This window comes from Meriones unguiculatus, chromosome 2 (genome assembly GCF_030254825.1).
Source record: "Meriones unguiculatus strain TT.TT164.6M chromosome 2, Bangor_MerUng_6.1, whole genome shotgun sequence".
NCBI lineage: Eukaryota > Metazoa > Chordata > Mammalia > Rodentia > Muridae > Meriones > Meriones unguiculatus.
In genome coordinates this window covers 27,390,765-27,531,436 of record NC_083350.1, presented here as the reverse complement: position 1 = coordinate 27,531,436, position 140,672 = coordinate 27,390,765, and the positions used below count along the sequence as shown (strand labels likewise).

At 48.1% G+C, this 140,672-nt stretch overlaps 4 protein-coding genes and 1 long non-coding RNA gene across 17 annotated transcripts; 1 reads left to right on the top strand and 4 right to left on the bottom strand.

Moving 5' to 3' along the window:
* Window positions 1–7,618: 7,618 nt before the first annotated feature.
* On the bottom strand, window positions 7,619–26,816 carry LOC132652293 (uncharacterized). Of its 2 annotated transcripts, XR_009589783.1 has the most exons (4): window positions 26,627–26,816; window positions 16,391–16,496; window positions 14,050–14,185; window positions 7,619–13,574 (listed from the first exon to the last, which is right to left on the bottom strand). It is a non-coding gene; the product is annotated as an uncharacterized LOC132652293 (long non-coding RNA). The 2 variants fall into 2 exon arrangements; XR_009589782.1 differs by having other exon boundaries at window positions 7,619–14,185.
* Window positions 26,817–43,100: 16,284 nt separating this feature from the next.
* Window positions 43,101–47,511, top strand: Il17b (interleukin 17B). The gene is made up of 3 exons (XM_021633716.1): window positions 43,101–43,164; window positions 44,974–45,263; window positions 47,188–47,511. Exons 1-3 carry the CDS (start codon window positions 43,144–43,146, stop codon window positions 47,417–47,419), a joined length of 543 nt encoding a protein of 180 aa, XP_021489391.1. The 5' UTR covers window positions 43,101–43,143; the 3' UTR covers window positions 47,420–47,511.
* Window positions 47,512–52,186: 4,675 nt separating this feature from the next.
* On the bottom strand, window positions 52,187–62,026 carry Pcyox1l (prenylcysteine oxidase 1 like). 6 transcript variants are annotated; one of them, XM_060377203.1, is made up of 7 exons: window positions 61,863–61,998; window positions 60,634–60,800; window positions 57,914–58,120; window positions 56,418–56,592; window positions 53,979–54,190; window positions 53,632–53,772; window positions 52,187–53,185 (listed from the first exon to the last, which is right to left on the bottom strand). In XM_060377203.1, exons 3-7 carry the CDS (start codon window positions 57,936–57,938, stop codon window positions 52,524–52,526), a joined length of 1,215 nt encoding a protein of 404 aa, XP_060233186.1. In that variant the 5' UTR covers window positions 57,939–58,120; window positions 60,634–60,800; window positions 61,863–61,998; the 3' UTR covers window positions 52,187–52,523. The 6 variants fall into 6 exon arrangements, with proteins under 6 accessions (XP_060233186.1, XP_060233187.1, XP_021489379.1 ...); XM_060377204.1 differs by lacking the exon at window positions 61,863–61,998 and adding an exon at window positions 57,766–57,807 and having other exon boundaries at window positions 60,634–60,914; XM_021633704.2 differs by lacking the exon at window positions 60,634–60,800 and having other exon boundaries at window positions 61,863–62,026.
* A 6,790-nt stretch (window positions 62,027–68,816) lies between these two features.
* On the bottom strand, window positions 68,817–79,490 carry Grpel2 (GrpE like 2, mitochondrial). Of its 2 annotated transcripts, XM_021633708.2 has the most exons (4): window positions 79,350–79,490; window positions 74,212–74,365; window positions 73,029–73,110; window positions 68,817–70,385 (listed from the first exon to the last, which is right to left on the bottom strand). In XM_021633708.2, the coding sequence occupies exons 1-4, from the start codon at window positions 79,421–79,423 to the stop codon at window positions 70,021–70,023; spliced, it is 675 nt and encodes a 224-aa protein (XP_021489383.1). In that variant the 5' UTR covers window positions 79,424–79,490; the 3' UTR covers window positions 68,817–70,020. The 2 variants fall into 2 exon arrangements, with proteins under 2 accessions (XP_021489383.1, XP_021489382.1); XM_021633707.2 differs by lacking the exon at window positions 79,350–79,490 and having other exon boundaries at window positions 74,212–78,560.
* Window positions 79,491–81,159: 1,669 nt separating this feature from the next.
* Afap1l1 (actin filament associated protein 1 like 1) lies at window positions 81,160–140,432 on the bottom strand. 6 transcript variants are annotated; one of them, XM_060377200.1, is made up of 20 exons: window positions 140,009–140,432; window positions 115,001–115,129; window positions 113,964–114,047; window positions 113,122–113,216; window positions 111,841–111,949; window positions 108,883–108,981; window positions 108,075–108,286; window positions 105,877–106,056; window positions 103,892–103,984; window positions 100,890–100,983; window positions 100,519–100,668; window positions 98,926–99,137; window positions 96,486–96,631; window positions 96,018–96,090; window positions 94,892–95,003; window positions 91,808–91,972; window positions 89,320–89,513; window positions 87,110–87,238; window positions 84,324–84,352; window positions 81,160–81,723 (listed from the first exon to the last, which is right to left on the bottom strand). In XM_060377200.1, exons 1-19 carry the CDS (start codon window positions 140,415–140,417, stop codon window positions 84,329–84,331), a joined length of 2,709 nt encoding a protein of 902 aa, XP_060233183.1. In that variant the 5' UTR covers window positions 140,418–140,432; the 3' UTR covers window positions 81,160–81,723; window positions 84,324–84,328. The 6 variants fall into 6 exon arrangements, with proteins under 6 accessions (XP_060233183.1, XP_060233182.1, XP_060233181.1 ...); XM_060377199.1 differs by lacking the exon at window positions 81,160–81,723 and adding an exon at window positions 82,182–82,400; XM_060377198.1 differs by lacking the exon at window positions 81,160–81,723 and having other exon boundaries at window positions 82,182–84,352.
* Window positions 140,433–140,672: the final 240 nt, after the last annotated feature.

Below are 140,672 nucleotides of genomic sequence, written 5' to 3'. Positions count from 1 at the left end.
GGGCCCTTCTCCTACGCGGCCTACTGTGCCTGCCTCAGGCCTCCAGAACTCTTTGGGTTTCAGAAAGCATAGATCTCATTTCTAAGTGAGATGAGTCGGTTAGCTACTCCAATACACTCAACGCATGTCTCTCGTCTGTGCAGGAGTGGGGGTGGGAGTGGGGCGAGGGCAGGGTTAATCCAGCCCACCTCCTGCTTGCTGGAAGCCAATAGGTATGGTTAGATTTCTGGGCCCGCGTCTCTAGAGAACTCAGGAGCTTTGTAACAGAAGCTTCATCTGTTTCCTATCCGCAGTGCATGGCAGGGTTCTGGCAAATGGCATATGGCAGGCTCTTGGTAAACGCTCACACAATATGAGCTGGCTTGATCAGACCAATATGCTCCTTGTCAAGAGCCTTAAGAAGCATTTCCTCAGTGTGCATTCTGACCAGAAATTTGCTAAAGGCAATAGAAAAGTCATTACCCAGTCCTTGGACTAGCTAGAAGGCGAGTGAGACTCCTATGAGACCTGTTTTCCAGGGAAGGGAACTGACACCCAAAGACATTAAGTGATTTGATCTGCCATCCCACAGTTCCTACCCAGCTCTTGTCTTCCCACCACCATCCTGAACCGTAACCCTGCACAACCTTGCTGATGTGAGCTCTCTGCTGCCCACCACCCATCCTACCTCTCTTTCTCCCACCATCCTTGTCTGGGCCAAAGATCTTTCCTCTGTGCCTTTACTCCAAGCTTAACCCAGGGCCCCAGAAACTAGGGTGTGTCTGCAGCAGATGTCCGGGGCCCAGGTGCCAGGGCAGCTGAGGGATGGGAGAGAGAACAGACACACCCTTGCTCTTTCATTCAGCTAAACAAGCTTCAACAGGTCCATTGTGCTCCCCAAACCTCAGGTTCCTAAAATGAGCTTGGAATGGAGGAAACAGTGCTACCGTGGTGGAGTCTCTGAACCCAAAGCAATCACAGGCCTGGTTTTGACCCTGAGCCCTTCCCTTGCTCCCATGTTCCTATGGTGGCATGAGAAATCTCTGCCCCTCAGAGTCCTGGGGAGGATGGAACAGGAACAGCATGAGAAGGCATCCTATGAACTGTGGAGGGTGAAGGGACACTATGAAATGGGAATTAGCTTGGTTCAGAGGCTGGGAGGAGGGAGAGAACAGAGAACCTGGCCCAGGCACAGGTTTTTCTGGTTAGCAAGCTAGTACAGCCAGGGAGTGGACCTGTAGCCTCTTGGGGAGCCGCTTGCTATCCCAGAAGGGAAGCTGACTCATGTTCCTCCTTCTCCTCCTTCTTTTTTTTAATTACTTTTTTCGTGCTTGCAAAAGCAGCACATATTCACTGAACAAAGAAGGCAGATGGCTCCTCATGTTCATGTCTCCAGATCTAACTGATGTTGACATTTTGGTGTATGTTCTCCAGTTGTTTTGTTTTGTTTTTAGACAGGGTCTCACTGGGTAGCCCTGGCTGTCCTGTAACTCACTGTATAGATCCAGGCTGGCCTTGAACTCCACGGAGATCTGCCTGCGTCTGCCTCCCAAGTGCTGGGCTTAAAGGCGTGCACCACCACACCCTGCCCAGTTTTCTTTTGATAAACACCTGTTTCTTCACTAAAGAGAGAAGCCCTGGAGGACGGTGGAAATCTACGAGGAACCATAGACAGCTTACTCCCTCCACCACCCTGTTAGAACTATGGCTGTCCAAAGTTCTGTGGGACACAGCGTGAGCGCTTCGTCTGAGTTTACATCCACAAATGGACCTGAGGGACTGCTTAGGACTCCAGGCACAAAGGCCAAGGCTACCCTAGTACACCAGCCCCCATCATTGCCGGCTGGCCAACTGTGGGAGGCATAGCCTCAATGAGTGTTTTCTCCTTCCTCTAGGAGGCGGAAATCATGACAGCAAGATCTTCAAGGTATGGCTAAGACAATTAAGGATGCTGAGCTCAGCACCCTGTCTGGCTCATCAAGGATGAGCTGTTGTTAGAGACACATGAGAAGCCCCCACTTCATTCTAGGCATATTATCCTCCTTGGATAATATGGGAGAGATTAGTCACAGGGATTCTGAAACTCACCCTGAATATGAGAAGTGTGCATCTTGAGTCACAGAATTGGTTGCACAAGCGTGGGATGGGAGGAATTAAGATTTCCCAGGCTGAGTGGAAGTTTCTGCAGCCTCGCCTGCACCCACAGTTGCTGAGTTTTGGGGCATCGGGAGGTGATGGGTTCTGAGTGAGGCTGCTCAGTCCACCCGGGGCTAGTCCCTTCTCTCTATCCAAACACAACAGACATGGGGGAGAGGCAGTGCCGGGAATCAAACTCTTAGTCATGCTATGCCTGGAGCTGTCTATAAAACCTCTCCCGTAGCCTCCAGGTTTCTCTTCTCATCACCTCCCCCCAAACCCTTTGGTCTTTCAATTTCCTTAGCCTCAGTGAAAGCATCAAAATCTGCCATTTTTTGAAGCCAGGTCTGGGAAGGCTGGCAGATGCCAATCCTGCCAGTCTCTGGCAGCAGATGGGGCTCGAGTCCCCCGAGCCTTGGGGTTCTTCCCTGTCCTTCTCCTCCCTCCCTCCAGCCGCCAGGATGCCTACCACAGACTGCTTGCCACCCCACAGCTAGAACAATGTCTCAAGTTCTCTTGATTCCTGGAACCTGTGAACGGCTCTTCTCTGGAGGCTCTTGGCAGATGTGATGGAATTAAAGATCTTCAGATGGAGAGACAACCCCAAGTTGGCTAGGCATACCCTAAACTCAGGGATCAGAGATTGGGCAGAGGTGAGGGAGCAGAGTTCCTGTAGCCTACCTGGCAGGGGAGGACATGCCCATCAGCTTGAAGATTACTGAGATAAACGGATCTCAAGTTTCCCAGGAATTCCATGCTGCGGGGGAAGAAAAAGACTAAAGCCTTGTTGCCAGGCAGAAGAGGCACTTGTCTCCCAGGAAGACATGCACTGAGACAGTGATGGGTCAGGGATGGTCAGGACCACACTGCGAATAGGACCTCCCAGTTATGCCTATGTCTTGCCCTCTGTTTAAGCCTATACCTGGGAGGCAGGCCATCCGGCAGAGGCATGCGGCCTGCAGGCGGGAGGATGGCACACGCTTGGGAACTTGGGCCTGAATGAGGAGAATTTGTCAGCCTTATTCTTTAATGGTCACCATCTTCTGTTCACTCCCGCAAGTCCTGGTCCCTCGGTTTATGAATTTGCCATTGGCTTTAGGTGGAGTGAGTGTCCTTTTATTGAGCTTTAAGCCTCTGATAGTAAAGCAGCCATTTGTTGGGATCTGTTGTGGTGAAGTGTGTCTCTGTGTATTCCATTGTTGATGGCTAAACTGGCAGAGATCTAATTAGCTAGATGTTGGTAATGTCATTTCTTTAGCCCATCACTGGTCTTATATTTTGTAGACATTTGTCCTTCCTCACTTGCCTATAAGATGTAATAAAGAGCTGATTGCCAATATGTAGGCAGGAAGTGGGGGCAGAACTTGAGGGGGGAGGGAAGGAGAGAGGGAATGTCTTTGGGAGGAGAAAGCAAAGGCAGGAGACACTGAGATGAACAGACACTGGATGGACAGAAGGACGGATGTGAAAGGGAACAGAGAGGTAGAGCTGGCCACATGTAATGCCAGGATTAGTTGGGTTAAGTTAGATAGGTAGCTGGGAATCTTCCCAGCTAGAATACCTAAGCTTTAAAATGTTAAAAAGCCTCTGTCATTATTTGTACCACTGGGAGGTCCTTATGTCCTGCTATAGTCATTTCTAATTTTTTTCTTTTTTTTTTTTTTTCTTTTGGTCTTTTGAGACAGGGTTTCTCTGTGTAGCCCTTGCTGTCCTGGCACTTCCTCTGTAGACCAGGATGGTTTCAAACTCAGAGATATGCCTGCTTCTGCCTCCCAAGGGCTGGGATCGAAGGTGTGTGTCACCACCACCACCAGGTATTTCTAATGGTCCTTAATGAAAGCCAGCCACTCGTTCTAATTTCATTACAACTTATCCTGTTTCATTAGCCTTTATCTTTTCTTTTCTTTGTGCCATCGCTCTCTAATGTGGTTCCTACTTCAGTGCCTGCTTTGGAATTCTCTTTTCATTGGTTTCTTAAGTGCTTCAACGTCCTGAAGTCACTTTTTTTCCTTTTCATCATGTATTCATACACTAAGGCAAAACACCCGTGCGCATAGAAATACAAACTTCAAATTAAAAAAAAATGAAACAAGGAGAGCATCCTGGATTATGCAAATTGGCCAAGCTGATCGCATTTGCTCTCACAGGCAGAGCTGGTCCTTCAGGAGGAATGTGGGGAGCTACAGAGGTCAGTGAGTCGAAGCAGAAGGGGGTTCTGTGGATGGCTGTTTCTGATGACTAATGTCACACAGCAAACAGGTGGAAATGCATTCTGCCAATAGCCTGAGTGGGCCCCTGAGTGGATTCTTCCTGTTCTCTTGGCCTCATGGCTGACCCCTTGACCACAGCCAGACAGAGAAGCATTGCTGATCCATAGAAGCTCATGTAATGAATGTGTGTTGTTTCAAGAAAAGAGATAAATCTCTAAACTTCATGCCAGTGCCCCAAAGGTAGACTTGGAGGTCATTGTGAAAGGCAGGATAAGAAGAAAAGAAAAATTAAGGGTCACAAAAGGGAAAGGAACCCCCAGAAGAGAGAGGAGCCCCTTGCCCTAGAGTCTGAGTTCAAGTGGGGCTGCAGAGATGGCTCAATGGTTAAGAACACTTGTTGCTCTTCCATAGGACCCAGTTCAGTTCTCAGCTCTCACCTGACAGCTCAGAAAGGGTCACTGCAACTCCAGATCCAGGCATCCCAGCACCCTCTTCTGACTTCCGTGGGCTCTAGGATATAAGTGGTGTGCATACGTGCACTCATTCACATACACAACAAACAAACTTTTTTTTTTTTTTTTTTTTGAGACGGGGTTTCTGTGTGTAGCCCTCCCTGGTTGTCTTGGAACCACTCTGTAGACCAGGCTGACCTTGAATTCACAGAGCTCCATCTGCCTCTGCCTCTGCCTCCTGAGTGCTCAAATCTTTTTGTTTATTTGTTTTCTTTCGTTTTTGGTTTTGGCTGTCCTGGACTCAATTTGTAGACCAAGCTGGCCTTGAACTCACACAGATCCACCTGCCTCTGATTCCCAGAGTACTGGGACTACATGTGTGTGCCACCATGCCCAGCACTCAAATTTATTTATTTTTATTTTTTACTTTTTATTTTTTTTTTAATAGCAGCAGGTCATAAGGATGATGGGTTCTTGACAATACTGGTCAAATGAGGCCACAGGTGAAAAGAACATTTTGTTTTGTTTGGATTGTTTTTTGTTTCTTTATTTGATGTTGTTTTGTTTGTTTGTTTTTTGATTTTTTGAGACAGGGTTTCTCTACATAGCCCTGGTTGTCCCTGAATCCACTCTGTAGACCACGCTGGCCTAGAGATCACAGAGATCCACCTGCCTCTGTTTCCTTGAGTGCTGGGGTTGAAGGTGTGCACCACCATGCCTGGTGAAAAGTACATTTTAAAATGCAAAACCCTATGCAAAAGCAAGAGACACTGGTCACAGATGTGTTATGGGACGTCCGGGAGAACAAGGAAGCCTGTCTTCCCAGGATTGGCCACAAGAGAGCGCCGTATGGCCCAGCCTGAGTCGCCAGCCCTTTACCACGTTGCCAGGAGCAACCGCCCTTCCTCCTCTTAGTGAGTAAAGGCAAGGAAGGCACTCTAGGCGCTCCATCTAGGAAGAGCTTGGTCTGGGGTACTGTTCTCCCTATTTCTCCCCTTCCTAGGACAGAAGCCTGCGTCATGGCACTTAGGGATGCTTGTGAAATTGTTCCAGCTTTAGGGACTGTGTGAGGGGTGGTCTCGGCTACAAGGGCTGAATGCATCCTGCATCTGAGTGCCAGCTGCGGTCATCTTCACAGCAGGATGTCCCTGGATGCTTCTGAAAGCTGTACAGGCGCCAGGCACACTGTACACAGAAGATTCTGAGTGGTGCTCAGGTGAATCAAGATTCTTAAACAAGAGGGGTATGGTGGCGCCTGCCATTAATCCAGCATTTGGGAGGCAAGGGCTGGCAGATCTCTGAGTTCAAGGTCATCCTGGTCTACCTCAAGAGTTCTAGGACAGGCGGGGCTATTAGAGAAACCTTGTCTCACTCCCCTCCCCCAGAAAAACCTAAGCAATAAAGAGACACACCTCTAGGATCTTGCTTAACGTTCTTCCTGCCACTCCTCTACATGGAGACCCTGCAAATCTCAAGTCACGGCATGTGACTGTGACCAGCCGGCAGTTAGCTGGTGATTGGCTCCATGACGGCGTCAAGTGGGAGCTCTAGGAGGAACTACAGCAAAGATGAAGCCTGGGGTCCTTGAGAATACTGTGAGGTCCAGCTGGGTACTATTTCAGGGCTGAAAAGCACAAACTGTTGTAGGAGGAGCCCTTGGCCCATCTCTCCTGCTTCCTGTTAGGCACCCAAGTGTCTGGAATGATCCTGGAGTCTCCGGCCCCAGTTCACGGAAGTTGCTCAGAGCCTTTCGCTCAGCTTGTTCTGGGGCACACAGGAGCAATGGAGGTGGCCCTCGGCACCTGGGAATGAGAGTGTAAGGCTGCCTGTTGTAGCCTAAATATAGTGGTTTGGGGGATCGTGTGAGGCATGTGACTGTTATTATCTAGCCCTGGCTGTCCTGGAACTCACCATGTAGACTAGGCTGGCCTCAAACTCATAGCAATCCTCCTGCCTCTGCCTCCCAAGTGCTGGCATTAAAGGCATAGCCACCACCAACTGGCCATGTGACCGCCTTAAGTGTCCTGACCCCGAGTGTGGTGGTGCACGCCTGTAACCCCAGCCCTTAGGTTTACTCATATTTTATTTACGTGCATATTTGTGTGCAGATGCCCATGGAAGCCGGTAGTGGGTGCAAGATCTCCCGGAGCTACATCCCTGGAGTGACAAGTAGCTGTGAATCTCCCAACATAGGCTCTGGGAACTGAACCCAGGGCTCTGAAAGGACACGGAGTGCTCTTACCCCCTGAGACATCTCTGCAGCCCAACCCCAGCCCTTGCAGGCTGAAGCAAGGATGACTGCAAGTTCCAGGCCAGCCTGGGCTGCATGGGGGGCCTACATGTTGAGATCCCATCTCAATAAATAAATAAATAAATAAATAAATAAATAAATAAATAAATAGATGTGTCCTCAAACGTTGGCTCTGTGGCCTGGGGGTACAACTGAGGCTGTGTCATTGTAGGGCTGAGCTTATGGCCCAAGGTAACTCAGAATCACATACCTGTATGGCGTGTGAACATTTGATTTCAGATTATGTTTTCTGGAACAGAAGGAAAGGAATAGCCATGTGGACCCCTAAGTCCCCTGTGGCGCTTGCTTAACTTTAGGGGTCCCACACCCCCACAAACTTTTACACTGAAGTACTTTGAGTCATGGCTTGGAAGCACCCTGAGACACCAGCAGTGTGGTGGGCAGCTAGGTTGTGGCTCCTGCCTGCTGCCTCCTCTGCACTGGCCTCTGGAAGTGTCAGCCAAGTGAGGTCACTTGGGGGTTACAGCAGTGAATACTGGGAAGTCCTTTTCTTTTACTCCATACTCCCGGGATGAAACAAGACACAAAGCAAAGGTCCAGCACTTTATTACTGCCACATAACACAGACAGGAAGGCTCTTCTTCCCTAGGGGGAAAGCCGTCAGGGAGGGGAGGTGCAGCCTGAGGCAGCCAGGCCCCATGTGTGGGGCACATAGGATGGTGAGAATTGTAAGCTTTGGCTGAATCCTGTCAAAACGATTCCTGAGTGTGACCTAAGCTGCCTTAATCTCTTTCAGCCTTGGGCTCCTTGTCTGCTACTTCCTTGGGCTGGTTTGAGGACTAAGATGGAGCTGAGTGTATGAACAGCCAGAGAATGGAAGGTGGTACTGATCATCAAGTGTGATGTTCTCAGAGTGGGGTCAGCAGCAGCCTCGGAGTATGGGAAGGAAGGAGTCTCTCTTCAGACATGTCCTCTGGATGCTGGTGGTGCCCCTGGGACTACCTGGTCTCTTGAGATGTGAGGCCGCACAACAAAATGAGGGCTGTGGCTACTGCCACCTCCACCAGCTCAGCAAAAATGTACTAGGGACAGCTTAAGGCTAGTTCTAAGGTGTGTGAGTGTGTGTGGGGGTGGGTGCATGAGTGTGTCCTCTGTCACCTTCCACCTTATGATTTGGGGACACTGTCTCTCACTAACCCTGGAGCTCATGAACTCTGGCTGTAGAACCCCAGGGGGCCTCCTGTCTTTCTCCCCACCAGCACTAGGATCTTGAGTGTGCCACCACGCCTGGCTTTCGACACAGGCTCTGGGCATCCAAACTCAGCGCTTTACCAGAGCCTGAGTTCTAACTTTCCCTTGATGTTTATTTCTTTTTCTTTTTTTATTGTGTGTGTACAGGTTTGCTGCACACAGCAGGCCACGTCTGTGGAGGCCAGAGGATAATTTCCAGCAGTCAGTTTCTCCTTTCACTACGTGGATACTGGAGACTGAAGTCAGGTCTGCAGATTTGGTGGCAAGTGCCTTTCCTGATAAACCCCCTCTCTCATCTCCCCAGCCCAAGTTCTGTTTTATGCCTGGATTTCATTAGCAATTTTGACTTTCATCCAGTCCGAATCCCAACATGTAACCAGAGAGGCAGTCTTTAATTTTGATTGTAGTTAAATGTTTGTACTTTTTGCTTCACCTACCCTTAAGACAGGGTCTCATGTAAGCCCAGGCTGGCCTCAAACTCATCATTTAGCCACAATGACTGCCTACCTGTGTTCCTGCTGCCTTTACCTGCCATGTGCTGGGATTACAACATCTACCGTCACACCTTAGCTGTGCAGCTGTTAGGCATGGAACCTAGGGATTCAAACACTCCAGGCCAGCACGCTACCAGCTGAGCTATGTCCTGGCTATAGATTGTTTTTTTGTTTTTGAGACTGCATCTCTGTGTAGCTCTTGCTTTCCCAGAACTCACTCTGTAGACCAAACTGGCCTCTAATTTAGAGATCTGCCTGCCTCTGGCTCTGCTGGGATTAAAGGTGTGTGTGTGTGTGTGTGTGTGTGTGTGTGTGTGTGTGTGTGTTTTCCACAGCAAACAAAAAAATAAGAAATAACTTCCAAGAGTTGGGGGGCTGGAAATCATAAGGGAGGAGCACCCAGCTCTGCATTTATTTATTTATTTACTCATTCATTCATTTATGTATTTATTTATTTATTTATTCATTATTTATTTATTTATTTATTTAAATTTTTTTTGGCTCAGACACTGAATGCCAGTGGCCACTGAATTTGAAATCAACCCTGGCTCTGCCTTTTGCTGTCTAGGTGAACTTTCTCTGGTTTAGGCCTAAGGAAAAGCCAACTGTAAGCCGTAGAAGCATCTCTGGCAAGAGGTGAATAAGGCTTAAGCATGTCAGTGGCTCAAAAGTGATCGGACAGAAAACATTTTGGTAGAAGTTTGCAGAAACAGAATGGAGGCCAGGCTGTGTATATGGGAGCACAGTGTTCCTGCAGTGGGCAGATGCACCACCAGGGGGCGCTCCAAATCTTGTATTGTCCACCTTGAAAGCTCATTGTCCTGTGGCCGTGCTCCAAATCCAACTCAGATTAATGGTTGTTAGTTTACCTAACTGATTTAATAAACTTTTAAATACATTTGTGTGTTACTTTCTTAATAATGTGGCTATGGCCCTGTGGCCCCTCCTCACCGCAAGACCTGCAGGGAAGGAATTCGGAGGGTCAGAGTGGAGAAAAGGCTGTCCCAGAGTTCTGGTTCAACCACTGCGGCTTGAAGACAAAGTTTCTCAAGAGTGAGGCAGTTCTGAGGTTCCCACATCCAGCCTCCTGGGGCTGTTATGAAATATGGACACAGTGGAAAGAAAAGCAATGCAAAGGTCAGAGCTCCCAAGGCCTCTTACCTCCAGTGCACCGCCTTCTCCCCCCTCATCCCGGGGAGGAAATGCCAAGCTGGGAAGGAGGCAGATTCAGCTGTGAAGCCATGACCTCAAGAACAGTATTTCCAGGAATCCCCATCTCAGCATCCAAGGGATTCCTGGGAAAACTGGACCGTGAGGACAAGGTGGGAAAGAGATGCCTTCAGCACTCGCCATGCCCCTAGGGACAGGCAGTTTTCTCTGCTTTCAGCCCTAGCTCTGGCAGCCAGTTCCCAGGGTGCAGCTTCTTGCTCTGAGAAGAGAGACTAGAGCTTTGAGTGGCTTGGAAAGTACCTTCCCTGTGATCAAAGGACAGCCGGCTGGTGTAGATCAGAACTGATAAGAAAGCATCTGGGACCAGCTCCCCCACCCCTGACGCCCCAGTCACCACACGTACTCTGGCCCATGACTATGAAGTCCGTTCCAAGGCTCTAGCGACTTTCTCCCTGTGTCCCCCCAGTAGGTCACTTAAATTCTGAGCCTTGCTTGTCCTTAATTGTAAAGCGGTATCAAACAGGACCTACTAGGTGGGTGAAGGGTCAAGATGAAGAAAGCGAGGGAGGCCACGGGATTCTTAGAAGTATGTGGTCCTGCCTCTGTTACTAGAGCCGAATGATGGACACGACCAGAGTGGGCTTTGTTCTGTGTTCCTACTCTCTGGCTCCAGGTTCCATAGACTCAACAGTGGGTACGAAGGTGGAGTTGAAGGCAAACAGATGAAGACACAACCCCAGCTCAGCATTACCCATAGGTGACCTCAGGCCAGCCAGTTAACCGAGACTTAGCCCTTCCTCTGACTGAGCTTGGGAGGTTAAATATCGATATTCCAGTGCCCGTCACCTCTCTGAAGCAGACATTTGTGCGATGCCTGGACCAGTTTAGGCAAGAGCACAGAGCCAAAGTGAGAGGCTCAGAGCAAAGATTGTGAGTCCAAGCCTAACAGGGATGTGTGACGTTTTGACGTTGCAACATGACAGTGTCATCTACAGTGTATTGGGCTGCCAGGACCTTGGACCGCTACCTCCCTGGACTAAGAGTTGTTAGGGACTGTCTGACCTACAGAGATGAATGGGTTTCAGTCCAGAATCATTTACAGTGCCTATTCAGCATGCAACGTTGAAAGGTTTCTGGGGTGTGCTGGAACCCTCCCAGAGTGGGTAGCTGCCTCCGTTTGTTAGCTGTGTCCTCTCTGGGCTCAGGAAGAGGAAGCGGGGGGCAGGATGTTGGTGCTGGCCGCTACTGAATGGGCCAGCACTTACTGTTACACATGGCACAAGAGTGATCGGGCCCGGTACAGCTTGAGCCCAGGAACATCGCCACAAGCTGCTTCAGAGTCTAAGGACAACCTACGGAGCCTGCTTACCCCTCACTGACACTTACCACGTCCCGGTGACGGCTGCAGAACAACTTCTCCCTTCCTGAGCTACAGTGCTTCATCTCAGACTCCCAACTGACCAGAGATGCAGCACTGCACCTCAGGCTGGGAGACAGGCGCTCCGAGAGCGCTCAGGCTGCGGCTTTCTTCCTGGGCAGGAGAAGGAGTGTGAGCATGCGCAGTGTGCCTGCCCCCCCATCTTGTTCTTGCCTTGCCCTGAGGCCCTCTGGGACGGAAATGTCCTGTCCACCTTTCTTTTCTTTTTCTTTTTAAGCTAGCTTTCTTGAGATAGACCCATCCATTTAAAGTGTGCACTTTTTTTTTTTTTTTTTTTTTTTTTTATGCACTGCTGGGAATGGAACCCAGGGCCTTGTATATTTAGGTCTGTGCCTGCTCTTGTGATTCCCGCTCTTGTCCCCCACCTGTCTCAGTATGCACTCTGGGCAAATGACTGCCTGTGAGGAAGCATCTCTTACTTTTTTGGAGCCCACCCCAAACCACCCACTCACCCTGCTTTTGCCAGGATCCCAGGGTCCCCAGATGGTCTTTGCTTCACGGTGGCTGTGGTGACCTCCTCGATGCTGGATGACACATACTTTCAGGGTTGGCTGAAGGGGACAGGCAGCCTTTCCTCAGGGCTGGGAGAGAAAACACACACACACACACACACACACACACACACACAAAAGTCTACCTCCATTTTCAGAAACCCGCAGCTCCCAGGCCTTTTAACAGGAATCTAGCAGCAACCCCAAGTTGGGGGTGGGGTGCAGGAGCAATGGGAAAAGCCTTACTGATTTGTTGTTAAGGCCAGAGCACTTCTGCTTGGGGGCATCTCCAGCCAATAACCAACTTCCTTCTGTCTGGAATCCTCAGAAACTTTCCTCAGTCCTTTAACCAGGAGGTCTGAACATAGGACTCTATTGGAGTCAGAACATCTTGATCTCTCCATGTCATTCCCCGCAGCTCCCATGGACCCTGGGAGAGGTAGCACTAAACCTGGCCAAGGGACATTTCAGTAAGTAGCTAGGAAGGGTGGACACAGCACAGCTGGGTTGCTAAGAGCCTTCCCTGGGGGTCCATCTGTGCCCACTTCTGTCTATACTGCCTTTGCTGTGGCTGGGGGTGGGGGACAGCAGAAAGAGTGGATGAATGCTGGGAGTCATCTGGTGACCACACCATTTGAGTTGTCCCCTGCTACTTTGTCTGTCCTCCCTTCCCCTTATTGCCTTCTTCTCTACCGTGCCCCCCCAACCCCATCTTTCTTTTTAGAAATACAGACACGTGTAGATCAGGCTAGCCTCAAACACATCCAGCGTGTGGAACTCCTGATCCCCCTGCCTCTACTTCTGGAATTCTGAGATTACAGGCATGTGCCACAAATGCCTGACAAGCCATAGAAGCAGGGGACAGTGCGGTACTAATGCTGCATTCTCACATAATTGTTTTAAATTCTAGATAGCGTTAGTTTTCCATGAATAACAAGTATTCCTGCTTAAGTACATACAAAGATGCACCTTATACTTTATAATTCATTTGCAGACATAGGTGAAAAAGAGGACATCTGATGCCTAGGTTTGGGCCAGCATGCTAGAGCCTGCACTACCTTTCAGACAGCTTGTATGGCTGGAACTGATCACCTTGGCTGGAGGACCAGGAATGGGGGTTGTGGGGTTGGGGCTTCTAGATTTGCAGACACAGATTCACCAAGGGAGAACTAAGAGCTGCTTCTATCCTAGCCTGGGATAAAGGAGAGCACAGCCAAGATTTTACATCTTGGTGTGACACAGGAATGGACAGAAGGTGGCCCATCTTTCTTAAGGAGAAGTAAACGGCCAGACAGTCCTAACAGGTAGATGTTCAGCCAAGAAAGGTCCTTGCCCCATCTTCCTTGTCTCATCCTTGGATAAAGACTGTCTAGTGCTGTCCCTATGATTCTAGACTAATTAAATTGGTGAACGTTTAATTGCACATATCCCCAAAGGTTGCCAAGGCTCCAGAGAAATATAATTTTCCCAGGGTAGGGATACAAGGCACCATGCTGGGCTTCCTAACTCAGAGCAGCCGAGCCTGGCCCCTCACCTTAACCTCCATGCTCGATTTCTTAGTCCTCTGGGCTTGCGACAGGGTCTCATAGCAGTGCTGGCTCATTCAGCAGACCCAGCACCACCTCTGTGTGCTCAGAGAGTATGTCCTTAATACTGTCCTTGCCCTCGCAGGGCACAGAAGGCTGAGGAGGAAGGAAAGCACCTGAGGAGGACATGGGGCAGACTCAGCAGAACTCCGGAGAGCCTGGGAAAGGACCGCCAAGAGCTTATAGCCAGGGAGGCTCCTTCCCTCACCCCCCACCCCACCAGCTAACACAAAAGGCCTCCTGGAAGGGGTAGGGTGGGGACTGGGATGGCGGGGAGGAGCAGTGGGACAGGAAGGTGTGCCTTCTCTCTTTGGCCCCAGGAACATGCACATGTACACGTGTTGGGCAGAGTTTGTCCAGACCCTCCCTCCAGTGAGGCTTCACTGAGAAGAGCTATGTAGCCTACCTACATCAGTTTCTCCAAGAAAAGCCCTTCGCCCTGCAGTGCCGTTGCAAAGACGAGAGAGGCTTGGGGATCTAAGCTCCATCTCCAGCCGACAGAGATGTTTCTCACTGGGCCCTTTCATCTCTGGGTCTTGGTTCTCCGTTCTGTTAAAAAGGTGGCTGAACCAGGCAGACCCTGGATCTTACCTGGTGCTGTTGGCGTCGGCTCTCTGCAGCTTGGAGGCCTGCGGCTAGAGGCTGGCCAGCCTTTTCTCCTATTCCCACGTCTTGAGAAAATGTCTCCAGCCTGGGGAATCTCTGTCTTCTGTCTGTTGGGAAGCTCCTGGGAGGGGTGAGAGGAGGGGAAGCTGAAGGAGAAAATAAACAGTGGTTGTCTGGATAGTCTCTGGCCAGGCCCAGGCAGGACGCTCAGTGGCTCCTGCCCTTATATGGCAAGGCTGCTCCGAGTTAGGAACCCTGCCTGTCAATCCCCACCTCAGTCACTGCTCAGAGGACTGAGGCCCACCGGTGGTCACCTGAGCTGCTACCCAGAGGGCAGGCAAGACCTAACACATATGCCACTATCCCAGGAATTACCTATAGAAACTGAGCGGCTGTCACTGATTGGTGTAGCAGGTGGAAGGGAGGCTACCGCATTGAAGGGAGTAGCCAGGTCCAAACTTAACTGCCATCTCATAGAGTCCTTTCATTCTGGGCAAAAGGGAGGAGGGGAGACAGGGGGCTTTGTTTCTCCCCGTAAAAATAAGAAGATGAAAAAGATACTTAATCCCCAGTCGGCCCTATGAGATGAGACCAATTGCCTCTCCATTTTGCAGAAGAGAAAACAGGTCCAGAGAGGCTAAGAGCAACCATGCAACTGAACGGGAAATGAGGTAGGACTTAGGCTCTCTGCTGTCAGGGCCTGGAACCTGGCATCAGGTTCCGAGTTGATTGCCTCGTTGCTGCATGGAGGGGCAGATTTAGTCATCACAAATGCTCTGTAGAAAGCTGATTGTGTTGGAGGTGTGTCCCTGGAAAACCAGGAAGGCCCTGATGTTCCACAACAGAGCCTAAAGGGAGCAGTTTCATTAGGCAGGGACAATAAGATATTTACAGGGCATCCTCAGCATAAGACACGAGGCCTGGTACAAATTAGGGCCTCAGAGAGGGGCTGTGAGGAGGCGCTGAATGAATGAGCCTCAGTGGTCACAGCTGTACCGGTTGCAATTCCAGCCCTGCAGCCTTTTCTGAGGCTCAGCTGAAGCACCGAGTGAGAAAGCACCAAACATCTTTAACATGGCTTTTCCCCCTCTGCTCATGGCTCCCTTCTGCCCCCTACAGCGGCCTCCAGTGTCTCCTTGTGCTGATGCTTCCTAATCTGTTCCCCCTCCATCCAGCTGTGAGACTGAAGGGTCAGATGTGCTCAGGGCCCGGGCCCTGGACTCTGATCCGAACCTCAGGCTAGGCCCAAGTCCCAGGCCCTGCAGCAGTGACCGTGGGAGAGGCTGTGGAGGGGAGCCCAGAGGGTGGAGAGGGGTGGGCTGCTGGGAACAGCTCAGAAATGTGCCTCATACAAGCACTAACATCCTGTGTGCTCTCAGGCCAGCCCTGGAACCTCCCTCACCCCATCCATCATCCTGGCATCGTCTGCAAGGCTCCTTCCTGGGACTGGATTGGGGGAGGGACTGGGGGCTCAGGGCCGACTGTCGCCATGCCAGAGAGAGTGCAGCTGGCTACTCCACAGGCCTGCTTAATGTCCGCCATAGGGCCCCTGCAGAGGAGGCGCCTGCAGACTCCTAATCCAATTTGTTTACACCAGTCTCTGCAGTACAGTTGCTCACCAGTGAAGACCAGGTGCATGCTGTGTTGGGGTGCACGTTCACACACATGTGAAGGCTACACAGGGGTGAGCAGGTGGACTGTGTTACATAAGCCTTGTCATTCACCCACAGAATAGTGTTTCCTGTGTGCCTCCCGGCTTTCCCTTCACTCACCTCTGGTTCTTCCTCTGTTTATTCTTTCCCTGATAGCTCTGCACCAGACCCTTCTACCCTGCCTGACTTGCAATCCTGAGTGAGCTCCTTCCTTCTGGACCTCAGTTTCCCTACCTGTCTTATGGAGGCTTTTGCCATTGCTCTTTCCTAGGTGCTACCAAATGCAGGCCACTGACAGCTCAGACCCCAGCAGGGCTGAAGGATGGCCTCTACCTCTGGGAGCTGCTGTTATCAATAGTGTAGTCCTTGCCCAGAGCCCCGGGTACTGCTCCTACAAAGCTCTTCCATCTCTAAGGAAGGTGGGACAATGGAGTGGGAAGGGGTCTCACGCCTATTGGGTCTCCTCTTCTTTGCTTCTACCTATTCCACCTCCATCCCAGCCTTCAAGATTGCCAAAAGGCAGCTGGTTGGCTAAGCTCTGCTCTTTAGGACTCCAGGCCTGGTTTCCTGGTCATTCTGAGCATTAGGATGGAGAGCTTGTCTGAGGGTCCCAAGTTATTCCTAGAGATACCAGAGTTGGGGTGTATGTGGGGGCAATGGAAGGGAGGACTTACAGTTCTGGGAGCAGATCACCGTCACTTCTCTGCTTCTCAGAAAGAGTCCTCTCTGGGGCTCATTGTTCTCTAGTGCAGGAGGAATCCTACCCACCATCACTCTTGCCTGAAAGGAACAAAAGATCCGGCTTGTCAGAAGTATGATGGGCCACCCTGTAACCAGAATGTTGAACCCCCAAAGTGCCTGTGCCTGAAATTGCTCTCTGAGAAAGAGACCGGGCCACTGCTAGTCCAGAAGCCTTGAGCTGACTAGCCAAGGTTTGTCAGGCCCTTGGACCCTACATGGTCATGATCCCTGCTGGGCTTTCAAAGGGGGATATCAAGGAAACTCTAAGCTCTGAGAGCAGGTGGGATCATCACCCCTTCTAAGACAGCAGGATGTGTCAGCGAAAGCTCTTGTTCTGCAAGGGCTGGTGGCCAGTGGTTCTCACTTCTTGTATCACAATGGGCTGTGCTGGAGAAGACTATAACTTGGGATTAACTCAGTGACCAAGACACCTTCCAGACTCACAAGGTGTTCAGCCTGCAAAATAACTCCAGAGTGGTACCTCTACTGCTGAGGTGGGAGGGGTTGAAAGGGGCTTTGTAGTTTGCTCAGAGTAATCTACTGACCAGTATCCAAGGCAGACAAGGAGCTAGGCTCAGCTGGTTATCCTCTGAGCTCGGAGGACCATAAAGCCAAGCTCACATGGTCAAGGTCATTGCCAGAACCAGGACCAGTCTTGCAGGGAATAAGCCATAGCTGTTCTTTGGGGAGAATCTTTCTACCTTAGCTTCTGTTTGTCAGCTCCCTCCCACACACAGATTCCATGGCTCCTGACTCCAGGACCTGGTTGCCATTGTATACATGGACAGAAGAAAGGAGAGGTGGGGCCTGCTATGGACTCTCATCCCTAGCCTGAAATCTCATCCATCTGGGCCTGAGGATCCTTGTCTTCTCTTGGCTTTTGACATAACATCCTTGTTTTTGACAGTCGAGGCAACAGAGAGTGAACACAGTTCTAGGCACATGATAAACGAGGAATAATAGCGGCAGTTCCTATTATTAGCATGGTAAGTGCAGGGGCAGGAGGGACATCTAGAGATGTAGAGGCTGACTGCAGGAACCACCGCTGCCTGGCCCCTCCTCACGTTCCCTCCTGCACAGCTTCCCTTGGCTTCGGTTCCCACAGCGCCCTCGGCCCCTTGTCACCCCGTAAAGTTCACCAACCTCACACGCTCCCTACTTGCTCCCCAGGGAATGGTGTTCTGGAACTCTTGAGCAAGCCCTGGGAATGCAGCTTGAGGTGGACACCAGCAACCCAGGGAAAGGGAAGAAAAGGAAGAAAAAAAAAGGCCCCTGGCTCCCCTGGAGGCCTGAGCCTTCCTTCCAACAGCTCAGATCCTGGGGTGAGAGGAAGAGCCGAAACACCTGGATCCTTAGCTTTCCAATGAGGGCAAAATCTGGGAAGAGGAATGGCTTTCTGCACAGCCTCCCTTGGCTTCTTCAAGCAAGGTGGGGGAGAAGGGTCGGGAGCTCTTGATGCACCTGCCCTTTGCTAAGAATGTTTGCCCCAGTCTCATTAGAAGCCTTCTTAGTGCCATTTCACAAAAGAAGACAACAAGGGTCTCAGAGCTCACAGCACTCTCCTAAGGTCACAGTCACACCATTCATTAGTGAGTCCCAGTTGGTCTCATGCAGTCTAGCACACACTGTCCTCGATCCCCTGAAGCTCAGATTCTCTAGGAGGGAAGGATACTGAGACAAGAGAAAGCATTTTTAGTAAGAACAGAAATCATCTGGGCCCTGGCCAGGCCACCAGACACTGGAAGCTTCGGCTTTCTTGTTGTAGGTGTGGCTATGGCATTTTTCTCTTGTTTGTTGTGTATTAGTTTAACAACCAAAACCCTCATTGCCATTAGAAACAGCTTGCTGCTGTTTTGCCTGCCCCTTTTGGGCTTGCACATATGTTTGTGTGTTCCTGCACACACATGGAGGCGCATTCCTGAACATGCACATGTATGCACGCGCAAGCACACAGACAAGCTCATATACAAGTGTTCGTGCATTTGCATGTACCAGGAAATATGAAGCACAAAGATTACCATTAGGTATCTTTTATTACTCTCTACTATTTTAAAATTATTATTATTTTTAAATATGTCTCTCTCAGTGTGTAAATGCAGTGCCCTCAGAGGCCACAAGAATGTATTGGATCCCCGGGGAACTGGAGTTCTTGTGGTGAACCACCATGTGTGTACTGGGAATTGAACCTGGGTCCTCTGCAAGAACAGCCAGCATTAAGTGCAGAGCCATCTCTCTAGCCCCTCTACACAAATTCAGGTCCTCACGTCATGCTTGCACGGGCAAGTACTTTACCAACGGAGCCACCTTCCCAGCCAGTCTTGCCTGCTTTGTAAAGAATAGGAATCTCAGAGCTGGAGAGATGGCTCAGAGGTTAAGAGCACTGGCTACTCTTCCAGAGGTCCTGATCTCAATTCCCAGCAACCACATGATGGCCCATAACCACCTATAACGAGATCTGGTGCCCTCTAATAAATAAATAAATCATAAAATAAAAAAAGAGGAATATGCAGGGTTGTAGGGCTTGGTAGGAATGGTTATACTTCCCAGATAATAGGGACTGGTTTCTTCTGCATTGTTTAGGGCAAGAAGATTAGCAGGCAGGGATAGAGCTCCTGCAGATAATCCCTGCAGCTCAGCTTACTGCAGTCTTCTTTCTGGGTGTCAGGAACTACACGTACAGGACATGGTGGGAGAGGACATGGTGTCAGGACTCTCCCAACTCACCCTGTCCTCATAGCTCGGCTCAAAGCTGTGGCAGGACCTGAAATCTTGGTTTGTCCTGGTCTCACAGCCTTGTTCAGAGAAGAACATGGAGGCACAGAGAGGGGAGGGGCGAAACAAGGGATGCAAAGGGAGTGCTTGTTAAGTCAGCCATCCAAGGGACATCCAGCTAAGGTCCTGACCTCATCTATTGACTGAAGGATGTCATTGGTCGACACAGGGGGCCTCTGGGAGGAAGGTGGAGGGGAGGGAGAAGAGGGCCTTAAGTTCTCTGGCTTTGAAGATGGAATAATCACGACTTCCTTCTCCAAATAGCTTTTGGCTCTTCCTAGAAGCCAGATGGCGGATGTTTGGAATGTATGTTGTAAATACTGTTTCAGGAGGGGGTGGGGGCACAGATGTGTCACTTTCTTCAGTAACCAGAAAGGAGATCTGAGGGAAGGCAAGAGGAGCTGAGCCCCTGTGAAAGGATCTGGGAAGAGGAGGTGGGGGGCGCACAGAGAGAAAAGACATGGGGGGTAGGGGTGAGGGGGGGTTCATGCTGATGGCTGCAAAGGAGGGTAAAGGGTAAGGAGACTGGAGACGGCAGCAGCTGGGGAGGGGGCTGTGTGCAGAGAAACAGTTCCATCTTGGGTTAGGAGTAAACCCTCCATCTAAAAATAACTCAGCCTTTCCCCCAGCAGGGCTGGCAGCAGGGCTGAGAAAGGCACACTTGCCCTTTTATGGACTCAGTTTCATCCTGGAAACTGGGAACTGTGGGAACCAAGGATACCCAGGACCCAATCCCAGCATTCAGCACCACATGATGGCTTCCCTCAAGGCTTTCCCCAGGTAGCCACTGTTGCCTCTACCTTGCCTCCTTCTTCACAGAAGGTAGGGACTCAGCCCAGGAAACCCCACCGAGTTGCACCCCTGCTGGCCTCATCCCACCCTAGACCCCATGGTTGGCTTCATCCTGAGTTGTAGGCTCCAGCCCAGCTTCCCTCTGAGAATCTGCATTTTTTTTTTCTTACCATAAAAGGGCAAGTGTGCTGGGACCAAAGCTGTGAGCCATTATGCCTAGCTGACTGGGATAATTTTAAAGCATTTCCCAATACACGTATTCTCTCTCCCTCTCTCATGCATGCACAATCATACACACACACACACACACACACACACACACACACAGTTTCATACTGCATGGTTCATGCTCACCTTGAACTTACTAAGTATGTCAGGCTAGTTTTGAGCTCACATCAGCCCTCCTCAGATTTCCGAGGACTGGATTGCAGGCATGAGTAACCACGCCATTCTCACTTCTATGCTTTTTCTCTCTGGGAATTTCTTGGCTAGAAAGCAAAGCTTGGGGATAGAAGAATCTGTAGGCTGCTGTTTTCTTCCTGTGGCCCACCCACTTCCTGTGCCAAACCTCCAGGGTAAATCTGAGATGAGAGAGGCAGTAGATCTTGGGGGGGAATCCTCTGCTTTTCTGGCTCTTTGGGTCTGGACCCTACTGAATGTCCTAAGGCCGGAAGGTACCTCTTGTTCAAGGCTATATGGAAAGCTAGGCAGAATCAAACAGAACCAAGGACTTCCCTGTGCCAGCCTCAGCACTTCCTTTTGCAGGAGGCCCCCTCCCATTTGTAGTCCCAATAGCTTGGGGACCATCTCTGGCCATGTAAAGGGACTTGGAAAACAGAACAGCAGGAATTAGCTGACAACGGACCATGACATCTCCTGGTTGGGTACCTGACTCTCCTCTGCCTTGCCTTTGATATGAGGAGTCTCGCGTCCCCAACACTGGCTAGAGGGCGAAGGAGTTCTAAAGGATGCATCTCCTTAGACAGTGTGATGATCTTGGGAAAGTCTCTCCTCACCTTCTTTATCGCTGTCATGAGGTGATAGGGGTCTGCTGCTTATATGCCAAGAATATTGTACCAGGAAGACACCTGGTTACCAGGGGGAGGACATCAGAAAGTTCTAGTGTTGGCCAGCCTGAGGCAGGCAGGATCCCCCAAAGCCTCTTCCCTGCACCCTTTCCTTTGTTCAGGAAAGCCTGGACTCTCTGTTCCCAGATTGAACCTGACTGGTGAGTATCCCTGCCCCCAGGCCTGGCTGGTCCTGGGCATCTTCCCTGGACGGAATACCTGCAGTTGCTCCCGCGCCCCAGCTCACTATACTGACTTTTGTGAGTCAGCCCAGGGGAGCTGCTTGCTTTCCTCACTGGCTTCCTGTTACACCCACTTCTGGGGAAAAGGAGGGAGCAGAAAAAGGAAAAACTGAGACATCGTGATCACAAGTCAGCCTCTTTCCTGTGACCCTGCTGGAATCTCCACGCAGACTCACTGGAGCGTGTGAACACACTCTCAGAGACTCTGCCCCCACAGTCTCCATCCTGCAGGGTGGGAGGCCATTGGATGGATGAATGGCCCCCAGGGACCTTGTTCTCATAAATAGGCTCCAGGTCTCTCTGGTCAGGCCTGCATTCCCCTGGGAAGAGCAAAAAGATCACAGTGGGCTAATAGGAAGTAGGGGGTAGGGGAACTCAAGAAGCCCCTGTGAAAGCAGAATTGACGTCATATCTGGCTAGGATCTGACACGCAGGCAGCCAGGGACTCGGCGCTCAGTGGGCTGTCCCACAGCAGCCTGTGGGGCATGTGAAGTTTCAGGCTGCTGGTGGGAAAGGCCTCCGAGGGTCCCTGACACCTGACTTCTCTGTGTCATCACTGCTAATTGTGAATGCTTCTTGGGATAAGAAACTCCCTACTTCCAAGCCACCCATCATCCCTCTTTGAACAGACACCCTATCGGAGATACCCCTCTAGGGTGCAGATACTGCCAGCATGTCTGGGGTTTTGTGCCCTGTCCTCTGGGCTACAGAATCCCTGCTCCTCAACAAACTATTGAGCTGTTTGAAGTTGTGACTGTAGCGGGCTGGCTCCCTGTCCCGGCTCTTCTTTTCCCTCAATTCGACATTTGAGCATCACCCCATGGCCATGTTCCCTCATCTCCCAGTTCCTCTGGGGCTCTTGGTCTGATGGTGTTTTGGGGAAGGGGACAAACAGATGAAAGAAAACTACCAACAGAAACCAAAAAGCTTCCTGACTACTGTAGCCACTTCAGAGTCCCGGTCTCTCCCTTTGCCTGCCCCCCCACCTCAGGGAGCCTCTAGACCCCCTTAGAGTTCTGAAAGCCCCTTTGCAGTCCTGCTATTAGAGAGAGGACACCCTCCCATCTCCTCTCTGCCCTGTCCTCTCAGATGGAGCCTCGGTGTCTACATGGACTGATGCTGTCACCATCCCCAATAGTGACATCAGGACCTGAAGAGCTCATGGGGCAGAGCACTTTCTCGAGGTTAATGTCTATGGAGTCAGGACCAGGCCCTTGGGCAGTTCGCCTCGGGGGATACCTTAGGCTCTTTCAGGTTGGTGGCTGTATGCCCGAGATACACTGACTCAAAGAAGGCAGACAAGTAAGTGAGGGTGGTATCATAGCCACTACTTTTGCCACCTAGGCCAGCAGCCTGTTTTGACTCATGGCCGTTCCTGTTTGGCTGGGGGGGTGGGGAGGGGGGAGAGCAGAGGAGGAAGGGCTGATAGAGTTGGTCGGGAGGGCCAGGGCTCTTTCTAGCTTCCTCCCTGTGATACAGTTAGGGTCCACAGGAATATAGATTGACATGGCTCTTGGCCTAGCTCACTGTTCCATCGGCAAGACTCAGAAGGGCTGTGTGAGGAAAGGGCTGTTCCTGGGGCTGATGAGGCCTGCAAGGAGGCACAGATCACCTGGAAGTGACCTAAACAGAGTCTGTATTTGCTGCCCTCAGCTGGACTGTCCTTGAGAATGGGGATAATGTGTATTTTGTCACCGTAGTTATTCTTAATCTAGAAGGCACATAACTTCCTCCCCTAAATATCAGGTGTCCCACAAAGAAGGTGAAAACTGAAACCTGTTCTGATTCACACATAGCCCTTTTGGCTGGTTTTAGAAAATAGCAGTTAAACACATGGAGTCAGCCAGATTTGGGGATGAGTCCCAATTTTGCCTATTTACCTATGTGACTTTGAGCAAATGATCTGGACTCCACACATCTGTCTGACCGAAGGGATCAGCGTACTTACCTCAGGGTACTGGGCAAAGAGGCCTTGATACATAGCAATTTGGGTTGTGTGGGAGATTGCAGTGCTGGGAATGGAGCACAGGTCCTTGAGCGTTCCAAGGATTGGCTCACAACATTTCTAGTGTGATAATTCTTTTCCAAGACAGAGTCTCTCAGGTAGCCCGGGCTGGCCTTGAACTCACTATGAGTATAGTCATGAATTCCTAATCCTCTTGCCTCCACCTCCTGAGTGCTGGTATTACAGGCATGTACCAACATTCCTGACCTGACAATTGTTATTTTTGAAGGAATATTATTCCTCAGCATCCAAGAAGCTAGGACACAGCAGGGCATCTCCTCTCTGAGAAGCTGGGTGGGGAGATAGCAGCTGCCTTTTCTTGCCTAGTCCCTGTGGGCCCATCATTGCTCCACGGGCTTCAAGAACTTCAGCTGTTCTAATCCAAACAGCTCAATGAACTATCCTTGTTAAGTACCTTAATCTCCCTACTTTACAGATGGAGCAACGGAGGTTCAAGAAACCTCAGCTGCTTCCAGGCCAAAAAGGAAAAAAAAAAAAAAGTAAGATTCAAACCAAAGCAGCCTGTGCCGACCTGGCGCTGTGACCTCAGCTTCCTGTGTCTTCACTTTGTTTTTACAGCACTTTTATTATCTCTGCCTGGTTCATCTTGGACGAAGGGAAACACCTCCCCCCCAAGCCCATGCAGAACTCTGTATCTGCAACAGACCTGGAAAGTGGCTTGAAGGAGCTGGGCTGTGTGCGCAAGGCCCGCTGGGCATCAGACATGTTTCAAATTGGAGAAAAGGTTTGTGGTGTTGCGAGGCTGCCACCAAGAGATTATTTTGCAAGTAGGAAAATGGCTGATCCCAGAGCTCTTGCATTGTATGCTGATGCCAGATCCCTGTGGGGCTTGTCTAGACAGGCTGTTAGCAGAGGTTGTCCCCTGACTCTATCCACTCAAGCCCTGCAGCTCACCCTCGGGTGGGCACTGGACCCAGGATGCACCAGGATGACTACTGCTCAGCCTCCTCCCTCCCCCAGGGTCTTCCTAAGTGCCTGTGTGGACAAGGACCAGCAGCCTGCACAGTGTACATTAGTGTGCCTGCCTACCTTCCTTTCTTCCTTCCTTCGTCCTCCCTCCCCCTTCTTTTCTTTGTGGTTCTGGGAATGAACCAAGCACCTCCTCACACATGGCAGACAGACAAATGCTCAACTATTGGGCTACATCCTAAGCCCTCTTCCTTACTTTATTTGATGTATACAAAATAAATTAGGTAATGTATATATTTTCAGAAATCCCAACATTTCTAGTGTGGTCATGGAAAGAGGGTCTACTTAGTGGGAACAGCCTGATGACTTCTTGTGCTGTCTTCAGGCCACACCCAGGGCCCAGCCCAGCGGCCCCGCTCCAGGTATGAACTGGAGAAACTCTGGCCTCTGTGTATAGGAGGTATGTTTAAAACTGAACAGAAAACAGAGGGCAACATTTCTTATGCCTCCTCCTCCTCTTCTGGGAGATAACCCTCGATGACCTGATTGGCCTTGAACTCACTGAGATCCTCCTGCCTTTAACTCCTGAGTGCTGGGATTAAAGGCATGAGCTACCATGCCCAGCTTTCTCATGGTTCTTTGAGTTACCCAGGACCTGAGCCTCAAGGGTAGTTCTGATAGAAAACTGGAAGAAAGGGTAGGGCCAGCATCTGGAGGGGCCTTGGAGACCTACCCTAGGGAGTAGTCTTACCTGAGAAGTCCCTCAAAGCTGCTTCAGTCTGTGGCAGCTAAGGCTCCGGAACTTTCTCTTCTGCAGAATCGTATGTATTAGCTTTTCTCTAGAACTAGCCAGGTAGGAGAAAGGGCTGAGGTTGGCCACAAAGTTACAGTGGGGCTGGAGGACCAGTGACAGTCTTCTCTGTTCTGGGACAGTGCTATGGCTGAGGGTCAGCAGTAGCCTCAGAGCTGGGAGGCTTTAATCAGTCCCTGGTACAAATCCTGAGACTGGAGTCTCCACACGCACGGCTTCCTCATCATAGCACTAGGGCCTAGGGGAAGGCATGTGAAAAGCATGAAGGCGGATGGGGGCTGGGTTCACGCCTCTTACCTAACTTCTACCGGTGAGTCCTTGGGTGGGCTGTGGTTTCCCCCTTTATAACCAGGGATGCTGGAATCATTTGACCCCACCTGAGAATAAGCTCAGTACTACTACAATAACGCAAGCCATTTAGCTAGTGTCTGGCTCCGGGGAATGCCTCCGTGCATACTCCATCCGTGAGATTTATTGGACACTTCCCAGGAAATCCACAGTGTCCACACGGTGGCCAGGTGCAAGAAGGAATAGATATTGCACGGTCTGAAGCTAAAGGGTTGTGTTCTACCCTGCTGCTTGTATGTTCTGATCTGAGCTCTGCCTGGCTCCCACAGTGTTCATCACAGGCTCCCTTCCAAGGCCCTGGGATCCTGCACTCATGGCTTATTGCGTCAGACATCCTCCCTGTGCCCACCAGAGGTAGTACCGCACCCTGGGGAAACCAGATCCTGGGCTTCAGCTAGACACCCTTGGGAAGCTCTCCATCTCCTCGAGCTCAGCCTCCAACAGCTCCCAGGGCTTTGACCAACTGCTTGGAATTAGAGACTATGGTCAAAGATGAATGTAGCCCACGAATATGCTCCAAATGGCTCAGAGGCCACACCCTCTGTTTCCAGACCATTTGGTCCAGTTGCATCCTTACACATCTAGACGGGCAAGCTGGCCCAGGGAGGGATGGTTACCTGCCCAGAGCTCCATAATCCGACCCTGAGTGCAGATCTGGGATTGGAGCTCAGCCCCTACCTCCCCAGTGTCCCTTCCTAGCCCCACCCCCTTCTAGACACAGCCAGAACCCCATCCTTCCAGCTCTTTGCCTCCTACTCCCTAGGGCCCTGAGCTTGCTTATAGGACCGCTTCCCCAGCTTTCGCTTTTGAACCCATTATTTAGAAACAGTTTTCCTCAACAGGAGCGCCAGGTTCTTGCAGCTGTGGAGTGAGTACCACCCGGTACAGCAAGGCAGGGTCCTGTCAAAGTAGAGACAGGAAAAACTGCCTAGATGCTGTACAGTGGGAGCTTGGCCTGCCAACGACATCAGCTCAGCCCCCTCGTTCCTCATTCAACAGAAGCCGCCAACAGGCCAATAGGGCCATAGCTCAGGGCTGGGCCAATGCTTAGAGATCAGTGGATCCGGCTCTGGTACAGATGGGGTAACTGAGCTCCAGAGAGGCAGAAAGCACAGAGAAGGTAGCAGACAGAGGGGACAAGAGCCCCTGGGAGGAAGCCCCAGAGACCTGCTCAGGGACCCAGGTCTGTGGCTGGTCCTTACCTTGGCTCGTGTCTGGCCCAGGGATGACTCTTCGGAGGTGGAGGCCCAGCCTATTTGGGGTATGGTTGTGGGTGTCACTGCTTCGCAACTAAGATGACTGGACTCTGGCACCTCTTGATGCTACAAGGGCATTTTTAAGCAACTGGCATTGGACCCCCCTCTGCTCAGCCCCTTGTCCGTGGCTCTCTGGCCACGGAGGCCTCGCTGCCTTTTACCTTATATGAGCTGAAGAAGCGAGCCTGGTGTTGGGGCAAGGCGGGTGCTGAGTCCTCCCTGGGTCCCCCATTGGCCAGGGCTCCAGCCACGTGACTGCCTCGCCTTGACCTGCCCCTGGTGCCGAATGTTGCTTTTACCCCCTAAGGAAGGAGTGGTTGACAATTTTCATATTTCTTCTAAATTTGGAGGTTTCAGACAATGCTGAGGGCTTGGCTCCAGCCGCCAGAGCCCATGTGGAAGTTATTAAACTGGAGAAGGGCAGCAGGGGGAGGAGGAAGCCGGGAGGAGAGGAGGAAGGGAGTGGGGGACGGACTTTCTGAGGGTTGCCAGTTGTCAGCCTGGGAACTGAGCAAACTCCTGGGAGAGAGCTGTGTGTGAGAATTTCCTTCTCCTCCTGCTGCCCCGAGTCCCAGGGCAAGGGGCCCTGAGATGTTTTGAGAATCCCCTAAGAGGGTGACACCAGTTGAAGCTTCTGGAGCTCAGCGGGTGATGGGAACCGTGGCGCATAACGGGTCCTGGGGAAGGCAAATCTCTTCTCCAGAAATCCAGGCCCTGAGAGGCCACTCCTGTGCGAAGAAGGTCCAGGCCCACACAGTGAGGCTGCTCAGAAAGAGTCCTGCTGGGGACTCTCTCACCCTAAGGAATGACAGCAAACTTTTCAGTGTCTCACTCTATGGGCTAGGTGGTCTAGGACTCCCAAGATCTGCCCAGTACTCCCTACCTCACGTCCTGCTCGCATCCTCCTAGGACCCAGCACACACTGTCTTACCCATTTGCCCACCCGGTTTATCCCAGGCTCTTCTAGGCGCGGGCCCTGAGTCTTCCCACAGTGCTGGTCAGAAATGCATATGGAGGAGCTGTGTGAGAGGCCTTGGCCTTGGGAAGCTCAGGTCTGAGGTCTGCAGAGAGCTCCTCCCAGTGGCCAGCCAGACTCCCTGCTAAGGGCCACCACTGGGTCCTTGCCCTTCATGGCTCAGGGCTTGCCTTCAAGGTCCACACAAGGTGGCCTTCCACTGGCTGTTCCCAGTCTGATACACACACCGAGGGGGCTGTCCAGCCCCTGGTAGTAACAGACTCACGATATCATGTGTGAGTTCAATCAGGGGTCCCTAAAGTATAGGGTGACAAGTCAGACACACTTTTTTTTTTAATTGTTATTATTATTTTGAGGTAGGGTCTGTCTACATAGCTTTGGCCATCTGCTGCTCACTATCTGGGTCAGGCTGGTCTTGAACTCACAAAGATCCTGCCTGCCTCTGCCTCCCAGGTGCTGTGTTAAAGGCACGTGCTACCATACGTGGCCCACACTGTTAATCTTAATTGGCTCCCAATCAACTAGAAGAATAAAACACTCCCCACCTACCAACTGGTCACTGAGGAAAGAGTTTCCTGGATGTGGGCAGGCCTGTGCCTCTTTCTGCCTTTACTGTACTTAGCTTTGAGTGTGGGCAAAGTTACCTGTGACATTCTGAAGTTTTACCTTTGTGATAGTAGGGTCCTAGCTACTCCCTCTCTGTGTGCCCATGATGCTTGGCAGGGTGGCAGTGCATCCTGGGGAATGCTGTGAGCTGGAGGAGGGGGAGGAGGCCAGGGTCAGCCTGGGCTCAGTTTTACCCTCTTGATGCCTGAGGGGCTAATCATGTCTGTGGAGGTAGCCTTCCTTCTCCTTAGAATGGAGCTGATGAAGCACTTGGTGCCCGAGGGCTTGCCACACAGCAGTCAGTCACCATCGATGTCCCTGTGTCCTTCCGCAGGCTGGGAGATAACGCCACACGGGCAGTCACTGGCACGCAAGTGAGAGGCAGTGGGTGGAGAAGGCTCATGATACCCCCTTCCTCAGTCTCTGTCCAGGAGTTGGCCATCTGACATGGGTTGGAACTCTCTCTCCAGCCCCGGGGTTCCAGCTGAGTACGATAAAGTGCTACCTACAGGGCCCAGAGGGAAGGCAAAGCCAACCCCACAGAACCATGACGGAAAACCCCCTCCAGAGACCACGCTGCTTTAGTCAAGCACCATGCTTTATGACAGAGAAGCAAAAGCGGCAGTGTGAGCTGTGCACCCACCCAAGAGCTCTGCAGCGTCCCTTAGCCGGCTCTGCCCGTGAGCTGCCAGCATGATTCCCAGAAAGTCCACTGTGAGGTCAGGTATGCACACCCGTTGTCCCCGCTGCTCCGGAGGACAGATTTAGTTATGACACCGGCTTAAAGAGACCTGAGAAGACAGGGCTGCCTCTAACTCTGCAAGAGGACCAAAGCAGGGCTCTAGCTGTTTCAGGTGGAGACACAGGAAAGACTTTTTTTTTTTTTTTTTTAAAAAAACAGGATCTCATAGCCCAGGCTGGCTTCAAGGCTGCTATGTAGAGAATGTTGGTCTTCTGCTCCTGATGTTTCCTCTACTTCCAAAGTGCTGAGATTACATAAGTTACACATGTGCCATCATACATAGGTCTATGCAGTGGTAAGGATCCAACCCACAGCTTGTGCACGCTGGCCTCTAGCAATTGAGCTCCGCCTCCAGCCCAGAAAAGACCTTGAAACAAATTAGTGGTGACATGAAGGATGCCAGGGCCTGATGGACTGCCTTGGTAAAGAGGGAATTCTCTGCCACTAGAGAATCCAAACTTGGAAAGTTTCTTCCAGCTCTGAGAGCCTCTGAATTTCATTTCATATTTCAAATCTCAGCCTTTCCCATGCTTTTAGCCTTGACCTCCTATAGATTCTCCCCAAGAGTATGGCTTAGAGGTGAGGAAAAGTATAGTTAGACAGGGCCTATAATCCCTAAATTAAAGGTTAAGCTCAAAGCTGGGTGGTCCTTGTATATGCATTTAATCAGCTGGGAGGCAGAGGCAGGTGGATCTCTGTGAGTGGGAGGCCAGCCAGGTCTATGTAGTGAGTTCTAGGATAGCCAAGGCAATGTAGTGAGACCTTGTCTCAGAAACAAACAGAAAAGAAAAAAGAAGCTAAGCTCCAAGACATCACGGTGGTACAGACCTATTTCAGCTCCCAGGAGGCTGAGGCAGGGGAATCACCAAGAGTTCCAGGAACATTACTTTTCTGTTACTGTGATAAAGCACCTTGCTACAAAGTAACCCAAGTAGAAAGAGTTCATTTGGTGTCATGCTTCCAGAGGGGTAAAAGTTCATCATGGCATGAAAGTAGTAAGCCATAGGCAGGGTGGCAGGACTGGGAAAGTCTTGAACCATAAACATAGGGCAGAGAACGAGCTGGAAGTAGGGCAAGGCTATGAAGGGTCAGAGCTCCCCTGGTCCCGGTGATGTACTTCCCCCAGCAAGGCTACAACCCCCTCCCTAACAGCACTACCAACTGGGGACCACATGCTCAAATACCTGAACCTACCGGGAAATTTCTCATTCAAACTACCACAACCTGCTTGGGCCATATCCAGACGAGCCAGGGTCATAGAGTGAGACTCTATCCCAAAACCCAAACCAAAACTAAAACCCCACAACCCCGTTGCCACAACAAACAAACAAAAACAAGCCAGGCATGGAAATACATCTCCAGCCACAGCACTCAGAAGGCAGAGGCAGACGCAGAGGAGAGGCAGGCAGATCTCTATGAGTTTGAGGCCTGTCTGGCCTCCATAGCAAGTTACAGGCCAGCCAGGTCTGTAGAGTGAGGCCCTGTCTACAGAGAAACACACAGAAAATCCTAAAACAACAACAGAAATCCTCGACCCGTCCCCCAAATGCTACACGCTTGCTTCAGTGGTGTTTGGATCTGGGAGGTGAGGCCACATGATTTCTTCACAGCTTAACTTTGTAGTGGTCCGTCTTCACTGTCAATTTGAGGGACTGTGGGAACATTTCCCCGGGGATGTCTATGGAGGAATATGAGGCTGGAGGACTCACTCTGGATGTGAGTGGCATTATCCCATGAGCTAGGTCTGAGACTGGAGAGAGAGAGAGAGAGAGAGAGAGAGAGCATGCTGAGCACTGACCTCCTTGCTTGCTGCTTTCTGACTGCAGACACCATGTGGACAGTCTCCTGTGTCTGCTCTCGTGACTTCCTCTCCCTGATGGATCATACCTTCAAACTGTGAGCCAAAATAAGCCTCTTAAATTGTTCCTTAAACTGTTTGAATTATATCTATGGGAGAGAGAGTATGCCTAGTATGGTGCACTCGTCTCTTCTCTCATTCCAGAGGTCAAATTCAGGTTATCACTTGTCTTTATCAGCTGAGCCATTGTACTGACCCAACAAGTTGCTTAATTAATTCAAAATTCTTCTTTCTTTCTTTTCTTCTTCTTCTTCTTCTTCTTTTTTTTTTTTTTTTTTTTGAGACAGGGTTTCTCTGCATAGCCCTTGCTGTCCTGGAATTCACTCTGTAGACCAGGCTGCAGAATGCTCACAGAGATCTGCTTGCCTCTGCCTCCTGAACACTCATGTTAAAGGCGTGGGCCATCACCGCCCAGCTCAAAATTCTTATACTTGCTTGCTTTGTGATCAAACTGTCCTCTCAAAAATGTACTCCCATCAGCAGTTCCGTTGGAGGAGTGGAGGATGTATTACTTTTCTAGGACACCACGCCAGAGAGTCCCACCACACATTAATGAGGTGTTCTGATGAGCCCGGTACAGAACACACATGGTATAATCTCACTGGAGTGAAACGGCGCGTTTGTGGGGGGTAAGGTGGGCAAGTGTGTGAGCAGCCAGGTTGAACTAGCTTTTCTCTCTCTCTTAGCCCCCTGCACAGACAAGCCAAGACAGAATCTGACGATGCAGCAGCGCCCGAGGGAGCCTTTCTGGGAATGGCAGGGGAGGGTGAGCTGCCCATTGTCCTGGAGAAGGATGTAACAAGCCCTTTGTGCTGCTGGCCAGGGAAGACTGGTTGTGGAGGTGGAGGGAACAATGGGTAGCATAGTTCTCCCCAAACTTTGGGCCAGCCTGGCGTGGGACACTGACAGGAAATGGGAATGGGCTGCACTGAAAGGCTCTGGTTAGTTGGCCTGGGACCCTGTCCTGGTACAGTGGGAACACTGGCTTCCACTTCTCTGGCCCATTTGGGACTCCTGAACTTGACCCCACATCTCAGGCAGTAACTTGCCGGGGTCATCCCAGGTTGCTCCTTCATGCCTTTCCATGAAGGAATGAACGAACACGCAGGACCAAACGGTCTGACACTGCGCAGATGGCCTGTCTGTATACCACTCACCAAAAACCTGGCAGGATAGGGGTGCTTGTGTGTTAGCAGGTGGTGGCAAGAACACGGGAGAGGACAGAGGGGCTGCATGGCTGGCTTACGGCTATTACCAATACGGGGAGGGCCTTGAACAGTTGAACCTCTAGGAACAACCCCGACACATTAACTGCACACCAAATAGTGAAAAGGAGACACCACAGGGCCAGATGAGATGGCTCAGTGGTTAAGAGCATTAGCTGCTCTTCTAGAGGGCATGGGTTCGATTCTCAGCACCCACATGATGGCTCACAGCCATCAATGTAATTCCAGTCCCAGGGGATCTGATGCCCTCTTCTAGAACTGCAGGCACTGTGTGCATGTGGTGCACAGACATGCATTCACACACACACACACACACACACACACACACACACACACACGTGAGTGTGCATGTAAATGTGTACCAAAATGCATTGTTGGAAAGAATGTGATGAAAGAATGTTCAAGTTGGCTATCCTTCTCCAGAAGGGAATATCTGTCCAGCCATGTCACTGTCACTCTTGCCATCAGAAAGAAGTGCCATGGCTAATGTTCTAAGTCAAGCTGGCTAAACAAAGTGATGCCTACTTCTAGTGTGCCATAGGGTGTTATTTCTACCAGGACCTGAGTGAAGGAATCTTTCTTCTGCTAGAGTATTTGCTCACCGTCTACTCCAGTGAAATGTGAGTGAAATGGAAAGCAGAAAGGGTGAGTCTGCCCCTGCCCCTCTTTCTCAGCTGAGATCCATCTCCTGCCCTCAGGCCCTGGTGCCCCCAGTCCTGTCCTGTTGTCTTCGGGAACTAAACCAGTCTCTCCCTGGGTCTCTACCCTCTGAATGTGACACTAGCAGCTCTGGCTTTCAGCTTCCGAGTGCATGGGCTGATGGTGTATACCTGTGTGTGTCTGTGTATGTAGTGTGTGTGAAGTCAGAGGGCTAAATTGTGACTTTGCTTGCTGAGGGTAGATGTTTTGGCTGCTTTCTCTTCTCAAACAAAAATGCCTGACTGAGTATTACTGTGTACAGAGAACCATGCTGAATACTGTGGTGGCAAGATAGGGAAGTTGGATCATTTCTGCTATGTGGTATTTACCAATATTCCCTTCTGGAGAAGGATGAAAACTCATTTCTTTCAGGTTTCTAAACAAGAGGGATGTCATTGGCCCTTGTGACTGAAGCCTTTGGGTAGATTCAGTTTTGGGTCTGTCTTGTTCTCTGAGAATGCATTCTGGGAAATAAAAGAAGGAAAGGGTTGGGGGAAGAGCAATGTCACTGGCCAATGCAATCAGGAGCAACTGCACTGTAGAGAACCCAGCACTAGGTGACATGAGCAGTCTTGTGAAGAATGGAAGACTTCAGAAGGGGGTGGACTTAATGCACTCCTGCATTTGTTGATGCCTTTATTGGGGCTGAGTTACTCTTTTTTTTCAGGCCTTCTGCAAGAGCAGCAAGCGCTTTTAACCACTGAGCCATCTCTCCCCCCTATTATTTACACATTTTATAACGCGTTATTATATTAGTATGTTACTTTAATACAAATTAAAAAGTAGAATTTAGAATAGAATTAAAAACAGAAACCCCTTATATTTTTCCTAAACGAAGAATGAAACCCACTCTGGAAATGCTGCCTTAGCATGTGTGGAACATTCCTGTTTGAGAGGTTCTAGGGTGTTTGTGTGTAGATGCTAATTCACAGGTGGAAGTCTGTGAGGTTTGGGAGACTTGAAACATCAAGGATTTGCAGGGTCTCTATGTGGTTAGGGCCTACACTGAGCAATGTGGTTCTGAATGAGGAGGAGCATGAAGATATAGTGGATGGGCCAGGTCTTGGCATGTGGGGGGAGGGTTCTGGTCCTCCTCCCTCCCTATCAGTAGCCACCCCCTATGTCTGTGGATAAGGACTTGGACCATGGTGATGGATGGAGTGTTCCACTGTAGGGCAGCTCTGAATTCCTCCCTGGTGTCAGGAGTTATGCTAACAGAAGGGGAGTTGGGAGCAATGGTTTCCAACTGACAGCAACCTGGCTAGTGGGATTAGAAAATGAACACCCCTCCTGCCTGGCTTGCCCATAGACTCTGCTTGCCCATCCTCTGCCATGCTGCAGGGGCTCCCCTCCCTCCAGACACCCCCGCCCTGCCCAGTCTTTCCATTTGATACTCCTCACCCTGCCTTTAGGACGGCTGCTGACTCCAAGGCTTCCTTCATAAACCACTCAGGACTGTTAAACAAAGCCTATAATTAGAAGCCAGGTTTGCTAAACCAAGTGAAAAATGTAACATTGTCCTCTGTCTGTTCACCGGACACTCAGCTGGTGTCCCATGACCCAGAGGAGCTGTGACCTTGGGTTTCTAAGAAGCCTTAATAAGGTAATGTTTATAAGACTCCTAGCTTTATAACTCCACTGGAGTACAGCCCTGTGAACAGAGGACATGCCATAATTCCAAGGTGGTCCCCTCCCCCTCTATCTTGATGGCGAAGCATGTTGTCCCCTTAGGTGGTATGTGGAAAGTCCCAAGCTTTAGACTACAGGAAGTGGGCTCAGGTCCCAACTCTGACCCTGAGTTCTGTGTGTCATGGCACCAGCCTCTTCCCTCTCTGAACTTCTGTTTGTCCATCCTTAAAATAAAGAGTTGAGGGGTGTTGCTCTCCAAGCCTCTTCCAGCTCCCACAAAGGCGGGTTGATTTCTGTGTCTACCACCATGTTCCAGTGAGAGAAAATGAAACAAACAAAAACAAAAATGGGACCGAAACTAAAAGGAAAAGAACCAACAGGGATGAAGTAGGACAGCACGGTGAACAGTGGGAGCCAGGGCTGTCCTGTGGAGAGATGGCCGTTAACCCAGGCTAGCACTGTACTCTTTTTTTTTTTTTAAGAATTATTTATTTATTATTATATGTAGTATTCTGCCACACGCCAGCAGAGGGCACCAGATCTCACCATAGGTAGTATGAGCCACCATGTGGTTGCTGGGAATTGAACTCAGGACTTTCAGAAGAACAGCCAGTGCTCTTAACCTCTGAGCCACCTCTCCAGCCCCCTGAGAGTCTAATCTCTATCCTGTCAGGTCAACTCTCAGCAAAGTAGGGAGGTGGGTACTTCATCTCCCTCATTTTACGGATGGGAAAGTAACAAAGAAAAATGAACGCTGGATGTGCAGCCCAATGGAAGAGCATTTGCCTGTCATATGCTAGACCCTGGGTATGATTTCCTGCATGACATTTAAAGAGAAGGAGAAAGAGATATGAATTTTCCCCAAATGAATTGTGTGGTTGCAATAGAGATTTCAAAACCTATCCTTGGCCTCTGTAGGTCAGTCATCTACAAACTTCTAAGCCTACTGTGATGCTTATGGTCCTGAGAATGATGAGGAAGTTTCCATCTTCGAAGCTCTGAATGCTTCTGATGAAAGGGGCTCTGTGACCTGTCTGGGTCATATGGCAAAGGTGAAGAGGGCACCTTGGCAACAACAACACTTTCAGATTTGCAGCACAACTTGGCTTATCCCGACAGTGACTGCTTGGCATGGACGGAGGCATCAGCTCTGAAAGAAGGTTCAGACACGAATGACCAAAAGACATTTGATAGGCAGGTCAGAAAAATGTCCTTTGATGGTCCTGGTGGAGCTTGAGAGCTGAAAGGGAGATCTTTGGTTTCCTTAAGAAAACAGACAGACCTAGCTTGGGGCTGAGATAATGGGGTGAAAGCAAAGGGATATTAGTACGGAAGAGAAAGTCCTCTGAACATAGCCACGTGTGGCAGATAAGCCAAGCTGTCTCTGGGAGAGCACACTGGGAAGACAGAGCTCGGTCAGCCTGACCCCTGCATCTCTCCAGGGCTGACTCAGTGTCCTGGCACAGGGACACAGAGCCCTCTGACAGATAAACCCTCTCCCTTGCAGATGTGGACAGAGCACAGGCAGCTGTGAATGTAGTTTGAAATTATTACACTTTTGACCCTTCTGTGGACACCATCTGATGACGGGTCACCTACCTCTGACATCAGCCAGCCTGGTGTCCCCGACCTTTCTCTAAACCAGGGCATAGATTAGGGAAGCTATGGGCCTAGATTTTCATTCCACGCTCTGTCTCTCTTTCCCTCACTATATGGCCATGGAAAGGTTATTTCTCTTCCCTGGGACCCTTGCTCCTTCTGTTGTGTTTTAGTGACTTCACTTCCTGTACTGAGGAAAGGAAGTCTCAGCAATGACTGCCTTTAAACTGTAGAGTACTGCATACCTGTGAGGCGTCACTCATACCCCGGGCAGTGGTCACCTGCCTCGGTCTAGGACCTGGGCAGGGCATCTTGTGTGTCCCAGAGCCAGGGACCATGAAGCACCTTTCAACATCAGAGCAATGATGGGGTTTCTTTCCCGGGTGCCAGGCTCTGCAGTCAGCCAACGTCATCCAGGCTGGCTCTTCTTTCCTTGTGACGTCCAGGGAACTGACCTCCCACAGAAATTTGGCAAGACTTCACATTCAGGGCACAGCACTTCTCTCCATGTGAGCCGAGCCTGGGAGGGGGGGTGTCACAGGTTTCTCAGAAGATGCAGCAGTTGTCATAGAGACAGGGGACTCAGAAGGATTCAGCAAGAGCTCTTCCAAGATGCCTTGCTGCTCCTGAAGCATGGGCGTTGTCACATCTGCCACTCTCCACCGGAGCATAAGTTTAAGAACTAGTGTAAGTGTTCTCCCAAGGCTGTCCCCCCAGTGCCTAAAACAAGGCTGGGCACATCACAGTTGCTTAATAAGGACACTGCTCACTAACTAGAGATTACATTTTACCATCACTATTTCCTCCAAACCACACAGACAAGCTCACCAGGGAGGCTGGATTTTGAGTCACTGTAGCCTTAAGCACCTATGAACTTTCTGGAGGTCAGTAGGATAGGGACAGAGGCCCTTACCCTAGGGTAAGCGACTATGCTTAGAGCTGTCTGTTTCCCAAGTGCTGATCTGTGAGTTGCCCTTGGGGAGAATGTGAGCAAACTGTGGTCATCCTGGTCCCAGGGCAGTGAATAAGATACGTTCATTGCCTATAAGCTGTACTCCCCGAAGGTAGCACAGAACAGCAGAAAAGCACTGTCACTACCCTCAAGGCCATACACCCCCAGATCCACACCAGACAGCCACCCCCAAATAAAACAGCTCAGTGCCAGTCTCCCCAGCTAAAGCTTAGTGTTAAATTTGACCTTCTTAAGACACGGCTCTCCACCCTGGCCCACCTCATTCCAAGACTTCTTGTAAGCCGGCAGGAGACGCCAGCTGGCTCATCTCTTCCCTTGTCCCCACGGTCTGACTGGTTCCTTCTCTGGGGCCAGGGCTCTGCAGCTGTTCTCTTTTCCTTTTTTTTTTTTTTTTTTTTTTACTGGGTAGTGGGGCCTCCTATCCCAAAGAGACACAGAGCCACCCAGGTGGTGGTGAGATGGGTGTCAGACTCTGAGGCCTGGAGACTCTAACAGATTATAAACATCCCCTGGGGCTGAGGCACGGATGTGCGAGTGAGCAGGGAGCCTGGTGCCTGGGCTATGCAGACAGGCTGTTTACATCCTGCTCCTTCCTGCCCCAGGCCTGAGCTAGTCCAGGCAGGAGGACCATGCTTATGGGGTTCCAAGGCCCCCTTCTCCATGCTGAGAGATTCTAAAGCTGATCCCCCACTTGTCTTGCACAGAGCGCACCCCCCCAAAGCCAGGCTTCTTGCCTCTGTTGAAACACATGGAGTGCCCACTCTTTCCTAGGGCTGCTCCTTTTATTTGGGGGGTCTCTCTGGGAACTAGAAGATTTTAGAACGGAGCTGATTAGAATTGTGCCATGCTACCTGATTGGACAGAACTAAGAATAGTACGTGCAAGCATACAATACCTAGGCCATTCGTGGCACACTTACAGACAGGCACTTACAGGACTTCGCTTTCATTGTTCTGTCCCCTCTGATGGAGCTCAGGGTGCCTGCCCCAGGTAACCCCAAGTTGCTCAGCTGCTGCATGCCTCTGATCATCAGGGTTCAGATTACTTTGGGTCAAAGTCTAAAATTTAAGCGTGCTCGAAATGAATTTACAACAAAAACAGCCCAAAGAGACCAAATACGAAGCGCCTGCTGCATCAAAGGTGGAATGTGTGTCCTGAGAGAAGAATGTCTCTGGAAGGCAGGGAGGTCCCTGGCAAAGACCCTACGCTAGAAGAGGTGTCCCTGGCCTGGGGTGTGTGTGTGTGTGTGTGTGTGTGTGTGTGTGTGTGTGTGTGTGCATCTTTCGGGTGGTGGTGAAGTGGCACACAGTCAATCTGCAGCCTAGAAGCATGGCCTTGGTACCTTCAGAGCTGGCCAATGGGCGCCTCAGGGTTGGTCACCAGAGAACCGGCTCCAACTCACACTTGTTTGACATCCACCCTTTCAGGGGGCGTCTGCTAATATCTGGCCTAAGCCCAGGGTCCTGCTGATGTGGCTGTCCCTCTCCACGCCTCATTCACCCAGCCGTTCCCTTTTTTGAGAACTGGGAGTTTGCTGGCTAGGGCTATTCCCACCAGCAATGTTCCTGTCTCTGGAGCTTAAAATAGCCCCTCTTGGCTGGGACTCTGCAGTGAGCAGTGAGGCAGGCATTTGTGCAAATAAGGGCTTGTGAGAAGGGTTCCTACCCAGGAGGGAGGGGGGAGCAGCATGGCAGAGGAGGCGAGACCTCCTGGAGGGATGCACTTAGAGGGCGGGCTCTTGCCTACAAAAAAAGAGTCTGTGAGTCTCTTCCTGACTACTTGGTCTCTATCTGGATCCCCTTGATCAGGGTCTGGGCTTACATCCCTCCCTCAGAGCCTCCTGGCCTGGCTGAGATTCCAGAGTAGGCATGTTGAGTAGAGAAACCTCTGCATTGTTCCAGCCTCATCCCCATCCATTTGATAATACCAAATTTCTATTTAGTAACACTCCAAAAGCATCCCCCAAATCCCAAGTCAAAAACCCATTTTATACTAATAGCAATTCCGATTTCTGCTATTATTAGTTGGACACTCACTTTTACCAGGCATTGCCCATAACACTTTGATAGTGAAAATCAAGTTGTTGATTTTTTGAGACAGGGTCTCTTGCAGCATAGGCTGCCTCAAATTTACTGTGTAGCTGAGGATGACCTTGATGTTCTAATTCTCCTGCCTCTGCCTTCTGAATGACGGGATGACAGGCATAAGCCACTACACCTGCTTTATCCAGTGCCAGAAACTGAACCCAAGGCTTTGTGCATGCCCAGAATCAAGCTATTATCTCTATTGCACAGAAGAAACAAAGGCCCAGATAAACCAGTCCCTTTTCCAAAGTCACACAGCTATGAAGAGGAAGACAGGACCAAGGCTAAAACCCATCAACCTGGAGATGGATTTGAACTACACTGGAAATGCGGGGCCCTACTCCTCTGGGTCCCAGTAGTTCTGGTGACTTACTCTGAGTTCCAGCATTGCCATCCTGTGTTACAAATGGTTTGATTAAATATATCACATTTTAGCAGGTGCTTTTTATGTGTCAGGAACATTACAGTTGAACTGCCCCTGAGCTTGGGAGCTCTAAGGTCTCCCAAGGACTGGAGTTCCTGCTGTGAGCAGCTTGACCTTGTGGACAACCACAAATGCCATCCTTCAGGAGCCATCCATCTTGTTCTGTTTGTTTTGTTTTGTTTTTGATTTTCCAGACAGGGTTTCTCTGTGTAGACCAGACTGGCCTCGAACTCAGACGTCTGCCTGCCTCTGTCTCCTGAGTGCTGGGGTTAAGGGAGCACACCACCACACCTGGCTTCCATCTTGCTTTTTGAGACAGGGTCTCTCCTTCGTCTTGCCATGTAGGCTAGGCTGATTGGCCAGCAAGTCTAGGGCTGTTCCAGTTACTGCCTCCCCAACACTGGGATTACAGTGCACATAGCATGTCTGGCTTTTCTCCTTAGGGTCTGGGGGTTGAATCAAAGCCCTTATGGCTTATGTGGCATCTTAGCATCTGAGCTATCTCCCCAGCCTCTAGTTGCTATTTTCTGAGAATATGGTACCAAGTTTAACACACTAAAGGCCGAGTATATAGTGTATCAAAGGGAAGGGGCATTTGGAGTCATCAGGTAGAAACTCTCAGTCACTGCCCTCCGCAGGCTGGCTGGCCATTACCTAAGACATCCTTAGCACTGGTCCTCAATAGCTGTGATATTGAGACGCCAGGGGCAGGCACAGGCCTTGTCCACCCTCTGGAGCTTCTGCCTCAGAGCCTACTCTAGGAAGAAGGAAGGGGTGCACAGGGCTCTTCAGGGCTTTCTGGCTTTCTGTTGGTGCCATCTAGTGGTGGGTGCCGTGAGGTTCTCGGCAGGTCTACATTAGATGGTACCGGATCACTGCTGCTGCGGTGATCCTGCCCATCCATCCATCCGCTATGCCTTTCTTCACACATGCTTCTAACCCTTATTCATAAGGCCCAAGGACTCCATTCTCATACACGAGGCTGGAAGTGTATGATTCTGAAGTCCTAATTTCTTCACCCTTCCTCTTGGCCCTGGCACCGACCTCTGAGACTGCCTGTCCACAGGTCCACACTCCAGACATCACCATGGGAACTTCTATGGTGTGCCAAAGGCAAGGCTGGAGGAAGAGCCTTCCTTCTGGTCCAAGACAGTCCAGGAATGGGGAAACTAGTGATAGTCCTTCTGCCATCCCCGGTCCATTTTGAGCAACCTGAGCTCTCAGTACTGACCAGCAAGGAGGCTCAGCCTCGCCCATGCCTGTTTGTCACTATAAGCATCGAGAGAGGATCAGTGAACAGAACGACGGGGGCCAGTTCTGCTTCCAGCTCCAGCACAAGTGCTGTGTGAGCCTGAAAGCCCTTGTGAACCTGAGAAGGCTCACCTTCCCTCCACTTCAACACTGGGTGTGGAGTGGTAAGGACCCCTGTTGCTTCTAGACTGGGTTTGTATTAAAATGAAGATTCCTGGGTTTCCTCTGTCAAGATCCCTGGGGCTTAAAACACTGGAAATCAGTCAACACCCTCCTTCTCTTTTTGTTATATTTTGAGACTGAGTCTCTTCTATCCCAGGCTGGCCTTGAATTTGATGTCTAGGTAAAGATGTCTCTGAACTCCTGATCCTCTTGCCTCTAATTCCCAAGTGGTGCCATCACAGGCTGTACTACCAGGCTCTGTTATGGAATCTCTATTGGCACACCCTGTAGCTGGGTACTGGGCAGCTGTTTTGTCCTGAAGGATCATTAGGAAGGGGTACATGTACTAGCAAGTAAGGGTACAGATATTTCTGGGGTCCCAGAAGACAGAGGGACCGCTATATTCCAGTATATATCTTTTGATTTCCTCACCTTTCTATGGATCCCGCTGTAGCTGCAGAAGAAAGCGAAGGGTTAGCCAAGTTGCCCCCATTCACTCCTTAGCTGGGTTCTTTCATTTGTTGAAAGAGGGGCTGGGACAGCCAGGGGCGGGGGTAGGGGCTTGTTGCCCAAGGAGGTATTTTCAGAGTCTCCCTCCCTCTGGAGTTTCCAAGGACAAAACAGAGCCCTGTCTAGTATTTGACCAAATATGGTGGTATCTCTCGAGGAGCTCAAGCCCCAGCCAGCTCCTCAGTTATGCTGTGGAAACCTGCCCCACACAGATTAATCTTGTGACATTCAGGAGCCTCTCACCCTGCCCTCCTCCTCCTCTTACCAGTTCTTGTAAATGGCCAAGACTGGCCTTCAGCAAGACACCGCTCAGTCTTCCTTTGCCTGCTCACTCTTCCTTTGCCGACATCTCCCCACCCCACGCCTGTCTCCCAGAGAGTGTATTTGCTGCTCGTTCTCGTTCAGTTGGCTGTTCACTCAAAGCCACCGAGGATGGTCAGTTTAGCTTTTGGGGCTCCATGGACCCTGGGTCACCTGAGCTCATGAAGCTGTCACCTGCTTTAAGAAAGCTGCATGCAGTGTCTCACTCACACAGAAGGGTGGGTTTAAGGGATATTAAAAGGAGAGGTGTTAAGACACATGAGCCCTATTACTAAGACAGCTGTTGTTTATCATAAGAAACATAATAATTATTGCAGCATCATTATATAATAAACAGTAAAGTGTCTATCGAGCACTTACTTTGTGCCAAGCATTGTCAGCTATGACATGACTTATTCCTTTTTTCTTTGCAACAACATCAAGAGATCTGGAAGCAGACTTAGTGTATTCAGTAGGAGTCAGCGGGGCCACTCTTTCTGGGGAGAAAATCCCATTATATGGAGAATACAGCTGAGGCTGAGTCAGAAGGAAAGTCATAAGCAGTCATACGGCGGGCAGGCCCTGAAAGTGGAGATCTCTCATGGAAGGTGTCAAATGTTACTCCGTGAAGGCCACAACAGTTGGCCATGGAGTTTTTAGGCGTCTGCACCTTGGCCTGGGTGGAGCACACAAACCCAGAAGCATGTTCGTCGAGGGCTAGAACTGGGCAGAAAATATCCCAACACAAACAGTGTGGGGTGGTTGTGTTGAGTTCTGGATAGGAACCAGGCCCAAAGCCCAGCTCTGACATTGCTGATTCACTGTGGAATACCGGGTAAATCCCCTTCTTGTTCAGGCCTCAGTTTCTCTGTCTGTGAACTAGAGGGTGGGCAACTGAGCTCACCTGAGACTGGTTGGAGTGGCTGGGGCTTGTTTCTCTTGATGATAGCGCTGTCTGGCTCTGGGCCAACACAGTTTCAGTACATTTTTCTCTCCTGACCAACCAGCAGCCCATCCCTCCTCCACCCTCACCCCCTTGCCATCCCTAAAGCAAACGAAGCTGATTGTCTTAGCTGGCGCTGTGGGTGCTGGCTGGTCAGCCGGCCGCAGGCCACAGGCGGAGGTGCCATCAGCCAGAGCCCCACCAGACACACAGGGCATTGTCCTTTGGTCAACAGCCCCTGGGCACCTCAGCCTGGCTCCTGGCCTGCCCCCACACCCCTCACCGCCTGCCACTGTGCTAAGGAACAGCCAGCCGGGGGCCCGAGGCTCCAGCTGACAGTGAGCCCACCCACCCACACCCCCCAGCAGCCCCCTGTGGAGCTATAATTGCCTCGGTCCATCCTGTTGCTGCCATTCTCTCTCTGCGGCATCTGGGGTTCCTGGCCGGTGGCAGCTGCAGACCTGCCGCCTGGCTTGGTGGGATGGACTGGCCACACAGCCTGGTACGTGGTGCTCCCCTACCCCACCTCCACCTTGTCTGTAGCTGTCCTTTCCCATTGATTCATGGCTGCCCATGTTTGGCTTGGAATCTGCAGGGACCAGCTCTGCCCTCTCCTTCAGGCCCAGAAAGAAACAGAGCCTGGTCTCAGTCTGCAGTCAGGGCCCAAGGCTGGAGCTCTAGCTCTGGGCACAGCCTGGTCACACTGAAGCTCATTGAGGCGGAAGCATCTGGGGGCATCCAGACAGACTCAGGCACTAGGGTTTTTCCAGGCCTGGCTTCTGGGATCTGGGTAGAATGCATGATGCTGGGCAAGCCCTTCCATCTTTGTTTCCAGTCCGGAAGTTGAGGGAGGGGATGTTGAGTTTGGTCTGTGTTCCCTCTGCAAGGTGAGTTAGGGAGTGTGTGGGAAGCTCAGCCGAGAAAGCCTGTAATGAGGGAAGTATTTCTGCAGCAGAATAGAGGACCAAAAGGAAGAATTTAGCAGCCTGATTCAGTGCTGTGGCTTTTACGCCAGCAAGTGGCTCTGCCAAGAGGGGCTGCGCTGGAACTTGTTTCTAAGGTTCAAGGCTTGCTGAGTAGCCTGGATAATAAACCAGGCCGGGTCCCTGTGGGCCGAGAGGTTCAGGGAAGGCAAAGAGTCTGGTAAGACTCAGAAAAAGCAAATGGGAATAGAAGGAGGGCAGGTCGTCTGGTGCTAAGGGAGAGGAGGAGGTGGTGGAGGAGTGATCTGGAAATGAAGTCTTACGGGGACCATGCGCCAGCTTCATGCTGTGTTCTCCTCCTCGCCCACTCTCATTTCCTTTCAGCTAAGCCTATAAGCGCCCAACACTCCTCTCACTCTTCCGCAATCCCTGGAAGACTTCAAGCTTCCTCTGCTCACGATTCCTCCTCCCCCCATTGAATTAGTCTCTAGAAGAGCTGGGCTCAGCCACCTTGCTGACGCGGGCCATGTGAGAGCCCTGCTCCCAGCCACCCCTGGACTCGTCCCTCCTACTACCCTCTGCTCTACCCAAACAGTTGTCACAACCGAGTTTCAGGGCAGGCACGGTAGTGGAAGCTATTCACTCTGCATGTGTATTATGAAGCCTGACAGGACACCGTGCAGATACAGACACGAGGGACAAGAGGTGTGGAAAGGATCTCTCCCGGAGTCTGTGCCCAGGCATGCGGGTGAGGCAGCTAAGGGGATCCCAAAGAATCACATGCCCAAGTACCACTGCCAACGTGTAAGGGATGCGGGGGTTAGTTATAGCAACTCTAGGATGTCCAAAAGCGTCGCTGAGGCAGTGAACTAGAGCCCTCGGCTGGGCAAGGTGTTTAGAAGGTGAAAGAAGACAGAAGGGTGCAGGCAGAGGCCTGTGCAAAATCCTTACCACAGCAAGGAATTTGGTGAACACAAGCTCAGAGGAGTCAAGGAGGGGCACAGGAGATGCCCGAGGGCTCAGGAAGGACGTTGAGGGGGAAGATGATACTGTCAGATGTGCTTCTCAAAATGGCTGCCGTTGGCCTTGATGAGTTGAGCTGACTAGAAGCCAGGCGGGCTTAGGAAAGCCAGTTAGGAGGTGGTGGAGCTGTCCTGGGAAGCAACTGTGGTCTGTAGATTGAGTAACTAAGGGGTGTTCAAGAGATACCCTACTTTAAGGACTTCAAGATGGCGGTGGGTGGGTGTGGTATCACCGGTGCCCAACACAAAGCAAGTGTCCATATTCACGGTGGCCAATGAAGAGGCTTTTCTCCTCCCTGACCTAACCCTAAGCCTTGGCCCAGAGAGACTTGGCTCTGGCCTTTGACCAGTAGCCTTCCTCCTCAGCTGCTCCTTCTTGCCATCTCCATCTTCCTGGGGGCCAGCCAGCCCCGGAACACCAAAGGCAAAAGGAAGGGGCAAGGGAGGCCCGGCCCCTTGGCCCCTGGGCCTCATCAGGTGCCACTGGACCTGGTCCCTCGAGTAAAGCCCTACGCTCGAATGGAAGAGTATGAGAGGAACCTCGGAGAGATGGTGGCCCAGTTGAGAAACAGCTCTGAGCCAGCCAAGAAGAAGTGCGAAGTCAACCTGCAGCTGTGGCTGTCCAACAAGAGGAGCCTGTCTCCTTGGGGCTACAGGTAGGTGGGTTGGTCACGGCAGGCCACCTTTCCCACTCTCCCACCGTCCCAGACACTGTGGTCAAGACCTTGGATTCGGAAGAGTTTTCGCCCCACTTCCGCCTCTCACCAACTGTAAGGCTTTTGCTCAATTGATTAGTTCTGCTGAGCCTCAGTTTCCCCAGCGGTCAGTGGAAGCAGTAGCGGTGGGAACGTCAATTATAAACAGGTAGCCTTCTTAATGTCTGCCTCAGAACCACCTCAGGGCCCCTGTGCTCACCCATCCCTAGGATGGATGCCCAGATCTCGGCGTTGCATCTGCTTCTCCATGCTCAGGGTTCACAGCCACGCTTTGACTGGGGAATCTCCCCACTGCCGTGGGTTGCAGAAGCAATGTCTGTGTGCCCAGCTCCACCTGCTAGGTCGGCATGCAGAAGGAGCCCCAAGGTGCATGAATTACACGGAATAAAGAACTGCCTAGCTCCCTCATAAACTCGGCCCAGAGCTTTCCCAGCCGTGTTGCTTCTATGCCCTAAGACTCTAGATTAGCACTGCTGGCCAGAACTTCCTGGTATAAAGTCCACTGTGGTAGCCAGGTGACTACGGAACCACTGGAATGTGGCTAATGAGATTGAAGGACTAGTATAAGTTTAGGTTGGTGTTTGTAGCCGGTGGCTACTGTGTTGAGTAATGTAGACCTGGAATGTGACGATGGAGTCAGTAAGGATTCCACAGGCCACAGCTTGCTCCTGCCCATGTGTCAGTCAGGGAGATTGTAAAACCGTAGGCTCATTCAGGATGTTTTTTTTTTTTTTTTAAAATGAAGTCTTTTTTTCTATTTATTTATTAGACAGCATTTTGCCTATGTGTGCCTATGCACCAGAATAGGGCACCGGATCTCACTAGATGGTGAGGAGCCACCACGTGGTGGCTGAGAATTGAACTCAGGACCTTTGGAAGAACGGCCAATGTTCTTTTAACCTCTCAGCCCATCGTTCAGGAGATTTTAAATTCATTTCCAAGCCAAGTGAGGTGGCTGATGCTGTGTGTACCTGGTCTAATTCTCCTACATCTCATGCACGTTTAACTAAGAAATCAAGACAGAGAAGAAAAGGAGCAGACGTTTGTAATGTAAATTCCGGACAACCCTCCGAAGGAGCTGTCCGTTTCCGCTCCCCAGTGAGTGCCTAAAGTTTAGGACACAAATGATACAACACGGTATAGGTATAAAAATATAACCCCCAGTATTCACGTATGGGAAGGAGAAAACCGACTCCCAAATCTTGTCCTCTGGTTCCTTGCAAGGTCTCTGATCACAAACAAACAAACAAACAGAACTTTAAAAGTCAACAACTAGTTGAGCTAGGCCTGGTATAATTCCAGCCCTGGAAAGGCTGAGGCAAGAGCTCTGCAGGCAGGAGGATGTCAGCCTGGGCTGCAAAAACGAGACCTTTTTCAAAAATGAAAAACAAACAAACAAACAAAAACAAAAGAAAAACCCCAATTGATCCAAACCAAACCGAAATACCCCAAAGCTTGTTGAATCTCTGAGGCTTGGCAGCACTAAGGGACAGGGCCCGGATCCTCTTGCAATGCAGATTCCACACCCATGTGTGCACATTTTACCTCTGTAGATTAGTTCCCCACAGTATGAAAATAGGGTAGAGAAGGAAGAGGGAAGACTTGGGTTTTTCCATGGTCCCCAAGGTATCTTACTGGGTGAAAGGAGGAAGCTGGTGACAGTGGTTACACAGAACCTGACTAGCAATGACTAGCTTCCAGATCTGAGTCTCCTCTCCGGGAAGGCAGAATTCATTACAACACACCCTGGCCACTAGCCCTAACCCTAACCTTGCAGGACTCCTTGGATTTGGCACGGGCAACTCTCTTTGTTATTCCTGGTGGCGCTCACCCTGCTCTCTCCCTCCCCACCCGCTCCTGGCAGCATCAACCACGACCCCAGCCGCATCCCTGCGGACTTGCCCGAGGCTCGGTGCTTATGCCTGGGCTGCGTGAACCCCTTCACTATGCAGGAGGACCGCAGCATGGTGAGTGTGCCGGTGTTCAGCCAGGTGCCAGTGCGTCGCCGCCTCTGTCCGCCACCTCCGCGCCCGGGGCCCTGCCGCCAGCGCGTCGTCATGGAGACCATCGCTGTGGGTTGCACCTGCATCTTCTGAACCAACCCAGTGGCCACTGTAACTCCTCCCTCCCTGCACCCATTGTGACCCTCTAGACAGAAAAACAATAAACATTGTCCTCTATAAAGGAAGGCAGTGGGCTTGCTCCTTGTGAGTAGGAAGCTAATATTGTGTGGGGTTGGAGCTCCCTGGGACGCAGATTCCAGATCAGCCTGCGTAAGCATTTCCCAGGATTCAGCTCTCCAACACTGAACCAAGCTATTAGAAAATGCTGGGCTGAGGATGTAGCTCAGCTGATAAGAATGTCTGTCCAACACAAACGAATCCCTGGGTTTTAACTCTAGCACCACAAAAACCCACAACAGGGTGGTGCATTTCTGTAATCCCAGTACTCTGGAGGTGTGCAGGGCAGGAAACTCAAGGTTATCCTTCTTTGTTCGTACAGCCTCGGATACATGAGGCTCTCTCAAAACAAACACTGGTCTCATTTCTGTCATTTAACATGGTGGCCTATTCCTTTTACGTCCCTAAGTCTATGTAGCAATTGAATAACTGAAGCATCGGTTGTCATAAGCTAATGTGCTACCCAACTAACTCAAAGTTACTGGGACACACACTCCCCAGAAGAGGCTGGCTCCAGGCTCTGCACTGGTAAACTGGAGCTCAGCCTCTCCCGGATGCTGTGGAGCTGACCCTTGTCACAGACTGGAAAGGTTGCCCTCAGCCCCAGGATTCTTTGCAGAACAGACTTAACCTCTTCCAAAGGACCTCTGGTTGCCAAAAAAAAGCCCTAAAATCTATCTATCTATCTATCTATCTATCTATCTATCTATCTATCTATCTATCCTCCTCTCCCCCATCAGAAGAGAAACTGTGGCTTTGAACACTCAAGAGATGCAAAGCAAACTGGATAGTTTTGTTTTTGTTTTTTAATCTAGCTGCTTACCTTTAGTGCTGGGGTAGGTACCAGTATTTGCCATCCTCAAAATGTCAGTGTGAATTAGCCACATGGGAAGCTTGTTCACACAGACCACTGGCCCAACACTCAGGGGCACTGACTTAGGGGCCTTGCTATTTCTTAACTTGAATGCAGTGGTTTCCTTTACTTTCTACCATTGTGGTTCCTGTGGGTGCTCATGCTGCCATCTGTGACATGACGGGGACTGTGAGAACCACTGGGTCACATCAAGGCATTCTACTGACCAACATTGGCAGTATTCAAAGAATTATTCTAAAGCTGGTACTGGTTTTTGACCCTCAATGCTAACTCTTCCCCCTTTGTAATTGAATCTTGCCTCTTGGGCCTTCTAACCCCGCACCAAATCCCTGATCAGCTGTCCTGGCCTCTAAAAATACCCTGCCTGCCCCCAGGACAGCTGAGGGGCTTGGACTATTTTCTGTGGGTGAGCTCCCACTTTGGAGTTACCCTCCGGGAAAGGGTCACTAGCTCCCTGTAGGAACACTTCATTTGGCTGTTTGAGAGCTTGTGCATATAACAGCTTCAGTGTGGAATGTTTTAATTGTGTAATTCATGAAAAGCCAATGGTTAGGTATGTGCCTGTCTGGGCTGGAAAGTAACTTACCTTTTTTGGTATTGTTGTAGAGTGTATACTGGTTAAAATTACCCTGGGAAGTTCTGGCCTGGTTCCAGACACATGGAAAATACACTCCATGTGCCAGCTCATGCCGATCCCTTTAGCAGCCACTTCTGCAGGGGTTGCTCGTCTCTAAGGCTCCCACAGATGCTCTCTGGGTCAGTGTGTATCCCCAAGCAGAAGGTATCATACATGTTAAGTATGTGCTTTACCTCTGAGGTGTCTACCCCCCAAGCCCCGTGCTCTCTGGGTTAGAGGCCTATGTAATGGGCACAACAACTTCCAGAGCTTCCCTTAAAGTCACCGTGGGAGAAGCTGAGCTGCAGGAATGCCGAGAGAGCACCCTAGTGATGGTAGGATGGAAACTCTCTTCTTGGTGAGAAGCGGCCATCCTTAGAGAGGGACTGTTAGCCTCTTAGATGCTTGGTGTACGTTTGATATACAAGGATGTGGCTTTCCCTGTTGCTGGGTCCTCATCTGTAAAATGGGCGGATGAAATTTTACCACCTTCAAGCTCTTTTCTAGTCTTTGAAATCCTGTGACTTAAAGGTACAACCTCTTCTTAAAGACAGTGTTGTTGTTGTTTTTTAAAACATTTAGAGAGGGGACTGAGGATGCGTGCATGAATGCATACCACATGCAGTTGTAAATGCACGGGATAGCTTTTCCTTCCACCTTGTGAGTCCTGGGATTGAAATGAAGTCTTCAGGCTTGGCAGCAAGTGTCTTAATCCACTATGTAGGCAAGGATGGCCTTGAACTTCTTTTTTTTTTTTTCTTTTCCATAATTTTATTTTTCTCATTAGTTACATTTTGTATATTCTGTATCCCAGCTGTATCCCTCTTTCCCTCCCCAATCCCACCATCCCTCCCGGCCTTGAACTTCTGATCCTCCTGCCTCACCTCCTGAATGCTGGGATTACAGGCAGAGAAGACTCAAGGCTATGTGCATCCTCGGCAAAGACTCTATTGGCTGAGCTACATTCTTAGCCTAGGTGCAGGGTTTTAAGCACTCATTATACTGTACTGAGGACCATGGATGGTCAGGGTGATGCCTTTTCTGTTTGCTGGCCAGATTCTCAGGCTTCTCTGGGCCTGGGGTGGGAATGTTGGTTCTGGCCTGAGAAGGCTTAGGTGGGCCCTGAGACAAAGCTTTCAGCTGTTCTGTGTTCCCCTTTCTATGCTGCAATTACTGTGTTCCCCAATCTGTCCTGCAATTACTAAGACCATGAGTTGAACTTGAAGGCTTGGGTAAGCAGACCTCAGGGTATTCACTGTGTGTGGCTCTGGACTGGGGGGCTGTTTAGGCCTGACTTCTCAGGCAAAGGAAGGCTCGGAAGGGTACAGCCAGCTCAGCCTTAGCATGAAGGTCCAGCCCAGTGGAGGGCCTGCCCTGGGGTCTAAGCCATACCCTCCTTAGGGACTCAAGGGAGTGTGGTTAGCAGAGTATGTTTTGCATTGTCTTTGGTCTTCTGGCATACAACGACAGCCTGTGCCATCTTCATTTCAAAGTCTACTGAAAGACACCATCACCCACTTGGACGTCACTGGAACTTGGGGACAGAGAGGTGCATAGGTCCCTCCACAGCCTTGACATTTGGGTAAGACTGCTATTCCAGGGATCATATTATCAGAACCTGTTATCCTAAGAAAATCAGTTTACTCTGTGTCCCTCCCCCCCCCATTGGTTGGGTAACTAAAGCCCAATCAATCAGCACTTGGCCCTTCCCTGCAGGTTTGGTCTATATGGCCTATGTTAAAAATTTGGCTCAGTGGCTGTGTCCCACTAGGGGGACCTGATGACAGCAGTCTTTGGCTATGAGAACAGGATCTCTACTTCGCACATGGCCTCAAATCCTTTTAAGCAGTAATGTCTTCACTGTTCAAAGTTTTCATCTCTTTCAACCAAAATTTATCTTCCTGGCATGCCAGTCTCTGTAACACCTATCCCATGCAGATTCCTTGTGCTATCACCTGTTAGACAATGAGCCTCACTGCATGGAAGGGGCTTTTGCTCTCACGCTGAACTCAATTAAGGCGAAGCTCCAGATCTGGGGTTGTTCTATAAAACTTTGCTGAGACCTCAGACAAGTTATGTTCTCTCTCATCTTCCCTGTAAATGGAAGCAGCCAGAGGACTCTCAGTCCTGTCTGTTGGGCAAGCTTCTGTGCTAGGATCCTCTGGTGGCCACGTCTCCAGTGTGCACCCAAGCATCTTTCTTAAAGCCCAACCTAACAAGTCTGAGAGGTGTGTGTGTGTGTTTATCTGTGTGTGTGAATGTGCGTGTGGTGGCTCACACTGGCTCTGCTCCCCTGTGTGCTCCCTCTGCAGAAAAGCACAGGTCTAAAGGAATGAAGACAAGTTTCATTCTACTGTTAAAACTCATTTTGGGTGTGGGGGTAGGTGTGGGTGCTGAGACTTGAATGAGGGGCTTCACACATCCAAACATAAGCCCTCCACTGAGCTTTGCCCATAATCCTCGAGATTTATTTTATCTGTTTATTTGGTAGTTTGGGGAGTGGAAGCCAAGGACTCAAACGCTAGGTCAGCATACTGCTACCGAACTGCACCTCCAGCCCCAGCCTACTGATCTCCGTAGGTGACTGAGAAAGCAAAGTGTAACTTGTTCACTCTGAAGCTGGTGCCAGAGAACGCACCAGGTTAAGCTCTGAAGAACTCCATCCCACACCCCCCATTCCCCTGCTAGGGGAAAGTTTGGGGGGTAAGGTAGGACCACTCTCTACCATCCGAGGACTTGTCTCCTTTGCAAGACAGATCCATCACGTGACTCCTGCACCCTTCCAGAAAGAGAATGGCCAATCCCTCCAGGGGATGTCAAAAGCTTCCTTTCTTCCTACAGTCCATCCTGTCTCCATGTTTCTACTGATTGACAGGCAGCCCAGGGCTCTACTGATGGCAATGTCTGGGTAAACACCTCTCCCTCAGGTCGGATCAGCCACACGAAGTACTGTTGGGAGGTGATGGTCTCTAAGGAACTTCTGAACTAGAACCTGCTCCAAACAGCCCATCCAAACGCCTACATTTTCTGACCTTGCCTTCTGCTTTTAGTAGCTGGTTGTAAATGTTTTACTGCAGGCTGTGCATCTTGGGGAGTTGGTAATGGAAGGCAGGAATCAAAGAAAACTGAGTTCTCTGCTTTATGTTCTTTCTCATGGTCATCTTGGCTTCTAGTGAGAAAACAAAGTCAGAAGTGGCTTGGAGGATGAATTTTTATTTCTTCTTGAAAAACAGTAACAAATAAAATAGCCCCCCCCTCCCCGCAAACAAACAAAAATCCCCAAACACTGGCTTGGATTTGCTTCCCTTTTCTTAATCTCTTCCTTAGAAAAACAAAATAAAACAAAAAGGCAGCCTCTAGGAGGATCCTTAGATCGGCAGACAGTCACCTGGACCCACACAGGGGAACCTGCTCAGTACCAATACAGATACAGCGTTGCAGCCCATGCATGTGGCCTACTCAGTTCTGCACTGCTGGGGTGGGCTCCATCTTCAGTGTGGTACTGAGTTCCTGGGCTCTCCCTGGAGCCCTCACAGTTCAGTCTTGACCTTATGGATTAAGTCCTTCTGGTCAATCTTGTCCAGGTCCTGGTACCAGCGGTTGTAAGCCAACAAGGCCACATTCTTAGCAGCTACAGCCATCACCTCCACGGAGCTGGCCGCCCACTCTAAGGCATTGAGGTAGAAGAGCTGGTCATGAAGTGCAAACTTTGGGAGGTTGCGGCGGGAGCCGTAGAGGGGGTGGGCCTGCCACTCCGCTGTCTGGACTGAGTAATAGGAACGGAAGAGGGTCTTCAGCTCGGTCCGGAAGAGGGGCTTTGGGGACTGCACTCGCCAAACTGCTGCCTCCTGGGGCTGCTTCCGCCGGAAGCTGGCCGAGATGTTTACAGGGCAGATGTTGTCCAGAGTGCAGAAGAAGCTGGGGAAGTCCGTGGTCAGTATGTTGGCAAAGGGGAAAAGCTTAGGGTCGGGGAAACCAAAGAAGGAAGAGTTGAGGTAGCCATGGACCAGGGAGACCACAGTGGGCTGGAAAGAGCCCTGAATGTCATCAATGGGTGGAGTGAAGCCTTCAAAGGTGATGTTGTGGCTGCTGTTGTCCAGGTGCAGGGGTGCAGCAATGACCACGATGTCATAGAAGTCAGAGCTGTTGCCCTTGTCACTCTCATACCCTACTTGGTACAAGGCTTTCCCTTCTGGCAAGAGAAAGAACATAAGTGTCCACTTATTCCTCGGCTTCTACCCACTGATCTTCCATTTGGGACCCAGCACTGGGGGCACTGGCACCAGCACTGAGAGGCTGGTGTCAGGAGCAGCTGGGCAGTCCCTTCTTCCCATATTAACATCACTGCTGGTCAGGCACTGGTGTTAGGAGGGAGAAGCCCTTTTGCTGGCTCTGCTGCTGACGGGCTGAGGTAAGGAGGTCACTCAGATTCTCAGTGGTCAAAGGAATAGTGTACACGTGGAAGGAAGCTTCCTTGCTCTGACATCTGAACCACGACAGTGCCCTCTAGTGTTGGTGGACCTTCTACTGATTTTCTGAGAACTATTTCCTAGCAGGGACAGCTAGGGTTGAGGTTCAGGAGAGAAAGGAGGGCTGGTTAGGAATGGGACAGGCATAACTCCTACTGTGTTCACTTACCTGTCGTGTGCAGGGTCACAGAAGTCACTGTGGCATGGATTACGGTGGCCTTGGCCAGCTTCAGCAAACCGGAACAAACCAGCTTGTTGCCCCCTTCCACAGACCACAGGTTGCCCTGAGCCCCAGCTAGTGACATGGCTCCTGGGAAAGGGAGGAAAGATCTTGGGCCTTCCTGAGACTCCTCCCAGCCATGAGCACAGACAACAAACAAAATACAATGTGATTTTAAAATAAAAGAAAAAGAAAAAGAATAGGGGCCTAGGCAAAAAGCCAGAAGGCTTTCACGGGGCCCAGCCTGTTTTGAGCAACCGGGCAGGAAGGACAGGCAGGCTGAGGGCTGCACTCACCAGCAAAGGCAGGCATGGATGCTGACTGGCCATAGCTGGCCCGTAGGACAGCAGAGACAACATCGTCAATGAAGCGCTGTGTGACGCCCACCTGGAGCAGGGACTCGGCCACTGAACGCTGGGTCATGTTGACAAAGGTGGCCTCCCCCAGGGAGTAGAGCAGTTCTTCCACGCCCGAGAAGGCATAACCGTGAGCCTGGTATTTGTAGATCCTAAGAGACACAGGGGACTGGGGTCTGTGGCAGAAAGGCTTGGGCTGACCACCCATCATGAAGTCCCATGGGGCCTGCCACTCCCATCCCTTTGGCCTGTTCTGTGGCTATAGTGGGCTTGTCTGTATCTCGGCACAGGCGCCCAGAGACAGCGCAGAGAAAAAGACAGATAATCCAGGATCCCACTGGGCCTGGCTTCCTACTGTGGGTCTGCTGGATGCCAGTTATACCGAACTTCCTGCCCGAGGTGCTGATGTGTCTCTGGACACGAGTGGATTTTTCCCCCTAGCTTCTAATTTGTCCTGGCTTCAAGGACCACGCTGGGGCTGATGACAATAGCCTCATACCACTACTACCCTCCCCTCTGGCTTGATCGGGCAGGGCTCTCACTTGCTCAGAGCTCCTGTCTCATCCCCTTTCCATTCATTTCAGCCCAGGAACTAGCACAGGTGGGAACTACATTACCTGAGGATACAGTTCTGGACTAGCTTTTTGGAATGTTTTTATTTTGAATGGCTGCCTTTTCTGGGGTTGGTTTTCAACTGGGCCACTAGATGGCAATGTTGAGAGGGTGGGACCAGAAGGAGACAGGTAAAATTCGCTTCCCCAATAGGGAACAGTGGGCATGGCAGGGCTACTTCAAACTGACAAGAGGGAAAAGTGTATGGAAGAAAAGAGGGGGCTGAGTATGACTGTGTGTGTGTGACAGAAGCAATGCAATCCCAGCACTTAGAAGGGTGACACAGGAATATTGTGAGTTTGAGGCCAGTCTGGACTTCATAGCAAGACTTTATGTCAACAAAGGTAGAAAGGTTAAAAAAAAGCTGAGTGGGGGGGAGGGAGTAGGGTTATGAAATAGTCTAAGGGCACAACATGGCTGTGGCACTCACAAACACAGCAACTACACTTGCCTGCTTAGAGTCTGCTCAAAGTAGAGCCCTATAGACATTCAGTCGTGGGTGGGGAGGAGCAGCTCAAGGGATCCCAACCCACCCAAGGAAGCTAAAGGAGTTGGGGCTGCTGGAGAAGAGGAAGTCACTGTCTTTACTGGCAAGTTTCCCACGCTCCAGAGAACAGCTCCATACCAATGCCCAGATGAACAGCCCTGGTTAAACCCAGTGGACTGCAAAGCACACACGAAAACAAAACAAAAGACATGCAAGTCAGATGAGGACTTGGTGTGGGGTGGGGGAAGGAGATTAAGAGAGGGAGGAGAGGAGGTGGGGACCAGGATGCATTATATAAAATTCTCAAAGAAGAAGTTAGTTTAAAAAGAGAGAGAGAGAGGTGGGGGGGGGGGAGTACAGCGGCTAGGGGATGGGGCCTGAGGGGCAGCCTCCGCTCTAGGCTCCGGGAAGCAGGGGCTTACTGTTTCCTAGCGTGGTGGTTGTTTGGCATGTGAGTACAGAGAGGCACAGGCCACTTATCCTCTGTATCTAGACGTGATAGGGAGGGGCCGACACTCAAGAGGAAGATAAAGAACAGTGTTTCTCAACGTATAGGTCATGACCCCTTTGGGCGTTGGACAACCTTTTCACATCCAATTATCAGATATCCCGCAAACCAGATATTGACAGTACAATTCCCAACAGCGGCAAAATTGCAGTAACAAGAAAAATAATTTTGTGGTTGGGGGTTGCCACAACACGAGGAACTGTGTTAAAGGGTCAAGACATGAGGAACGTTGAGAACCACTCCTCTAGAGGGAGAAAGTGGGGAGAGCAAGCTGCAACTGAGTGAGCCCCAGGCTGCATAGAGCCTACACGAGTGCTTCATTTGGCTCACAGAATCAGCTGGAGATAAACACTGAAAAGCTGGAAGATCTCATGACATGACTCCTTGTGGCTGGCCACAGTGCGCTGCAGCTGGCTGCCTCCCTCAGATGGCCTAGGCCACCCCACCTCCTTGTTCTCTTCCACCCAGGGACCTCACTTAGGCACACCGCACTTCAGCCTCTGCAAGTGACTGAGTTTGCAGCACATGCTTCAGTCCTTCAGTGGGAGGAAATAATAAAGATTAGTGTGAGAAGGCCAGGGGCCCTGTCCCACACACTCCTCGGGCAGAGGCTTGCTCTGAGCCTGCGGTGGATCGTGCAGGGTCCCTGCACTGACCCTCACTCCTCTTTCACACTTTCCAACTGATCAGTTCCTTCCTCAGATCTTCCCTGGCCTCCTACAGCTCCACCATAGGAGGCGCTCCACGGTTCTGCAGCTCCACCCGGCCCTACCTCATGAACTTCTCCATGACTTCCTCCACCCACATCTGCAGCCTCAGGAAGCTGATGCCGTAGTACCACCAGAGGCGGAAGAGATTCAGCAGGTACCAGTCCGTCTCCTCCAGCACGAAGTGCTCCCCGCCGAAGATGGCGCTCCTGCCCACCACCTCGCGCCGCTGTCTCAGCCCTGCGGAGACCAGCAGCCCCTCAGCTCCCCTTCATGGCCCCCAGGAGGCCCAAGCAGTGCTTTGAGTTTTGCAGTGGGGCCTTCCTGATGCCAATGACTGGAACTATCTATTTTGTTCCTTTGTGCTACTTGTCTATAAGTAGAATGCTAATGAATACACCGCAAAAAAAAAAAAAAAGTTTGCTCTTCCAAGTGAGTAAGAAAATGAAAATGAAAACAACGTACCATTTTGTACTTCTTTCAACAGTGATTTGCTCAGTCAAAAGTGAGGGGAATGCTACCGTTCTAGAATGTCTAAAGGCTGATGGGCCTGGGCTAGCTTTGACATGGGGCCCTGAACTCACCCGAGCTCCTTCTAGCTTCTAGCACCCCAAACCTCAAAGAACACTCCAATCATGGATATGTAGGTATATGACCATGATTTTATCCCCTTCCCCAACCCTGACATAACATATACATTATCCTGCTCTTTAACAGCACCCTTAATCCTGGACAGGATTAAATGTACTTACATGGCATTGTTTCACCCCAAGTAAAAGAGGGTGGGCTGGGAGGACATTTTTACCTCTGGCCGACCCTGCTGTAGTGGGTGAGTCTTCGGGCACGCACTTTGCATATCTACAAGGCATGATCCTGCAGGACCACTTCTGAGAACTGGGACTTCTTCAGTGACCAGCACGTGTATTTAGAGTTTAGATGACACTGGCTTTGAGTGCCAACTTTATCACATCAGTGTTGTCTTGGTTGAAGTGTGTTAATGGTTTGAGCTCCAATCTCTTTTTTTTTTTAATTTATTTAATTTTATTTTATGTGCTTTGGTGTGAAGGTATCAGACCCTTGGAACTGGAGTTACAGACAGTTGTGAGCTACCATGTGGGGGCTGGGAATCGAACCTGGGTCCTTTGGAAGAACAAACAATGCTCTTAACTGTTGAACCATCTCTCCAGCCTCTCCAGTCTCTTTAGAGGGAGATCTATCTCTCACCCTGAAGGCTAGTGGGTTTGAGGTTATGTCCACATACCACTTAGCAGAGTACCAGGTATCTGAGGGGCAACGGGATGTGGACGCTGATATGATTGCAGTAATTAAGAGGCAGTAAGCTGAAAGGGAAAGACTAGCCTGGGAGTCAAACCTGAGTTCTAATCCCGGCTCTGCAACTAACTCACTGTGTACCTCAGGCAAGTTCTTTCCCCTCTCTGGTCTCAGCTGCTCCATCTGTAAAATGAGGAGATTGAGCTAAATGACTATCTGACCTTAAGGGTCTGGGGGAGTCTGGGAAGGAAGGGCCTGAGGCACCGGAGCCCCAGTACTGGACACTCACCCAGCAGCTTGACGAAATCCTGCATGTGGAGGCTCAGAGAGTGGAAGGAGGCTGCCCCGCTCTCGTAGTTCTGCTTGTTGACGGAGATAGTGGCCAGGCGGCCACCCACAGTCCCTTTCTCGTAGACAACAATTTGTGCCCGGGGTCCAAAGTGTTGCTGAAGGAAATGGGCCACGGCGGAGCCCCCAATCCCAGCTCCAATAACAGCTGTCAGCAAGTCAGAAACAAGGCAGGGAAAGAGAGACGGCACAGCAAGAGAGAGAGAGAGACTGGTTACTTTTGCACTACCTTGTGCAGAGTGGAGGCTCCTGGCACTTGCACTAAGTAGCCTTATGGAATTTCAAAGGGGGAAATTCAGTCTGAGCCTAACAATCAAAGGTGGCCCCCCTCAACTGTACCTACTATCATCCTCATCAGACAAAGGAAGACCCTACCTAGCAGCAGAAGAAAAGGAAAAGAATCTCAAAATTCAGAATGCTCTTAAAAGAGAATAAATTGAGCCGGGCATGATAGCACAAGCCTTTCATTCCAGCACTAGGAGGCAGAGGCAGATGGATCTCTGAGTTCAAGGCCAGCCTGGTCTACAGAGGAAGTTCCAGGGCAGCCAGGGCTACACAGAGAAACCCTGTCTAAAACAAATAAACGAAACAAGGTGGGGGGAGGATGAATAAACTGGGCCAATTAAATGGTTCCATGTAGAGGCTCCTGCTACCAAGCCCACTGGCCAGAGTTTGATCCCTGGAACCTACAGAGTGCAAAGAAAGAACTAACTTCTGCAAGTTGTCCCCAGCTCACATGAGTGCTATGGCACCCATGCATCAATTAATGTTTTTGTTTTGTTTTGAGACAGGGTTTCTCTGTGTAGCCATGGCTGTCTAGGACTTGCTTTGTAGATCAGGCTGGTCTCGAACTCAGAGATCCGCCTGCCTCTGCCTCCCTGAGTGTTGGGATAACAGGTGTGTGCCACTTCATCCGGCCACATCAATCAATGCTTAAAAAAAAAAAAAAATAGAGATACATTTAGATTTTTATAAAATTCCCATCCCCTCCACTTTGTTTCAGGATTAATTGGTGCAGTTACTGACCAAGCCCTTCTGTTGGTAGGCTGGAAAGCATTCCTTAATTCAGGATCAACAAACTACAGCCCAAAATACAGGCTTGTTTTGTCAGTTTTACAGGCATAGGTCTTCCAACCACCTCACCCCCCTTTTTTTTTTGAGAAAAGGTCTCCCTATTTAGATCAGGCTGGCCTTGAACTCATAGAGATTTGCCTGCCTCTGCCTCCCCAGTGCAGATTAAAGGCATGACCTACCATGCCCAGCAGGCTTTTGTTTGTTTGTCTGTTTGTGAGGTAGTCTTACCATGCTGCTTAGGCTAGCCTTGAACTCCTGGGCTCAACTGAGTCTCCCTCTCAGCTGTTGATCTCTGTCAACAAAGTCACACCCTTTCTTTCACTTACGGTCAACAGGACAATATTTACTTTCTGGACCTTTACAGCAAAATGTGTCAGTCGTTGGTCAAAGTCCAACCTACCACCTGATGCTGCTGGGCACCACCGTCTAGACAGATAGTAGTCAATAAACAGCCCTGAAGCCCTTGAGTTGGGCTACTGTCTTTCTTGCCCTCCTTCCTGTCTGCCCAGTATCTGAAACACTGCTTTCCTCTCACTGACAGTCCAGTATTCCCATCCAGCCAGGCAAGAAGGTAAAGATTTCTCCAGCTTGCCGGAGCCACCTTCTAAGGAGAGGCAGATGTCTCTCAGGCATACTCCAGCAGCACACTCTGCCTTTGCCCACCATATTCAACTGGTTTAATTGAGGAGAGGAAGCAGGATTATCCTGTCTTCAGACCCTGGCAGGTAGCAAAGTCCATGAAATACCCATTGCATGTTGAAGTAACCAACACCCTTTCCTCAGTACTTAAGAATGAGTCACTTTCATGAACACCCTTAACTTTTTCTTAACCACCTCGCTCTCTTCCCTTCTCTTCCTCTGGAGAGTCCCAAATTATCCATTTTCTCTAAAGAAATGGACATTTCAAGTTCTGGAGGTGCCATCCAACTCCCACTCCCCAGAGGTCATGTCACTGTGAACAGGCTTATGGAACATAACATAACAGACACTGCTTTGTCCTATTAGATGCACCAAGGCTCAAAGATGAACCAAAGAGGGTTTTGGTTCTCAGAAGCCTAAGCAGCCAAAGGGCAAAGACTCGTGTACAGTCAGCTAGAACAATCCATAACCAAGCAGGACATCAGGCTTTCATGGACTCCTGAGAAAAACGCAACAGACAAAGGCTTCACATAGAGAAAGCATTTCAGCAGGACCTAGAGAAAAATCTACATGCTGGTGAGAGCAAAAAGAACCGCATGAGCCGGGCATCAGGAACTCTATAGGGTCCTAGGGCCACTCAGAAGTATGGAGATAGGATCCTGCTAGAGCCCTTTCTAGGACCGCCAGTCTAAATCACGAAGGGGCTGAAGGCATTCAGGGTTGCTAAAGGGCAGCTTGTCATCGATCGGGAAGACCTGGCAAGGTGTGTCTGGGGACAAGCTGGAAGAAAGCCGGCTGCAAGCTACGTAAACACCAGGTGGCTCTGCTGGAGGATTCCCTAGGAAAAAGATGCGCATCCCTGGTCCCTCCCTGCCTGCCTAACTCGTCACTATCCTCACAGGTCTGCCTAGAGGTCAACCGCGATTAGGCCTTCTCTTAATACCTTACCTCACAAGATTCTCTCTTCAGTGGACTCTCAGTCACAAATCAATGTCCAGTATGTTCTGGTCAGACTCAACCCTCTGTGGCCTGTTGGGAGTTTTCTTACAGAACTAAGCTTTAGTATTGTACTGGCCCAGGCAAGCCCATGCTGTCCCAGCCGTCCCAAGGCACTCCTGTCAATTGGGGTTCATGAGGCAGCACAAAGGAATTATTACCCTGTCCGCCCACAATCAGGAGCTCAACATTTTCTGGCTATAGGAATTCATATGCAAGGAGCTTTGAGAATTCTGAGTCATGCAGAGTGAAAACAAAAGAAAGAACAAGAAGTTGTGAGCAAACATGGAACTAGTGACAACTACACAATGGTGTATTTAGTGAGGTGTCCCGGGCGCCTGCAATTCATTTTGAAATGCACCAAAATGTAAGTGGTGTTAGTCGCAAATGGCAGAGCGGGGTGGGGGTGGGGGTGGGTGGGCACGTGGATGAGCCTGTAAAATTCTTTCAACTTTGCCGCATGCTCGAAGAACTCCGGAATGAAATGTTGGGGAAAACCACATAAATAATACTGAAGAAAAACGAGTCGTTAAAAAAAGAATTCTTCAAACTGGGCTGTGGAGCTGTGCAGCAGAGTGCTTGTCTAGCTTGCCTGAGAGGAAAAAAAAGTTGACCACTCTGTCACTCAGCAAATCCACTCCCTGCAATCCATTGTTTTATCCTGTGGAAGGAACGGCCTTCTACAGACCGGAAGTTTTGGTTAGCTGTTACTCCTAGGAAGCCTCCTTAAAGCCCGCAGAACCTACCAAGCGCCCTCCAGACAGAACTTTCTCATCCCAACGAAGGGCCTCTCTTCCTGCAGGAACCAGTCAACGTTGCTATGAAGCACAGGGCCTCAGCAGACCCCTGGGAACGCCACTGCCCAGCCCCTATCTTGTCACCCAAAAGCTTCTCAAGAAGCAAATATTCAGTGACCATGCGATGCGCCTTGCGGGTAGCTGTGTCTGTCAGTGGTTATTCCTATCCAGGCCTTCTCCTTCCCGGTGGCCCTGTCCTCGCGTCCACACCATCCTCGCCCAAACCGCTCCTTCCCCTATGCATGCTTCTTCCGCGCCCCAACAAGCCCCTAGCCTCTCCTGCACCCAGCTCCTCTCCGGCGCAGCCCTCCCTTGCCCCGGGTCAGAGGAACCTTCTACCCGCCCGTCCTCCTCAGTGATCACCCCACCACATCCTTCCCGCACCAATTTTTCCGGGCGGGGCGTCTCCGCCTGCAGCGGCGGCGGTGAGGACTGAGGCCAGCACGGCGAGCAGCGGGGCAGCGCGGGCCATGGCGGGTGGCGACCGGCTAGCACGCTGCAAAGCGGCTGCTCGCTGTTGGCGCTCGGCTGCGCGCCCCGCCCCGGCGCCCCACTGGGCGGTCCGGCCTTGCAGCTTGGCTGGTTCCAGCCTTTCATTGGTCGAGCAACCGTCCCTCTGCAGTACGAGGTCTCCATTAGCTACATCTGTCTCAGGGAGAGCTCGGTCATTGGCAGCGTCCCTGTCCCTCCTCCTTGGATGCGGGTTTTTCATTGGCTGGCTCATTCTGCTCAGGCGCAGGTGTGCGCGTCTTTGGATCTCAACATCAGGACCGGGGCCCAGCATACAAAGAAGGGAGTCCAACCAGTTACTAGTTTTGCTGATGTGCCTTCTCTGTGTCTGTTTGCAGGGGACAGAATAATCTACGCCCTATTTTCCTAGGTTGTGATGACACGTGAGATAATGAAGGGGGAAACCCTTTGGGTTTGACAGTCTCTCAAGTGCTGTAAATTGCTGACCAAGCTGGTGACCCGCGTGACTGGATGCACTAGCAAGTGCTGAAACAAGCACATTTGTGCTTGCTCCTGAAATTTTGTTTTTTGTTTTCTTCCAGTTTCTACACTTCACACCTGCCTTCTGCAGTCTCCCCCCTATTTTTATGCAGCCACGTGCTTATTTAGATAACACCACCGAACCATCTCTTCAGCCCCTATTCCTTATTCCAAACAAGTCTTTACTTATCATTTTGTGTCAGGTTCTCTTATGTGCTAACTACTTAAGAGCTTTATTTTTCAATTACATTGACTTTAAAATTCATTCTGGTTCTCTACCTTGTAACACTTGGGTCTTTTGTGAACGTTGAATCTAGAGATGTGCTTTCCCCATTAGTTCTTTCTTTAACTAACTTTTATTCTTTACATACATTACACCCTCACCGGTTTCCCCTACTTCCACTCCTCCCATCTTTCACCCCCTTCTCGTTCACTCCTCTGTTTCCCTTAAAAAGAAAGAAAGAAAGAAAGAAAGAAAGAAAGAAAGAAAGAAAGAAAAAAGAAAAAGACTAGCCCTCCCAGGGAGATCAACAGAACACAGTATAACAAATTACAATAAGAATAGACAGAAACCTTCGTATCAAGGCTGGATGAGGTGACCCCATAAAGAGGTATCCCCCTCCCACCGTTAAGGAGTCCCACAAGAACACCAAGCTACACAACCATAACGTCTATGTAGAGGACCTAGCTGAGACCCATACAGGCTCCATGATTGTTTCAGTCTCTGGAGGCCTGCTTAGCTGATTCTGTGGGCCATGTTCTCCACCCTCCTGGCTCCTATAATCCTTCTTCCTCTTTTATGGGGTTCCCCTGCTTCACCCAACGTTTGGCTGTCCCCACGAACTCTTATAACTCTACCAGTTTATTGCTACCATGAGGAAAAGCAAACAAACAAAACCACACAATTAGGTGGTATAGAAATGCAAACTAATTGGCCAAGCCTGGGAATGCAGTGAGGAAAACACATCAGCTATCTGCTGCTATATAATGAGCCATTCCACAACTAAAGTAATCATGTCTTAATTTATCCACAAATGTCCAGGATAGTCCCACTTGCATAAGGGAGCCACAGATGGACAAGATAGTATTGGCGAAGCTATTTAAGGGTTGGTCCAGAACCCCAAAGTGTCACTTTCACTGTATCACATGGATCAAACGATTGCAAAGCAATGATTCAAGACTGAACTCAGGAACGAACCCTCAATGTGTCAAAAAACACTAGGGTCATTTTAAATATGTTAATGTCTATGTGTGTGCAGTGTCCTTGGAAGCCAGGATAAAGCAATGGATCTCCTAAATTGGAGCTACAGGCAGTTGTGATACCACAGTGAATCTGATCAGTTTCAGGGACTTCCTGAAGTTATTTTGAGTTGTTTACTTCCCCTATTAATATTATCAGGACGGGGGCTGGAAAGTGGTTAAGAGCACAGACTGCTCTTCCAGAGGACCCAGGTTCAAATCCCAGAACCCACATGGTAGTTCATAACTATCTGTAACTCTAAGAAGTGACACCCTCACACATATATACATGCATGCAAAACACCAATGCACATAAAAATGAAAATAATTTAAAAAACAATAATATCAGGATGGAATGCATCTATACATATATGGGCATATATTTCTTAATTAGTGATTAATGGGGTAGGGACCAGTCCATTTTGGGTGGAAATACCTCTGGCCTGGTGGTCCTGGATTCTGTAAGAAAGCAGACTGATCAAGCCAGTAGAAGTACTCCTCCACAGCATCTGCAGTAGTTCCTGCCTCTAGGTTCCCGCCCTGACTTCCTTTGATAATGAATGGTGATATGGAAATGTAAGAAAAATAAATCCTTTCCTCCCAAACTTACTTTTGGTCATGTGCTTCATCACAGCAAAAGACACTGAGGCATTCAGTGTAGCAGTGGGGAAGCCTGAGTGAGTGAAGTTCAAAGAGAATATGTATTTTATATGGGTATGGCCTGCTCCAAGACCAATTAATTGCCCCATGGAAAACTGGTAACTTTTCTCCAGAGTCTGAACGTCTATGGAAGACTGGTGTGTATGTGCAAATACTAGCAACCGGCCTTCTTTGAGACTAGCTAACTTTCCCACTGCCTGTGCTGTACCTAATAAGTACCCACAGGTTCCAGCGGGAGTGGCAGCATTAGAGAACCCCACATAATCCCAGTTTCACTGTGTGTGTATGTATTGGTATGTGAGTCCCTTCTCATTCCCTTACCATCCCTAGCCAGAGTTCCAGGACCCAAGCCACACAGGTCAGGGAAGGTTAGCTAGCAATTATTTCATTTAAATAAACCACTCAACCAGTCTTCCCTTTTCCTTAGGCAACCATAAAACTGCAAGACGATGTGATAATTTAAGCAACATAATGGGAGAGCTTACTGGAGTTTCACGTACTTCTCACAGTATCACAAATTAAAACAATTTTATAAATGTGGAATGACTGGATTCGAAAATCACAGGTACCAGAGCTGTGTTCAAAGTCTATATGTCTACCAAGCCTGAGTTCTACTCCACTGTTCCAGCTCCCTTGTCCCTTTTTTGAGCTTTTTTTTTTTTGCTATTATGGCTTCATCTCATTCTGAACTCACAATTAAGTATGCAAAAACCACAGAACAATAAAAGAACCCAACATTGATCTACTTGCATAAATATATGGAAAGATCAGAACACCCTTTTGACAATAGAACTCCTAAAATTAGTTCGTCCTAGTTCCCTGTCAAGAATAGCTCATAACTCTAAATATACATGGCTCTTTTCTCATTGTTTCCATCTGCCAATCTTGTAAAAATGAAGGCGGGGGAGGGAGGCAGCAAACTCTATTGTAGAATTTCACTGCTCCTTAAATTTACAATATCCACCTCGTGGAACAGTAAGATAATGCCTTGCAAAAGACTCTTTTGAGTGCAGAGGGCGCTGGGAATAAATCCTGGGTTCTCTGGAAGAGCAGCCAGAGTGCTCTTAACTACTGAGCCATGTCCTAGCCCCCAAGTAAACAGTACTTTTTAAGTGTGCCCACATGGTGGTTTACAGCCATTCTTAACTCCAGTTCCAGGGGATCTAACACTCTCTTGGCCTCTGTAGGTACCAGGCATGCACACAGTGCAGGCTGACATGGAAAGAAAACATGCACATATAATAGTCATCAATTTTTTTTTAAGTGATTATTTGCTGCTCCCAGCACACTTTATACCCTCTCCAAGCCTCACCTTTGTCCAAGTGTTTAGATCTGGTGGAGATGGCGGGGACCAAAGGGAGACGGCTCCATTGATAAATGCCTGTGTGGTGTCTTACTCTTGAGGGTCCCATCTGAAAATGACTGGAGGTCTAAGATTAGGCTATGTCTCCTCAAAATATTCTTGGTATATATGGAACTGATTGTTATTTGGGGAACTGCAATAGTAGTCAAGAGGCTGACTTTTTCCTTTTATAAAGCGTAAGTTGAAAAGAAAGCAACACTGGCCAAGTTTTATGTATCAAATGACTTCCCAGACAACGTCTACAAGAACTTTACTCACCAGTTTTCTCCTGTTCTGTAGAACTGGATGCGATCTAAGCACCAATTTTGAGGACTCTTGTATTTATGTATACAACAGTTGTTTTTTTTTTTTTCTTGTTTGGTTGGTTGTTTTTTTTGAGACAGGGTTTCTCTATGTAACAGCCCTGGCTGTTCTAGACTCACTTTGTAGACCAGGCTGGCCCTGAACTCAAAGAGATCTGCCTACTTCTGCCCCTCAAGGCTGGAATTAAAGGTGTGCACCACCATGCCCAGCTTGGTTTTCCTATCAATCCCGTTTGCGCCAGTTTAATGTGTAGTACAGTCAAAGTCCCTAGAAGGATGGCCTCTTGAGTCTAGTCTTAGAACAGACTACATTTCTAAGCTTCAGGAGCAGCATAAAGGGTGAGGTAATGTAGAACTAATATGCCTTCCCACGAGAAGTCTCTGTACCTCATAGAGATTAATAAAGGAAAGGCTCTTTTAGTATTAGGACATGACTGCTTCTGGCTAATGCACAAAGGGGAACCAGCCCTGAACAGAAATCCCTGTCAGCCTGTAGAATTTTCTGGCTCCAAGTTATGCTTTGAGTCATTCACCACATCTCACAGAGCCAGAAATCATAACAGTGGACAAATAGGGGAAATTTACAATGTAGAATACTGTCACGGTTATACCAAGATGGACCAGTACTGCTTTTCCCACACAGTTGTTAATGTAGGCCTTCCTATCTGCCTGGCAGAACTATGCTAAGGGAACCAGAGTGCTAAATTCTACTGTGCAACTTCGTATTTCCTAAGCAAGTTTACATCATCAAACGTCTCATTCCCATTTTCTCCCGTATCAATAAGACCTCTTAGACTAAAACCTTTACAAAGTTTACCTCAGGCATTATTCACTCATTAAGTTATTTACTGGACAAATCTTTTACACACTAGCAGTTATTACGACTTAAAAAAAGTACAGGTTCATACATTTTATAAGGTTAATAGATAAAAGACTAGATGTTCACACAAATATGGCTTAAGGGAGATACAAAGACTAGAAAACAAAGCTTGTCAGGGCTGGGAGCATAGCTCAGTCGCAGAGTGCACCCAGCATTCATGAGACTCTACATTTGATCCCCAGTACACTAAAAACACAAATTTTGTTCCTGTGTGAGGTAACTTGTCAGGCCCTACTATGGGGCACATCTCTAGCATTATTGAGAATTATGGGAGGTCAGCATTTTGTCTCTGTCTCCTCCCTGTGTAATAATACAGGATCCCAGGGCAAATGTGACAAAGGCCAGGAGGGAGGGTTGGCAGGACCAGGCATTGTAGGTAGTTACCTAAATAAACGTATTTGGGTCATTTGCTGTCGGTGCTTCATACCCAAGATGCCGAAAAGAACCCCTTGCTTACAAGGGAAGACACTCCGTAGTACCCATGTTCACCTGGCAAGCACAGGCCTCTCAGCTCCTCCTCCACCAGGTCCCCACCTGTCACCGTTTGCCATGGAGGCAGATAATGCTGCACTGGCTCCAACAAAGCTGGCTTCATAGGTGAGGATGCTTCCAAGTCTGTCTCCTGTTTCCATGGTGGGTTGTCCAACGTACTGGGTGTGATGATGAGCACTGGCCAGGTCTCCTATGTGGACAAGGCCTACAGCAAGAGAAGCATCCTGACACTGAGGTACCCATGGAGTTTGATATTGTCACCAATGTGGACGACAGATGATACCACACCTTATACAATGAGCCGAGTGTGGCCCTGGAGGAGTGCTTGGTGCTGCTTACCAAGGCTCTCTGAACACCATGCTAATCAAGAAAAGATGACCCAGATCATATTCAAGACCATCAACACCAAGCCATGCACACAGCCACCAAGGCTGTGCTGCCTGTATGACAGAGAGTACCACCTGCATCATGATGGACTCTGGAGACAGAGCCACCCACACTGTGCCCATCTTCAGGGACTATGCTCTCCTCTATACCATCCTGTTGGATAAGACCTTACAGACTACTCATGAAGCTTCTGAGCAAGCGTGGCTACAGCTTTACCATAGCCAAGTGGGAACTTAATCGTAATGTCAAAAAGAGCTGTGTCATGCTGCTCTGGGCTTTCAGGAAGACATACCTGCTGCTGTACCCTTCTCCTACCAGGAGTAGAGTTATGAGCTGCTGCATCAGTCATCACTATTGATAAGGACCAATCCTGCTGCCCCCATGAGTTCTTTTAACTTTCCTTTCTGGCTGTGGAATACTATGGCACCTATGAGCTTAACTTCATTCCCATCATTATGTGTGATGCCAACATCCTCAGACCTCGATGCTAACAGTGCTTGTCTGGTGGGACCAGCACGTACCCCATCGACTACATCATTGCTCCCTGAGTTCAAGTACTCTTGAGTGGATGGGCAGCTGCACCCTGGCCTCACTGTCCACCTTCCGGCTGATACAGCTCAGCAGGGAGGAATTCAAGGAATATAGTCCCTCTGTTGTGTACTGTAAATGATCCTAGGTGGACAGTGATGGAGCTGCATCACACCCTTTCTTGACAAAACATGTGCAGAAAAACAAAACAAAAAACCCAACCAGACTTTGTTCTTTTTGTCAATCATAAACATTTATATATATATTTTTGGTGCTTTTGACTCAGGATTTAAAGACCGGAATGGTGAAGGTGACAGCAGCTGATTGGGGGCAAGTCCCCCCCACCCCCACTGTTTTACAATACGTCTGAGGACTTTGTTTTTTTGTTTGTTTTTTTTTTTGGTGTCTGTATTTGCTTTATTCTGATTGGAAACCTTGATGTCACTGCACCGTGATCCTCAATATAATTCTTCACAGTACTGCAAATAAACTTCCCATTCTGAGAATTACATGATTCACTTTATTTACCCCTTGGAATTGTCTTAAAAGAAGTACAAGCAATAGTGGAAAAAGACACAGGAGAGATGAACTTGATACAGCCATTGTGACATCTATAAATTTGGAGACATTTCTTAACTGTTGCAAACATCCAACTTATGATATTTGAGTAATAACTAGACAGCATTCACCCTAGTTGGTCTATCAATAACCCTGGAAACTCGGGAGACTGAAGCACAAAGCCGAGAATTTCATTACTAGCCTGGATAGCTTAGTAAAAACTTACCTCAAAATTAGAATGTTGCTGCTATATGAGTTCCTTGTCTTCTCCAAAGTTAGCCCCACACCCTAACCCAGAAAGGAGGATAGCCCATTCATTCAGTGGAATTCACAAAAAAGAGGCAACAGCATTACTTTTGTGCAAATAATGTATTGAAAAAAAAAAATCATTCACCTAAATACTTTGTTTTTATTTTTAAATGATCAACTACCATGCCCGCCCCTCCCTTCCCGGGAGTGGGCTGTATTGTCAGGCCTTGCCTGTTCACAGACTTGAGACCAGTTTAATAAACACATATACCTTACCAACAACAGAAAAGGAAGACTGGCCTGACCCTTTAGCCTTTCCAAACAGGACCAGAAAGGGGCGGCTATGAAACAACGTGCAGGGAATGTAAACACACACACACACACACGAACAAAAAACAAACAACTAAATGAAAAATGAAATAAAAAACAGCCTTGAAAAAAAATCTCTTTGTATATTATGTCAACCCAAATGATCTAAATTTATTCAAGGGTAAAGCACTGCAATCTAAGTACCTAAATGTTAAACCAATCCCATCTCTTTTCCCCATAAAATACAAGATACAAGATGTTGTATACAAGATGTTGTGTTGGATGAAAACACAGTTAAGAAGATTTTGGATTCAGTCATCAGAGTACCAATTTAAATGATTTTTGTAAACATTTTGATAAAGGCCATAGGACACTTGTCACATTGTTCAAATGCCTTGTGGCTGGACACCTGATGAGACCAAACAGGTCACATAAAACCAATAAGACACAGTAGAGATTAAGCCAATATGACTAAATCCAAAGCAGAGCACATGAAGGACCTCATGTATAATACAAACCAGCTTAATAAATAAAGGAGACATAGGTGCCTGGGCTCTGGAGAGTACTTAGCTCCTGGAGGCCTGTTCAGAGCCTTCTCTGAGACTCCACTGCCACTTCCACTTGCGCAAGTCTAATGGTGCGGCCATGAAGTTTGTAGCCATCCTGCCGAACTAATGCCACGGTGCCAGGCTGCACCCCAACACCTGCTGGCATGTGACAGATGAGTTCATGCTCGTGAGGGTCGTATTTGTCACCAATGGGTGTCATTTTCTCTAGGCCATGCTTGGCAAACACACTTTTCAGCTTTGCTTCTAAAAGGGACAGCCCTTGGAAGACTTTTTCCAGAGTAAGCTTGTGGTCCTCAGGTTCGGCTCCTTCTGAAAAGCACCCAGCAGTCTTCTCCAAAATGTCTGCCACCTCCACCAAGTCCTTACAGAAGCTCTGGATTCCTGCAAAGAAACCAGATACCTGTCTGAGAACAATGTTGCCCCTAGAGGCAGAATCTGGAGTAGGCCCACAGAGGTGGCTAGTACACTTTGTACTTAGCATTTCTGAAAGGGGGATCATTGCCCCAGCTCAACCGACAAGTCATTGTCTTTTCTGCAAAGATGTGTGTCTGGAGACAGACAGCTCTCTCCAGTACTGGGTAGCTGGGAAGAGTTACAACACAGGCCAAGTAAGTTTACAGAAAAAGGATTAAAAACAGGTTATCTTAGGTGTGCAAAGGTCATTCTCAAGAGGTAAGACAGGAATATTTCACTGGGACGGTAGGGGTTGGGGACATACAAAAAAGAAAAGCCGGCACTTAGCACTTGCTAAGGATGCCAAGAGGCACTTGTTTTCGAAGCTGGCTAGACAGGAAGGTAAAGCACACACACAGAAGAGGTGAGTTTCCTTCCTATCGCCTACTAGGAAGGTGCTGGAAAGGTTCACAGAAACCTTTCAAGAAATGTGAACTGTTACAAGATGAAAATGAACCCAGCTGCCGAGAGAACCCACTGTTCCTTCTCTGACTGAGCTAAGTAAGGAATGGCCACCATTAGACATCTCTGGCACACTGCCCAGCAAGGGCTGCTGGAAGGATTCTTTTTTGTTGTAGGTTTACAGCTGTGCTAAAATGCGCAGCCACCTTGACTCACTACAGGTAAGTAACAGAAAAACAGAGAGATCGGAGAAAACCAACCAGACGTGGCAGATTAAGGAGAATGAAATTCTCCGTTTATTTTCCCAGGGTTGAGACCCAGTTGAACTTAGGAAAAACAGAGGGAACCTGATTCAAATCAGTCCAACAGCAGCAATACAAGCAACATCCTACTGATTTGGAGGCATGCAGATGGGGTCACAAGGAAAGGATAAAGTCGAGTGTCACATGAAGTACTGTGGTATCATCTACTTTGGAGTGGGAGAGGAGGCGGAGGAGAGAAGGGTGGGCAGAAGGTGCTTACAGAGAACAAGCCCAATTGAGAGCAGACCCTGGGTTCTTCAGTGCCGGAATCAAGCCCAACCCCTGGTCTTGCATACACTGTCTAAGTGCTCTGCCACTAAGCTACACCTTCAGCCCTCAGGTACAAGTTTGAAAGTAGCAAGCTTCTGTGCTGACCTGTGTCCTGTCAGAGGAAACCTGGCATCTAATTCAGTGAAACAGTGGAAATTCTGCTAAACAGAAACCCAAGTTGGTACACTAAGGCCCAGTCTGATTGCATTCTTATTATTGTATTAGGATTACTCTGTGTGTAATGTGTACATGTTTGCCTGTATGTACAAACAGGTAGGAGTCATCACAGGTCAGCATTGGATGTTTTGTTCTAGGTTTAGATGCTATTTTAACACATAGTAATTTCTTGGGAAAAAAGGCATCTGTGTGACCAAGAAGACAGACTACTAAGTAAAAACTACGCTTTTAAGGAGGTTAGATAGTTGTCGTGACATATCCGTTAAAATGTTATAGTTTCTGTCAGGTGTGGTAGGTAGCTCACACCTTTAAGTTTAGCAGTTGGAAAGCAGAGGCAAGAATCTCTGAGTTTGAGGCCAGCTGGGTCTACATAGAGACTCCATTTCAAAATACAAAAACAAATAAACAAAAACACCATTCTATGTTCCTTCTCCCTCCAAGCTCATCCCAAACTCTCTAGTTTCCTAAGTATCTCTGGCTACCAGGAGGAAATTCCCTTGGCCAGTGACTTCTATGACATCTTTGGCTGAATACAGTTTGTTCTAAAGTAATAAACTGGCTAGCAGTGAGCTAACAGGAGTTTGTTCCCAGATGTCTTACCACTTCTTGGGTAAACTGCTAATAAACTAGATCTAACTCAAAGCTTGACTTCTGGGGTCCATCCATCTTGCTAATTAAGCAGATGGAACACCAGAAGTTCCCCCACTGCTAAACTGTGCTATTTGTAACAGATATTTCCATAGCTCAGCAGCCAACACCTGTCTTCTGCCAAAAGCCACAGAGCAAGCATTCTAGGCTTTATCAGACAAGAGACAAAAGCCAAAAATTTTATATTTTGTAGGTAAAGAGAAAAAACAAGTTTATATGATTAAAAGAAAAAAAATCATGCAGTTTAAAACTGGCAGCTTTGCCATAAACTTGGAGACACACACACAAACACAACTTTCAAGTTTTAGCTTCCTTCAGCCTGTTATAAATCACCAGCTTGCAGAGTACTGACAGCAACAGAGAATTCTTGTCCACAGTAGTGTAGTCTTTCCCCGTGGAGACAGACCAGTGTTGCGTACATTAAGCCATCTTCAGCATTTCTGGTTAGGCACTGTTCTTTTGATGCTCCTCTGAACGTCTTAACAATTCACTGGTTCATTAATGACTGAAAAGATTATTTGAATACACACTAGAATGTTGGAAATGTACTAACTGTACATGCTTAGAAAAATAAGGGCCGGCATTATTGTAGCAATGGTTAGCATGATACCATTCCCACATGCAGCAGACAAAGCCCATGGAGATAGTGGTAGGTAGTGGATGAGATTAGTTAGGGTCTCAGATGTACTTCTACATTACATTCAGTTTACAAATGTGCTACAAAGGTACCTGCCCTTCAACTAAATTTACGCTTTTGTGAATCATCTCTCACCAAATATCTTGGCGTCTTCCACACATCTCTGGGTTCGTCTCCTTATGTTTTCAGAATCAGCAACAGCTCTCTGGTATCTCAGCTAAATATCAAAAGAAAAGTCAAAGGATGAGAAATCAGTGGGAAAGAATGCTCTTATTTTATAAATCTTACCCTGGTATAATAGAGGCAGGGACACAGCTCAGCAGCAGGGCTCTTTCTCAGCATGCACAAGGCCTAGGGTTCCGTCTCCAATAAAACTAGTAGCTATTTAAAAACAAACAATTCGAGGCTGGCTGCTCTCCAAATTACCAAAGAAGTGATCTACTTATTTTTCAGTAGCTTGTAAGTAATTCTGACTAGTTTGAATACATCAGTTTTCAAGTTAATTATTGACAACCTTTCTTTCATTGACTTGAACTCCAATATGACAAAGTAAGTTTTAAAAACCTATTACCGGGCTGGAGAGATGTCTCAGAGGTTAAGGGCACTATCTGCTTTTCCAGAGGTCCTGAGTTCAATTCCCAGCAACCACATGGTGGCTCACAACCATCTATAATGGGATCTGATACCGTCTTCTGGAATGCAGGTATACATGAAGACATGGTACTCATACAATAAATAAATAAATCTTAAAAAAATAAATAAAAACCTATTACCTATTTCAAGGCAGTTACTTAGCCTGTTTAGTCCTCTTCTCTCTTATAATTCCTGGTTTCTTTAATTCCCACAAGACATGCTTCCTAGCATCTTGCTGCCTTGTGGCTTTGCTCTGCTTTGTAATTATTCTGCTTTATCTATCTTTTCTCAACGTGCTCAATCACAGCTGTGTCCAGTAGGCCAGGTGTTCTCTGACTAGCACAGTACAAAGACCTCACACACCCAACAAATATTTATTCTCTATCACCTGACAGGCATTACATCACCTTTACCCTGCCAAGCCACCAGCTATCTAAATGCTGTGATACAAGAGGGAACCAAAGGAGATACCATACTGAGCCATGTGGCATTTTAAAAACCACAGATTTTTTTTTTTTTTTTTTTTTTTTTTTTTTGCCTAATAGGCCTAGCAAGACAGCAGTGCAGGAAGAGGGTTAAAGAGCCATTTTAGGAAATTAAAAAAAAAAAATACACAAAAAACCTTCATGTGAACATTTAAATCAAAGAGACATAAACAACAAATAATACAAAATCTACTACTCACTGTTAAATCCTGGACTTCTTTTTCCAGTTTAACAGCTTTTAGCCTTAAGGCCTGTTCAGCAAGGGAGGGACCAAGTCCATCAGGAGGGTCCTCAGAACTGCAGTCTTCCCCAGCAGTTCTTTGGGTGGCAGTGCTGAATGGGTGTAGCCATCCCCTAAGAGGGTGGGGTGGGGCAGTGGCACATAGTGAAAAAGTGCCACCACACAAATGCAAAACCACAACAGTTAGAGCCCCAAAGTACCCCACATGAAAACTCTTCATCACTTGTCACGTCACAAGTGACAAGTGATGAAGTCCTTCCTAAGCACCTTTCTGCTTCATCCAACTCAGGTTTTCATCATCCAATACCCAAAACACAACTACCAGATTTTAAAGTGTTCTTAAAAGTAATAGCTTTAGGGTGAGAAAAACAGCTCAGACGTTAAGAACGTTGGCTGCTCTTCCAGAAGACCTGGATTCAACTCTGAGCCTCCATATAGCAGTTCTCAACCACCTGTAACTCAAGTTCTAGGGGATCCAATGCCTCTGGCTTCTGCGGCGGCATGCATGCAGGTGGTGCACCGTCATAATGCAGGCAAAAACTCCCACACCATTAAAGTTTTACTGATACGTAGTTGTCATGCCATACAATTTACCATTTAAAGTGTACAATGCAAACATTCTTACCATGTGTAGAGCCAACCAAATTCTGAGATCACAATTTCAGAATATTTTTGTCATCATAAAAAGAAGGCTTTTACTTATGTCACTTACCATTTCCTCTTAAATTATTTGCCCCAGGTAAATCTGACAGTATTTTGTTTTCTACAGATATGCCTTTTATGGATGCTCAGTGTCGACAAAATCATAATAGATGGTCATTCAGAAGCAGTTCTTCACTTAGAATGTGTTTAACTCATGTAATTGTGGTAAGGCAAAAACACTAACAAGTTTTTAATTAAAAAAATAGGAATAAAATGAATTTACTGACAACCACGAAATATTAGGTTACACAGAAGTAAGAAAATAGAGTAAGAAACTTGCCACTGCTCTGAAACACAGGAGCTTGGCTTCTGCTTCTACACCCCCAGACCTCAAAAGGGTCACATCTGTTCTCTGAGAAGCGACCACCACCAACATAAGGATTACACAGCACGTGCTGTTTGCTAAAGATAAACCTGTCTTAACTAGAAACCTGCAAATTTTAGCTTCTGTAAAACCCGCTCAGCTCTGGAAAATCTCCTTTGGAGCAAGAATAAAAAGACCCCCTAAAATGGTTGGGGGAGTAGGACAATGTTTAACTCTAATAAAATATGAAATATTTCAGATCAGGGCTGGACCTCTTTAAACAATAGCTAGAGTCTACAGCTGCATAAGAATAAGAAGGTTTTCCTTATATCTGAGTGCTGAGAATTTCTCACTGGGGAAGGGTGAGGCAGCCCCTTACGGGCATTTTCCAGTAATTGGTTACTTTAATTGCTAAGGAATAGTTCATTGAGCAGCTATGGCACACTTGTTTATCCATTTATCAACTGATGGACACTTGGGCTTCTTCTTTTCTGCCAGAATGAATATGCTAATACAAAATAAATGGTATTATAATCTGTCATGTCCAGCCTTGCTCTAGGAATGAGCCTGATTGGAGCAGTGAGCGAAAGCTGACAGACAGAAGGCTGGGATGAGGTGGTCCTGGCTCACTGCAGGAGAAACCACAGCGCCCTGAAAGCTCAGCATGCTTATTACATAGAGTTGCTCAACATCCAGGGAGGTGAGGTTATTACATACAGATAAGGCAAGAGGCAGGGCTTATGGTATACAGCAAGATCAAGGGGACAGGGTTAATCTCAGTAGGAGTGGTCTCTGTAGGGGAGCGGTCATTAGGTTATAAACACCCAGGAGAAGCTATGGTGGACATTTTTGCGCACACACTGTCAACACTCACACTTAATCAAAGACTTTGTCATGTCTCTGAACCTCACCCCAGGGGGAAGGCTCTGCCATTCCTCCATGGGTCTGAGGCTCTGGGGAATTTGACATGGCCAGCTCATGTTATCACACACATTCACTCAGGGCTTTCTCTGTTCCCTTCATCTCTCCCTTCCATATTTCTTAGATGTTCAGGATCAGTCTTCACTCTTAGTGCAGTGGCAGTTAACCGCAATACCCAACACACCAGGCAGACATAGCATTAAAGCTGCCATTATGTTTCCTTTTGGCTACTTGCCTCTCCCATCCTAGTGCTCCCCCACTCTGTCACTCTGGGGCTCCCTTCTTGCCCTCAGGTGCTACACTGTGGGATCCAGCCTCTTTACACCTGGAGACAGGCTCTTCATTGGATCCATAGGCCTTTACAGGACTTGAAGGGACCCACAGGGACCTTCAGGAAAGAGATCTTCAAGCATACCCTCACTCCACATTTGCACAGGCCAAACCATTTTCTTGTCATGACATCTTTCCATAGCGCCTTAGGTTTTACTCCTCTGACCTTTGGTGGCCAGTGTCATTATATGTAGTGAGGTCATCTATTATACAATTTTTACAAAATTCATGTAAACAAGGCCTTGTTTAGATATGATCAGTAAGGGCAGAGCTCCCCTTTTAGTGTTTCTAACTGTTGTTTGAGCCAACTGTGGGATCTTTCTACAACAGCCTGTCTCTGAGGATTGGAAGGAATGCTTATGTTGTGAGCTATTTTATATTAGGTACAAAAGTTTTTAATGAAGAAGATATATAAGCAGGAATCATTTTCCATCCAAAGGTGCTGTGGATAGCTCCATTCCCTACAATAAGTCCCACTTTACTGACAAAAACAAAACAAAACAAACAAAAACACCTCAAGATGAGAGGCTTGAGGTTTAATGACTTGTTCTAGGCCATAAATTTAAGCTGGACAAAGTGGCATGTGACTCCTAGTACCTGCAGTCTCGGTTCTGGGAGGCTGATAAGGGCAGATCTTTCTGGCAGCACAGAACACCCCCCCCAACCAAAAACAAAAGGTGTTCTGTTGAGCCAGAATATTTAGCACCAAGAAGCCACACAAAGTTACACTGTTCTGATTTAACTCTTTATCTTACAGAAATGGAGAATGAGTAAACAAATTCAGTTAGGCTTAGCTAAGACTTTGTGACTGCTGTACAGCCTTCAGGGAGGGAAGATCCGTGAAAGAGAAATATGACTGGTACAAGAACTAAAGAGCTCACTAAAATAGAAGCTTGTTTTAGTCAATTAGTTTTTGTTCAGCTAATTATTCAGTCTACAGTTTTGCACAGCTAATGAAAGGTTAAGTCCCAATAACAGGACATGAAGGCCTTAACTAACAAAGCATTTGAAGTTGTCTTTCAGGAATTGCTTACAGGATCCATTCGAGGCAGTTTCAAACAGGCCTTTTAAGAATGGGCATTCCCACAATCCAGTTTGCCTTGCCAATGACATTTGATATCACATGCTCAAAATCCTAAGCACAAAACACAATCACCCCCTAAAAACAAACACATGACTTGTGAAGAGCATGATGGCATATACACTGGCACAAAAAAACCTAGATCTTTCTCATTCTCACCACCTAAATGAAAGATAACCCTGAACATTCCCCTAATCGGCCAGGGAAAGAGGTAAACTGCCAGCGGACTTGCAATAAAACAGTGTGTGTGTGTGTGTGTGTACCTGTTCTTGGCTTGTATGGGCATAAGGAAGTGAATATTTGTCATTTAGTTCACTTTACAAAGAAATGAGGACTAGTTTAGAGCAGATCTTGGGACTGTGGCAGTTCTGACCTCTAGTTTAAAGAAGTTTTCATTACCCCATCCTGGATCCTGGTAATCATTGCAAGTGAAAAAAGACTAGGTCAATGAATTAGTGTGTCCAAGAGCTCTTTAAAGCAAGCAGCTCACTACTTACATGAACAGCAATAAATCAGACAGTGGTCACTGAGATGGCAGAAATCTAAACAAAGGCTTTAGGAGAAGAGGGTAAAAGTTTGCTTTAAGGACAGAACACTCTGGGCAGAGTGAAGAGCTAGCTTAAAGACACAGGGGAGAGAACCATCATCTCCCAGACGTTTCAGGCTCGTCTTGAATTTTATTATGGTATGATATCCAATTCTACATCGTTCTAAATTTGGTTCAGGAAATACAGTTATCATAGATATATGTGGGCCAATTACACATGGTTAAAGATCTTCCCTTTCTAGAAAACCACATTGATCCTGATAAACAGAAAGCTGGTCAAAACAGGGCTAATTTAAAGAGAAAAGGTCAGTGCTCTGAATAGTTACTACTTCAGAAGAAACTATTCTTCGACGATTTCTTTACCTCACCCAACAAACTGCCAAAGGTTTGAACAAACCACCCCGCCCTAAGCATTAAATACGACGCCTCACGGCTCTGATAGGGCGGATGTAAGGTCAGGTGCATTAATATTTAAAAAAAAAAAAAAGTGACAAAATGGCCTTGCAAATTTCCTGGATTTTCCCCACGGCTAATTTACAAGCCGGAGTTCTTTAACTCATAGACAGACCTTTTTTAAATTCTCGGGATATTCCTGAGAATGAACCGTCTCCAACTAACACAAAAACACCTGTTCGAGAACCGCAGCTGGTCTCTTGACAGGTAACTCAGTTTGGAAAAGTTAGTAAATTTTCCTAAATTCCAGCCTCCTAAATTATTAAAGAAGAGATAATAAAAAGAACTAATAGTTTGGCAGTCCAGTGATGGCAACTGTAGTTTCAAAGTATCTCTAAGACGAATGGGAAGGCCATCAGGAGAAACGAGGTCCAACGCCCTCCTTTCACACTCAGGTAGAGCGACGATCCTGGGAAGGTTTAGAGACTGACTGCCCTAAGACCACATGGAGTCTGGCTAAGAACCTTAATTATATCCATCCCTGGGAGAAGCAGGTGAGCAGGCGCTGGGAGAGTTCTTCTCCGACTCATGCTTGGGGTTCTACCTCCCAAGAAGGGCCTCGGATCCACTTATCTTCCTTGACCGGGAAAAGCGCGCCTATGGGCCTGAGCCACTCTTGCAAGTGATGCGGCGTGGATGCCGGGTCATGGGACCTGAGGCCGGTCCTCGCTGACTCCGGGCTAGCCCTCGCCTTCCTCCCCACACTTGCCCATCGCGGCGCCCACGCCACTGCTTGCCCGGACTCGCCGCCCCGCTTACCTGCTCTCTGACACAGCCCCCGAGGCCAGGAGGCGCTGCAGCCTCTGCACCGCCCACAGAGACCGCGCCGCCATGTTTCAGATCAGAGCGCCGACACTGCGCACGCGCACTGGAGCCAAGTGAGAAAGCCACGCCCCTCCGGAGTAGGCACGGGACTTCCGGTTTCCTGTGCACCACCCTACTCTTCCGGGCTTGGCGCCACAGTCCTTCCTCGCTGAGTTGCGCTAGTCCTGTGGACGCTTGTCCCAAGAGTCTCATAATAGGTGCGAGGTTCACGGTGAGTGAAGTGGTTCTCACGTTATTCTCGGGAAGCGAAGATGACGTTGCAAGCGCTAAACGTAAAAAATGTGACCGGTGCTTGAACGTAAGGGGCACGGCCCTGGCTGCCAAGCCTCAACAACGTGAATTCGATCCCGGAACCCACTTGAAGAGAACCGACTTCCTCAACTTGTCCTCTTGACTTCATTACGGCTTCAGTCATGTACGCGCCTAAATAAATACACGCCCAAACAAAACTGCAAGGGAAAGACTAGAATAGAAGCCGAAACACTGGTAGATGTAAAGGGGAGAAAAGTGGTTCTGGTAGTGACAGCCTTTGTAAAAAGAGCCAGTGAAGAGGGAGAGTATTGGAAGGAAAAGATTAAAATATGGGGAAGGGGTATGGTAAAAGATTGGAGAATTGGCGTGAACCGGTCATACTGCACCCTGCTTGCACCTTTCACAGCCACTCCCACGGTTTTTCCTTGGATGACTTGCAGAACTATATTTTGTTGTCTAATTATGATTGCAGTAACCTCAGGCCTTTAACCGTAGCCACTCCTGGCTAAAGCAAGAAGATCACAGTATTGAGTCCAGCCTGAGTCACTCAGTGAGGCAGTCTCAATGACAGCTGGAGATACAGCGCAGTGGTCCAGTGCTTGTCTAGCACATGACAGACTTTTTCCTCGGGACTGGAAAGAGGTCACTTTGCTGTTCAGAGAAAATTGAAGGGTGTAAAAAGAGGCAGGGAAGACAAACTGTTGGAAGAGCCCAGGCAGGAGAGGATGGAATGTTTTTATTCTGGTTCTTGATAGAGACCCTTACGATGCAGCCCTGAACTTGGGGCTCCACTCTTCAATGCTGGGATTGCAGTGGCAGGCCATCTCATCCCCACCACCTTAGATAATGTAGTTACAGAGAAACCTAACTACCTGACTCAAGTCTCTGTGTTTACCTCCTATTTTCTTAGTGTTTTGTCTTGCTTCTTTTCTGCAATTTAGAATTTGAGTTTTGTGGTGTATCTTGATCACTAAATTTTTTTCGTGCCCAATAAATACTTGTTAAATGAATTAATGAAGTTGTATGATGTTAGTGAAGATGAAGGCAAATCTGATTTTTTTGTACATGTTTATATGTATATGGGTGCACACATGAATGCATGTAGTCACAGGACCATTTGTAATAGTCAGTTTTGTCTTTATACAATGTGGGTCCTGGGTCCTGAATTAGGTCACCAGTCTTGGTGGCAAGCACCTTTTACTTGCTGAGCCAACTTGATAGCTCAAGTTGTAGATACGTTTTATGGCTTTGCTGGATGTGGTATTGCATGATTTTAATCCCAGCACTTGAGAGGCAGAGGCAGATAGATCTCTTGTCAGTTTGAGGCTAGCCAGGTCTACACATCAGATTCTAGGCCAGCCAGAGGTACATGAGACCCTTCTTCTTCTTCTTCTTCTTCTTTTTTTTTTTTTGGTATTGTTTTTTTTTTTTTTTTTTTTTTTTGAGAGAGGGTTTCCCTGTTTAATCTAGGCTGTTCTAAAACTCCCTCTATAGACCAGGTTGGCCTCAAACGCAGAGATCTGCCTGCCTGTGCCTTCCTATTGCTGGTATTAATGTGCCTCTTCAGAAAAAAAAAAATTAGGGGATGTAGATGAAAGGCTGTGTGAGTGTGAAAATGAACTAGTGTTTGGGGTCTCCAGCTTAGTTACTGAGTAGACCCTAAGGTCAACATGAGATTAGTTTTTAAAAAAGGAATGGGACATGTTCCCTCAGCACTCTGAATCCTCACCAAAATACAGCTTACTTGTGGCAATTTGGTCAGACTTTGTCCTCTGCCTGTACATGAGCCCCAAGACAGAGACAGTCTTTTGTGTCTTTGATCTCTTCTAAGGTCCAGCTCTGACATGTCCAACATACCATTGTCCTCATGTGGTGCTCTATGAGATGCAGTGTAGGCGGGGGTTATGAACTCTTCTTCCAGATAAGAAACTTGAGGCTCTTGGCAGTAGGCAAGCCTGTGTAAGGTTCTCCAGTGAAGTTGCGTGATAGTAAGAATCTAACAGTTCAGTGTTGGGAAGGCTGGAACTTAAGTCCCTCTCAGACTTGTGGCCTGTAGCTTGAAAAAAAAACACAACCAAAGAAGGCATTTTAGAAAGTGAGCACAGGAGCTGGTGTTTCCTTTGGTGGTTGTGCTTACAGTTCTTTTAGCCGAACAGCTTACACCAGGTACCTACATACATGCATCCATTTGTATACAAGTACATATATATGTGCACGTGTGGGTTTTGAGACAGTCTGTGTAGCTCTGGTTGGCCTAAAACTGGCTAATCTTGAATTTGACTTTTATTCGTGTATTTATTAGGTACAAGTATGCTTCTGAATGGAGACCCACAGAAGAAATGGAAATGTGGAGTTAGGAATTAAGGGTTTTAGAATCACACGGAACTACAAAATAAATAAATAAATAAATAAATAAATAAATGAATAAATGTTCTTTTGACTGATCTCACAGAATCTTAGTGTAAAGCACTGACATAATGCCTAGAAAGGCAATAAATACAGGGCTAGCTACTATTAAAATATTTTTTTACATTTATTTAGAGTGTGCGCACATGCACAGTGTTTAGGTATAGGTGGACAAGAGTGCCAAAGAGTGGAGGGCAGAGGCAATTTATGGGAATTGGATCTCTCCATCCTTTCAGCATGTGGGTTCTGAGGATCAAACTCAGGTCCTCAGGCTTGGCAGCAAGCTCCTTTACACCCTCTGAGTCATCTTGCTTGATTCTGGATACACTATTTAAAAGACAAGAGGAAAATGCTGAACCTCTTCTTCAAAAATGGCTAAGGAGAAACATTTTCTAGAAGGTGGGCACTAGATGTGCTCTGAACATGGGCGTGAGGTGACAAAGGCTTAGTGCTTGGCAGGCGGCATGTCCTCATGCTTCCTCATGATGATTAATGATGCAGGACCCTTCTTTGAGTTTAAGATCTACTTGTGGGAAAGGCATTTAACCCTAAAATAACTGCCCAAGAAAGGATGTGATGGATACTTAAGACACAGTGGTGGGCACCATTGCAGAATATACATCTTTTTAAAAAGCACTGACAATCCAATGTGGGCTCTTTGTCACTGAAGACACAGGTGGAATTTGGAATGAAAACCTTCCCTTTGGAGTAGATGCCTTTTGATACCTGTTACTATTTAAATCATTTTTTTTTCTTTTGAAGAAAGAACAAAGGATCAGACATTTCCCATCTTAGTGATATTAAAGTCTACCCGTGACTTGGTATTTTCAACTTGAAACAACACAGAAGACGCTCCCCATTAATTATCTCATTAAATACCCACCAGGAGTCTTGGGAAGAGTATACAATTACTTAGCCTGTTCTCAGAATGAGAACCAGAGGGGTTGAACTACTTTGCTGAGATGGTCCTTCCGTTAGCAGCAGACAGCCCTACCTGGACCCAAGGCAGTGAGCCCTAATGTCCATGTCCTACCAGTGAGGTGACCTACCAGGGAGGTGACTGGTGGGGTGATTTTCCTGCTGTGGTCTCCAGCTACTTCAAAGGCTGGTAAGGTTTCAGTAAGGCTGAAGTATGGTAAGCCTTAGGTGGGTAACATTTCAAGGCTAGCAAATCATCCACTGCTTATTCTGAGACACACAGTGCCAGCTACGCTCTGACCTCTAAGAGTTGAACAGTTTCATCTTTATTGGAGATGAATACGTTAAAAAAACAGACCCAAAAGCCCAGTGTTGAGACAGTTATGGGTGGCACAGAAAGAGGTTGCCTAGGATGTAAGGTTTAGAAAAATCAAGTGTTTGGAAAAGGCTTAACACCTGGGGCACCATCCTGTTGGTTTTCCTTAATATTCTCACTTTGCAGCAGATAAGGAAACAGGTCTGTGGGCCTCTTAGTATAAGATGAAGACTTCCTTGGGCTAACGACTTATTCTCCAACCACAGTCTCGGGAGCCTCAAAATCACATTAAATAGGCAAGGACTTGACTGACAGTAAATGACTCCACCCTCTAGTGCATGCAACAGTGTGTCGGCATGAGAACTCCATACTTTTGCCACTGTGAGTTTAAAATGTGCCAGCGGATCAACTGTCTTTACCCTCTGAATTCTCAGATATTCTGATTTTAAAATGTTCAAACCTGGCTGGAAGGTTCTAGTGGTTTTAGTCTGCCTGGCTCTAAGACAGATGAAGAATGACTGTGGAATTTTTATGTTCTCAATAGCTTTTCCTCATTGTTGTGCAGGCAAGGATATATTGATTGTCCAGTCCATTATCTGTGCCCTGAGATTGTCTGTAATGCCCAATAGGAATGCTTGCTTGTGGGTGATCAGGTGACAGTGTTTTCTTTCATTAGACACTAGCAGGGCTTCAACACTGTCTTCCTTTGCCTTAAGGACTGAGACTGGGATTGGGATGCCAAGAAAGGATGGAATGGCTTATGCGCTTTCATTGCTTCAGAAGGCAAAGATACTAACATAATCTTTACAACTCTGCACACTTCTATCTCCTGCTACGCCCACCTCCACACTTTGAAAAGCCAGAAGGATGCCTCCACTTTTCCCTTCCCACAAGCCCTAAAATCATGCAGTCAAGCTGGTCTTTTGGGTGCCCCAGTCTTTTCTTGATGTCTCTGTGAAGAAAGCATTTCCTTCTTAGATGGACAAGCTGATACTCCTTCAGGATGGGATTCTCACCCTTTCTAGGTCTTCTTCATTTCCCATTCCTAAAGCACAGAAAGATGAGAAAAATCAGTTTGTTGAATGTTCTAGCGGGAGTGTAGGTAGGAATATTCACTCATTGCACTCTTGTGTGAATAGCTTTAAGTCCCTTTCTCTATTCTCAGCAAACCTGTCAAGATAGGTTTTTGTTGTGTGGTGGTGATGACAAGGTTTCACTGTGTAGATCAGGCTGGCCTCCAACTTATGGTGATCCTCCTGCCTCAGCCTCTAAAGTACTGGGATTACGTACCTAGCCAGGATTTTTTTGTAAGTGTTTTATTGATTTATTTTATGTGTTTGAGTGTTTTGCTTGCATGTCTGTCTGTGCGCCATGTGTGTGCCTTCTGATGGAGGTCAGAAGAGATGACATCAGATGCCCTGGTAATGGAGTTACACATGATTGTAAGTAGTCATGTAGGTGCTGGGAACTGAACCCAAGTCCTCTGCAAAGACAACTGTTCTTAACCACTGAGCCATCTTTCCAAATCCCAGAATGGCCTTTGAAAAATGCACTTGGTATTAAAAAAAAAATTGCTCAAGCTGGGCGGTGGTGGCACATGCCTTTAATCCCAGCACCTGGGAGGCAGAGGCAGGCATATCTTGAGTTTGAGGCCAGCCTGGTCTACAGAGCAAGTTCGAGGACAGCCAGGACTTCATAGAGAAGCCTGTCTTGGAGAAAGAAACCATCAAAAAAACAACCCCAAAAGTCTGCTCAAATCTGCCCAGTATGTTAAACCCACAGTTCCTCCACTGGCCTGAGGTCTATACATGAGGAACTGGCTGTAGTCTAGTGACACAGTCTGTCTCACCTGCTTTCATACAGCCTGTCAACTAAGAGTTTTTGTCACATTTCCAAGGTCTGGGAAAAATAACAGAAGAATAACAGTATTTTGTGACAAGTGATACAGAATTGAAATTTCAGTGCCCATAAGTAAAGAGCATTACTGGGAGACAGTCATGCTCTTCATGTGTTAGTTATTGTCTGGGGCTGCTTTGCAGATGTGAAACAGACTATATAGCCTAAAAATTCTAAAATATTTCCTGTGAGGGTCTTTTCCCCTCACAGGAAAGGTTTGTTAGCTCCTGGGCCTAGCTGCTGTGGCCTGGCCATTCCTTCTTGGGTCTCACTCTTAGTATATATGCTCACCCTTCTGCCTGATTGTCCACGAACAAGCAACTTGTCACGTGCTTTTCTCTTTTTGGATTACCCTTCCCTCCAACCCCATCTGACTCCCTCACACTCTGCTCAGGCCTCTGCTTGTCTATGACCCACTACAAAGGCATTTGCCATCAATGATTAAAATGACCACCCCAACCACTGTCACATTTCCTCCTCTTCCCCTGCTTAATTTTACTTCAAAGTACTTACTATGGCCTGGTTTCATAGTCTTCATTTCTGTATGCATGTGAGGTATTATCTTCCCAAATCCACCAGAGAAAGAAAGACTTGTTTGGGTTCCTTGCTATGTACTGTTTGTTTGTTTTGTTTTTATTTTTTTGAGACAAGATTTCTCTGTGTCGTTCTAGCTGTCCTAGAACTCTGTAGACCAGGCTGGCCTTGAGGTCCACCTGCCTCTGCCTCCCAAGTGCTGAGATTAAAGCACAGGTGCTCACCACCATGCCCAGCTGTAGATTTTCATCTTAAAGAAGAGAAAACCCATTGGACTCCACACCTTTTGGTTGAGATTAAACTACCCAAGAAGATGTCAGTATTAGTTTCCCATGAGGCTTACTGGGCACACTGGCTGAGCTTAATATCTTCTTCTTATTGTTATTTTTAGAGATAGGGTCTTACTACATAGTGTTAGCTCTATTAAAAGAAGAATGAGACTGGTCAACCGATATTCTATGCAAGAGGTTTATTAGGTGGGTATGGAAGGAGTGGGGGAACACGCCATGATGGGGAGAGAGAAAGAAAGGGAAAGGGGGTGCCGAGAGAGAGAGAGAGAGAGAGAGAGAGAGAGAGAGAAAGAGTGAGAGGAGGAGAGTAAGAGAGTGACCACGTGTCGGGGTCATCCCTTTAAGGGGCAAGGTAACCAGGCCTTCCAGGTGTGGCTACCTGGCCAGCGACACATGATGACATCATAAGTTGCTGGGTAACCCAGCAGCAGGTTGTGTTCCAAAATACTAACACATAGTCCACTCTGGTCTAGAAATTGTGATTCTGCCTTGTCAGATGCTAGGATTGCAGGCATGTGATTTGCCCAGTGTTGAACATTTGTTTCAGTTCCACACCATCTTACCTGTATCAGTTTACCAGAAAATCCTGAAACAGGCATGTTTTCTAAGTGTTTTGGCACAAACTGACTTGGTGTCAAAATCTGATGTAAGGTATTTTCTGCTCTATGGTGTGTGTTCTTATAACCTACTATAGAGTTATTTGTGTCTTGAGAAATGTGTTGGAATACATAATGCCTTTCTAAAGCTCCAAATGTTCTTAACAGCTGTCTCCAAGAATTACATAGGAAAGGTTGAGGACCAGCTTCATAAAGTGAGCCCTGAGCCTGTCTGCCCTTGTGTTGGTTCCTTGCTTAGCCTTGGGCCAGCTCCACTACCCGACCATGTCTCCTTACTACCTCGAAATGCTGACAGAAACCAGATGACAGCGTGATAGACCCATGTCAGTGAAGGGTGAGGACTCTGGCTTTACTGTATGGCTATCTAGCAGTTCCCTGTCTTTCTCCCTAGGTGGTGTTCTGGGATAGGTTCTGTGTAAAGAGATCCAGATGTGTGACTTGCCATTAACTCAGATCTTGGTTTACCTTGGCCTTCTGTAGCACCCTTCCTTGGTTGGAGGTTACAATGGATGGACTCCTCTTTCTCAGCTCAGAAACACAGTTGACAGGGAGAGATTGCTCTGGGACATTGCTTTGGGGTTTATTTGTAGTTTCCTGTTAATGGCAAACAAAGCAAAACCATTAAGTAGGTGAGATACAGTGCTGGCTATCTGAATCCAACCTACCCTTAGAAAGATGAGTGAACTTTAAATTAGAAAGTACTAGACAAACATGCCAGCTGAACAGGGCAGGGTGTGGGGTTGGCCAGAATATGCTGAGGACTTTGGAGTAAAGAGAGTGACAGGCAAAAATCACAGAACCCTCTCCATGCAGCAGGCAGGCCTTTTATGAGTGGGTTTTTCCACAAGCCTGTGATGTAGGTCCTCTTACTTAATCACCCCATTTTATAGATGAAATCAGGAAGATCAAGTTTCTGTGCATGGTCACAAGGTTGCTGAGTATGAGAGATGAGACTCAAATCCTGTAGCTGCAGTTTCTTTTGGGTGGTGCTGCTAGGGATTAAACACAGAGCTTCATGTATATGTGCTTAAAATAACTTCTCTCTGGTATTCTGTCTTATTGTCAATTCTATCCTCACTGTTAAATCTTCCAGCTAATTGCTTAATATTCAGCTGCAAAAGTGTTTGTGCTGTCTACTTTCTTCTTCTTTTTGGTTTTTCAAGACAGGTTTCTTTATGTATCCTTGGCTGTCCTACACTCACTTTGAAGACCAGGCTGGCCTCGACCTCACAGAGATCTGCCTGCCTCTGCCTCCCTAAGCGCTGGGATTACGGGTGTGCACCACTGTGCCTGTGCTGTCTACTTTTATGTTAACTTTACACAAGCTTCTGAGCAGAAGGAGCCTCAGTTGAGAAAATGCCTCCATAAGATCCAGCTGTAAGGTATTTTCTTAACTAGTGGTTGATGCGCAACCCACCTACTGCAGTTGGGCTGGTGGTCCTGGTTCTATAAGAAAGCAGGCTGAGCAAGCCAGGGGAAAACTAGTAAACCTCTCGGCCTCTGCGTCAGCTCCTGCCTCCAGGTTCCTGCCCTGTCTGAGTTCCTGTCCTGGCTTCCTTCTATGATGGATTTTGATGTGGAAGTATAAGCCAAATACAAACCCTTTCCTTTCCAACTTGCTTTTTGGTAATGATGTCTCATTATAGAAATAGTACTCTACCTAAGGCAGTATGAAATCCTAACAGCTAACTCTGCAAGAATTCAAAAAAGAATTAATTTTTCTATCTCCAAAGGATATCAAAAGGACTCAAGGAAAACATTGAGTGTGCAGCTGAGAAGCAGCAGCTGGGATGAAGGAATGGGTTCTTGCCATTTCCCCAGCCCTCTATGAATTAGGCTCCATCTGTAAAACGAGGCTAGCAGTTCCCCGCAAGTGTTGGGTGGCTTCAGATCATAGGCTGTGGTCTGCCCATATAGAGTGGCTTGGAACACAGTTCCCAGTGACAGCTGATACTTATCAGACAAGTCAGTGTTGTGTGAGAGCAGGGAGGGCATTTAATTAATCAGAATCCCAACCCCTTGCTATACTCTAATCATCCTGACTCTGCACGAGGCTAAGGATATGATAAACACTGTCTAACTCTTGTGGATTGTTTTTGGTGCCAGTGGTCTCATGCCTCATACATGCCAGGCATGGGCTTTATTACTGCACTATACCCCTATTCTATCCCTCAATTAAAAAAAAAAAAAAGATTTATTTATTTTTTATACAGAATTCTGCTTGCATGTGTGCCTGCAGGCCAGAAGAGGGCACCAGATCTCATTATAGATGGTTATGAGCCACCATGTGGTTGCTGGGAATTGAACTCAGGACATTTGGGGGAAAAGCCAGTGCTCTTAACCCCTAAGTCATCTCTCCAGATGCCCCCTCACTTTTTAATAAACACATTAAATTACTTGCGGCAGGAGACACATTCTATGAATAAGGACACACATATGTATGTTCTCTTTCTCTTCTCTTTGTCTCTCTCTCTAGTGGTTCAGTGCTATGCAGATGAAGAATGGATATGACCATTGGCAGTTTATAGCAGTGCATCCTAATGGGGAATCCTGGGACAGCTGGCATTTTCTGGAGATACTTCTGTCATAGCGGAGTGAGAACAAACATGGTGGGGTGTGCACACAGTGAGAGGAGCTCGGAAGTGGCTGCCCCGTGGAGACGACACTGGACTCACCTGGCTCTTATTCTTGCTGCTCACAGACAGGCCCAGGGCGGGACCTCCTTTCAGGGACTGTTGCAAGCGCTCCTTCACAGCCACGAGCTTCAGCTCCAGGTCGATCCTCTGTTCTTCCTTCGCCCGACACTGTGCTTCCACAGTGGCCACAGCCTCCTCCAAGGCCTTCAGCTTTGCTCCTGAGTCCAGAGACACTGATGAGAAAGTGAGCGGGGGCCTCATGCCCTTTCTGTCTTTCCTGGAGGGCCTTTCTAGCACTACAGCTTCAGTTAAAAGATGGATTTTGAAGTGGGTTGGCAGCCACACTCTGTGGTGTGGTCTTTATCTCCTCGGCCTCCTCCTTTGGGAAACAGTACCCTACTATTCCACTGCAGAACCATTGCTGCCCTCTCATTCCCTATGAGTTCCTTGAGTGGGTTGGTCTCAAGGAACTCGGGCCTGGCCCGTAATCACCTCCCATCTTCCATTGGTTTAGAGCTGGTTCAAATGGAGCGAACGTTGAGATTTTTGGTGGTGGTCACTGGAGTTTCCAGAAGGACTGGGTGAGGGCTTGTACTGTGCAGCCACTATATCACCACAAAGGGGAAATGAATGAAATCATTTGTTTCCCCTCACTTCACCTCACATACCTGATCTCTCAGTTTTCAGATTGCATTTTTGTTTCTGTGCCAGTGTGATTTTGGTTTCTGTGACTTGTGAACTAGAGTCATAGTACAGAGCTTTCCACAGAACAGGTTTTTCAGGAGTACCTTGCTGCTTATTTAGTTTAAGTCGAAAGAGTTTCATTACTATTTCTGCCATGCGAAGAAACTCCATTTCTGTGTGTATACACTGAACTTAAGGGCTTGCACTCAAGGAAGAGATCTGCCATAGAGCTATATCCACAGTTTCCCATTAAAAAAAATCTTAAAAAACAAAACAAAACCCAGGGTTTCATGTAGCCGGGGCTTGCCTCAGACTATACAGTAGAAAATGACCTCAAATTCTGATCATCCTGCCTCCAGAGCTTCAGGATTATGGTATGTGCTGCCGTACCTGGTCTACCTGGGGCTTTGCGAATGCCAGAAAGCATTACACCAAAGAGCCACAGCTCTAGCTCAGTCCAGGTCTCCCCAACCTTTAACTTACATTAGGTTTTACAGTAATGTTAAATGTGTCCATTCATTGTTTTAGTAGTTGTTTACTGAACTCTTTCTAGCACTGTCCTAGACCTTTGATATGGATCATCAAAGAAAACAGGCAAAGCTCTTTGTTTTTATGGATCTTATTATCTATATGTATGTGACAAACATAAGTAAAAGTAATGAATATAATAAACTTATCTATACTGCAAAGCAGTATTGATAAAAACATTGTCTAGGATAGTTAGTCTGTTTTTACCTCTGTAAAGTTCCTGTCATTCATTCATTCATTCATTCATTCATTGGTATGGGAGATAGGATAGTTTGTTCCAAATCATGGCTCTTAACTCTAGAAAGTTCCTGCCATCTCTCTCTCTCTCTCTCTCTGAGAGGACTGACTCCAGGGTACTGCACATGCCGGACAACTGCTCTACCACTGAGTTACATCTCTAGCCTCCAAAAGTTTTCTTGTACTGAAACCAAATGGCTTTCCTTTGCCATCCTCCTGTGTGTTTATTTTCTCTTTCAATCTCTCTTTCTCTCTTCCCCCTGCCTCCCTCCCATCTCTGTCTCTCTCTGATACATGGTCTCACTAGGTAGCCTTGGCTGTCCTGGAACTTGATATGTAAACCAAGCTAGCTTCCCACTCATGGAGATCCACCTGCCTCTGCCACCTGAGTGCTGGGACTTAGGACATGTTCTGTCATTCCCTGCTCCATGTGTTCATTCTCTAAACCAGAAGTCCTCATGGTAGGTCCACTGTGATCTATGGGTGGGCTCTAAGGTTGGGCAGCTGAATTTGTCTGTACCATTTTGATGTGTATTTTGTTCTTTGGGAAGGGCTCGTAGGTTTTATGCTCCCTAAGGGCTGTGTGTGCTTTGTAAGGCAGAACTTCCTGTTCCCGAGAACATGTGGGAGACACCTAGGCAGAAGTGTGGGGAGCTGCAAAGAAACACAGTGGAAAATGGGACTAGAGGAGCCCAGAGCAGGCAGGGGCTGGTGAAGTCTCAGGACTTCAGAAGAGGATCCTGGAAAATAGCACTGCTTATCAAACCTAGCATCGGGCTACTGTCTTACATCTGAGTGAATGAATGAAGTCTTACTTCCGAGATGCTGGGGCAATCATCTGCTCTCCACATTGCTTTGTCTTTTACTGGGGTGCTCTCCACTTCTATCTGAAGCAGTTACTCAACTGCCAGAACTTTCTTGAGTCAGGGTGAATGATAATGAGGAGAGGGAGGAGATCACCTCTCCTGGGTGGGAAACCAGGAAATCTGGGGAAGAGGCTTCCCCTTACTGTTCCAGGACAAGTGCTCAGGGTGAGACCCCCCTGCCTGTGCATTCCAGGCCACAACTCAACAGGTACCTGGGTTGTTCCGAATGGCTTCCTTCAGCGCCTTCTTCTCCTGTCGCAAGGCCATCAGTTCTGTCCGAATCATCTCCTTCTCTTTCTCCAGCCTCTCTTTTTCTACCAGGTATCTACGAGCATCCTCCTCCGCCCGGTTCTTGCCATATTTGTATTGGTTAGCACCTGCAGAGATACAGGAAAGCAAGAGCCCCTCAGGTCTGACCGCTGGTGAGGTGCATATGTGGTGTTAACTTGCCTTTCACCTCAGCTGCACCTATAAAATATGGATGTATAGGTTTAGTGTGAATCTCCTGAGGAAATAAGCAGCAACATGGAGGCAGCACAGCACAGGGACTCAGAGCCAGGTAGATCAGAGTTTGCATTCATTCTTTACTGGGTGTGTGACTTCAAACAGAAATGATTGGTGTGCTTTTGTCCCTTTCCCAAACCTCAGTATCCTTTTGCACAAATAAAGATAATGATAATAGGGCATCTCAGGTGGTAGCTGAGAGGGTACAGGCACCTCAGGTGGAAGCTTCAGGTGGGGCATTAGTATCATATAATAAAGTTTTGTGATATGTAACCCATTTTGCTTTGTTAAAAGTGTGCTTTGAATGAGGCAAGTACCTGCAATAAAGGGAGATATTTACATATAATTCAGACAGACCTAGGTCAGTGTCAGACACTGCTCATTGCATTGCTGGGGAAGGGAAGGTAGGAAGATAGCTCCAGGAGTGTACTGTAGGTCCAACACAATGGCAGACAGCAAGCAACCACACAGAAATGCATTGCTTACTCCATGTATGCTACACGCTCAGCCACTTCCTTGAATTTCCCATTTAGCCTTCCTCTACTTTATTATTCACTGTTTAACTTGTTTGGCTCTACTTATTATTAGCTGGGTGTCTTTATTACTCTTATCACAGTCGAGGAAGCCAGGCACAGAAAGGTCCCACAGTTACTGGCACTAGAGGCAAGGTAAACATGTATTTGTCTGACTCTAGCTGATGAGGTCAGGAGCACAGAATCTTTATACATGACATCAGTGGCCTCAGAAGAGAGCAAGCCTATGCAACAGGAAATGGCCCTCACAGACACTATATGCCTGCTGACTTGGACCCCAGCCAGCTACCAAATCTAGGAGAAACGAGCTGTATGTTATCTAGGTTAGGATTTTTGTTACAGCAGACTGAGGACCAGGACAGCTTTCCTCGTGTGTGCCTCAGATGTCACCGGACTACACTAGGGGTTTCCATGTGACTTCAGCAGGCCCCTGGAATGGGGAGGCCGATGAGCCTCAGCCAGACCAGACCCATTCTCACAGATCAATAATTGGCCTTTTGTGAAAGATTTGACTTGAAAACAGGTGTGGGTTTTTACTTTTTTTTTACATTTTTTTTCCTTTTCCTTCCCTTCTTCACTCCCCCCTCTCCTTCTCCCTCCCTCTCTCTTTCTTCTTGTTTTTTTTTTTTTGACATGGTTTCTTTGCATATTTTGGCTGTCCTATAACTAGTTCTGTAGACCAGGCTGGCCTCAAACTCACATGATCCTGCTGCTTCTGTCTCCTGAGTGCTGGAATTAGAGGTGTGTGCCATCATGGCCTGGTCATGTTATGACGTCTTTACTCTCACATGTTAACTTCAATTTTCTCCTTTGCTTATCCATTGACTTTTATTTTGTTATTTTATTTTTTGTTTTTTTCAAGACAGTTTCTCACTATGTAGATGAGGCTGGCCTCAGACTCACAGAGATCTGCCTGCCTCTGCCTCCTGAGTGGTGGGATTCAAGGCCAGTTAGTGAGACCCTGTCATGAAAAAATCACTATGCCGATGATTTTTTTCATGACAGGGTCTCACTAGCTGCCCTTTTTATTCATGCAGACAAGGCTGGTCTGGAGCTTGCACTGGTTCTCCTTCTCTGGCCCCGTGCACTGAGACCGTAATATGTCTGTTACATGAAGCACAATTTTCTATTTCAAAGCCCTGTGTTTCCAGTGCCTGTGTGTGAAGCTTCTCAAGAATGCTCTACATCCCCTCATTCTGAGGGAGTCAGAAAGGAGAAAGGAGTTGTTCAAAGTTACAGAGCAAGGTGTCAGCCAAGTGACGAACAGATCTCCTGAGTCTCAAGAGCAATGGTTTATACGAATGCTATGGAGCAAGGGACAGAAAAGTGGCTCCTGAGTCCCCTGTGTGCTATGAAGAGCACGTGGGGACACAGGGATGAGCTGCAGATCTTGTGGTGCTGCTGGTGGACGGTGGAGTGATTGGTTCTCTGCTTACTACTCTAGATCAGAGGCCAAAACTGGGGCTTCTGGAAAAGATAGGCTTAGAGATGAGCTCTCTCTCTCTCTTTCTCTATGCACACACATTTACATATACCTATATATGTATATATACATTTGAATACTCAACTGTTATACAGACAATACTCATGCAGTATAAGAACATTTAAGTTAGCAGCTAATATTAGAAATTCACACGCTGGGTAGTAGCAGCGCACACCTTTGATCCCAGCCCTTGGGAGGCAGAGGCAGGCAAGATCTCTGAGTTGGAGGCCAGCCTGTTCCAGGACAGCCAGGGCTATACAGAGATAGCCTATCTCAAGAAAGAAAGTGAGAAAGAGAGAGAGAGAGAGAGAAGGGAGGAAGGAAGGAAGAAAAAAGAAAGAAAGGAAAAGAAGCAAAACTAAGAATTCACATCAAATTTAACTTCTGGCCTTCTGAATCATCAGTAAATGCTATATGGGTCTCATGGAGAAGCCAAGTAGGGTCTGCCTCTGGAATTAGGATGTAAGCACTGTAGTCTCTCTGCAAACCTTCCTCCCCCATTCACCTGCTCTCTGCCCTTTGCCACCCTGCTTATGTTGCTACTTTCTTTTTGTTTCTGTTGCTGTGCTCAGGACTGGGACCTCAGGTCTCACCACACCCAGCAAGTGCTCCCACACTGCCCAGCCCCCATTACCTTCCTTAAGACAGGTATTTCCTGACATACTTGCTGCTTTACTCTCTCATTTTGCTCCCTCACTCCTGGGAAAATCTGGTCTTGAGACCTCTGCAATGTTTTACCCTACTGCCCTTCATCAGGAAAGGGTCACAGAACTCACTGGAGGCATGGCGCTTGACTTTGACCTGTGGGTCCGCACGATGGGACTTCTCACTGCAGGAGGAGGCGTGGCGCTTCACCTGAGCCCCAGTGGGCCGCGGAGGCTCCTCATCCTGGGCAAGGGGGACAGAGGAAGGTTAAGTACAGTCAGGGTTCAGACCATTCAGGCAAGGAGCTTCTGGCCAGCACCTTTGTGAGCTTGGTCTTACACAGAGAGACTTGTGCAGCACTCTACAGTTTAGAGACCTCCTTCACTAGCACTGTCGTTTGAACCTCATACCTTTAAGGCAACCTTAAGCCACGGTACTTAGTGTGAGACAGAGTAGAAGGCTGGAAACTGTGGGTGGCCATCTTTATTATAGGCATTTTGTCCTCATATCCTTTGAAAACATTCTTCTATTTTCTGAATTGCTAATACACAGTCTTCCCTCAGAAGGGGAGGAGGAAGGGAAGGAGGGAAGCAATGCCATGGATGAGAGGAGCCAATGACAGAAGTAATACAACTTAATAAACTGGCTGCATATTTGTGCCTTCAGGGTATTTCCCATGCTCCAAGTCCAGCCAAAGTGTTGGAAGCCTGGTGTGACACATCATTGTCATATAACATCAAATTCTGAACAGCACTCTTATTTTTCTGTACAGAACGTTCCACTGTCTGGCCAACTGTGCTAATTGCCTTCTTTTTAAACACAGATCATTTCATTTTGTTCTCAAAACACTTCTAGGAGGGACCTACACACCCACGTGGATCTGGGAAGTGAGAAGCAGGATTTGAGAAGCAAGGCCGAGGTCTCTCTGAACTGCAGCTTTCAAATCTGAATGGCAAGCCACCCAGCTATTAGCTTCTCTGCAACAGAGCAAAACCTTCAAGTTGCATTCCAGAAGAACAAAAGGGCAGGCTGGGGATGTAAAGTAAAGGGGCGGAGGTGAGAGCTCAGTGTGTTTTCTGGTTCAGGGTCCTTGCAAGCTTTGTTCCCTGTACTCAAGGTGCTGCCCACCCACTCATGTCAGGGTGTGTTGTGCCTGTCTTCTAGTTCTTCCCCAGGAGAAGGCACAGGGCATGCTGCTGAGAGCTGGCAGGGTTAGTGAAGGCAGTTTCTACCACACTATTAAACCGTGGACCGTACCTGCACCTTTTCATAAGGAACCTCATCGTAGACACGGGGCTCAGGCCACTGGTCCTGGCAGGATTGTGCATACCTAGAACATGACAGATATAATGATCTTGGTGACACTTTGTGACTTATGCTGCCTTCCTGACTTCCCTCATTTGATGTTGGCTGCAATTTTTAATGTAGATCAAAAGGTCATATGCTTGTGAGGACTACATAGGGATGTGTGAGCCTCACAAGTCTGACAACAGATGGCTCATGCCCACCATCCTTTGTTACGTCTGAAGCCATTCTCCAGAATGACGAGCATCAGCCAGCCATGCTTCTCCACGCACGGTGAAGGGGCCATCCTCCTCAAGGAAGCAGACTTCATGAGCTTGCCCCTCCCCTTCTGGTCCCAGTGCTCAAGGCCGCAGGCAGAGCCTTGGAAATGGAGCTGAGGCAGGAATACCCTGGCAGGAGTGAGTGGAGAATCACCCTTACAGGAAAGAGTTGCGCCCAGCACTGACGATGCTGGTTAAGGTCTCCACGTCCACATAGTCGTAGTGCAGTGCCTCTGGAGTGACTTTGGAACCCATCTCCACCAGCAGCAGCCCGAGCCAGCGGCCCATGTCCTCTGAGCAGCTTGCCTGGGGAGAGGAGGCACAGTGGAGTTTGCGTTCACACCGTGAAGACTTCTGCCTGCCTGCTCATATCAGAGAAACCCACAGTATTTGTAAGTACTCAGTACTTAGGCATGGAGAAAGGATTAGATTAGACACAGAAATCTGAGGCTTGGGCTGGAGAGATGGCTCAGTGGTTAAGAGCATTGTCTGTTCTTCCAAAGGACATGGGTTTCATTCCCAGCACCCACATGGCACCTTACAACTGTCTATAATGCCCATCCCAAGGGATCTGACTCCATCACGCTAATGCACATAAAATAAAGATAAATAAATGTTTTTTTAAAAAAATCTGAGGCTCCCAAATTCTCTCAAGTATCTACTCAAAAGCTACCTCCTCTGAGGGGTCCTCCTTGATTGGTTCTATAAGATGGAATACCCCTACCCACCCTACTCTGGGTTTTTACATCCGACCATTTGGATGTAAAAGCATTTACATGTTCTCAAAACTTCCTTCCTTTTTCTTCTTCCATGCTGGGGACCAAACCCAGGGCCTTGTGTATTCAAGGCCTGGCTCTACTACTGCGCCACATAACCAGCCTTTTTTTAAAAAAATGTTTTAAAATTGTTTTTATGTTATGACTCCTTTGCCTTCGTGTAAGTATGTTTACCATACTCATGCCTGGCATCTGCAGAAGGCAGAGAAGGGTATGGGATCTCCTGGAACTGTTACAGATGGTTGTGAGCCACTCTGTGGGTGCTGGGAATCACAACAGGGTTCTCTGCCAAAGCAGCAAGTGCTGTCAACTGCTGAGCCATCTCTCCAACCTCTATATTTATAATTAATTCTCTAAATAGGAAATTGCTCCTGTAACTCAAATTTCTTCTTAGGCTATAATTAACAAAGCATGATAGCACCATGTAGAAGAAAATCCTCAAAAACAAAACAAAATTTAAAAAAAAAAACCCTCCTGGTTAGTTAAACATACATTTAATTTTGATTTAAAGAGCATTTTCATAAAATAAACTTAGTGTGGTGGTTTGAATAAGAATGACCCCCATAGACTCATGTGTTTGAATGCTTAATCATAGGAAGTGGCACTATTAGGAGGTGTGGCCTTGTTGGAGTAGGTGTGGCCTTGTTGGAGGAAGTGTGTCACTGTGGGGGTTAAAGTCTCCTTCTGCTGCCCAAATTGTGGAACTCTGAGCTCCTTCTCCAGCACCATGTCTGCCTGCTTGCCACCAGGTTTCCCACCATGATGATAATAGACTAAACCTCTAAAACTGTAAGCCAGCCCCGATTAATTATTTTTCTTTGTAAGAGCTGTCATGGTCATGTTGTCTCTTCACAGCAACAAAACCCTAAAATGGCTAGTAATGGCAAACTTGAATAAAGGAATAAATAAAACACCCTTTTTAAGGGGGGGGGGGGAACCACAGAAAATGGTATAAGTTAAGGGAAATGAGAGACTCAAAAGCAAGGTGCAGACATAATAGTTCTTGAATCTGAAAAACAGGCAGATGGGGAGGCTGCCCTGGCCTTTGTCTATAACACAGGGAGGTAGACATCTGAACCTTACCCTTGTGTCAACATTCTGAGTTCTAAACAGCCAAAGGGCTGTCACACGGAGGGTTGCCTGTGTGCTCTGAACAACCTCAGAGAGGAGGGTGGTGCCGGCAGGTAGGAAGGGTAGTGAGCAAGTGCCACATGCCATTGTTCACCGTGTGCTTGCCGAGCTCAGTATGTGCTGGACATTGTGCAGGGATCTAGAAAAGTAAATACTGTACAAAAACATGGCTGCGGTCCTGCCAGTATGGAGCCGGAAGGATCTGAACTCAGTGTGGGAAAACTCTTCCTAGGGCCTGGAGTTGCTCAGGGGGAAGGATGGGCCACCTTGAAGCGCAGCGGTTTCTCTGAGGTTGATGACTCGGCGGGGAAGGTTTGAGCGAGAACTCCAGGATCAGATCCCAGTCAGAGCACAGGAGGTGCCTGTTAGACCTGGAACTTTAAGGTCAGGGCAAATAAACAAACCTGGGCTCTAGAATTAGGGCTGCCAGAATTAGGATATAAAAACACAGAGTGCTCTGTTGGGTTTGAACTTCAGATAAATAACATATAACCTTTCAGTCTAGGTGTGTCTCCAAGCTGCCTGGGATACTTTCATAGTAAAAACATGACTCCTTGTTTATCTGGACTTCCAGCATACCCTGGGGTGTCCCCTCTGTTACCTGACAAGCCCTTTGGGTTCTTGTCCCGAAGGTCCTATAGTAGGGTAGCAACCTGACCACCCTCCTCAGGGCTCTGAACCCTCTCCTCTCACCTCCAGGATGGCCACCTCCTGCCGATTGCGCAAGATCCGGAAGGCAAATGGGTGCCTGGGTCCAAAACCTGGGGCTACCTCACAGCCCCCGAGGGCAATGGCATTCACGTGGGTATGCAGGTCTGTGCGGTCTTTGTGGAAATAGAGAGTGTTGCACTTGAGGCGGCACCACCGTTCCTTCCAGCCTTGGTTTACCAGCACATTGAGGTAGCCTGGAACGGGAGACAGTGAAATGACCTCTTTACAGCTCCTTGGTCGAAGGCGCTAAGGGCTACCTACACAAACCTTGTGATCTAGCTGGCAGGAAGGCCTGGCACCCCTCCTTTGCGGCTCAGCTGCCTAGCTGTGAGCGCACACTGACGATGCCGTTCGCGCCTCAACGATCCTTTCACAGCCTCAAGTGTGCTGGAAGTGACACTACTAGGTAAGATGTCCAAGAGCTACAGCTGTCTCCTTCATTCCCCCAAACTGAATTTGTTGCTGAAAGATGGAAAATGAGGGCTGATGCTGGCACCTGGTGGCAGCAGGTAGAAACGACACCATCTAGCCACAGTAAGCATTTGTAAACCTGAGCACAGGGCTGCGCGGGCTGACCCCAGGTGGAGTTAGGAGCTCTGAGCATTAAAGGTTTTTTTTTTTTTTTTTTTTTTTTTAACTCACAGCATGCTATGATTCAATGACTATGAAGTATTCCTTTATAGCCATAGTTTTTAAACTAATAGGGTATTTTTGCATATCCAAAATAGATGATTTTATTTTTATTTTTTGCTATGCTGGGACGGAACCTGGGACCTCACCCAGCTAGGAAAGTGCTCTGCTGCTGAGACACGCTCCTGTCCCCTTTATCTTACAGGGTTATAGGACCACAGCGCTTGTAGGAAACAAATGATGCCCTCTCTGCCAAACACCTTTTTTATTAACATGCATTTATCTTAAAAAGTACTTAATATTTTTACTTCTGTTTCCCAATCAGACTAGGCTGTAGCCTATATACAGTTACATTTATATGTATACAAACCAGAAAGCTCTGCCTTTCAACGTTCTTGCCCCTCCAAGCAAGCAACTCCAGTCTCTACAAAGCGTTTCCCCACACCGAGTTAAAATCCTTCTGGCTCCATAAAAGCAGCAGCCATGTTTTTATGCAATTTTTATTTTTCCTGGCTTATAAAGGACAGGATATAAGCCACACACACACATCTATATGTGACCTACATACATTTACTGTTGTTTTTTTTTTGAGATAGGGTCCCATGTACTCCAGGCTGGACTATGGCCTCAAACCTACTATTTAGACACAGATAACCTATAATCTTGAAATTCTGATACCAGCAGAGGAAACTGAGGCCAAGGGGTGTGGACAATGGTTTGACTGGGTTCACAGGAATCATAGACATGATGGTCATTCACTTTTTCCTTCCAAGGCAATCCTTTTACCCTCAGGAGTAAAGGGATGCATGCCATGGATATTGTCAGAGTGGAGGCGAGCCATCCAGAGGAAAGGGTGGGGACTAGGGTGTGGAGAGTCTCCTGGAATCAGCCCCAGGAGCCTGATTCAAGGGTCTGAACTGCCTTCTTTTCTGAGTCTTTACTTACCACAGCAGGGAACCTCATCCACGCTGGATGTCTGCAGGTCCTCAGACAACGCCTTCTTTTTGGAGAAACTGATGATGCGCGTGATCTTGCGGCCTGCAGCTCTGCTCATGGAGCCCTTCAGTTCAGCCAGGCTGTTCTTCTTCCCTTTGCCTGGTGGCACAGGAGTGGTTATAGCGGATGGGGAAGGAGATCATGGTCCCACTTCTACCCATCTTTGGCCTTCCCAGAAGCCCTTGCAACTTGCCTATAATTACTAGATTTGAAAGACCCAGAGAGAGGCCTTACTCTGGTCCCCAGGACCTGCTCTGTGTACCTATAGCAAACTCCCTCCCATTTGACATTCTCCAGCATGGACTAGTGGAAGCTCCTACCATGTTCACAGGCTTCTCGGCGGCTGAGAGTGGAACTGCTGTCATTCATACCCAGGCTGTCAGAGTCTGAGTTCTGTTTCTCTTGGGATAATCTCTGGGGAAGGACACAGACAGTGTCACATAGGGGGCACTCTTGGAAGCACTCCCTTATTCACCCTATCTTCCATCAATTCTCCAAGGAGCTGCTATCAAGTATCTGATAACACACCAATATTATCAGGAAGGTAGCAAAGATGGAGACATGGCCATGTCTTCAGGTTACACTCTATGATGGAGATAAGGCCATGTCTTCAGGTTACACTCTATGATGGAGATAAGGCCATGTCTTCAGGTTACACTCTACGACGGAGTGGGGTCATCAGATACACTGGAATAGGCGCTGTATCCGGCAAGGGGCAGGGAGCTGGGCAAGCATTCAAGTGGGATGTGAATGTAATCCAGAAGCACTAGAGGTTATGGACAAAAGGGATGCTGAAGAGCCACTGGGCAAGTTGGCCAGGATTAAGTTCCAGAAAGGGATGGACCAAGGCAACAGCATAGAGGAAAAGGAATGAGCTACAAGATGTTTTCAAAGGAGTCACCACAAGACCCAATGATCAGCAGAAGTCCACATAATTCTACCTTGAAGGAGAGGATGAGGAACTGTTACAATGCGTAAACTACACGCCACACAACAGGTGTGGTACAGGGAAGTTTATCGTGGGAAGAGTGGGGGAGAGAGGGAGAGGAGATATAGTCTGAGTGAGCCATGAGAGAGACAGACGGACAGTGTGGGAGAGCATAATGGGGAGGGAGACAGAGGGATGGGCAGAGAATGAAAGAGAGGAGAGAGAGTTAGCAGTAAGAGCCAGGTCTTTTATCCTGGGCCCCTGGTGGCAGTGGCAGGTGATGATATCAGAGGTTGCTGAGCAACTGCCGGGCTTCCTATATGCCAACAGGAACACACACACACACACACACAAGCATGCACACGTGCACACTCACAACTTTGCCTCCACTATTTTTACTCATTATATCAACAGTGAAACACTCATACCTTCACTGATTAATTATGCTAATTATGCTACTCATATGCTACAAAGGAGGTGGACCAGAAATGATGGAAGAAATCATAATGCTCCTATTACTTATTAGCTGTGGGAAAAAAATCCTTCTTCCCAAGGCTCTTGTCTTCTCATGTCAATTACACTCACTTGAGAAAGCCACTGTGAAGCGCCAGAGAGCTGGCCCACATGAATCTATGAAGTCATTAAGTTGGTTCTGACACCCATGAAATGCACTGCTATCTTGCTTCAAGAAGCTAAACTTGGCCCATCCAGACTTGAGACAGTATTAAATATGAGACCCAGTCCTTCAAGAATATAGAACGATAGTTGTTCAGCCGATTCTGAGAAGGATCCACTAGGCCCAGGGATGGTTTGTGATAAACACAGTACAAGAGAGCAGTGAGGACAAGAGAGGTATGTTTCCCTCAGTTTCTGTGATCCCATAGAAAGAGACCCCCACCAACCCAACACCCCAGCTCTTCTTCCACCCAGAAGACTATCATGAGCACGTCAAGTGCCCTCCCCCTGTAGACCCACCATGGCAGAGAACTCCACTGCAGAGCTTGTGTGACTGCTGCTCTATAGAACTTTTGAGCCACACCATATCATAGCGGGTATCTGCAAATTTACACCTCTCTTCCAGTGTCCTTTTCCTAAGGGCCTCACTACTGGCAAAGGCTAAGCATGGGCAGGTTGGGCTTCCCCTTCACTACGTACCTAAGACCAAGACCCCGAGGTCTTTCTGACCTCACATCTTTGCTTCTGCTCTTCCCTCCCTTCAGCCCCCTTGGCTCAATTACATCATGTCTACACTTTAAGGCTCAGCACAGGCATCCATGCTTCCCAGTACTCCAGCCATCCTAAGCTCCCCCTTCCATTTCCCATCCCTGTCCAGGGCCAGCTCTACGAGATCCCCATCTCTAGACCAAGCTATACAGTCCACTCAATCCCAGTTTCTCTGCTCTGCTGCCCATTCCCGCTGCTAGAGCACCTTTATTTTATTTTATTTTATTTTATCTTATTTTATTTTTTGCCTTTCTTGATCCTTGTCAGAAGCAACTTGACTTCCTTAGGAGCATGCCTCTGAGACAGGAGCATGCCTCCCTGACACACACACACTCACCAGGAGCCTGGCACTACCTCATTTGGCTTGAACCCAGAGCAGCAGTTACGACACAGTCTGACTGTTTTGGCTCACACCTGCCTGAGCACTGGGCTGTAGGCGTAGTGGGGTCAGGGGTCATAGGGGTTTCTGCACAGGGCCTGGTTTGGGTGGAGCCTACCTACAGAATTTGCCCAGTGGCTGTTCAGGGTGTTCCGTTGCAATAGAAGAGCCCTCAAGAGCCAGCCTGTGTGGGCTTAACCTCTATCTCTGTCCCCTCATTACTACTGGACTTGGTGTTGCAGCTTTCTCTTCTGGAAATCTGTCTCCAACACAAGCATTCCAGAAGTGAGGCTTCTGAGAGGAGCCTGGCTCCTAAGGGCTTTTCCTCCAGTGGGATTACTCACTGCTAAATGTAATTCTCTGAAACTGAGGGGAGGCAGCAGAACTGGTTAGGCCAGGTGTGAGAGAAGATACAGCCAGTCCCTTCCTACCTCCCTGTCTGCTTTGCCTTTTATGAGGTGAGCTGCACTGCCTGCCTACACGTTTCCCACCTCTTCCTACTATTGCAATAGAGCACCCTGATGATGCTCAGCCCCACCCAAGGCCTGTGCTGCACAGCCACCAGGCGACTGTGGGCTGAGCCAGAACAAATCTCTCCTCCTTTAGTTCTTACAGCAGGTATGTTGTCAGAGGCTAAGGTCTGAGTAACAAGCACTTGCCACTTTGCTGCTGAGCTTGTATGGTGCCACAGGGGTGTGTGTGTGTGTGTGTGTGTGTCTTCACCACCAAGCTGTGACCTGTGCTTAGTGCCCATTACCTTACCCAGAGGAGATGACTGGAGACAGACATACCTTCTCCTGATCCAGCTTGCACAGGAAGACTGGGGATCTAGGGGCCTCCAAGCCCTCGGCTCCCCCAATAGGCCGGCTGACCTCTCGGATAACCTACGAAAGGGACATACAGCTGGGAACGGGTACAACAACTCAGGGGACAGAAGCATGGCTGATGTTTGTGGGATCAGGAATGTTGTGAGGCGGTTTGGGGCCACCAGGAGGCAGAGTAGGGCTGAAATAGCCATCTTCATACATGTGGCTGTGTTAGTCTTTCCAAAAGGGCTTTTAACATCCCTAAGAACACTGCTCTCTGATGCAGAGTGAGCCTGGGAAGAGTGGCGTGAATCCTGCAGAGTCCCAGTGGTGAGGGGCCTGCTTATATGAGGGCTAGGACTTTTATCACAGCCTGCGGGAGCCTGGGGGCATCACCTTGCTGCCAGTGACAGAGAAATTGCCTCAGCGGTGTCCTTTTCACTTACTCAAGGTTGTTGGAATAAGCTTGCAGGTGATAAAATTTAAAAAGCCACTACCTAAACTGGGCTTGGTGTCGCACATCTCCCAGCACTTGTAGGGCAGAGGCAGGTGGATCTCCAAGTTCGAGGCCAGCCTGGTCTGCCAAGTGAGTTCCAGAACAGCCAGGGCTACATAGAGAAACCCTGTCTCAAAACAACAACAACAACAACAAAAACCCCAAACCCAAACCTAGAGAACAGCATTTATCCCCCCAGCAGTCTGTGATCTTCAAGTTACAGCAGAGATGGTGTGGCTCAGGGAGGTGAAGGCTCTGCTGGGGGCAGCAGGACCCCTCAGTAGGCTATGTGTCTGCCTGGTTGTAAACCTCGGGCTACACTACAGAGGACCAGAATGGCCTGGCAGATCCCTTTGAACTCTGGGCCTAACGCTCCACTCCAGCTTCCGACTCCTATGGAGCCTGAAGCTTGAGGCTCCCGAAGGCATGTTCTCTCCCCTTCCTTCCCCTCTGGACACAAAGGTAGGGACGAGAATACCAAACATTCCAGGGGGGAGAGCTGGTTATCACCGGAAGGAAGGGAGAAGGGAGGAGGGGGTAAAAGGAGGGGCTTGGCTTCATTGTTCCAACAGGAAGATGGGAGAGGAGAGCAGGGCATCTGGTGGAGTGGAGGGATGGAGGGTCTACTGGAAGGGACTGGGGGCAGGGTAGTGCCACCAGAACCACCATCAGAAGCTAACCAGCACTACTGTTCACTTACTGCCTGGCCGGCAGGCTCTGGGCTAGCTGGCGTGTTGAATCCTTAAAAGAACCATTTAACAGGAGAGAAAACCAAGACAGAGGAAAGTAATGTCATTTGCAGAAGATCTCACAGCCAGCGAATGCTGTTTAAGCTGCAGAACTTGAACTCAAATCCATGTATCAACCAAAATCCCTTGTCATCACTATGCCTATTTTGGAGTAGATCTACTTAGCTTCAAATCTTGATGCCCCAGTCTGTGATCTTTGGCAATCACATTAGGTTCTTTGTGCCTCAGTTTACCCACCTTTGACTATAAGTATTAGCAGCCCTCAAAAGTCATATGCATGAGGCTTTTGGCACATTGCATGGTACAAAGTGATTAACACATGGTGGCCTCATGGATCTGTGACACCATAATGGTGTTGGACTCCAGAGGGTATTACAAAAAATGTACATTTCCATCTAAAAACAAGAAAGGATCCCTCCCCCTCTTCTATTAAATTAAAAGGGCTAGCTGGCCTAAGGATAAAAATCAATTTTCAAAGGCATGAAGTTCACTGTTCCAGAAGTGTAGGTTGTGCTGATAGCAGGCTGCTGTAAAGGAAACTTAAATAGCTGGACGAGGTCTGTGTTGCAAATATCCAAGGCCCATTTGATACGAGTCATACACAGGGCACCTGGGTCCTTTTTTCCCTAGATAAGGCTTCCAAGGTTTGGACCCTAAGCCTGGGGAAAGAGAGGAAGGGAGAGAGGACAGGATGGCAGCCTCCGGTGTGTCCTGTGTGCGCATACCTTCAGCCATTCCTCAGCTTGCTCCCTGCTCTGCAGAGCCAGCACCAGCACCTCTGTGGGCCCCTGGGAGAAGCGCAGTTCATGCCGCTTGTGTCGGCTGTCCTTGGGCACGTAGACAACGGTGCAACCATCTAGGGCCAGCCTCAGATGTGGCTGTCGGTCCTTGGAGCTTTTGTAACACTGCACAGGGAGAGAGGGGGGTCAGGACCTTCTGCAGAAGAGGGTGGAGAGGGGGAGGACACCCTCACACAGAGAAGAGTTCCCACCCAGCCCTACTACGAGTGATACCTCACAGAGAGATGCCAGGGGTGGGGGTGGGGGTCCTTTGGGAATCTTCCAGCACAGCTGTCCGTGAGGAAAAGGCAGACTATAGCACAATTCTAGGAAGACTATGTGGGTTGAAGAACCGGGGGGGGGGGGGGGAAATAGGCTGGCCTGGGAGGATGCCAGCTGAAAGGGCTGCACGGCAGAACATTAGGAGTAAATCCTGGCAGGTATGCAGTGCTGACCTTGAAAAGATGGGCTTTCTTATAGTGAGGTCAGCCTTCACCTCGGCACCAGAACTTGACAGCAATGCTACAAAAAGGGATCTCTATGTAGAGAATGGTTTGCTGGCAGAGGGAGAGACATTTCCTTCAGTAATGTATACACTGGTAAGGTGCCTACGCTTCTGTAAACAATCCAAGTGAGCTCACTGATTCACACATACACAAAGGAGGGGTAAAGGGCTAGGAGGAAATGCAAGGGGATGAGCTGGGATGGGAGAAGAGGGTGACAGAAATGTGACTATGTGCAAAATCTATACATGTATGGAAGAGGTCTTTCCTAGTGAAACCTGTGATTATGATACTAAAGGCTTAAAAAAAAGGTTAACTCAGCCCAGTGGGTAAAGACATTTGTTACCAAACCTGGTCATCTGAGCTTGATCCCTGAAACCCCTGTGGTGGAAGCTGAGAACCAACGCCCGCAATTTGTCCTTTCTGCTACATATTTGACATGGCATGTATGCCCCTCCCCCCAGTAAATGAATAAATGAAAAAAATATAAAAGAGAAAAACTCATAGTATACTTTCTTTTATAATGGAGTTGACAGCCCTAAATGAAACACTAGCAAACAGAATCTAGCCTCTTACAAAAACACAGGACCATTATTAGTTTATTCTAGGAACACAGGGGGTTGGTTTAACATTCAAATAGCCACACAATTTGTCATAATGAGAGAGAAGGAGAGAAAAAGCACACAAGTCAACAGAAGCAGAAACAGGTTCTTGATAAGATTTGGAACCACATATGCTATAAAGCAGGGACACAGAGTAGAGGGTAGGGGCTTGGCCTGCACGTGATAAAAGGAACATTTACAAACACCACAGCAAGAGCCTCCTGTACTGGAGAACTATTATACCACTCTCTTTGGAGTTGGGCTGAGCCTGGCTGCCTTCCTCCTCCTCCTCCATCCTCTGGGCCGGAGGGTCTGGCAGCAGCAGGCAGTCAAGCAGAATAGAGAGAGGGAGGTGGGAGAACGGGAAACACGCACATCATGACCCTCGGATTAGCCCTGCCGTCAGTCTTCACTGCCCAGGGTGAGGAAAGGTCTCAAAACCACGTGAGCCACCACGTGGGTGCTGGATGTAGATCCCAGGTCTTCTGCAAGAGCCGTCACTGCTCTTACCTGGTGAGACATCTCCATTATCTCTCGGCCAACGAGCTTCATTGCTTTATTCTTTTGCTTTGTCTTTCTTCAAGGTCTTGCTATGTAGCCCTGGCTCAACTTGAAGTCATGAAAATCCCCCTGCCTCCACCTCTCAACTGCTGGGATTATACTTTTTTTTTTTTTTAAATCATTTTCTTTTTCTCCTAGTGAGTTTGTTTATTCTTTTTTGTGGTACTGGGGACTGCATGCTAGGCAAATACCTGGATATTGACCTACATTCCTGATCCTTCCCCTAGTGTATTAATGATTACACTAACTTGCATAATAAAGAAAATGGATATTTTAAAGAAACTTTTCTAAATTCTAGAAAAAAGAAAAACTAGGTGAGCCTCCATCTGATTCTGTGTGTGTATGTGTATGTGTGTGTGTGTGTGTGCGTGCACATGTGCTGCAGCTCTGATATATCATGCCCCGAGGTTCTGTGCTGACCAGTCACACCCTTAGGCACATAAGGACACACCCACAAGCCTCCAGTGAATCAACTCACCAGTAGCTGCTCCTCCTTGATGACCGTCAGCTGCTTGGCCCACTGCCCGAAGCGCTTTTTCCGAAGCAGGAAGGCACATATCCTGCAGTCCCTGACCAGGTGCATGGAGGCCTCCTCTGAGGGCCACTGGTGCCTGGGCTGCTGCCCCTTCTCTTCCTCCTCCTCGTCATCGTAGGACTCATAGGAGCTACTCATGGCGTCAGAGTCATTGTCTGTGGGTGTCATGGGAAAGGACCCTCAGCCTCTGTGCCACTCCGGGGAAATCCCCATTTTACCCTGGCAGGCAGCCTGCTCTGGGCCTGAGCTATGGAAGGCAGAGGAAGAACAAGGACAGATTGTAGGCCTTACTCAAAAGCTTTGCTTTGGACTGACCTCTGTGATGGGGTCATAGTGATTTCACTTCTTGGAGTTCCTCCCCAATATGTAGTCATGATAAGTACCAGATTCTACTCCATCTGGTGCCTTGGACCTCACAGTATGGAAAATGTTTAACTAAGTGTCGTATACTAGTGACGGCTCAGCAAACTCTTCTTATTGCCCTGACCTCATCACCATCCACAGCCAGTCTCAGATCATCCTCACAACCCAGCAAATCCCCGGGACAGATAAGGAAACTGAACTTCCCTAAGAATCAGGAAAGGCATGACTGAAGTAACTCCCATTCCAGTGGTCTCTCTACTGAACCCAATGAGGACAGGAGCTTTGGGGCTGTTTGGTGATCGCAGCCTGGTGAGGGGTGGTGCCTGTGTGCATGCCGAGGGCCAGCTCCTCAGGAGGACAGCTGTGGGAGCAGCTGTCCAGTACATACAGGAGTTCTTCAGCTCTCCATTCATCCTCGTTGTGGGGTAGCTCCTGTCCGCGTCCTCGTAGTAGCCGTCCACAATTGACTGGGCTGGGCTGCAGCCATCTGTGGGGTTGTCAGAAAGAGCTGACCTTAAAGAAATATGGGGAGAATCCAGGGGCAGGGCTGGGAAAGCCTCGGGGAAGGAGAGTGGGGACTCAGGGCAACTTCAGCCTGGGTGTGGGGTCCTAATTCTTCTGTTCTGGCTTCCCACTTAACCCTACATACCACAGTGCCTTGCTGGGTCCTGTCAGACCTCCAGGCTGTGTTCATGTTATTCTCTGTGCTTTCTTACATTTTTATCAGAAAATTATTCCCCACTCTTCAAGACCCAGCTCAGACATGTTTCTTCTCATTCCCCAATGACACTGAGCATGTGTGAATGTCCTTGTCACAGCTCTGGTCTCTGTGTTACTCTGTGGGGTAAATGCTGCAAAAGATAGGCTTTGGTTCCATTTTACACGTAGGGAAACTGGCCCACGGTGATTGATGAGGCTGAGCCTAGATCAGAACAGAGCCCGATGCCTTCATTCACCCAGGCTGGCTCACTCTCTCATCACACTGTTCTTCAGAGCCCTGCTCTGGGTTGTTGGGTCTCTCCTGTCCATCTGTCTCCTGAGGAAAACTGTATTGAAGTCCCTAGCTGCCGGGATGCTCGGCTTGCTCCCAAGTGAGGCTTGGAGCCTGCCTTTGCCTCTCTGAGGCCTACGTGTTGGCAGCGTGACCTGCAAGGTGGATTGGAGAAGTTGGCAGTAGGGGAATTGGGCTATGCAGGGGTGAAACTGTAACTCCAGGCATGGCTGGACACTGTGTGTGAGAGAAAGGGCAGTGTGACCAGCTGGTTTGGTGGTAGGCTCCTCCCTGAATGGGTCCATGGTCTTTCCTGAGGGCCCCCTTCCTGCCTTCCCAGGAGAGGGCTTTCCTGCCCTGTATGAAAGAAGTAAGCTCTCTGGGACGGTTAGGGAGCCTCTTCTTGCCAGGGCACTTGGCATGAAGCTTGGGGCCCAGCAAGCACCTTGTCCCTTCTTTATTCCTTTGCCCTTAATGGACCAGAGGGGAAACATTTCCTCCTTCAGCTCTGTGACAAGGGACTGGAGACTCAGGGCTGAATGAAGAAGGCCACAGATCCCTTGGTCCAACCTCACCACAGACAACAGGCGTGAACAGCCAAAATGTCACCAGCTGATGGGCAAATAAGCCCAATGTTTTATGTCCTTAGAAAAGAATATCAGCCATAGAGGATACCAGTCTGCTGCCCACTGCAACACGAACAGATCTTGCAAGCATTCCATGGTAAGTGAAATAAGCCAGGCTAGAAAGGTCACATGTCGGACGTTGCCATTTATATGAAATGCCCAGAATAGGCAAAAACCATTATTATCAGAAAGCTGACAGGTGCCTGGCAGAGGCTGGGGAGGAGAAGCAGTGACTGAGCAGGGACTATACTTCACGGTCCAGGTTCTTTTAGGGATGGTCAAAATGCCTGGGGTCTAGGTAGCGATGGTGGCTGTGTACTACTGAAAGCACAGCTAGACGCTTTCAAAACCATGTGACAGTCTTCTATTTTATCACAGTGAAAAAACTTTTGCCCATGGGAAAATATAAGCACTGCAAGAGTGTGAATGAAAGCGCATGTTCCCTTCACCCAGGTTTACTTAATGTCTTCCTTCTCTTCCTCACTAGCTTCTGTTGAGAAGGGGCCCTCAAACTCCTGGGCTCAAGTAATCCTTCTGCCTCAGGGTCCTAGTAACTGGGATTCTAGTGAATGTCATCAAACTGGCTTAAATAAGAAGTGTTCTCAAATTACACATCACACCCACCTATTATTAATTGTTTTATTTTGTACAAGGGCTCTGTCACTGGGCTACCTGCCCAGTGTCCCACCTGGATTTCTATTCGTTTCCCACAGAAAAACCCCGTTACTAGCTTCCTAGAAAAATTGTTAAAATCAATGCATGAAGTTACTGTTAGAAAACAAACAAACAAATGAAATCGTGTTCTGTGAAGTATTCTGTGCTTGATTTTCCTCCACGACTAGGTCATTCATGTGTACCTTGTGAGTTTGTTTCTGATGGGGCAGACCTGTTTGATTTCCAGTTCGGCAGGTGGAGAATGGTCTCCTGTGCTGCAGGGTGGGGGGAAGCAGTACGCTGACAGTACCATCTACAAACTCAACCGCGCATGCTTGGACCTCCAAACCCACAGTTTCCCGGTGCAATGTCAAGTCCTTATGCTGAGTAAAGGGACTCCACCTGATCCTCATGCTGCGCACTGGGGAAATCGGTGGGAGAACAAGGACTCTGTTTGTGGCCAGCTTAAGAGCCTGTCCCATCAATTATAATACGTACACAGAATTTTTGTACATACTTATGTATAAATTATATGTATGCTATTTATAAGCATTATGCTATAAGGAAATCATAATTAAATATAAAATATTCATAGTTTAAAAAATGGTTGAACTATATATGTAAAGCCTCTACTATTTTTGCCTGTACTGCATGCTATTACTCCCTGGGGCTGAACCATGAAGCTTGGTTTGGACCATGGGTCACATGCCATGGTAACAAGAGCCATTCATACGCACACACAGAAGCAAACTGTGATACCAAATAAGAAGAAGGGGTGAAGGAGTTGGAAGCAGGGCTAACGGCTGTCACTATGTCCTAATGCTCTTTATGAATGGATCTAGTGCCTCCTTGTTTGAAAGATGGAGGAACAAAGATCCTCAGAAGACAAGGGTCTGTCTTAGGCCACACACCCGAGACTAGAAGCCAAGAACCTGGGCCATACCACTGGTCCTAAGGTTAGGAGCTCAGGGCAGCCCCTCTCAGGAAAAGGTGATGGAACTGGGCAGGTAGTGGCTCATGACCTGCTGCTTCTCAGGGAGGGACTCCTGTAAGCCGAGAGTGGACCAGAACTTACTGTGAGAGCTGATGTATTCGGGGGACTTGCCGGGGCTCAGGGGAAGGGCTTCTTCGTAGTAGTCCTCAGGTGGAGGCTTGTTGGGCAGGGGTGGGGGCACTTCGGCTGCCTGCAGCGGGACAAATAAGGTCTGTGACGAGGGCTGACAGTGAACACAGCAGAGGGGAACAGGTGACCCGAGGGCAGGAGGCCAGGGCTCCAAGGAGGCATTCTGAACGTGAAGCTCTAAGCTGTTCTTGTGTTTTTAGATCTTATTGTGTAGCTCAGGCTGACCCAGAACTGCAATGCTCCCATCTCTCCCTTCTGCTTGCTGGGATTACAGCATGTGCTGCTCTGCCTGGTGTAGGCCGTAACGTTGAGCAGCTCATTCTGCAAGCGTCAGAGAGCCTTTGTTTGGTCTGAGAGTTTTGCAAATTGCCCAGAGTGGCCTTTGTACTTTAGAGTGCGGACATCCACAGTTCTCCAACACCGGTGTGAGCTCTGCCACCAGACAAGGAGCAATAGAACAAGCAAACATGAAGTATGTAATTGAGTGAGTGGTGCCACAAGCCTGTAAGCCCAGCACTCAAGGAAGCAGAGTCAGAGGCAGGAAGATCTCTGCGAGTTCGAGCCCAGCCTGGTTTACAAAGTGAGTCCAGGACAGCCAAGGCTACACAGAGAAACCTTGTCTCAAAACAAAACAAAACAAAATTGAGTAAGGAAACCTTAGCTTTTCAGCTCAGCAATGTCCTTTCCTAGCTTTGGGTCACTGGGTGTGTAACTATACTTTCTCAGCCTTATCTGTAAAATGGGGATAGCGAGTATGCCACACACATTTGGTTGCTGTGTGCATGGAAAGGGCCTAGCAAGTTAGCAACTAGTACCTCTGACAGAGGTGATGATGATTCTGTGGTTGACAAAGCTTCGGCCTAACTCTGTAGTCCTGGGGTTGGAATCTAATCCTTTACTTTGTAGGTGTGAAAAACTCAGGCTCCCCAGGAGATCAGTGGGGATTGGTAGAACCCTCACTTCCTAGCCCAGAGCTTTTCTTCTTCCTGTATATATAACCTGAGGCTGGGGTGGTGAAGTCCTTCGGGCCAGAGGATAGAGACGAGGCTCACCACCTTCTCCCTTTCTACATGAAGCACTGTAAGCACGTCACAGGCCAGTGATATGTCCACATGGTACTCTATCTGTCCTTAACCATCACCATGGAGAGAAGGGGGTCCCATGTAGCCTCAGTGGCCCCTGGGGTTGTAGGAAAACCTTCCCTCACCCTTCCTAGATGGGGCTAGGACTCACGCTTCTCAGAGATGGGCTCTTGGTTGGCTCAGGGCTGGCTCCTTTGCTGGGTTCCCCATCATCTGACATATCCCGAAGGTCACCCAGGTCACAGTCTACAGAGAAAACCAAGGAAAAGCATGGCAGAGGAGCAAGATGGCTGGCTGGCTTTGGGGTCCAGGAGGCCTGCCTGTGAAACCAGACCCTACTTCCTCCATCGTCAGCAACATGAGCAAGGAGCCGAACAGGGTGTCCTGAGCATCTTCTGTAGGGTGGCTGGGCTAATTTGTCTTGCCTGGCTTCCAGACAGAGATCATGGTAGAATATCTTTGTGAGGTGCTTTGGAGGACTTCAACAGGATGACACGGAAGCATAGGGTTTCCTGGGGGGATGGGAAGGGGCTCCTGTGTCTCTATGCTGTACAAGGACTGTATTCTCAAAAACTCTCCTAGATCATAGCTCTCTCCTGAGATGGAAAGTGGTTTCTATGCTAGGATAGCTGGGCGGCACCCCACCTATCTCATGCCAGTATGGCTGCTCTCAGGCTCACACAGCCACTCTCCCCAGTCATAACTCCTATTTTCTGCCAAGTTGCTGTATCTCCCAGCCAGGCTCCGTGGCCACTGCTGATGGACAACAATGACTAAAGTAACCACCATTAACTCCTGCAAGCTTGGGGTAAGTCCTACAGATTCAGGCAGCATTTGGAACTGCCAGGTCATAGGAGCTCAAGGAGACTTAACTGCTCAGTGGGAAAGGCAAGAGCAGCGCAAGGTGGAACCCTGTGTGTGTGTGCTTGTATGTGCGTGTGTGTGTGTGTGTAGAGGGATGGTTTACAGCTACAGTTAGGACAGGGAACTTACCAAATTCTTCAAAGAGAGACTCCACGAAGCTGGGCCCCGAGTGCAGGTCTGCAGTATTCACATACAGGTAGGAGACTTCCTTTGCTGAGGGAAGAAGACAAACGACAGTGAGCTGCAGAGTCTACCTCACCTCTTTCCAGTTGTCCGCATTGTCACCGTGATTGCGACCTCTGCCTCCACATGGAAGGGTACACAGAACCCTAGTGCTATCAGGAAGTGCGGGGATGTCAAGGAGAAGGGCTCCAGTGAGGGAGAACCTTTGTCCCTTGCACCCTTCAGTGATCCTGTATGGCAGCAGGTGACATTCTTTTGGGGGACAGTATGGCTGAGTTTTAGACTCCAGGAGCCCCATAAGGATAGGATACAGCTTGTTAGTTATGGAGAGACAGGATGCTATCATGCATAGTTGACAGCAGGGCTATCACTGCTGTTCTTTCCACCCGAACACTAGTGCATCTAGAGCCTGAGTGTGCCTAGGAAACACCTGGATTCTTGCCAAAATGCAAATTCTGGCTCAGGAGGTCTGAGGACTTGGGGTGTCTCAGAGAGGTGGAGGCAGGCTGCTTGATAGGCAGTCAGGCACACATATGTGGTTTTAGAGGGTGGCATGAGTGGGAACTGATTTAACTTGTGAAGAATCGTGTGTCAGAGAGCATACAGGAGTGTGTGTCTATCTGCAACCATATGTTGTATAGATGTATACACATGTATAGATTATAGTGTAGCCAAAGCATGTGCTTGTATGCGCTGTATGTATGTGTACATATGGTATATGTTAGTATTTGCTGTGTATCACGTTTGAGAGTGTTATATTGCAAATCATGTATGGTGAATATATGAATGCACATGTTCTGTGTGAGTCCCTGGGGATGGAGGAGCACATACAATACCACCATGACTACATGGAGGGGCAGGGCCTGGGTGGGTGAGCATATCGGACCACAGTATAGAACCCTGTGGTGCTATGAGGCTTAGACATCCCCTTATGGTGTGAATGGTACCATTGCTGTCTGTTAATGAAATTCTTTAGGGCTGACCTGGGAGGGGCTGCAGGCTCTGCAGGATGGAGGCTACGGCCATCTTCTTCTCCAGGGTGCTGTCACTAAGGTACTCATGGTCCAGGAGGCTGAGGAGCCCGGTGAGCTCTGGGATCAGCTGCTCCAGCACTGGGGAGAGACAGGCAGGCTCTGAGTTAAGATCCTGTTCACACCCACTAGAGGCCAGGGCAGCAGGGGCCAGGAGGCAGGGCCACGTTTACCAGGGAGACATAGGGAACCCCCTCCCACACATAGCTATCCCATGGCTGGTCACCAACCTCTCCGGGGAGGGCCCTACTCAAAACCCGGTGGCATTCCTCCAGCCTGCCTACTCTGCCTTAGACCTCAGATGGCCTTGGCTTGAGGACTGGGCCTTCACGTTGGCACTTCTGAGGCGAGGCCACCCTCAACAGGAGCAGAATGGTTTTTGTTTGCCTCAGTCTGATTTTCAGGCTCGGGGGCTCCGAACATATCTCAGCTGGAGTCCCCAGCTGCCCAGAACACAAGCAGGAAGGGAGCCTTCCTGTTTCATCCATTCACATGCTTCAATCTCTGGAACCTTCTGTTTCCTGTGCCAGAACCAAATGAAACATTAACCCCTCCTACTCCATGCCCGGGGCTATCACTGCTGTTCTTTCCACCCGAACACTGGTGCATCTAGAGCCTGAGTGTGGCTAGGAATCACCTGGATTCTTGCCAAAATGCAAATTCTGGCTCAGAAGGTCTGAGACTCCAGCAAATTGCAAGAGCTCAGAGCAGAGCCCTTTAAAGACGGAAGCATGCCAAGACCATTATGTCACTGACATTTCTCTATCCCATATAGGACTTCTTTTGCATTAGGGACAATGGCCAGCTTCATCACATAAAGCATAGCCCTGCTTTATGACAGACACTTGCATGTAGTGACTTGGTTGAACAGTTGTTACCAGTTGTGCTAATAAGCATCTATCAGATATCATTTAAACCTCAGATCAAGCATTTTATTGTCACCATTATATAAAGAATGAAATGAAGACGTGGGGAAGTTAAATACCATTAGCTATGAAGTCTCCCATTGACTTCTCACCTGTTCTCTTAGGCAGGAGACTATATTGCCTTGCAGTGTCTTGTTTGAGCCTACCAACAATCTTGAGGTTGGTGTTGGGTCGCCTCACTTTTCAGATAAAGGAACTAAGACAGAGAGGCCACACAGAAGCAACCAGAAGGGCTGGGACTTCTGCTCGGAACTCAACTCTCGGATCCAGTAGGTCCTCTACTCCCCAGGAGACAAGGAGGTGCTGATGTGAATCTTAGAAAGCTGGGATACTAGGAGCATCCTCCCTCCAGAGACCCTGGGACCAGAGTACCAGGGTTTAATTTGAGGTTGTAGGGCCTTCTACAAGCTACCTAACTTTCCACTGACTCAGTTTCTTCTTCTCATGGAGGGGCTGTGAGGGTTCTTCGTGCCATGCTTAGCTGTTCTTAAGGCTTCTCGAGTATAGGCAAAACTAGGTGCCTTACTAGGCTGCAGCCTGCTCTGCAAAGCACTTCATGCTAGCTTTTGTTTCAAATGGGTGTCTTTTGTCCAGTGAAAGGTAGCAATGCCATCTCTCTGCAGCATTAGGCATTAACCCAAAGTTGGAGCTAGTGAACCAAGGTTGCCAATCCAGACAGGACCACAGTCTAAGGAACATTCCAGCCACTGGGCACTGTGGTTGTTCCTTTCTGAGCACTTTCTAATTCATCCCCACCAGGCTGCTGTGAGGGGTCTGGCAGGAAGACCCATTTTTTAGGATGCCCACTGAGGCCAAGCAGAGCTGAGGGACCTACAGGGCTTCAAAGGAGTGGGTGGAGCCCACTGCTTTCCAGCTGTGGTTCCCAAGGCTGCGGAGGAAGAGACCTCAGTTGTCTTCTGGGCCTGAGTGCCCTGCTACAGAGGTGAAGGTCCGAATGGGTGGTAGAAGGCTTTCCTCTTTGGATCAGGAACTATTTAAGTTTCTCTAGAGCTAAACTTCCACTCCCTGGAAGGAAAACGTTTCTGATGGAGTCACAAACCTTGCTGGACCTCAGGGACACACAATTTTCAGTTAAGATGTTCACAAAACATTTGCTGGACATTATGTGACTGTCAAGCTGGTTGCTCTGCGGATTAGAGGAAATAAAGAAGGAACTGTCCCAGCAGGCATTCTCTTCTCTATCTGTCTGTCTCTGTCACTCTCCACACAGACACTCATGCATGCACGCATGCACTCAGCACATACTCTGAAACTCACATTCATACCTAACCACTCACAAGGAAGATCTTCATGATGTAAATACACCAGGGAAGCTTTGGTGTCCTGCTGTGTCAGTACCCTGGGGGTACGGGGCAGAACAGCCTTACACCCAACATTCTGATTATTTTTGGTCTCAAATTCTTTTTTGCTTTCAGAAAATCTTAAGGTCACTAGAAGATCTGGTTTTCTGTGGGTTATGTCTATCAATGTTGCATAACAATTAAACCAAGAGATTCTTTTGGAGGCGGAGGGCGGTTTTTGAGACAGGGTTTCTATGTGGAGCCCTGGCTATCCTGGAACTCACTCTGTATATCAGGCTGGCCTTGAACTCACAGAGATCAGCCTGCCTCTGCCTCCCAAGTGCTGGGATTAAAGGGGATTAAGGTGCTGGGATTAAACCACCATGGCCTGGCTAAACCAAGAGAATCTTACACCACAAGGACACACAACTCATCCCAGCAGCCTTCAGAGCTGCATCTTCACACGTCCCTCAACACTGTCCCTACAGTGCAGGGGCACAAAGAAAGCACATAGTACTATGCTGAAATAGTTTTCAGGAAGGTTTAGCTTTGTACACCTGAAGTTCCAGCACTTAGCAGCCTGAGGCAAGGGAGTAGCTTGAGCCCAGGAAGCTAGAGATCCTGACAAACAACAACAAAAAAGGCAAAAGAAATATAGCTTTGATATCATGGCCCCCTTGAAAAAGTATTTTGTGATGCCCAGGTGTTTCCAATCCCCAGGCAAGTGCCCAAGGGCAGCATCATCTTTGGCTTCTGCAGAAGCTGTCCTTGTATTGATTGTACAGAATGTAGCTTGGCTGCCCTTTGTCATTAAAAACAACTAGGCTGAACGAATTCTCTGAGGTTATGATATGGGCTTTAGTACCACGCTCTGCAAGCCGAGTTCTGTTTCCTTCCTGGTCTTTGATGGGATCCTACATGTGACACCTTGACTTCTAAGTACTCTCTCCCGCTCCCCTTCTTGTTGAGGATTAAACTCAGGGTACGTGTACAGGCCAGGAAAACACAGTACCACTAATCTACCTACACTACCCCGAAGGACCGATTACTGACCAGATGGATCACTAGAATCCAGCTAGGGCAGAGGAGGAGGAGCTAAGGCAGTCAGGGAGAAGATGATGGAGAATGTGGACTTCTACCCGGGCCCTGGTGGTTTCTGCCTCCCAGAGAGAAAGCTCAGCTTGCTGTAAATGAACTGGGCCTTTCTCGGGGCTGTTCAGTCACCTTGTGCTGGGCAGTTACTGCACATTATTTTGTTTAAACCCCTGTGGTGTTCTGAATGAGAATGGCTCTCATAGGTTCATATCTTTGAATGCTTGTCCCGTTTGGAAAGGTACCACTTTAGGGGGTGTGGCCTTGTTGGAGGAGGTGTGTCATGGGGAGTGGACTTTGGGGTTTTAAAAGCTCACTCCAGGCCCGGTCTCCCTCTTTCTTTTTCTGGTTGCAACTTGCAGACTAGGTGTGAGCTCTTGGCTACTGCTCCAGCACCATGCCTGCCTGCCTGCTGCTGTGCTCCCCACCATGATAATGCACTAACCCTCTGAAGCTGTAAGTAAGCTCCCACTTAAATGTTTCCTTCTATAGTCTTAATCACGGTGCCTCATTATAGCAATAAGAAAGTAACTAAAACAACCTCCACTGACCCAGGAAAAGAGAAAACAAAAGCTCAGAAGAAGAGAGCAAGCGCCAAGGACAGGCCTTGGACCCAGCTTCAAAGTTCAAACTCCTGTACTTTAATCTCCTACCACACCTCAGCTCAACCCAGCAGCTTGGAGGCCTGGACAGGGGAAAAGTGGCAGAGGCAGGGGTGGGCTTCCTCTCCAAGCCCTCTTTGCTGAAGATGCTGGGTTACAACTTTACCTTGTGAGAGTGTTTCTACAGGGCCTGAGTTTCCTGCTGCACGGACATCTTTCCAGGCAGCTGACCAAAACATCACAGCCTTAACTATCAGAGAAAAAAGCACTCAGAGCAGTTCTCCTGTCAGGATACCCCAGAGAAAATGTTATACACACTTAGGACCCAGAACCATTTAGCTAGCACCAACCTCTTCCAGAACAACAGAGCTCACACCAAGAAGCTGGCTCTTTCTTAAAAGCATTAAATACAGAAGTGTGTTCTCTCTATGTGGGATTTTCCTACCACAGGGATTTTAACCATCAGAGAGTTTTAATTAGAGAGAAGGCTTCTGGGTATAATGTAGAAGACAAACTGTACACCACCAGGTCAGCAGCCTTGATACTTAGGTAGGATAAGACTCTAGGGTCATTGGTTCCCTAGGTCAGACAGTGACTTGGTAGGCCTGCCTTGAGGCTCATAAGCTGGCATTTTAGCAAGGTCTCAGGTACTTCTGCTCTGGCAATGCAAGTTTCAGCATTTGTAGAATATGCCAGCAAACATGTATGAATCACATTGACTGCAGGAAAACCTTATATCTCTTAAGAAGCCATTGGACTGCCTTCTCTGGGGTAACAGAGAGGCAAGGGATGGACATTCCTACAGATGATAATAAACAGCTTCAGGGTAGAGTCTGGACCAGTGGCTGGCAATCTGGGTTGAACTCAAAATGAAACCTTGGATTCTTGTACTTTCATTTTTCACTTGTGCTGAGCACTGGTTTTGCTGTATGTAAAATGAGAACAGGAAGACCCCCAATCTCAGGGGCTCAGGGTACTAGGTAAGGTCCTGCTGTGGCCATAGCCTATACTCACTAATCAACTGCTGCTTTGTATGTTGTTGCTGTTTACTGATGCCCTCAAGAACTTTAGATTCTAAAGCAATGACCAGATGATGTTTGTAGATGACGAGCTACCCTTGTTTTTAACACAAAGCCACATAGCAGATGCCCAACAAATACTCCTCAATGGAAAATTTGATGACCTAGCCCAGCTCTCTCATTTTAAAGATCTGTAACGTGAGTGTCAAAGAGGTTGTGTGACTTGGTTGTATTTACACAAGTAGTTGAGGGGAAGGAAATAAACAGTGTGAAATCGACACACAATTTCTTTGAGCCCGATGCCTAAGATGAATCATGTCAGACTCCTCTTCCAGTGCTGTCATTTTCCAGCTGTGGGGTCCTGGGAACATTTCTAAACGTTTCTAAGCTTCCAATCTCTAAGGAAATCGTAGAATATTAGCAGCCACTGCCCTGCGAGGTGATGATGAAGTAGTGTTAGCATCGGACAGTTAGTCTTCATCCATGTCTGCTCCCAGGAAGATGCTCCAGGTGTGTGTATGTGTGAGGGTACAAGAACAGGGACTCTGCCAGGCTTACCACACAAGTCCCAGCCTGAGCTGAGCTGGTAATGGTGGTGGTGGAGAGCAGGAGGTCCCCTTCTCTCTCTGAGGGTGCTCAAAGCCAAGTGAGGTGACAAGATTCTTTAGTTAGAAGGACCAGCAATGTCACCCGAGCCAGGCCTCTACTGTTCCCATTTGCACACTTATAACCTGTCCCTCTCCTTTATTCCTGGTCCAGATAACATGAGCTTTTGGTGGGACAGACTAGGGTATCAGCACAAGAAACCCTGAGCAAATGTGTGCTGTTGACACGGGTTCAACCACGTCTAGGGCAATAGTCTGAGACTACTTGCCATGGGAAAATGGCAAAGTCTCCTTGCTCCCCAGGGGTGAGGCTCAGAGTGATGGTGAATCCTTCCTCTGGTCCAAGTGCGAAACTGACCATGTGTGCAGAAAACGTCCACCATAGCTGCCTTCCCAGATTCCCACGTTTATGATCTGAAGACTGGCCCTGCCACAGAGTTTATACCTATCTCCTTGATGCAGCCATAGACCATAAACCCTGCCTTGTTGTTCAGCCATATAAAATAAACACAGCAAGCTTCCGGGATTCTGCATCTTCTCAACCAGAGGGTCCAGTCTACCTGATCCCAGCTTTTCAGTATGCTTGTCTATCTGTCTGTCTGCCATTTCTTTAGCTCCAGTCAAATCCACAGAGCCATGCAAGAACTCAATACATCAAAACAGAATAATCTTTTTTATTTTTATTTTTTTGAGTCAGGGTTTCTCTGTGTGGCCCTGGCTGTTCTGGACTTTTGTAGACCAGGCTGGCTTCAAACTCACAGAGATCCACTTGCCTCTGCCTTCTGAGGGTAGGGATCAAAGGTGTGTGTGTGCCACCAAGCCCGGCTGAGAACAGAATAATCTTTATGTCTAAAGTTTATTTAGAATTAAGTTTTACTCACGTTATTTGGTTTAGTCTTAAAGAGGCACAGTGAATTCTAAGGACTAAAACCAAGCAAACAGAAAAAAAACAGTTTGATTGTCCGTAAGTCTTTGATCTTTCAAGTGAAAGGAGACAAACGTTTCAGACATAGAAACTCAAGATGAGGACTTGTATTCTCTGGGTTGCCAGAAGGTTTCTCAGATAAAACTGGAATTTACAAATATACCTAAGGTGAGACTTCTGAGTGTGTACTGTTCCTGGGGAGAACCCATCCAGGACTAAGACCAACTATATGCTTCTCTCCACTCCCCACTGAAACAGAGATGTCATCGATCTGATGTTAAGCTCAAGGCCTCAGCCACTCATCCATAGCCCTCATGAAGCCTCAAGGAAAGCTTTAAACAGAAGGATCCTTAGTAGCTAAGGGAGCACAGGATTCCAGCAAGAACACTGAGAATATGGGGTTTATAGAAAGCGCTCAAAGGTAACGTGTCTAATTTCCATCATAAAAGAGAAAACAGGCAAACCTCAAAATCCTTCTGCAAACCACATGCAAAATAAACCCAGACAGGGCTCCTCCAGGTTTGAGGTCAGTCCAGCCCTCCTTTCTCCATCCCTGCTACCTGACAGGTCTCTTGACAGATCACAAAGACAATTCACCCTTGTCTGCTGCCAGGGAAGCCACAGCACAGTTTTAAACTGGAAAGTGAGAAGAGCCATCTGAGAGGTTTAGAGGGCCTACATTTTTTTCTTTTGGTTTACTCAAATTTCCAAGCAGTAAAAATGTCCCAATTTTATTCTTGTTTGTAGTCAACTGTCTGGAAAGAGAACCAGCCACTTCTTTAAAACTATTTCATTAAGATGTCTGAGCCCATCATGGTGTGAGCATCTTTCATTCCAGCACTTGTGAGATGGAGGCAGTCAGATCTTTGTGGGTTCAAGCCCAGCCTGGTCTATATTGTGAATTTCAGGACAGCCAGGGTTACACAGAGAAATTTTGCCTCAGAAAACAAAAAAGAAAGAAAGAAGGAGAGAAAGAGAAGGTTGGGGAGGAAGGAAGGAGAGAGACAGCTTTCTATGTTCTAACACCCAAGCTCAGCATTAGTGGGCTATGGCCTATGAGAACCTTGGTAACCTTATCAGTTGCCCTGCAGGGAAGGCAGAGTGCCTACCAGATGTGAGATTTAGTATTGGGGTCTAGAGATAAAGGAAAGTGAAATCTTCCTATGATGCAAGATGATCTTGCCCAGGCTGCCCCATGCTGGTCTTCACCCTCTCAGCCCAGGCATTCTGCACACGTGTTTCTGGCTTCTGAGGATTTCCCTCCCCGGCCTGCCAAGCAGGCCCTCTGCTCTCTACTCTTCCCTGTTTCCTTGGGGAAAGCTCTGTTCATTTGGCCACACAGATATCTCCTAATTTATGCTATCAAACCTTGATGGATCTCTCTCTCTGGCATTTCACAGGGTAAGATTTTCTTTAAAAGATTTATTTACGGGGCTGGAGAGATGGCTCTGTGGTTAAGAGCATTGTCGGCTCTTCCAAAGGATCCAGGTTCAACTCCTAGAACCAACATGGCAGCTCACAACTGTCTGTACCTCCAATTCCAGTTGATCTGACACCCTCACACCAATGCACATAAAATAAAGTTAAATAAATTATATATTAAAAAAAAACTTAAAAAAAGATTTATTTACTTGTTTTTAAGCTTATAAGTGCTTTTGCCTGTGTGTATGTGTGTGTTCCATGTATATGCCTGGTGCTGGCAGAGGCCAGAGAGGGAATCTGACCTAGGACTGTTGTTATAGAAGAGCAGCAAGTGCTTGTAACTGCTGAGCCATCTCTCCAGCCCTCATGTAGTAAAATTTAAACCTTACCATTTGCCACTGCGTGTGTGTGTGTGTGTGTTGGGGGAAGAGATAGAGTCTTGTGTATCTTAGTGTAGCCTCAGACACAGGGCTGGCTTTGAACTTCTGATCCACTAGACAAGTGCTTTGAGATCTTCATGCTGGTTGCTGTAGTAATGCTGAAATCGAATCCTTCTCATTCTTGCATATCTTTTTTGGTCACTTTCCCTCATTTGGGCCTGAACTCTCTGTGTACAGAAGCATGCTCACATTCAACATGAAGTATCTGCTGAAGGACTTGTGAAAAAAATGAATTATGGACACAAACTTTTTTTCTGGTGTAGATAAACCCTAACCGCTTGTTAATGTGCATTAAACAAACACAACCACCTTGATAGCATAGTAAAAAGGTGTTTGGAAAAAGAAAAGCACAAAACAAAAAGCTCTGGTTAAAAAAGAAAATGAAGTAAAACTATTTCCAATTTTCTGAGAAAGCACCAGATTGATTTCCAAAGCAGTTGTACAAGTTTACATCCCCACCAGCAATGGAGGAGGGTTCCCCTTTCTCCACATCCTTGCTAACATGTGCTGTCACTTGAGTTTTTGATCTTAGCCATTTTGATGGGTGTAAGATGGAATCTCAGAGTCATTGGTGGCAAGTGTGAATTCCAACACATAAATTGGAAATGGTGATAACAGAAGATGCTGAGCAAAGGGCCTGTGATTGTCAACTTGGTAGGACTCAGAATCACCACAGAAACAAACCTCTGGGTGTGGCTGTGATGCAGTTTCTAAGCTGGATTAGCTGAGGTGGGAAAACCTATCCTAGATGTGGGTGGTACCACACTGTAGGCTGTGGACTTGGACTGAAGAAAAAGGAAAGCACCAGGATCCACCGCTTTCTCCTTCCTGTGGATACATCATGACCAGCTTCCTCACACTCCCATCACCACGACGTCCTCTTCATGATAGTCTGTGACCTCAAACTGCGAGCCAAAATAAATGTTTCCTTCCAGAAGTTGCTTTTGCCACAGCAACAAGACAAGTAACTAATATAACCCCTCTCCCAGGTTCAAGTCCTGTTCCTGTTTCCTAGCCATGCATGACTGAGACAAATATCCCCCCGCTGCAATATACCGTTAACCCACAAATATGACCCCTGAGTAGGAACGGGCTTGACACAAGAGAATGTACTTAGGATAGCATCCAGCATATTGTAGGAAATCAGCCAACATACCTACTTTATGAGACCTACATGTTGTTTATATGCATTAATTTGTGTGAGGTGGGCTAGTCATGTTTTATAGGTGAGGACTTTGTAAGTCTGAAGATGGCAGAATGGGAGTGGCTGGTCAGGATCCCTTTTCTCCAGAACTGCTGCTCTCATGGGAGTCTAATTTTAGGGTAGTTCAGCAGAGGCCACTGGCACCACAGGGAAGGTTAGCAGAACCATCCCTTCAGTCTTCAGGTTCAGATCTCTCTCCTTCTCTGCCGAAGGCCCCTTTTAGTTTGCTGCAAATATGCCTGGCTGGGGCCACAGGGCACTCTGCTTCTTCCTGTGGCTTTACAAATGCTCCTTTCAAGGGACAGCCTGACAGTGGGCAAAAAGCTGGAAGTGACAGCATTGGTTGGACCAGCAAGTTTGTTTTGTTTCGTCTTCAGCAAAGTAAACATTTCCTGTTGTCCTGTTACACAGGAAGACCATGGTATAAATGGGATAAAAAAGGAGCAGTAGACATGCCCCACCTGCCCAGCCAGGACCTGGCATTTAGAATCTTGCCCCTGTAGAAGACACCTTGGAAGGCCTGTGTATGTTAACTAGAGCAACTGTTGTTTCCCAGGGGAGAGAAGAGAACAAGTTAGACTTTGTAGGAAGGAGGTATAGGGGTACGAGGAATGTGTGTGTGTGTAGTTTGGGGCCCTGGTCTCAGAGGACTTGGTTTTAACTCCCCTTACCTACTCAGGGTGATTAGGGGTAAGCCATCTAACTTCTCTGAGCACCAGTTGCCTCCAAGGTTTGAGGCTGTTGAACTCACAGATGTGTTGGTGCAGGGAGGTGGGGAATGACTGTGCATTTAAAGCAGGAGTTATCACCAGGACAGGAGACTAGCACATTTCACTAACCTGCTGTAATTTCAACAAGACAGTGAGGTAAGAAAGCCAGGAAGGCCATAGGTCAATGGGAAAACAGTCAGTTAGTCATACCTGACTCTGTCTAGGAGTAGCTCTGTCTAGGAGCTAGGCAGGGGGACAGGCTCAGGGAAATCCAGTGTCTTCCCTGCCATTCCCAGCAGCAAAATCTGCCCCTTTTGAGGGCTCTTGCTTAAGAAACCTGTTCTCTGGGCCCCAGGGAAGCTCCAGCTTCCTTGAACCAGGCCATTTGCACATGGGGGGGGGGGCGCTCACCTATGACTTCCTACTTCTGAGGAAATATCTTCTTGTTGTGAGACTGGGCTCTCCCAGAATTGTTCCTTTGTCTCTGGATTCCTCCCTGTTTAGCTCACAATGGAAACGGTTCTAGGAGGAAGTGGGAAATTGTGACACTCACTCCTCCCCTCCCACCCACCCCCCATCAAGATGGGAGCTGCTTCCGTTTGGACAATCTGCACTGTCTCCCTCACCAAAGTCAGGGGGAAACAGCAGCAGCACCTGGAGCGCCCATAAAACAGCAGCTTGTATTTGCAGCTCTTCAGTGATGTTCCCGGTGTCGCGCTGAATACTGCATGTGTTGCTTCGGTTCTCCTCCTAACCCTGCACAGTAGGTAGAATCTGCCAATGTATGAACGAACCAAGGGAGGCTCGGAGGCCACAGTCATTCATCCAGAGATGCACAGAGCACAGACTTTGATTCACATTCATATCCAATTCAGCTTAAGCTTCTGGTGTCCACATTGTAATCTTTTCTGGCTATCTTGTGAATAAGCACATCCTGCAGGGAGGTTCTATGTTGAGCAGTTTTATTTCCTTTATAGGAAGGGACAGAGAGCCTCAGAGGGATAAAAACTGGATTAATTCTAAATCTAGCTTCAGGAGTTACTCTCATCCCTGGACCATACAGACACACCCCATTCTTAATTTAGACATTACTTATGTGATTGGTTATTATCATTACTTTGTAATTGGTTATTTTTCTATCTGTGCTAAGCATCCACTAGTCTGTCGCTCCATGCAAAAGCCAGGATCTTGACAGCCCTGGTATCTATAATCTTTGACATCTTCTTCAGACCCCGCCTTCCTCATGTATTTGCTTCCTTTCTTCTTAGCTTTACTGTAACTAGATGGAAATCCACATTTTAAAGTTTTAGCGATTAACTTCATTAAGTGGCTTTAATGCTATCGACAGCCCTCTGATACTTTACTATTAAGCTGCAGAGAGATTTGTTCATGTTGCTTCCTGTCCTTGTGTTCCTCCCTTCCCACAGCTGCATGATGTTCCTCCATCATGCTTCTTGTCAGATATTTGGTTACAATACCAAGAAAAGCAATTCATAAAACTAGTACCAGGAGTGGGGTCATTATGTAAAACACTTGACTATGTGATTAAATGACTTTTGGTTTTCCAGATGAATAAGGAAGAGCCGGATGTTGGAGAAACCCTAGAATGCTGTAAACAGAACTTATTGGGCTGTTCTAGTGGAGAGAATGTGGAGAGAAATGCAGACAGCAGAAGCCCCCTCAAGAGAACCCAAAGAGAAATAAGGACCCTTAATTCTTTGTGTTCCAAAGGAAAGATGGTGTTCTGAGCCCTGGAGGGCTGGAAGAGGTTAGGGTATGTTTCAGTGTGGGTCCATTGGTAAAGCCAGAAGGAACTCATGTAGGAGTGGAATGAGAGCGACTGGCAGAAGTGGTTAATTAGGACTGGGCAAACATTTCAGATGGGAGCAGATGTCTAAAATAAAGTCACCTTGCTGTGAAGAGTGGAGCACACAGAGCCCCATTTCAGGTGGAGTTAAAGGGGCAGAACCCCAAGTCTAATGGGGAAGTGAAGCTCTAAGTGCCTGGGATCACTGGAGAATCGGGCATCTACTTCCATGGCCTGTAATCAAGTTGCTGGTTTCTACCGGGAAGTCTGGGGTCCTGGCCCACAGCCAACCTCACAGCAATTCATGGCATATCAGAAGGTTTCTGCAGGCAAGGGGAAGAGAAGCAGGGAAACAGATTTGCAACCTAGTGGACAGTCCAAAGGGTCATTCTGAGCTCACCCTGAGCACCACACCTGGACCATTTACCTCACCCAAGGCGACACTTACTCAGCACTATTGTCAATAATAGCAAGGCTTTCCAGCTACTTGATGGGACTGGCCACTGCTCATGTTTTCTTCTTAGTGATCTTTGTCCTTTGCGAAAACAAAGGCTTGCTGAGGGATGCCAGCTGCCCTGATGGCTGGGGAAAGGAAGGAAAATCCACTTGATTCTGGGTGTTTCTCACTCCAGCTCACGGTGCTGTTCACCCTTTACTATGCTGACCCTAGCCTTTCCACCAAGGCATCCTGGGCATCAGATTCTCATTTTGATCCAGACAGCTGAAAATGTCTTCTATACAGAGAACCCAATATTGCGGTTGTGGCACTGCCACACTACCCACAGAGCACTCTGCTCAAGACTTCCCGCCTTCCCAGGAGCCATTCCACCCTTGGAGAGATTGTTCGAAGGGGATCCACTGGCCCCTCTGCAGGCACAACCGCTGTGACCCGCGGGTATGCCGAAGTGACATACATTAAGTCACAAGGGAGGCTAAGGCAGAAGAGATTATATAGATCAAGGCCATCCTGGGCCATCCTGGGCCACCCTGTGTGGGTGTGTGTGATGGTGTATGTGAGTATGAACACACACATGCCAGGATATATGAGTTAAGGTCAGAGAACAACTTTCAGGTGTCAGTTCTCTCCCTCCAAAGGAACAAATTCAGTTAAATGTTGGTTAAGTCAGCAGGTGAATGGGCACTATCAGGAAAGTGGGGGAGATGTTAGGCAGTAATGAGGGGTGATTCGGTTTGTGTGAAGACCTGTGCAGGGCTCTGGATCCTCGTAGCACTATTACTATTATTTCCATTTTGTAGATGAGGAAACAGACAAACATTAAATATCTTGCCTGGCCGGATGTGGTGCACACACCTGTAATCCCAGCACTCTGGAGGCAGAGTCAGAACTCATCGCCATGAGTTCCAGGCCAGCCTGGTCTACAAAGTGAGTTCAGGGCAGCAAAGGCTACACAGAGAAACCCTGTCTCGAAGAACCAAACCAAACCAACCAAACAAACAAAAAAACAACCAGCAAAACAAAACAACCCCATAAACAAACAAACAAAACCCCCAAAATCTTGCTTGAAGTGACATAGCTTCTTGGCAGTGACCACTGGGACACAGGGCAGTATGAGGACACATCATAAGTAAACAACACTGGGAGGTATCTCAGATATGAAAAAGGAGGTCAGCCCAGGAGCTAGGTGTGTTGGCTGGGACTTGTAACCTCAACTCTGGTGAAGCAATATCAGGCTGGTTCCTGGGATTCACTGGCTACCAGCCTAGCCTACTTGGCAAGTCTTGGGCCAGCTGGATACCCTATCTCAAAAAGATCCCTCCTGTGGTAGGTGGACCAAATATACAGACCCATAACTGGACATGGTGCAGAGTGAGAGACCTTGGAATAAAATGAATAAAATGAGATGTCTCCATCAAATCTCTCCCTTTAGGGCTCAGGGAACTCTGCAGAAGAGGGGATGGAAAGATTGCAAGCCTAAGCCAGATGGGGTCCCAGTGGTGAGAGGTTAAGTAGATATAAGCTCCCATCCCTAACCCAGAGGCTACCTCCAGTTGGTAACTGTTCTCAAAGGAGAAATTATTTTTCACTAATGGAGTCTCACTGGGTATACAAATGACACTTAAGGGGAGGCCGAATGGCCAACACAAAACAAACTCAATGGTATTATTATTATTATTATTATTATTTGTCTCATAATGCACACACAGACACACACACACCTATCTTTCAGATCTTTTGCTTATGTATTGTGGTTTCCTTCCTTCCTTCCTTCCTTCCTTCCTTCCTTCCTTCCTTCCTTCCTTCCTTCCTTCCTTCCTTCCTTTCTTTCTTTCTTTCTTTCTTTCTTTCTTTCTGAGTTCTCGTGCAGTTTCTGTCTGTCCTGGAACTCACTCTGTAGCTCATGTAGCTCAGGCTTGCCTCTAACTCAAGAGTTTTTTTTTCGAATGCCTCTGAGTGCTGGGATTAAAGGCTTGTGCCACTACCACCCCCAATTTTGTTTTCACTGGTTTTCTGTGTGTGAAAACGTATGTGTGTCACTCTCTGAAACACTTTCTTGTGCTTTTTAAAAATTCTTTTTTTCTGTTTCTTCTTATTATTAATTATTATTATTATTGCCTGTTTGCATTTTAATGATGGAGAGACGGGTGGATTTGGTTGGCTGGGGAAGTGGGGAGGATCTGGGAAGATTGGGGAGGGAAAACTGCATATGAAAAAAAAATCAATTTTCAATTAAAAAAAGAGATACCCTCTCTTAAAAAAATGAGGTGGATGGTCTTTGAGGAATGATAGGCTAAACTTGTCCTCCAGCCTGCACACTCAAGTGCGAGGCCCTACACACACACACTCGTGCACACTCACAAAAGTAGGTGCACCTTCCCATGCCTGCTTGGAGCCTCCTGGGCGGTTCAGCAGAAGAAACGTAATTATACGGAAGCAGGTACAGACAAGGAGGCGAAAGGGGTAAGCAGACACCAGCAGGCAGCGAAGGCCCTTGACTCTGGCCTTATCCGTCTCTATAATTAGGCACAGCGGCAGCAGCATGGCCTCCAAGAATAGAGACCCGGGATGGGGGCCTCCTCTCTGGAGGCCCTCAGGGCTCTGCCGGCTTCTCCCTAATCCTCTGGGCAGCAGGCACGCCACTCTGCTTGCTCCTCGGCACCTTCGGGCACCTTCTGGGCCTTTCTTTCCTCTCTATCCCTTCCCCCACCTGGAATGCCATCTGCAGTGTTCCTCAGGGTCTTGGCTACAAAGTGTCCCTTGAGCCCTCCGGTCCTTTACACATTCTCTTTGATGCACACCGACCAGATATAGTTTCGGGTCAGCCCGCACAGTCTCACTTTCCAGCTTGCTCTCTATAGCCCTTCAGAGCCACACCTGGCTGCTAGCTAGAGGCGAGGAAAAGCCATTAGTCTCTGTGGTTTCCAGGCATGGTCCCAGGAGATCAGTTTTCATGGTTCAAGTGGAGCTAAAAAAAATCTTCCTCGGTTTCATATCAGCAGGATCTGCCCTCAGCACACCCTCCAACAAGAATGGGCAGGAAGGGTAAATATTTATTCTCCAAATGAATGAATCTGACTCCATCTTCAAAAGAAAGCTTTTGTATAAATTATCATAATTTCTCCATCTTAAGATTTGAAGATGTTTTTATCTACTGAATAACAGCTTTTTTTTTTTTAGAAAAAGGAAAAAAAAAGAATAAATTAACATGTCAATTGTAGCAGGCATTCTGAGGCTTTTTTTTTTTTTAGTCTTTGTACCAATGAAATAATTAAAAAAAAGATTTTAATTTTTTTTTCTTTTGGTTCTGGGTCTCTCAGAAAAGGGGTTCTTAAACCTGACTCAGCCATGGTGATGTAACGCAAGGCAGGTTTCTATAAAATGTCCAGCAGAGCCCCAGATCTGACCTCTGGGATGTCTGAATCAGCAGGGCTGGCCCTGGTTGCCATGAATGACCACCAAGTGAAGGCTCCGCGCAGATAACAGACAGGCCTGTTGCTTGAAGAGATTGGGTCTGCTCTCTGCTTGGGATATCATTAGTGGCTCTGGGAAATGCCACTTGGGGGCCCAGTCACATGACCTTCGGGGAGCTACTGCCCTTGAACCTCAGGTCCCCCATGTAAAATGGAGGGAGGACACAGTGTTTCCATGTGTTCTTTTGGCAAAATCCATGGGGTTTGCATGGTTTCCTCAGGGGTTGTGTTGCCGCACTCAGTAGTCCCAATGGAACTCTACTGCTTAAAGTTTTTGTTTACAAAATAATTATGAATCTAAAGTCATCCGCAAAACAAAAGGGAACAGACATTCCCATCTCCAGCACTGTTTACGCACAGTGCTGTATTTTTCAGTACTGAACACACCCCACCACAATACTCCCAGCACGGCGTGCTCTCTCTCTAAAGCCTTGCCCAGACTGGGCAAACCTCTGGGAAGGCCTGGATGGACCAGTGGCTCTCAACCTTCCTAATGCTGTGACCCTCCAATACAGCCCCTTACATGGTGACTCCCCGACCATTAAGTTACTTCCATTGCTATTTTATAACCGCGATGGTGCTACTGTTAAGATCTGTAATGTGAATACCTGATATGCAGGATATCTGTCACAATCCCTGTGGAAGGGTTGTTAGACCTACAGGTTGAGAACGGCTGGCCTAGCTGGTTCATCTTTTTTAGGCTTTGCAGGATGGGTATGGCCTGTTCCAACTATTCCGCTGTGGTCCTGTGCTAAGGAAGCTCATCAACGGCAGAAGGAATGGGCATGGCGCTTCCCCAGCAACACTAGTAAAGCTGTTCTTTGGCCCATGCACTGAGGTCTGCCGGCCACTACACTGCATGTAATTCAGTCACTGCACGATAATCGGTCAGAAGGAGAAACTGAAGTTCAAGAAGGCGATGCAGAGTCAGAGGCTGGCTCCCCATCTGCCAACAGTGCCTTGGCTTCCTTAACTCACACTGCTCACTCAGTCACCTCTCCTGCCCTCTGGGAACTACACGATTGAGAGGATGGTGCTTGGACAAGACACGTGCTCCACTTCTCTCTCCAGATCAGTTTTCCTCCAGGTTCTTGGAGGGCTATAAAAAGACCCCTGGCCTGCCTCCTGGGCAGCAGGCTGCTGGTGAATTCCCTCGGGCTGGAATGACTGCAATGTGGTGCCACATTCTGCCGCCGCCCTGGCCTGACAGCTGTGCCAGGGAGAAGAATCAGGCCTGGCCAGCTCCGTACTTCCATCATCCCCCACGATAGGTGTCACTGGCATTCCTGAATGAGATTTTCTGTGGAAGCCTACCCCTGCCTGGGGCCCTCCCAGGCCAGCCTTCCTGGTGGCTTTAATTCTAAACACCGGTGACAGTGGGAAGCCTGGGAAAGGGAGACTTAACACCTCCATTCACAGGATGCCTGACCGTTGTCCCTTCACTGGTGGAGGGTGTCCTCAGAACGGTCGCATCCCTACCTTGTAGTCGTTACCTAGTGAGCCCCCCAACTTTCATGCAAAGCAGCAAAGACTAAGGTTAAGGACACACGGGCAGCGTGAGACCAAAAAGCTTTTGCACTACAAAGCAAATATTCAACAAAGCCAAGAGACCACTGTGCCAGCTACGTATCTGACAAGGGTTTAATACACACTGGAGAAACTATACAGAACCCAAAAATTAAACACCAAAAGAACAAATAATACAACCAACAATTGAACAAATGGACTATAGTTCTCAAAAGAAGTACAAATGGCCAATAAATATATGAAAAATATGTCCAACACCCTTAGCACACCAGGGAAATGCAAAACTGCCACCTTGAGATTCCATCTCCTGCCCAGTCAGAATGGCCAGCAACTCAGAAGCAAATAATAACAAATGCTGGTGAGGTGGTGAGAAGAAGGGAACCCTTATACACTCCTGTGTGTGTGTGTGTGTGTGTGTGTGTGTGTGTGTTGGGGGCGGGGGTGTAAATTGATCCAGCCACATGGAAATCAGTGTAGGAGCCCTTCAAAAACAAAAAGCTAGAGCTACTATATCATCTGGCTAGACCATTCCTGGGTATATGTCCAAAAGACTCTTAAGTCATTACACAGGGATACCTGCACACCCACATTTACTGTGGCACTTTCACAATGGCCAAGCTAAGAAATCAGCTCAGGTGCCTACCAATGAATGAGTAGAGGGAAATGAAGTATGTATGCATAATGGAGTTTTAGTTATTCAGCTATAAACCCCCCAAATTATGTCAGCTGCAGGATAGTGGATGGAACTAAAAATTATATTGAGTGAAGAAACTCAGACTTATGAAGACAAATATGTTTTTCTTTCATATGGACAATCTATTTAAGAAATGACACAGGAGCTGGGCAGTGGTGGCGCACACCTTTAGTCTTAGCTGTTGGGAGGCAGAGGCAGGAGGACCCCAAATTTGAGGCCAGCCTGGTCTACAGAGTGAGTTCCAGGACAGCCAGGGCTTCACACAGAAAACCTGTCTCAAAACAAACAAACAAACAAACAAACAAACAAACACTACCAAAGATATAGAAGAAATATTTCTGTGCTCCTCTTTTGGGGCAATCGTGGAAATATCTTGCCCTGGTACCCTCTACACATGTATGAAAATGCCATAGTGAAGCCTAATATTTTGTATGGTAAACATATACTAATGAGAAAGGAACTTTGGAGGTTTGGAGGCAGGCAGAGCTGAGCAGATACACAGACTTGCTAAGACTCAGTATCTTCATCTGTAAGATGGGGGTAATAATAATATCTCCATTGACTGGAGTCATGGTGACTGCACAGTAAGTATGATGTGATTACAGATATTCAGTGTTTGACATGTTAACATATGACCCCAGGAATATAATGCAGAAGACAGTCCTAAATATCAAGATTCACATGTACACAGAAGACACATGTCAGTGATAACTACGATCTTCTAAAAGCCCAGAACCCTGAAGAGGGATTGATAAATGAGTCTCATTTATCAACTGAAAAGCCAATATGGTAGAAAGACCCCACAGGTAGGTGATGCTGCACTGGCCTCTTTCTGGAGGGTGTTGAATTTCAGTAGGAAGAATGGCTGCACTGTCTACTTCCTAGGACTACTGCCATGGCTGGGAAGAGCCACAGAAGAGAGAGGGCATCTGAAAAAGACTCCAGCATCAGTTCTCAACACAGTGATTCTCCCTATCACATGGGTCCTTCTTGCGCACTGCATACCCCTCCAGCCCATAAATGGCTGTTAAGTGGCAGTATACATGATGACCACGGGCATTGGGTGGTCTAGCCTTTGACAAACGTTTTCCATAGATCCACGAGGCCAGGTTGAAGTAAATGCCAGTGGGGAGATATCAAATGCTCCTCAAAGTTAAAAAAAAAAAATGTAGGGCAGAGTTAGGAGGAATAAGATATATTATGGGCTATAATAAAAAAAATGTTCATGGCTATTTTAGTTTTGTTTTTGCTTATTTGTTTGTTTGTTTTGTTTTGTTTTGTTTTGAGACAGAATATCACTATGTGGTTCTGGTTGGCCTAGAACTCTCTATGTAGATCAGGCTGGCTCAAACTCACAGGAATCCAGCTACCTCTGCTTCCTGAATGCTGGGGTTAAAGGTGTGTGCCACCACTCCCTGCTTGGTAACTTAAGAGTTAAAGTAAGAGAACTCTAGTTTGAAGGAGTCTTGCCTTGAGTAATAGGTTCAGACCACAGAGCTCCACTTGGTAGAAAGTGGGAAAGGCCCTTGGCTATCCCTCTCTTACTTAAAATAGGCAACAGAGAATCCAGGAAGATTGTGTGAGCAGGGTCAAAGGTCATGGCAAAGCAGTGTATGAGAACTGTGGTATTCACCAGTGAGAACAAGTTTACCCAGGGGCTTTGAAAAAAAAAAAAAAAAAAAAAGGCAAATTCTCAGATCTCACTCCAGAACTCCTGATCTCTGGAGTGTGTTTTCTTTGGGCTCCACATGGCAGGATCTGGAGCCCAGGTAAATTAGGGAAGCACATAGGAAGCGGTCCTTAAGGCACGCTGGAGAAGCCAAGGGTAGAAACAGGAAGACCCTGTAGTGGTTAACAGGATATAGTAGAATCAGCCACCCAAGATCCATTTCCCAGTAACAGTCAACAGGATTTGGGATCTGACTACACAAAGGAGGAAGGCAAAGGAAACAATGTACAACGAATGATAAAACCCACACTCTGTCCCTCAAATCAGTCACTGATGTGGCAAATCCTGGTGTTAAAAATGACCACATCCAGGGCCACTCAAAGCTGGATCCTCTCACTTTCATTTCTTCACCATCTTGACAGACATTCACCCAGCAACTACCAAGTGTCGAGCATGGAGGGAGGCACTGAGGAAGAGGCGAGGAACAAGCTAGGAAAGGCCTATCCTCAAAGAGCTCCTGCCAACAGCGCATCCATGCCGCAGTTAACTGCAACTGTGAAAACGAGCACCCGCGGTGTACGCAGCAGCAAGCAGAGGCAGCTGGGAAGACTGGGGAACACTGCCTTGGGGAGAAATGTTTGCTCGGGGACAGGGGAAGGCACAGAGTATCCAAAGCTGGACGGAGTAAAACCAGCAAGAGGAAGTGAGCTGTTGGAACAGAAGAGCAGGCAATGGATGATTGCAGCTTAGAGAGAGAAAACAGCGAAAGGTCTGCTCAGGCCAGCAGATTCTCTCTCCCTTCCCCCTTTCCCTCTTTACATTTCATTTATTGAGAGAGAGAGGAGAGAGAGATAGACTGCATGTATCACACTATACATGCCAAGCTTAGATAATAACTACTGCATCACTTCTTTCCTTCTGCCACGTGAGTCCTGAGGATCAAATTCAGGAAGTCAGGGGGGCAACTGTCTCTACCCATTGAGTCATCTCACCGGCCCATTAGTTTTAAATAATCTGTTCTGAACTTCATCCGACCCCAATCTCCTCCGATTCCATCTTCATACACTGACCCATAAATCCCACTAAATGCTGCACTGTAACCCGAAGCTAAATAAAAGTAGAATGTTTCAGGTCCAAGTACACACACCTGGGAGCCCTGTCCTCCACAGTGTTTATGGAATCTTCTGGAAAAGTAGGTGAAGGTGACAGTAATCCTTAGCCTACATATTGGTTAAGGACTATTTAACCCCAGGCAGCATTTGTTTTTCTCTTTTTCTTTCTTTCTTTCTTTCTTTCTTTCTTTCTTTCTTTCTTTCTTTCTTTCTTTCTTTCTTTCTTTTTTCCTGTTTGTAGAACTCTTCCTGCCTCGGCTTCCTGAGTCCTGGAATTACAACCACTCACCACCACACCCAGCTTCTAGCTTTGAACATTTCTTTCATTCATGAACTTCTAAGTGGAGCCCCGCACCAGCCTTTCATTAACCTTTAACAGAAACTTCTAAAAGATACTTCTGCTACCTCTCCTATAGGGATGCTAGTTTGAGAACCAATTGCATGTTACCCCTTCAAATTTTGTCTTGTTCCAGAAACACCCCCATTTCCATTGATAGTTCTTCGGGTCAAAGTTGTGTTCGAAAGAGAAAAAGCCACAGGCAGGCTCACCTGACATGGTGGGGAGTGGGGGGGGGGGGTCACAGCTTGAGCCCTTGGAGGTAAGCTGACTTCGTAAGGTATGCTCGCTGTCCACACACGAGCTTCATCCAGGGACAGAAAGTTCTAGCATGTCCTGTAGAAGATGAAGTCATGAGGCTCGCCTGTGGCCAGAACTACCTCACTAGCGGCCAGGTCTCTTTGTATGCCAGGCACACCTCAGGAAGTGTAGGTGTGGGAAGTGAGTCTGTTATAAGTGGCTTCTACGCCTGTGACTGCTTCTGTGAACTGTGCTCATTTGCAGACGGTATGCTGGGAGAAGAGCAATCCCGTTTCCCAGGTTTGTTCCTACACTCTCTGTGGATGTCTGATGGCATAATTGTGACAGAGGACTTGCACAGGGCAACTGAAGCAGAAGATTTGGAATCTAGTCCTATTTTAGGGCTTGGCCGGTCCCTTACTACCATGGAGGCAGTTACCAGAATGCTTAAAATCAGGGCTGTGTTCAAAATCAAACCTTGCTCTGTGTATCAGTGGCTTTTCTGGACTGACTTATGTGTCCTGTCTACCCTTACCATTTACCTACTCAAATGATGAAGCCCTAACTCCCATGTGATTGCACTTGGAGCCAGGGGCTGAGGTTAAATGAGGTCATGAGAATGGGGTTTGAACCTGATGGGGCTGGCATCCATCTAAGAAGAGGGAGCCCATGGTGAAGAGATGTGTGAAAATACAGAAAGAAGAGGGAAATGTAGGATAAGGCCTCATCCGAAGTTAACCTTGATCCTGGGCTACCAGCATGAAGAGCTGTGAGAAGAGAGATTTCTGTTATTTAGAGAGACCTGGTTTTTGAAACTGTGCCACAGCCTGCTTTCCTGAGAGGGGATAGCCTCTGACCCGTGAATTGTTCACACAGAAACCATGTGGAAGAACGGGGAGCCTCTTGCCCGGCGAGGGCAAGTGCTGAATTCAACTGTAACTGCTACAAATACTGACGGCTGTTCTTGCCCAGGGTGGCCCTATCTTGCTGAAGAACCTCCTACCCTGAGGTGGTAGACAGAGGCTAAAGTGAGACCTACATTTAAAAAACTCTCCTTGACAGGGGGAGCCCGGAGTAGAGTGCACATCTGCCTGAGGAACATTTACAGGGGCACAACAAGGAAGACCAGGTCTTACCCTTATTTCCTGTTGCTGTGGCGAAACACCCACCCACAAAAGCAGTTGAAGGGAGAGAGGTTTTATTTTACCTTAGCGTTCCAAGTTACAGCCCACGGCTGTGGAGGCATCAAGGCAGCAGGAACTGAGAGCAGCCAGTCTTGCCCACAGTCGAGAGCGGAGGGAGAATAAACGCACTGTGCTCCGCTCACCGGGGCTCCCTTTTCATACAGCCCGCCCCACAGATCCAGGGAATGGTGCTGCCCACTGTCAGCCTGGGGCTTCCCACATCAGCTGACATAATCAAGAGAATCCCCCAAAAGGCGTGCCCACAGGCCAACCTAATCCAGACAACCCCTCACCGAGACTCTTCCCAGGTAATCCTAGAATGTGTCAAGTGATAAAGCCAACCATCACAGTCTGCTAACGTCATTTCTGAACCCTCAGAGTTTATCTTAAAGACACAGACAGATTTAACCCATAATACAGTCACATTTGCTTTCACCACAGTATCTGAAATGTAGGAAACCAAGATGACCTCAAAGGTTGACACGGCTATTGTAGGTCACAGAAAAGTTCTGTTGTGATAATTCTGCAGGATTCTTTCAAAAATAGACATCATGGTCTGGTGGTGCTGGCACAAACCTTTAATCCCAACACTTGGGAGGCAGAGGCAGGTGGATCTCTGTGAGACCAGCCTGGTCTACAAAGTGATTTCCAGCCAGAGCTACACAGGGAAACCCTGTCTCAAAAAACCCATAAAGAAATGAATAAATCACTTCGATTAATTAACTTGAGGTACACAAGAATCGCCTGCTCCGTCTCACTCATTAAGCCACATTGGTCAGCTCCCATCGTGTGTCAGACACTCACAAGCCCCGTGGCTTTCTGGCTTCTGGAAGCCAGATGCACTAAGAGGACCCTGTGACAAGAGCTGTGAGGGACAAGGAAAGGAAGATAGAAAAGGTCAGAGTCCTTGAATGCTCTGAGCACCAAGAGATTCCTGGGAGGTCCCTCGCCTAGCCAGACCGTCTGGAAGCTGCTTCTCTGAGGCGGCCACATAGGTTACAGAAACACTCAAACCTTAGTTCTCCATAGAGATTCTGGTGCAGGGAACCAGACCCCGTGGTAAGTGACACCTGAGTGTGATCTGAGGCTGGGGCACTGGGAGACAGCAGAAGGAATGAAAGGCCTGATTCTGCTTTCCCGCCCAGGTGGTAGGCGTACCCTCGCCCTGAAGTGAACCGGTGAGAACTGCCCTCAAATCCTGCCTCAGTCTTGAGGAACCATCTGTAAGCCCTTCCTCTAAAGTCCGCCTGCTCTCCAAGGACCCTGGAGGAGAAGGCGGGTGCTGAGTTTTGTGCTGGAGAGGAGCGCGTAAGGAGGATGGGTGGAGGGTCCTCTAAGGCCCCCTGAATTTATAATGGGGTACACCTTACGCACCTGCTCCAAGCACTCGTCCTAGCCCAAACACTTCCTTTTGGCCCTGGGGCCTCAGCAAGAGCAAGCAGGGGGCGGGTTGTTAAGAGGACGGTAGGAAGGGAGAGGAATTTTCCATGAACACCAACAACAATAGAAGCTGCTTCTCGTAAAAGACACAACACACTTTGCCAAGTGCCTTCACACCTGTGATCTCTGGATTCCAGAGGTGCAGGGCAGGACTCAGGCCTTTGACACTAACCGTCAGCTCAAGTAGGCTCACGCTCACAGCAGTGTCCTAACTTTTACTAAGACTATGTTATCCCCCATCCAAAGGACCCAGGAAGCATTTATCTTTGCCTTGGGCAGTCCCAACAGCAGTAGTCCCCAGGACGCTAAAACGTCCCTCAGACACAGGCAGACGCGCCGAAGCGTGCTCACGCAGCCCCGCCTTCTCCAAAGCCCTAAGCAGCTACAAACTTTGGTCTCCTGGGCGCCCAGGAGGAGACCCGTGTGGGGCTATTCTAGAAGTGTAACCTGTACCCTGTAATCCACCCTTTCCCTATGTGTGGCCGAGGAGGGGGCAGCTCGATGACCTCAAGAATTCTCGGGGGAGCTTTTCATAAAGTTAGGAAGCAGACTGTTCAAACACGCCCATTTCCCACTCACGAGGGTACTGAGACCTGGGCCACGGGGGAGCTGACACTCACGGGAGTGCTCCCGCCGCAGGGAGGCACCTGTGCCCCAGTGTCTCGTGCCGCGCTTGGCAAGCCCCACCACCACCTCTCCCCCTCCTTCTCAGTCCTGTCCGGTCTCTCGGATCTCCTAGGTTTCTCCCTTTCTGGCCGAAGTGGTGCCACTTACCCCTGGCTCGGTCCATGGCGCCGGCGACGACCCCGGAGCACCCAGCACCCAGCCCCTCGAGCAGCGGCTGCCTCAGGGGCGGCTTGCGCTCTCGGGGCGGCCCCGGCGGCCAGCTCGTCCCCTCCCCCAGACAGGATGCTCGCAGGACGCCCCCGCCCCGCCCTGGACGCTCCCGGAATAGCCCCAAGCACGCCTCGCCCCCTGCGCCGCCGGTGTCCCGGTCCCGCACTAGCCCAACGCCACGCCCTGCATTCTGCCGCCCTCCTGCTGGGCTAGCCCGGACAGCCTCACTGCCCACCGCTCTCTTCGGTTCCCAGCCTGAGTGGCCGACCTGCCAGGACCACTCAGCTTGCTCTCCGCTAACAGGAAAGCCCGCTTCACTCCCCAGGCTGTCTGTGAAAACTTGCATTCCTCCTAAGGACTCCAGCCTGGCCCAACTTTTGGGCTTTGAGTTTATCATTTCCACTCTCAGAAGTTCTTTGAGCACCTTCCAGCGTAGATGGCCAGGCTGATTAAAAAAAAAAAAAGAAAAGAAAAGAAAAGAAAGAAGAACGACAGTAAAGGAGTGTGAAAATAAAAAACAAAGATCTTAAAAAAGAAAATCTCCCAGGAAAAGGAGAAACTGGAAATTGCTTAAACAGACAGGCGGTGGGGCCCATTTTCA

What these genes read in the sequence shown, in the direction of transcription:
- Afap1l1 (XM_060377200.1), bottom strand. Translation starts at nt 140,417, where the DNA reads ATGCAAGTTTTCACAGACAGCCTGGGGAGTGAAGCGGGCTTTCCTGTT. An exon ending in GCAAGCTGGATCAGGAGAAG is followed by an intron (nt 100,984 to 103,891) that starts GTATGTCTGTCT and finishes GTCCTTCCCCAG; the next exon opens with AGATTATCCCAAGAGAAACA. An exon ending in AGCCATTCGGAACAACCCAG is followed by an intron (nt 89,514 to 91,807) that starts GTACCTGTTGAG and finishes CTTTCTCATCAG; the next exon opens with TGTCTCTGGACTCAGGAGCA.
- Grpel2 (XM_021633707.2), bottom strand. Translation starts at nt 74,472, where the DNA reads ATGAAGAGTTTTCATGTGGGGTACTTTGGGGCTCTAACTGTTGTGGTT. An exon ending in AAGAAGTCCAGGATTTAACA is followed by an intron (nt 73,111 to 74,211) that starts GTGAGTAGTAGA and finishes TTTGATATTTAG; the next exon opens with CTGAGATACCAGAGAGCTGT. An exon ending in GGAAGACGCCAAGATATTTG is followed by an intron (nt 70,386 to 73,028) that starts GTGAGAGATGAT and finishes GTTTCTTTGCAG; the next exon opens with GAATCCAGAGCTTCTGTAAG.
- Pcyox1l (XM_021633704.2), bottom strand. Translation starts at nt 61,950, where the DNA reads ATGGCCCGCGCTGCCCCGCTGCTCGCCGTGCTGGCCTCAGTCCTCACC. An exon ending in GGATTTCGTCAAGCTGCTGG is followed by an intron (nt 56,593 to 57,913) that starts GTGAGTGTCCAG and finishes TGGTCTCCGCAG; the next exon opens with GGCTGAGACAGCGGCGCGAG. An exon ending in GTCATGGAGAAGTTCATGAG is followed by an intron (nt 54,191 to 56,417) that starts GTAGGGCCGGGT and finishes TGTGTCTCTTAG; the next exon opens with GATCTACAAATACCAGGCTC.
- Il17b (XM_021633716.1), top strand. Translation starts at nt 43,144, where the DNA reads ATGGACTGGCCACACAGCCTG. An exon ending in TGGACTGGCCACACAGCCTG is followed by an intron (nt 43,165 to 44,973) that starts GTACGTGGTGCT and finishes CTTCCTCCTCAG; the next exon opens with CTGCTCCTTCTTGCCATCTC. An exon ending in CTGTCTCCTTGGGGCTACAG is followed by an intron (nt 45,264 to 47,187) that starts GTAGGTGGGTTG and finishes CGCTCCTGGCAG; the next exon opens with CATCAACCACGACCCCAGCC.